Below are 144179 nucleotides of genomic sequence, written 5' to 3'. Positions count from 1 at the left end.
TACTAAAGAGAAGGCCCTTATACCCAAGTGAACTAACAGAAGAGATCAAAGAGCACATCAAGCACTTTAATTCAGGCAGAAGAACCACACTGGAAAACACTTGTGTTTTCCTCTCTGTCTTCCAATAGCAACATCTGCTTTCAGGCCAGGTAATAGCTTATTTATTAACTGGAAGGTGTTTGTTAACTTGTTCAGCCTCCAAAATTATGTCTAATCCACACCTGGTCAGTTCAGCCATTCATCAGCATGTGCAAGTGCAGCCAGTACAACATCAGTTATGTACTGTGTGAAATATCTGCAATGAGTAGCACTCTTCCCAATAACCAGACCTTAGAGCCAAAGCACTTTTGTTGGAACATGGGCTAAATTTATACAAATTAAAATTTAGAAAAGGGGAAGGTTGTCATGAAAATCAGACTCCTTTAAGGCACGTAAAAAAAACCCAAGAATAATCACTAAAAAATCACTAGTTTTCAAGAGAAAGAATGATTCTCTTCCCAAACTTGTGGGGAGGCAAGGGTAGAGGGAAGACTTCCATCTTAAGATCTCAAATGATTACATACATGTCTCAATAGTCAGAAAAGTAGCAAAGTATAATTTCAATACATACTAACAGTTTGTTAACTTACAGAATTAAGCAAGTTTAAGTGGTTTATTCAGTATCTCCAAGAAAGACAAGTGTAGAAACTCTGACTTTTGATTTCCTGATCTAATTCTGAAATGATACAATATACAAGCCTCCTTTCTAACTGCTTATCCTGAACCCCCAAGTGCTGTATTAAATGATATTTACTTATCACCTCCATTATATTTAGCCAGAATAATTTTATGTCTTCTAGTATCTCTAGATAAACTATGACAAAACAACAAAAAGGAAATTATCTACAAGAAATTACATTTCTTGTTATTGCTTTCTTTGGCACACTTTTAAAATGCTATCAGCTCTTCTCCTGTGGACATAAGGAGGATGTGAAAAAGAAAATAGTTTATAAAAGTTATATAAATAGAAATAATAATGTAAATATATTAAGTAAAATAAACAAGCCAACAAACACCCACAATTAATCAATTTATATATCTGGCACTCAACAGAGAACTAACCTTGTATATAGTCTCTTGATACTACTGTCAATTATTACAGATATTTCATGGTAGTAATAGTTCAATTTTTTATGTTCATCTGCAGCTGAAAATTGTTAAGCTAAGGCTTCCTGCTTTATTATCTTCAGCTTTTGCACTGTTTCTCATAAGCAGATTACAATAATAAGACAGATTCTGTGACTGGTTTGGGAAAAGGGGAAAGAAGGAAAGCAAGATTTTAGAATTATTCCTGTGTAGTCATAATTCTTATGATCTCCTAACCTATGACAATAATGGCCTTTAATATCCATGGCAGACCTTGCCCTGCTCTCCATCAGTCTCATTATTCTACACCTTAAAACAAAATGGTAGCTCACACAAAGAGATGAAAAGAGCATTTTTTCTCCTGATAGGTAATGATTTTTAAATACATATGCATCTTCCTAGCATCTTGAGAGTATAAAAACAAATCTAGCCTCTACAGTCAAGAATCCTTATGTTTTGTTCTTTTTCTTTTCAAAAATTTATCTCTGGGGGTGTAGTTGAACATTGAGAAAAAAATTCTGGTAGAAAAATACATTTTCTACCCACCCAAAGTCAAGCTGTCATCTCAGCTGAGGAAGTTGACATTCAGTGTTACATTCAGATGAAGACAGAATGAGTGAAACTGCTGCCTAATAGGACTATCATCAGTGGAACTGTTTCATCCCAAACCTGGAGACTAGTTCTATTCTTATGCTAAAAACCATAAAATTTTTACTCTTTCCAGACTATTGACTAAACAAATCTCTCTTGGTCTATGTAGGATGTTAAATTCTAACACTGTAAATATTATTTATAAAATCAGGGACTAGGAAGGGGTTGAGGTTTATATTACCTGGTCATTCCACTTAAAAATGGAGAAGGACAAAGAAGCCTACTTGAGTGGTGTTAGATAACTAATATGTTATTTTCTTAACAGAGAGTTTTGTTCCTGTATTTTCAAACAGCTGGAGTTTACAAATCATATCTGTTACCAGATCATGCATGGGTCTGTAGAATTATCTAATCTCCAAACAGGAGCTAAAAAAGAGTATCCCAGCAAGCTGAACAGCATCTAAACCATTCAGTGAGATCTCAAGTCACACCGTTTTTCTCACATTGTCCTAATCTTTGGCAACACTGCAGAGATAACACAGCCAGTTTTTCTGTGAAAAATCTTCTAGCAGTGTCATGGAAAGGAACAGCCTGACCCTTAGAAGATACTTTGAGGGAGGAATAGAACAGAAGAAGTTCTCAGACTGTGCATACCAGATTGCAAACAAATAAAGACATCCTCCAAAGGTGCTCAGAAGTGGTTAATCAAAACACTGTGCAGTAAATCCCCTCATTCTAGTGTAAAGGCACACCAAGGGAAGAGCAAGAAGTGCATATCAGAATGTTCATCATCTTCCTGAGGCACTGTCACATTCCAGTGAGAGAAGAGACCTCATTGCTCTTCTTTTTCAATCCCGTATGAGGTAGGATTCACCAAGAGAATGAGATTTAGTTAGGGAGAAAGAGTTATCACACATGAAACTTCAGACAATGTTATTTGCATGAAACTGTGCTTGCTCTTAATTTTAGTGATTTTTTTTTTCCTTTATTCCTTAAAAGTAAGGGAAAACTATTTTTGGACTAGTTATAGGTTGGAAAAAAAAAAGAAATCATAGCCTTCCAACCTCATTTTCAGAGAGCAGACTAAACTGTCCCTTTTTTCTGTACTTATTAAGACTCACAGAATTTAGGTATATAAAAAAGGTACAGGAAATCTACCAGCTTCTGAAAGGTCAGACAAAAAGGAGCTTGCTGGGACATTTTCATACAGGCTGCTAAGATTTGACAGAACATTCTTCTTAGTGCAGTATTTGATATTGTTATGACCAAAAAGAAAAGCTGGGGTATGAAATTTATTTACAACTTTATTTGTTACATTACCACACATTACCAGCTTCACAGATGAGATAGAATCTGAACTTGGCATGAAAAATAGTGCTGGAGCTCATTAAATCAGTTCAAAAAATATAGCAGGATAGCATCCCTGTTGGAAAAGTTGAATTTGGTGTTATCATCTTTCTCAGAATAAAGTGTTAATGATTCCTCTTATGAACTTCTAGCTTATGAAACAAACTTAGACAATCTGTTTTCTCAAGAACAGAATAAAATTATTTCACATATATTAAAAAGAATAAAACTAAGCAACATTAACATTCTTCCCATTCGATCATTTCATCAGTGACTTTTACACCTTTTCAAGTGTCTTAAAAATGTGCAATAATATTTGTCTAAATGCATAGGGAAATCTTCAGAGCAAAGTCTCAGTAAGTCAGACTTCACTGTCAAAATATTCCTGATTAAGGAACTGATGATTTGTCCCAGTATGAATAACATTAAATCTCTATGTTCATAATGCAAACTGTTTTATACTGATAAGAGTATATAGTGTATAAATTAAAATTATAAACAGTACTCTCAGTATATTACAAGCACACGTACACATATATAGCACATATATACGCACATATATATACATATATACAAGTTTAAAGCAGAATAGAATACCTACAAGATAATACCAAAATAAGCGAGATAAAATCACAGCTAAGTTATAAAAACACATGTTCAAGCCCATTACCAACACAGACTAGTGTTATTTTGGCAACTGTCTCACAAAAGCTTAAAACACAATATGCAGAAGCACAAACCATGGACATAAAATTACTTTGTAGCACAGCTAGCCTGCATTTTATTTTACAGTCTAGAACAAGTAGTGAATATAAAGGTAAAGAAGAATTTATCAGAAACTTTTCCCCACTGAAGTTTAGATTCCATATACTATATAGAGATTATATTCATTACTATAGGGTAAGAAAAAAATAATAAAAAAAGAGAGTAATTATAAAATATTCCTATTTACATCCCTGGATCTCACTCTATTTTTGAATATATTTTATTTATCTAGATAAAATGGATGGTCTTTAAGATTGGGCCAGATCAGGTAGATTTAAAAGAGAGAATTGGAAATAGATCTTTAAACATATATATTTTGTTATATACTCAGAGTTTTTCTCTTTATTTGTCCAGCATGCTAACAGTTTGGAAAATGAGCAAAATCCTTTAGCTGTAATAAAATACGCATTTTTTTCCATCACCTATTTCCTCTTCTCTTTGGTATATTTTGTGTGTAAAAATGTGAAAACCACTGTGTACAGTACTTTAATAAGAATATACACCATATTAATAATTCCACTGTTCAACTGTTCAACAGCTCCACATTACAGAGATTCATCTCATCCCTGAGCCCCTTGCTGAATGACAACAAATGCTGAAACTGCCTGCCTTGGACCCTTCCCCAGTGGTGGGTAAATAGACTTTAATTATGACTTTTGTATCGTGAAGACCACTAGTTAACTACTCCAGTCCTGTGTGAATTTTAGTACACAATTTTTAAGTTAGCACACATAGCACTCAGTTGCTGCCAAGAGAAAATAAAAGCCAAAATCCACTAAAATTCAAGCCAAAGTATATTAATACACAGGAAAAGAAGAATATGAAAGCATTTTTCTCATATCTGAAATGCATATAACTGGGAAAGATGTAGCAAACTTATTATAGCTTGCCTGTTCCATTATATGTATGCATATATATATATCTATATCTATATATATATATATATCTATATATATATATATATATAGATATAGATATATTCTGTAGTGATTGGCTTTGTTAATGATAAATGTCATGAGTATACACATTAAGCAGCATGAGTATCTGGCAAAGCCAACAGAATTAACTACAGCAGATTTTTTGAGTAAAGCGAAGTTTTTATCCAGCTAGGAAAAGTTTCATCACTGCAGGAATAAATAAATGTCTAAATTACGGTTTTGTTTTCTATTCCTGTTTGAATCTGTTTCTTCTAACAATTTCTAAAACATCTTCAGTAAGAATACAAAGCAAAATTGATATTATTTTGCCATATTTCCTTTACCTGGCTCCTTAGATGAATGAAATGACAATTTTAGGCCCCTCATTTATTGCCCAAATGTCTATTATTGACTTTGAGGCATCTCACTAGGGGAACAAGGTCTAGAACCCTCCAGAAAAAAACCTTACAGATCACTGCAATTCAAACAAAAATGCCTTTTTCAAACACAAATGATGCCATACATATTTTCTTTTACAACAAGAAAATATAAATACATTCATTAATTTATTCTTATGATTTTTTCATCCTCCAATGATGTCTTTGAAGAAAGCACATAATTTTTGAGTGATTACTCTGAAACAGAAAACACGGTGTCTTTTTTTGCTCATATTTTTTGATCAGTAGGAAGAATTTGTCACTAAAATGCTTCCTATATGGTCACAGAGCACAGTAGAGCTTTTATTCTTATTTCTCCTTGAAGTTAAGAGGAGGACTATCTACATGTCTTGAAGTCATGTAAGAAAATGAGAAAAAAACCCAAGAAGCTGAAAACCCCCAAAACATTTGAGGAATTTGTGTGCATGTGAAGCAGAAAGCTTTAAAAAATAAAACAAAAATGAAACTTCTTGGTTCAAGAACTAAAGGACATAGCTGAAGGTTTCCATGACCCTTTCACAAACTCTTGAATTATGGCTATGAGAGGAAAATGAAAACATTGATCAGGCTGCCAGTCACACTTTGGCAATAATTATGCAGAATTAGCTCAAACCCGTGCCATACTCTATAATCTCATCCTTACTCTGAAACTGTCTAGCTGTAAAACCTACACTTCTAAGTCATGCAAACAATACTTGAGAAACATTATGTCTCATTGTTCAAGTACTTCCCTCCCTAAAGAAATGTTTACATTTCCTGTACTTGACACACAGATAAAACCAGTATTTTTGGATCTATGGATTATGTGTCTCTTGTGCAGAGAAGGCTTTACATATTTGAGTAGGAAGTACATTTCTGGGGTACCTATAGGACATTAGAGGATCAAACACTTGACTGTAAATTCATCTGCATAGACAACTAAAAGAAAATAAAACCCCAGTATGTTCTGGCACTTACTTAAAGGTCAGTGAATCAGTGAACCTCAAATCAATTAAAATTTGGTGAGCTGTAATGTTCAAACCATCAGCACTTAAACATTCAGGAAAGTATCTGCATTACAGGAAAGTTATTATTCGGCCACCACTTGTCAAGTCTGATAAATGGCCATCCCTTTTGGCTTACTAAAATGAATTACCACGAGCTAGAGCTAATATTACCAGACTGAAACTGGTAAAGTCTCTGCCCTACATGGGAGAAAAAAAGTAACATGCATTTTTTTGTATAAAGTAACAAAGTGAGAAGTAATAATCATTCACATACTTTACACATTACATATAGAGACAAATACACCAATATTTCTTAACTATATGAATAATTACCATTAAATAAATGAATAACGTTTTTAGAACTCTGTGTTCTGTTACAACACTGTTACAACACTTCATTATGACTTCACTGTCTCACATATTTAGTTTTATGAGATGTGAAAAATGATGTAGCTGCATCTTATTAAATTAAATTAGACACCACATGCAGTTTAAGCAATTGCTGTAATTACTCTGTAATTTCTAAAATATGTATAATAGGAATACACAAATGTTATAAAGCTCATTTTTATATAAACAGAGTAATTAATACAGAAATCTCAAACTCTCCTGACTGTCAGAAACAATATGCTTGCAAACTTTAGGAAGGGCTGGCACAGTGCCTTCAAAGACTTTAGAAGAAATTGGGTAATCAGCTTTCAGCATAATAAACATATGCATACAGCATACAAATGAAATTCAGTATGTATTATATAACAAGCACTCTAGGATATGAAGCTATGATTCACTATTTGTTTTTTTCTCTGGATAATAAAGAATAATTGCAACTGTGTTCATTTGAATTGGAAAAAAGCCAAAATCTCACTATTAGAATGCAAATGTTGGAGGTAGCTTCTACCACATCTGTGTTCTATTTTGATGGTCAAACTTTTACCATGCACAGTTCAAACTGGACAAAATTTCAGAGAAAAAAGGTGAGACTCAGTATATGAGTTACTACTGAGCTTTTCCATTGTCAGAAGCAACATCACCATTACTTTCCCCAGTGTTATACCAACTTAAAACTGTCCAGTGCAATAGGAAGTCAAAGCATTAGTGTATATTAGAAGGCAAATGACAGCCATTTAAAAGGGAATTTGTGTACCAAAGGCCAAAGAAACTATGAAAGTGATGGATAAAAAAGGAACAATATAAAAATCTCTTCTGTATTTTATATTATAGGGTGCACTTCACATATTGTACAGGTTCATTTGAATAAACACTGTGTTAGGTATTGCAAGTGAAATCCCACTTGTCATTACTTAGTCAACCATACTGAGTGTTAATGTGGAAACATAGAGATTATTCTGCATCTATATTTTTCTTTATTGTTAGCTTTAAATATGTCTTTCCCAGGAATCCAGACTATCACACTTGTGGATTTTTTCTAGCCATTGGAGCATTTTGAGGGAAAGAACAGCAGTTTAGACTCATTTTGCAATTATTTGCTTTGTCCTGGTCTAGAGAATATTCATAGTGCTCATTTATGCTGATCTCCTATGACTGCATTAGGACCAACAGTCCTAGATACTGCAGGGCAATTGCTTTTAACTTCTTAGTAGAGTCTAAGGGACATTCATTGCAGGAAATGTTTTATGTTTGCTCTACTAACTATTCTTGGTTTTCTTTTTAAATCTTTCAAGAAGTCATGGGTTATAGAGAAATTTTTCCCTGATCAAAATGCAGAGAAACCTAGAACCAGTTACAGAACAACTTGACTAATATTCTACATTTCTATATCTCAATTAGTGACAGATAAACTGTATAGAAAAAATATAATATGTGAAACTTTCTACAGAAATCTTTCTAAAAAGGAACAGCTTTATGAAATCTATAAAATAGATTCTGTAGGTTTTTTTCTGGTATGAATTCTCATTTCAGGGAGAAGTACTCTATAATCACTCCTGCCTGATGATCTGGTAGAAACCAGGTTCCTGAAATCTCAGGAATATTTCACTTGTCCTATTTCAACTCAGAAGAGAGTCCTTCACAAACATGTGTCTTATTTACCAGCATTGTCTGTTGCAGTACAAGGGTTGTACACCAAACAGAAAAATAATACTCTATATCACGATTTTATTAATGTAAACCATATAACACATGCAAAGTTTAACCAAGCAACTTGTCAAAACTCATACAAGATGTGTGTAGCAGAGCCAAACTTAAGACAATCAAGTTACAAATCAGTGCCTTAAACAGAATATGAAGAGAACTTTCAAAAGTCTCATTGTTAGAGATCCAGCTGTTATGTACAGGATCTCCTCAACATCTACTGATGTTGATCATGGTTTCCTTTTTATCTGGTTTACCAATTCAAGTGATCTTTCAAGGGAAAAGAAAGACAGAAAAATCAAACCAATCTTCTACTTATTTCTGCAATCATATATACCAACTGTATTAAATTCTAGGTAAAATTCTGTGATAGTTTCCATAAAACTACCCATGCTTTGTAATGAGTTGCATACAACATGAAAGTGTTTTAAAGGAGGTTTAAGGTTAAAATCTAAAAATAAAAATAACAAACTACATAGCATTTTCTCTTTACAAATCTCTAAAAAGGAAGTTAAGTGTAATTATATCTGTATTTCATGATAATAAGGAAGTGATTTGCCCAAAACTCAGGAAAAAGTCAATGGAACAGTGTCCCACTCCAGTGTCCTACTCAAGAAACATAAAAGTAGGGCAAGTTTTGTTCTGATGGACAAGTGATAATCATCTGAATGGAAACAATCTATTTTTACCTGAAACCTCTTGTGCTTTTGTTCTTTATTGATATGCCATCAGATTTACTGTCAATTGGAATTGCTTTTGATTTGCTTCTGGCAGAGGACAAAAGCACAGAAAGTCATCAGAAGAAAACAAATTTAAAAAACGAAGCCAATACATTTTGATCTTACAGCATCAGCTTTGAAAAGAATTTTCTTTCTGGATTGTCCTTGTTAATTCAGTACTATGTGACTACTAAACAATGGTGTAATCTTTAGGAAGAAGCTTGTCAATGTTTGCAGGGTACTTGAGGGTTATACTAGAGTACTTCTGAGCACTCAAGACAAATTCCACTTAGTCTGTTAAGTGCTTTTTTTCCTGTTTTCCAAAAGAGAAAGTGGTAGACTGTTTGAGACTCCTTGTATTCTGCAGGGAAACAAAACAGAACATCTTAATTCACTAATGCTCAGGCAAAGGTTTTGCATAGTTATCTACTAATCTCCCTCTAAAAAACCCACACTGGTAACTGTTTAATATATGTTGATCAGTTATTGAGCAATGTAGAAGTGTGGTTGACTTGCTATGAAAATCTCTAGCCAGTGGGCTTAAATTCACCTTACATCCCATAGCAAGATAAAGTATGCACACAGAACACAGTCCCACAGACAGATTTTAAACAAATGGCAATCCATGAGTGCTTTTTTTTTCCCTCAAAACACTACAAACTTCTCTTCTCATAGATTTCAGTCAGCCTGAGGACAAGCAAGGTTGCTTGTCAATTTATAGCCAAGTTTATACCTGTAAGGTCCCATGGAGCTCCAAGACTCAAATGAATGTCCGTCTTTTTTATGCTGCACTTGGGTTTTTGAGACCCATGTTCTCCAGGTGCATTAATGCTGCCTGAGACTCATTAATATGGCAAGACAGGAATTTTAAGTGATGGGCTGTGAGATGTTGCACTCGTTTTATGATTCTAACAGGTAGTTTCATTAAAGGCCTCTGTACCATTAATTCTGCAGTACTCTTAATAGAAATATATAATAAAATTAATAATTAGAGACAACTTAATGTCAAGCAGTAAAGGCAATTCCAAGTACAGTAGTAAAAAAGAGTAAGAATTCAACTAAGGCAAGAACAAGTTTAGTACTAACACTTAGAGGTAACTTCCCAGTAATTCACTTTCATCCAGTACTATTCTTCTCTCTTGCCTGTTCCTACTGATACACTTCAAATCCTTATTTATTTTTAAAACAGAATATGGTTCACATTCTTTTCCTCCTCCAAACCTTTGTCAGTATATTTCTTACTTTGTTTCATTAAGTATGTCACTGCCATAAAATCGTCTGGAGAGAACAGGATTCATTTGTGAGAGAGACAATTAGTCAGCCGAACATTTACTGTTACAAGAAACTGAACACCTTCTGCAGGATTCCAGGTTTTATTTTCCTTTTTAAGCAGTTCAGGGGAGCAGAAGCAGCAGGAACTGTAAGACTCAGTAAAGAATTCACAAAAAGATAGACAAGATATTAACATTCCAGCAAAATATTTACTGATTTCAGAGTCCAAATTAGCTGAATGACCTACCAACTACAATGGATTTCAAATGCTGCCCTTAAATATATCCTTACTTTATGCAAAATCAGGAATCTTATCAAGATTTTACATAGTTACTCAATTTGTGTCTTCAGAACTCTTGTAGCTTTTGGTTTTGGAAGAGAATATTTACTTGAGAATCTTAGAAGAGAGCTAAATACCATTCTACCCATTAGGGAATTTACAGTAGGAAGATTATTAAAGCTGCTGAAGGACAAAACATATGTGTTGAAAGACATAGGCAGATGTAGCAAAAGGAATTTTTTACTTCTTGACATAAACCACTATAAATGCGTAAATATGACCTCCATACATATCAAGTCTTTCCCACAGAAAAATATAAGTTGGGCAAAAAAACATCTGTCCAAACTCTTACTAAAATACAGCTATTTCAAAGAGAAATAAAATTGTTCAGGCTCTTGTATGTTCTACCAATTTTCTTGATAAACAGCCCTGTAGTATAACACGCATTATAGTATCTCTGTATCCTCTCAGACAAAATTCTTTAATAATGCAGCACATGGTCTTAGTACTAAAGCTACCAAAAGCTTTTTTTATAAAAACAAATCTGAAGACCACAGCAACAATAAATTTAATGATGATGTAGATGAGATAGAATCACAGATGAAAGCAAATTATGTCTAAACTATGAAAACTTAAAAAGGAGAAAATAAGCAAAACCCAAAAATAAACCCCAAAACTAAACCAAACCAAACAAGAAACTCAAAATTCCCTAAAACACAACACAAACCCAAAAAACCCCAAACAACAACCCCTCCCCCAAACCAAAACAAATCCCCCATCCCCCCCCCCCAAAAAAAACTTCTTCTTTTGTGTCTAATTACTTTTTTTCAATAAATAAATAAATAAATCTGGATATTTCTGTAATGCTTTTGATCTTACTAACAGGACATCTTTCACTGTCTCAGAAAAGCCAGAACGCAAATAATATTAATCACATGTTGAGTTTCATTCCGTGTTTTTTCTTCTCGCAGTCACTTTTTCCTAAGACAGTACAGGCAGTATGTGAGCTACCGATGTACTGAGTCATTATCTACTCATAATTTTCCCCTTGTCAACAACTCAGCTACTGAGATTGTGGCCAATGCCTCTGTATCATACACAGGATTCAGAAGGGGTGCCATTCAAAACAGAGAGTTTATTTTCGTAGTAAGAGAGGTTAAAATTTGCCACTTTCAAATTTGGTAGTAGAGTTTACAGGCCAAAGACTCAGGGTTTCATGGTGTTTGTTCTCCATCCTTCATCTGGAAATTGCACTTCCTTCAGCCCAGAGCTCTATCCATGCACAAGGCATGTGCAGGAAAAGTGATACTCATTATCTACTGAAAAATTTTCTTACAACATAGAATCATAGAATATTTTCTGTTAGAAGGGACTTTTCAAGGTCATCTAGTCCAAATTTCCCTGCAATGAACAGGAACATGTTCAATTGGATCACATTGCTTAGAGCAGCATCCAACCTGGTCTTGAACACTTGTGGAGATGGGGCATCCACAATTTCTCCAGGCAGCTTGTTCCAGTGTTTCACCACCTTCATTGTAAAAACATTATTCCTTATACCTAGTCTAGCCCTCCTTCAGATAAAACATTAACCCTTGTCCTACCATAACAGCCCCTCATAAAAAATTTGCTTCCATCTTTTTTATAAGCCCCCTTCAGATACTGAAAGGCTGCTATTAGGCCTCAGTGGAGCTTTCTCTTCTCCAAGCTAAACAGCTCCAGATCTTTCAGCCTTTCCTCACAGGAGGATCATTTTCATGGCCCTCCTCTGAACCCATTTCAACAGGTTCATGTATTTCCTGTGCCAAGTGTGCCTTAACAGATACTTCTACACTTGCTGAAGAAAACTAATCTCATTCCTGCTCAACTACCATGCACCACACCTTTAAAGAGACTGCTCAAGAACACAGACAAATGACCACAGGATAACACCACTGTATTAAAAAAAAATAACTTTTTATGCTCTTGTTTAAAATATGCTTGTGATTCACACAGCTGTAGCAACCATAACATTCACAACCAGCAAAATGAATCTCATGTATCAAGGTAATGACCAAACCCTTAGTTTGATATATAATACCCTCCAGTGTCTTTAGAAATGAGTAACACATCATTGTGCAAAATATATACATGTAGCAGGCAGAAGCTTGCATGCATAAAATACAAAAAACTTAGCTTTAAAGCTGTATATGAGGGAAATTTTGTCCAGAAAAGAAAACACTGACAAATGTAGGCTAATACACTAACAAATGTATGTTAATAACTAGTTACTACTTCCTTTAAAATTTAAAAATAAAATACCAAACCATAGACTTTTCTTCTATTTCTTCTATGAACTGATATTCTAATTTGATGAGATTTGTTAATGAAGCATTCCTATACCAAAGTCATCATACTGGTAAAGAAATTAAAAAAATTTCTAAATAAGCATGTGACACTAATATCATCTATAAAAGAATGTTATTTGTCCAGAGTATCTAGGTATCATCATAAACACTTTCTCTTCAGTTTTTGCTGCTCTCTGTTCTCACATAGATTCAGCTGCAGAACCAACCAGCCCTTTGCTGGGATAACTGTTTTCTCCATTCTAAGTGCGCTCACATAAAAGCAGGACAGGCAGCATAACTGCACTGAATATGAGGGATAGCAGGGGATAACTGGCAATGACGAAAATAGAAAGGAGTGTGAAATATAGGCCATGTGGGAAAGTAGGAAGCGCCGGAAGCCAGTCCCTAGAGGTATCATGGAGAAGGGAGTGGCCAAGTTTGGGGCTTCAGGGTTAGTGTCAATATTTTCAAATGTAATTTTCTTTCTTTCTTTTTTTTTCCCCTTCAAAAACTCTACTCATGCTACATTATAGATACATATAAATAAATAAAAAAAAAGCATTCTATAAACTCTATATATTTTTGCATCTAAGAAAATGTACTCAGATATCATACACTTTCCTTGGAGACTGTGCTGGTCTTTATAATGCTGCTCCCTCATGAAGAACATCGAAAAGCTTGTTTTACAGGAGATGTGAAAGCAAAGGAACCTCTGAGGCTGTTTGTATAAATTCATGCCTGACAGCAGATATTTGAGCAAGCAAGTACAGAAAAGGAGAGATGATGTTGAATTCAGACACTTTTCGGGAAAAATCTTGCTACTTTGTCCATTGGAAAGTCTTTATATAGCTCAGTAAACAATCAGGGAGAAACTTTATTGTGCCTGAAGAAACTTTATTGTGCTTGAATCAATAGACATTAATGCAGTGCATTTCTGCCTCCTACACAATCATCTTGGCTGGAGTAACTTTTATTCAGAACTTCTCTGTCCTTTTCTTTTCATTTCTGGCTTCAACTAATTTCTTCTCTCTTTTCTTGTTTGAATGTTTACATTCACTTACAGATTTTCTGCCTTATTTATCAGCAGTGTTTGATCTAAATTACAAGAATAACCAATGTATAGTCAAGGGTCATTCAGAAAGTCTCATTAGCTTGTTGATTATTTAAGAGAAGGTTTCATTACCTTGTAAATAGAAATAGGTTCTTTACTCCAACAGACTAATGTTTAGTGTTCTGTGAATTATGTCACACAACAATTAAACTCCTCAAAAACTACACAGTATATGGCATTCATATTATACAGACTAGTTATTATTGCCACAAAGAATAAGAAGATAATTTTTTTTGCAGTTTTTAAACTGTCACTGACTTTAGTATAATATAGCTTAAAAGCTCAAATTCAGACTACACAACAAAAAGATTGTAACAAAATACTCATTTAGAATCACTTTTTTCATGGGTTTCTTTATGTCTTAACAGTAACACACAAGACATACACTACTGATGTTTCTAGAAGATTGCACCAGAATTCATTTTGACCCTTGTAGAATAAAGGTCAGGCCTAAGCTAGAAAAACAGATAAATGAATCGTCAATCCACTGAGAAGATACCAGAGCAGAGGAAATATCAGCTGACAAGTTGACACTGTCAGGTCCTAGACTGGTATGATATTTACACAACCTACTTTATGCAGACTTTAATTGGGCTTTTCATTTATGTGCTCTGAAATGCCGTGTTAACTCCTGTGTAATCTTTCAGCATTTAGGGACTAAGCCATTTAATTTATGTGCTTAGATTTTAGCTCTTCATCATCCCTTTCTACTTTGAAAGTACATAAAATTCTGACTGACTAGTAAGACAGAAAAGAAATAAAAGGGAAATCTTTCCCACTCTGCCATAAGCAGTGGAAGTTCTTCCCCAGGCTCACCCACAGTGTAATTTCAGCAACTCAATCATTTTTCTGACTGGAGCAGGAAACATTTCCTAAGAAAATGTTTTGATTTTGTCACTCTGGGAACCTAGCTCTATTTCCACTTCCTTTTTTTAGCAGCCTTCCAGTCCCACCTCTGTTGTGTGCTCACTGCTTGGCTTGGCATTTACCTGAAAGCTCTGCATAGCTGCTGCCTGCAGCCCAACATCACTTGAACCTTCCTATCTCTGAGCATGCTCCCTAGGCTACCTCGATCTCTCCATCCCTCAAGAGCATTTATCCAATCTTGTCATTCTCTTTCATATGAATACCATACAGAAATATGCAATACCATATAATAGAATATTAAAAAAGGAAAATAAAATAATATAAAAAAGGGGGGGGGGGGAGGGCGAAACTTTTGTTAGAATGGAATAAGCAATAGATGTTAACAGCTTGAATGTGAACAAAGTAAAAAAAAATATCAAGTTTTTCCTGGTAGGTATGCATGACTACATGACTATTTCCAGTTGACATAGAGCTGTAGATTTTTAGCCACTGGATTACTTTAAACAATCAATGTTGATATCCCATATTGAATAAGATGAACAGCTAGCCAAGCAATTTAGTCAGTCATTCAGTTCTGCACTTATTTGATTAAAAGAAGGATGCAGAGTGATCTCCCAGACACACAACATTAACCTTCAATCAATAGCCACTTTAATGGTAGATGGACTTCTTTCTTCAGGTCTCTTCCAGTTGCATTACTGTGGAATTGCTATTTGGATAATGATTAATATGCTCAATACATCAAAGATTAATTCCTGTTTACACTAGAAGATACAGCATTACATATTTCCATACCACAGTCTCTGTCCTCTAGTCATGGACCTGGAGAATGACAGGGTTTTGATTACTTTTAGAATAGTCTCCATGATAAACAGGGATTTTATACTTGTAATAAGTAAAGCAGAAAATGTTTATAATGCTGTAATTTGAAGGAACCTACTTATTTTCTGAGTTCACAGAAATAGCACTAGGGGCTGAGCACATGGATAAAAGAAATGCAGATGTTAAGCCTTTTCTGACTTTTTTTTTTTTTCTTCTGCTTCTAATGAAGCAAGATTAAGAAGGCAATTTATAAAAGGCTATGATTTGGGTAAAAAAAAAAAAATTGTTCTTAACTCATCTTTGTTGAAATACAGTGGACACACATAGTCAGACAGTAAATAGATGTCCAGTTCTTAGAAATACACCAGATTTAGGAAAAAATCATTAAAAGACATGCAGATTTGAATGGTATTATAATATAAATAAGATTAGGTTATGTTGCCAAATTTAAGATTTCACTGGGACAAGTGGAACTCCTTCCCACTAAGACTTTGTGGGGTTATGATCTCCTTGACATTCTCTCTAAAACCTCATTCCCTCAAATCATTAGGGGAAAAAAAACCAAAAAAAACCCAAACAAAACAAATCTGTCAGAAACAGATTTTATGTTTAACTAACATGTTTCTAAGACAGTCAGAAGACCATAACATTTTTTCAGCTATGTATCAACACTGGAAAGACTCTTTTCATAGGTCAACATATGAAAAATCTTCTGAACTAATTTGAAAATTGCTTCTTTTTTTTTTTTTTTTTTTCCAAGAAAATCCTTACTTAAACACATATCTCAAATATTTTATGTAAGCTCATATACAAATTATCTGCCTGGTTAAGGCATCAATGGCTGTATTTTTAACTGCCAAATTGAGCCAATGGGTTGCTGAGTCCTTGTGTGAGTGATCTTACTCCTTTCAGCACAGCCCTGTCTCACAGATGAAAAGAGATGGTTCGGTTTTGTAAAGCAACACACTGACATCACTTTGAGCTGAAGAAGAAAAATAAATAAGTTCCACAGTCAAGAACTATCCCCTTCAAAGATTCTTGCTTTCCTCTCTCACTAAAACCAGAGCTTACAACTCGTGTGAGAGCATCTTGATCCAGGTTCTCCACTCATCAAGACAGAATGGAGAGGCCACCTGCATGTAGGGAATATGGGAATATGCCTACGCTGAGTGCATGCAGAGCATGCAAGGGCATATTTGCAGGTTATATATACATGATTTCTACTCTGTGCTTGAGCTCATCCAGACAGGGTGTCTAAGATGCATGTGACATAGTCATGGCCATTCCAGGGACAGGACTCTAATAGAAGCAGGCAGTAATGTCTTTCTAACGAGAGAGAATGAACGCAACTGTAGCACAAATCATTAAAACTCTTTAGTGTCCATTCTGACAGACTTACACGAAGAGTTTAGCTAGAAACCAGGCTTGATGCTGACACACTGTGTTTATATCAGTGCTCTTCTCAGCCACTAGGAATTTCACTCGTGATACAAAGTTTCCAGGAGATGGAAAATATTGCCAGCAGTACCACCTCCCAAAGCTCAGGATCCACATATTCAGCTCCAGCAAAGTTTTGCATAGCATGCCATAAATATTACTGTTTATTATAGTTTAAAAGTGGTTCATCATTGCAGAAGTTAAACTAGTTGGCTCTTGACATCATTGGTGCCAAGATTTATCCCTGAACAATTTACATTTTGAAGTCCACTGTAAAATAAAATTTCTGCCTTCTAGTCTAAAATAAAAGTACAAATTAAAATCAAAACTAACTTTTCCACTAGCTGGACATCAAATACACACCATCAAATTAGAATCTTGGATTAATTTTCCTATCATGAACCTTTTCATATGAGCTTTGTATTTAAAAAAATAAATTGCAAGGGAGACATGGAGGTGGAGAAAATAAAGAATTATCTCTTCTCACTAGCTTTCAAACACTGTTGGACAAATACATAAAAACATGGTTGACATTCTTATGTAAGGAAATTCAGGAAATAGGCTGATGTGGGCAGAAAACTGCAGACAATGACAAGATCACTCTTAGAAATTCAAGGAATAAGGGTCCTCTTCTCATTGTGGTTTATTTAGGATCAGAAAACAGCATTTTTGCATGGCTTTTAAAAAATAGCTTCTTTTGACAAAGAAAATAGGCTTTATTCTAGGTCTGATTTTTAAAGGGATGTCACAAAGAAAACAGATCAAAATGTTACTCTCACATGAAAGAAGATATGAAAAAAATGAATAATAACTGATTTGGCTCAAGTTTAATGACAAAATATTATACTTTCCCACTCAAAGTACTCCCCACCAAGCCTATTTCTTCCTTCTCTTTGACCCAGATGCAATAATGGCTTCACATGTCATTATTACTGTGCTTCCTGTAACAGTTTTTAACTAACACTCAGTGTTTCAGTGGTGGAGGTAATATTCACTTATGACTTTGAAACAATTAAGTGGTTACAGCAAAAAACAGAATATTCATTAAGAATATTATTTATATTTATGCTCATTATTAACTCCAAACTTGATTTAAGTTTGCACTATTTTATGTTAGTTGACTCAGAAAGAGTTTTGCTTGCTTAAAGCTCAACTGAAATTTCACAGAAAGGTAATAAAGTGATTACTTTTTGTTGACATTTGTCAAAAAATAAATAACCAGGCTCAGTTTTTTCATCTTTCTATAACACAGACAGGACTCCCAGAGATCAAATCTTGTTAGCCTCAACAAGCACTAGTATGGTTTATGTGACCATTTTTATGGTTTTATTCCTCATTATCTTTGTCATGCACTAAATGAAAGAGAATTAAAGGAGACAAGTGAGCTAGAGCAGAATCAAAGGTGAGCAACAGTTTGGATAAGAAATACAAGGGTAATAACAGGAGAGGGGGAAATGGCTGCAGTGGCAGGAAATAAGTTGTGTATTTAATTATGATGAATAAGGATATATGAAGCTTGGGGTTTACAGCATTATACAATTCAGGAATAGGAAAAAGCTATATATATTTCTGCCTCTTTAAATTTGCATTGTCAATCCTTCCTGTCTTTGAAGACATAATGTTTCAACATATTTATTGACATGCAACATACTTACTAGAAGTTCTTTATATATGCCTAACCTCTAATATATATAATATATATATATCACATCTATGAATGCCTAACCTCTAATGAAATAAATTCCTATTTGCATAATTACAGTAAGAGTGAATTCTTTAAGTAAAGAAGCAGAGCAAAATGGTTACTCTAGTCAGAATAACAAAGCTGCAGTTTGAAAATATTTGATGAATAGTAATATATAAGTATCCCCAGTCTTTAATTTGCTAAACTATACATTGAAGATCTTTTGCTAAGAAGCAACTATTATATTTTCCATTCAACCTTTTGCCTTAATGGCACAGCTGTGTGCCTCACAAGGCTTATACACAAAACAAAAGCAACATTCATTAATAGATATGAGGCAAAAGGCCAGATTTGTCAAACTATGTCTGACAATTGAGCATTAATTGAAAATTTCCCAGGTGTTATCATATCTGAAGAAATATCTGACTTATTGTCAAGCATCTGTTTCTAAATACCTGTCTATTCCAAGTACATGAGACCCCTGAGTTTACACATATTTTCAAGCAATAGCTGTTGCAAATAGAAGATGGCAAATTGAAATTTCTTCCCTTACTTGCATTCATCACTGGAACTTGTAATACTCACAGTGATTTTTGATCCTTTCTATGATTCATACCTCCAAGATGGAAGGTTCACTGCCAAAACTGGGGCATGACAGTCCAGTGAGAGCCCACTACCAAAGAGCTAGTGATGTTGATTGTAAAGGAACTAAGGAATCAAACTGCCGTGCAGTGTTCTTACCCTGTCCTTAGCTTGCAGGCAGTACCTTAATGAAATGAAAAAAAGTGACAAAGACAGATGAGAATTCAATGTGACAACTGCTTTTAAAGGCAGGCTGAGCCAAAACAATTTGATGCAAGCAATATTGTGATCAATAACACCTCCTAGGCTTGCTCATTCCATTATGTACAAGACTGTGTGGTTCTACCTTTTTTTTTTCCTTCCTTCTTACTATATTTTGCAATTAAAAATATTTCAGACTAGTTGCAATGAAAAATTTCTACTGTCACTGCCACCATGGTGCAGCTTTTGTTCACGCTCTGTAAAGTTTAATGGTAAAGCAAGACATTTAAGGTGTTCTCATTTGCAACAAACATTGGCTAGTCCAGTTCACTAAAGGCTATTAGTAAAGTGAAAAAGATAATATCATTTCCTGAATGCTTCAGGGAAAGAATAAGTACAGTAAAAGTATTTATTTAAAAAAAAAAAAAAAATTGTGTAGTGCTCTCAAATGAAGCAAAGTCACTGGATCAAACCGTAGCTTTGAAAACGGAACATATTATATCAGCATCTAACAAAGTAATAGAAACTGTCATGCAATGTCACATTGCAAAATGCAAACTGTAACCTATTTGGCTACCATCCCTATAGAATACGTCTTTTCAACGTCCCTCTTTTAGAACAGCTCCTTTTTATCAAATGTCAGCTTATTATATTTTGGGTACCTCAGTAGATTTAGTTTAGTCAAAGCAATTCAGGAAAACAATATAATTCTGGCAAACCTAGGGGGACACATCCTATTTTCTATGAAGTCAACTGTTTACTGTAATACCAAGTGTAATTTAAAATTTTATAATCAATGAAATATAGAGAAAAGTACATTGAAAATAAAAATTGTCTTAATTAGGGAAATCTTCCTCTGTGCCCATTGAAAGAACCTCTTGTTGAGAGTGAGATGCACTTGACAAGCATTTCAATTGTTGTACCATCTACACAGTTGACTGAAACCACCTGATGTTATAGAAAGAGTTCTACATAAAGACTTTGGATTTAATTTGTCCTTTATCTTTCTTTAAATGAGTTGGGAATTCTTACTTTATATTATCAAACATGGTTGATTAGACACACTGGGAAATAATACAGTTTTCTTATCTGCTGTAAATGCATTCAGTTTCACATTTGTTTTCCTCCACATAAGTTAATAATAGAATTGCTATATAGTTTCTCACAATGTGGCACAGTTATTGGATCATGTAGTCAAAAAACCCTACTGAGATTACTCAATTTGATAAGCTATTTTAGGCTTAGATAGGTAATGGAATGTTGTCATGGAGATCAATAATTAACATGTTTACATTTGACCTGTGCTTACCAATTGATATGAGGAACAGCAAAGCAAAGCAACCTTACAGTTCTAGTTCTGGAGGGGAAGCAGCAAAAATGCATATATCTAAAAATGGCATAAACTGATTAGAGGATTTTTTTTTCCCCCCTGGTTTTATAAGTCTTTGTAAGGACAAAAGAAATCATTACTTTTTTATCTTAGAACTGCATTTTAAATGACAATGAGGAATCAATGAATTTGCTGAGGCTGAGTCCATGCCAGGCTTGAAGCCTGCATTCTAATGCAGTCTATAAGATCTTTAAACCAGAGCCATTGTCATAGCTCTAGTCTGAAAATAACATCCACATCAGCTGACCTATAGATCTGGATCAATAATAATCTATCCAAGTATCTGTGCTGATCTTCATCAACAATTATTTTATCTTAAAAATAAAGACAGCTCTTCTCAATTCCCTATGGAAAGAGGCAGGAGTACTTGATTTATTTATTTTTATTATTAAGGAATAATTCATATGAAGAACAGTGCAATTCTGATAAAAGTAACAGCACCCTGTATATGACATCTTCGTCTCTTAGATTTCCTGCGTGGAGGATATGTAGATTGCTGATGTCTTTATTCTTTAATGGACAGGAAAATGTAAACCAATTTTTCCTCTTTTTAGCTTCCCCAAAGTATCTAGAGCCATTTGGGTTAAATACCAAAATAAAAATAATACCACTGGCAGTGCTTACTGTTTCTGTTTCAGCCTATGACAAGACTGATATGTTCACATTGATAGACCTCAAAATGTATTTGCAAAGGAAGAATAATTCACTTGAAATATTTTAATATGGTCCTTCAGGGAAAATGAAAATCAATATTCTGCACATATTTATGCATATTTACGTGAGCTATCTGGAAGAAAAGAATTTTTTATAACTTGAGATGACACAAAGTCATTGACATAATCATTCTAAGTGGAGGCCATTTTACAAAGAAATTAAGACTCTTAGGTAAACTAGATGCACTTGAGATACATATATGCTTATATAATTTGCTATATTCTATACGTATAAATCAAGAACGCATGTAAAACTAGTGAAGAAAAAGAGTGAGTGTTCTAAACTGTATGGGAAGGATTTAAGAGAGGATAATGAGATGATTCCTGCATATAGTATAATGAACTAATTAAAACCCAAACTTACCTCAGGTGTACCTGAATAAAGGAAAGATCTGCTAAAATTCCAGAGGAAATATGACATGTATAAAGCTATTTGAAAGATAATTTATACAACAGTTTGGTAAGTTCTGGAGCTGCACCTGCCCATGGGGATGATTCAAGGTACAGGAAATCTGTCGCATAGTGAAATACTAAGAAAAATCCTAATTTCTCTAATGAGAAAATCAGAGATTTTGATGTACAGGTACATGGTTTGGCACAAATATTACTAAGAAAAAAAGTTTCATTAGACAAGCTAATAAAATCATAAGGACAAATAACTACAAGCTTAAAATGGGAAAACTAGAGCTAAAAATGGTGTTATCCTTATTTTGACATGGATAATTTCATCCTGTTTTGACACCAGTGTCAGTGGGCTTTGATTTCTGTTTGATTTATTTCCTCCAAAACTTTTGAAAAGTATTAACAGGTTCATCCTTGTTTCTTTCCTTTTAAATACATGTTAGTTAGTTGCAAAAATTATGTTTTCTTACACAGTTATACATCCAATACTATACTAGATTGTTTCTGTCACAGAATGTAATTTTGATTTTAATAGTTAATATTTTTCTCATCTAGACTACTTTAAGTTGTAGGATTACATTGTAATTTCTGTGATTACACATCTCTGTTATTTTTTCTTTAATTGACTGATGTCACATTTATCAACTAGGCTCTAAAGAGCAGCTTGTCCTACAGGAAATGCCAGGCCCTTCAAGAAATAGCCACAAATGTCACACTTCAAATTTGGCTCTCAGTATGAACTTTTCTGCAGCTCGGAATTGTTTGGAAGATGATGTGGTTTAATTCATCATTAGTAAAAATACCACTCTGAAGCTAGCAAATTATCAATAAAGATGATAGAAGATGGCTCTGGAATAGGACATAAAGTAGTCTGGAAGAGGCAAAATGCTATTTACATACAAAAATACAAGTGTTAGGAAGGGTTTGATGCCAAAACAATGATAAACATGGTTAAATGCAATTTCCCCTTTTCTCCCCAAAAACAGTCAGCTCACAATCAAAACTGAGAGATTCTGAAAGAGAGGATGGGGTTCTCCTGCAGTGGACCAGTTGGAATTGCATCTGCCAACATCCTGTCACAGTCATCTCAGGTTCTCTCTACAAACAGCTATCTGAAGAATTTGCAGCTCTTAATTCCCAACAGGATAGAAAGCTGAGTGAGTAAATGGCAAAGATATAAACACATACTTCTCCCAAGAGTCACCATGAAGTCTGATCCTAATGGATCATTTATGAAATGGCTGATGTTAAATACCCTCCAGTGGTGTCTGTGAAACATGTAATATATGCCTAAACCAAACACTGATTTCTAATCAGAAGGATTTTAAATGTCTTATCATTTTGTGACATTCCTCATGTTGGCAACAATCACAGGTATACAGTTGGTCCCATTGAAACACACAACTATAGAGAACATGATACAGCGTCCTCAAATGGAACTACTTTTTGATCAAAAAAAGTCATGGACTTTCTTCTTTCATCATCGGAATTGGCTTCTGATACAGTCTTGAAGGAGGTGATATCTTGCCACACAGTAGAATGGGCTTTACTATTAGGTTCATGGTATGAACAACACTAATATGAACACTAGTTTACTGTTCACTAGTTCAACAGCAAATTTTGAAAGATCACTCTATTTTCCTAGAAAGATTTGTAAGGCCTGGAATTCCTCTTTTGTCTGACTAATATAAACCATGAAGAAAGAATAGAATATTTTAAGTTAACAATAAATACTCCATATTGTTATGCCCTCCTAAGTAATTTCCCTTAAAATACTAAAAAAATACCGACCTCATACAAATTTTAAAAAAAGAAAAGAAGAAAACAAAAATGAAAAAAAGAAAACCACAAAACAACAATGAAAAACTAAAAACTAAAACCAAAAACTCTCACAACTTGCTGGGGAAATGAAAAAGTAAATGTGTCCTTCATTTGAAAGGGAGAACAGTTGTGTACAGGACGTGGAATATGCAGTGCTGTATTGTAGCTCAGTTGCATAAACAGTAATTTTCTTCCTATTATCTTCAAATAAGATTGTCTAGCTACTTAATATAACTCTTTCAAAGATTTGGATATAAAAATAATGGAACAATGTTTGGGAAAAAAAATCTTTGATCTATCTCCACCTGTATCAGTGTGATATTTACCTATGCTACTCTGTCATTATCTGTCTTTAGAATTAACAGTAAATTAGAGAAATGGGTATAGTGCTTGAAGGCAAAGAAAAATGGGAGAACAATGCTGGGTTTACTTATCGTAACACTCTTCTTGCTGTTGCCTTTGGGAAAAACAAAACAACCCCTTTTGGTTTGCCTTACAGTATAGCCTAGATCCATTTCTCAGGCCATTTCCAATGTAAGTACTGTCACCTGCACACTTCTAGAACTCGGGAATAAAAATTTTGCAGATGATGATCTGTGTCCTGAAATCATGATGGTAAAATTATTTTTTTTTATTCTTTTTTTCCCCCCACTCAATATAATGCTAAAGAATAACAGCTGTGACTGAATCATTGCTATTTCCTAGTTTAGCTAATAAGAGATTATGCATTTGTGAGGATTTTTCTCTATTCTTTTGTTCACATGTGTCAAAAAACAACAAAAATCGTTCTTCTAAATAATTTTGCTGATGTTATTTTATTTGTTATTTAAGCTTTACCTCAAATGTCAATCTTTTGTTCTAGTCAGAACAAAAATGGGTAAGTCCTTTCTTAAAAACTGTATCAGGTTTCTTAATGTAGCATATTTTAAAGCTTGAACATTGTGCAGAAATGTATCCTAACTAGGTATTTTACACTAATTATCTGTTTTCATTAGCATTTTTTCTTTTTGTGTTGCTGTAACTTCTTCCCATTTTACAATGCATGATGCCAGTGCATAGCTCACAACTGCTTTCCTGATCAAGTCAAATTCTGAATGTCTTTTTGCTCATGGTGAACAGAACTAATTAATAACATAATAGCACTTAGATCCTACCTCCAGGACAACTTAGCTCTGATTCACTTAATAGCACAGATTTTTTTTTAGGACTTATTTAAAGACTTGTTTGCATGTGATAATATACTGATATTTTAGGTTAGTAGATTTCGGTTTTAATTTTAGTTAGCAACTGGTAACATCTATCAAAAAATTACTGAAAAATATTTTTTTGTGCTAAATTCTTCTTTCGTTACATTTTAGAGAATTAAAAGAGTCTACTGTGAAGATTTCTGGGAAGACATGAAGACAGGTAGAGATGTGTGCAAAACCAGTACAACTGGAGGTACAACTGGAAATGAGACAAGTTTACATTTAAGTAAAGGAAATAAAGTTGGAAATAAAACTGGTATGGCACAAAAAAGATCAGTGTGAACTCTGACATTCTGCTGAGGCTGAGTGCCTTTAAAAGGATAAATTAGATGAGTCTCAGACTGTGATTTGCTGTGGCACATGATGAAAAGGATTAAGCATTTCCTAATTTCAGCCATCTCTCACAAAAAAACCCAAACAAATAAACACAAAACAAACAACAAAAAAACACCCCACACCACAAACAAACAAAATACAAACCCCAAATCAACCTGCTACACCTGTGGAAGTACATATTCTTTTTCCATGACAGAGACTGTAGAAGCTGCCACAGAATCACTATGGAATTGCTAAGGGAAAAACAGTCCGATGGAAAAAAACCTCATGTTATACAGCATGCAGAATAGCGGCAAACCTGGTAGATGAGTTATAAAGAATATGGTGCCTGAAAAATTTATCTTTTAAAAAAAGACAGCCTGAATACATAAACCTGTGATTGAGTACCAAAATTTTCGTTAGGCCTCAGTCTTCTCTGAATTTTAAACAGAAAATAAACCAACAACTCACTAACTGAGAACACAGCTAGAAATGAATTATGGGCAGATATCACAGATCAGGAAAAATAACCACTTGCTGTATTTTGTGAAAACAAAAGAAAAAAACACTGATAGCAGAAATTAATAAAATAGATAAAGGAAACACATGTGATAGATTGGTAAGAAAAATAAGTTCACTTTTTATAAAGAAACAAGCATTAATTTTTCTTTTGCATTTAAACGGCTATAGCATGTCAGTTTTTGCCACTCTTCTAACAGCTAAACAAGATTGTCAACCGTTTGAAGATGAATCATCTTTTACTAGGAACAAAGTGATTGGGTTGTTTGAAACTTCTAATGACATATTTGTTACACACTGATTTGGCACAGACTCTAGTTTATCAGTAATTGCATTGTGAAAGCACTAAATCTAAACAGTAGCTAATAAAAAGAACTTCCAAATAACTCTCTAGTCAGAGGGTTTAATTTCTGTGGTAGGTTACTCTTTCTGGGCTAAGCCTCTTGATGTCGATAAAGTGTTTCTTTGGTCACTGTTTTCTCAAGGTTGTCTTTTAATTAATTCTCTGTTGCCATCTGCACCTCCTCCCTGCACCAGGTTTGCTCGCACATGGCGTCTCCCCTCTTGTCCCCTGGGTGTGAGGAGTGAAACTGTCTTTTCCTGGTGGTTTGAGAATGGTGCTTGCTGTCAATTCACAGCTTTATATGTGATATTTCATTAGCATTGGTGTGTCTTGCTGGAAAGAGTTACCCAACTGGACCCCAAGCCAGCGGTCTGTGATAACCAGCAGTCTCACTGTGAGCTACCTGTCCTGTTTGTAAACAAACCAGCCCACCCAGAAAGCACTGAATTGTATTTTCATTTTTGTTCTTATGTGTTTGCTGGGCATACAATAGTTCTTTATAATTGAGCTGGCCAACTAGATACACTATACTCAGGCAGTGTTTGTTGTGTTCTTTTCTTCAAAGACTTCAAATTTGCTGATTTGTTTACACAGCTTGGACTATATAAGCAGTCAAATTATGCACACAGCATTATTTCTGACCCTTCATTTCTCTTTAATCCTAAAATCCAATTTGTCTTCTGAGTGTCCTGGTAGATGGCAGAGGAGAAAAGAAAACATTTCAAGAGGAAAAAGAGGTACCTGGAAAATTTACAAAGACATTTTATTTTCTGTCCTCTTATATGTGTAAAAACCCCATAGCTTTAAAGGCAATCTAGTATTTTGGGACATAAAAGTTGTTTCAGAAAAGAGGCATGACAAAAAGAGAGACAGTTAATCATCTGTTCAGCATAATTTGTATTGATCTTTGAGCTTATTTCTTCGTACGAGAAGATATTTCAAATAAAAATATGAGTGGCCAGCAATTTTTGTCTCTTTTTGGAAGCTGTAAAGTGCATGACAATTTTTCTCCCTCATCTTTTTTCGATATATAAAACTCTAGGCTAGATTTTTAGTAGATATAGATAGGCACAAATGCCCTAAGTTTTGATGGAGAGCCCAGCGTTTCTGAATCTGAACCAGTATTTTTTGTGTTATTCCTGCCCATGAACTGTTCCTCAAAACTTAATTTTCCATAGGATTTTGGCAAGTCCAAAGCACTGTACTGAGCCTTTCTTATGTATTCCATTTCTTTAAAAAATACTTATGCATATTTAAGAATTTTACGTGAAAAAATTGTAAGTAAAACTCTGTTTTTCTGTCACTGAACATGAACAAACAGAAAAGGATAAATTATTATGGTAGAAATGTTCTCCTTTTAATGGTAACAAATGGATTTGAGATAGAAGTCATTTTATTGTGTAAATCTTTCCAACAGGATGAACAAGTATATTTTAAGTATAGTTTACAAACAATTACATGCACTCAAGAAGCACATTCATACGTTTCTCAGTTGGTCAAGAAGGATGCCTATTGCACTATGTTATTTCTTGACAATGATATTCCAGTCAAATTTCATTTTGATTGGCACTGTAGAAATCTGGGAAAAAGGACAGCTCCCAACACAAAACTTTAATAGTTAAAAATTCAGTATTATAGATTAAGTTTTATAAACTATTAAATATAATTCCTGGCTTTTAAAAGAGGTCATCAAATTTCAGATTGCCATAGAAATTAATTCTTAACTTTACTTATTTTCCTACTAGAAACATTAGTTAGTCGTGTAAGCAATCATATGTTCATGCAATAAAGGTTAACAAACTCACTCTGCAGCTTCTCTTTGGTTATGATATTCAATTGGTATAACTTCAGAAACATATGTGTGGTCAATACAGTATGAAAACAATTACGGACTGTCAAAATATTTTTCTGTACCTTCCAATCTTTTTCCTTCACTTTAGGATTTCCACAAGTATTCAATTTAATATAAATAAATAAATAAATAAATAAATAAATAAATAAGTATCTATATGATGTCTATATGTATATGTATGTATACATATGCATGTACACATATGTATGTGGATATACAGGGTAAAAGTCACAGTGCTTCATGTTGAAAAAAGATTTCACGTGAAAAAAGTAAGTATTCCTTCAAGTGTTTTACAGCTCTAATTTTTACTTTATATTAGTTACACCCATTATGCTGCTCCTTTCAGAGCTGCCCCCTGCAGCAGTTTTATATCAATTGTTATATAATTAATGTGTCAAACTTGGCCTTCAGGATTACTGAGAATTTTACCTATTCACTCTCTACTTGCTTTACTAAATGGAGTATTTTGAACCTGCAATGAGCTCCCAGACTTAAGAATTCTATGCTTAATGAGTGAAAATCTACTTTCGAAGTGAATTCTAACAATCTGATTCCTAGAGTCATGGAGTAAACAAAATAAAAAATGTAATTCAGAACAATTTTATGTGATGATACATCACCCAGCATCCTATGAAATTTTGTTATCTCTAGACAGCTTATCTTCAGAAAAACATGAGTTTTTCCCATGTGAGAAAACTCACTTGTGACACAGTCAGAAGTTTATTGTTGGCTAGTCAGTGTTGTAAACTTTATTTCTTCCCCCCATCCCCAAAATTATTTCAATTAATAAAGCCAAGAGTTTTTGTATGCTCGCATTTTGGAAATTAATATTTTAGTAAACCATTAAATAAATTAGTTTTTTTTTTTTTGTTATTGTGACTCAGAAATCACCTGCAGTTATTTTTCATGCTTTTTTTGCACAGAGTACAAGTAAAATAGTGAATTCATCTTTATGAGACTCTGAAGACAATCCACTTACAATAGACAGAGCAATTTCATTTCTCTTTTACATTTAAATGAAGAATGGGTTGGATCCAATACCACCATTTCACTTAATTCTCTCTTTCTCATCTCTTTAACTACAAAAAAAAATCTATGTAGTGTAGGTGTGTGTCTATAGAAACATGTTCACTGCTTAAATTACACCTGAAGGCAGAAAATTACACCAGAATACAATAAATGATTCCATCGAGAAAAAGTACAGTGCATAGAAAGCAAACTTATCCCACACATCAAGAGGAGCTCTCTTAGCTATACCTAGACTCTCAAACTATTATGTCAATTTTTATGTAATTAAAAATAACTGACAGTATCTAGTACACATTAATTAGAGAACTACAATTGTAACATGAGTGAGCAGAACGTTGCATTTTCTTTCCCTCTCAAGGTTTGGGTGCTTGTCTGTATATGGGGAGATGCTACTTTATCTCAACATCATTCTCTACTTCCCTGACTGGATATAACTGAGCCCTGAAATCCTACAAAATGCTGTATAAACTAGAAAGGATCTCTGTCCTTGGCCTGTCGGTAAATGGATGCAAAGTATATGTGCTGGCCTTTTGAGGGAAAGTAATACTAACATTCAATAACACCTACTATTCACAAAACAACCATCACTGGAATCAGATGACACTCAAGAGCTTAACAAGAACTCAAGGAAAGAAAAAAAAAGAATGCTAATGATGATCTATAACCTCTCAGTGAAAATTAGTTGATAGCTCTGGACTGAAGGGAGGCAAATGTGAATGTTAGTTTTTACAAAAGGTTTCAAAAGGATTTAAGCAACTTCATACTTATTAATACGTATTTATAAAGATAAAGAAAAAAGAAGAAGGAAAAAGATTGTGAACATCTGGGGGAATACTGTACGTGGGAAGGGACAGCAGTCCTTTCTTTTACAGAAGCTGATGCTGCAAAAATTGTAGAGTCATCTGACTTTTCAGCACATTTGGATGAGAACGACCAAGTTCTTGTGTCTTCCTTTGATTTCCAAAAAGCTTTAAGATAAATTCCTTTACCTCAGGCTTTGAAGAAAAATAAGTAGACACTGCATTTAAAGAGACGAATTCAGACCATAGATGTGAACAGCTGTTTTGCATAATGGAGGGGTGGTGGTAGGGGTTGTCATGAATGGAATTCCTACAGAGTCTCTGTCCTAACTGGTTCTGGCCCCGTGTTGTCTGATATCCTCATCAATAACCTGGGTAAGAGGCAAGCAGCAAGGTGAGCTGGTTTGCTGATGAAGATATTTAAGAGAACAGGGAAAATTGCAAAGAATTGTTTAAGGCTCTTAAGGGCCCAAACAACAGAACGACAAAATGAGACGTGAAAAATGTTATAAAATAATAAAAGTGCATGACAAAAAATAAATCTAATTCCACAAATAAAACAATGAACTCTAGTTTAACATAAGGAGGACCAGGTTGGTGTTTGGAGAGTTTCATCAGAAGATGTACAAAACATGCAAATGCTGATAGAAGTGGGCAGCAAAAGAGCAGAGGAAAAATCCAGGAGATCATCCTGCAATGGAATAATTTTTTTTTCTCCCATATTCTATTTAAAAAAAAAAAAAAAAAAAAAAATATATATATATATATATATATATATATATATATATATATATATATGTATGTATGAAAAATGCTATTGCTACCTCCAGTAAAGGTAGTAGCAGCCAGACTCAAACTAAATAAGTCATTGCTCAATAGCACTCCTTGCTAAAGGCAACTGTGAATAGAAAATGGTATATTATACATATTCAAAGGTTACTAGGCAGGCAAATCACTCAACAATGTCTCCTGGTATCCAAAAAATTTAGAGAATGGAAAGGTACCCCCTTTTCTTCTTCTTCCTGATATGTTTTTATCTGAAACTCATAGTATTGTTGGACCCTTAACTGAGGCACTGAAGCTCATGTAAATGGCATCATCTGAGCATTGCTTCTATATTTACCCTCTGCCTTTTTCCCATGTGTTGGGACTTGTGGTAACTGGGACACCATGCAGGAGAGTAAAAGTCACACTAACCTTGCAAATGTTCAGAGGAAGTTGTTTGCTACTAGGATAGAACAGATTTGTAATTTAAAAAAAATCCAAATCAACAATCAAAAAGTCCTGTAGCACAAAATATTTGTTATACAGCAGCCTGGTTTGTTTATTTATTTATTTTACTAAAGTATGGTGTATACAAAACCAGCATGACACCTAATTTATCATATATCTTCTTTCAATCTTGAAATAAATTGCAAGGAATTTATAAAAAAATTAATAGCCTTATTTTGAAATGGTTTGTGGCTCCAAAAATAAACTGTTAGAATAATATATGGCCTTATGATTTGTCTCAGAAGAGTATCTTTCATACATTTCTATGTTTCCTGAGATTTTAACATTCAGGAAACTCTGCATAATACATATGAAGGTAATAACTATGAATGCTTTGCAATGAAGCTGTAATACAAGTCTCTGAGTGAAGAACACTTTCGAAACATTAGAATCCAGAATGAGAGAATAAAAGAAATCAAGGCTTTGAAATTATTGAGTCATTATTGATTGGGTTCTGCACTTTTCTGAATTAATTTTCAATGGATTTCCCTGAAGAATATGTGCAGGATAATTTGAGTTTGTCTCTTGCTTTAGCATCTGCCACATAGCTGGCCTGCAAATATATTCTGGTAATTTCTGATTTATATAAAGGTCTCCTTCAAACACATTCTATCTCTTTTTACTTTTGTCTTACTAGTTCATCATCTTCATGCAGACTAAGCTGGAGAAGTATTTTTGAAGATTTCATCCTATTGTTTTTCCAATTTTAGTTTAGAATTTTTATGTGCTTAGGGAAGAAGAAATATTTGTTTTTGTGAAATGATTTTTAAAAAGGCCTTGCTTCAGTTCCAAAAACTAAACCAAACCAAACCAAAATAAAAACCCAAACAAACCTTGTCTGGAGTTGTGGAAGGAAAACTGTGTAAAAAGACTCTAAAGTGGAATAAAGAAAATGGGGCTGGAGCTCAAGAAAAAGGAGAAAAATTAGCTTTACTGTGAGGATTAAACAGCATGATGTTGCCAGCACAGAAAGACATTTCCAATATAATCTTAGAGAAGGGAAAACAACAGTTCTCTGTGTGTATTTCACTGAGGACAGCATTGCACATCGCCTTTTGTTAATTACTTAGCACACGTAAAATAAAGGTGATGGCTCTAGGTGATCTTGTTGCATGGTAAGACTGTTATCCATGTCCTCTCACTTTCTTACCAGACAATTAGGAAAGAAAATAGGGCATATCTTAGAAATATATAACCAGATACTGAACTGAAAAGCAGAGAGAATAATCAGTGAGAATAATAACCTTGGGTGAAAAAACACAATTCCACACAATGGTTCACAGATAAGAAACTAGTGGAATAAGTCAGGTTGAGATTATTAATTTAATCAATCTTGGACATGTGCAATTGTGGAAAGGAGATTGAAGAGGAGGAGGACAGGTCAGTGAATGGTTATGTCATCTGTAAATAACAGGAGCTCCAGAAAAAAGAAAATATTTGCAAAAGCACTAGACTTAAGACCCCTGTGTGAATTCAGAGCTGATCTATCTATCCTCTCTATCAAGCAATGCCAGACACACAGACACATTCTACACTGCTATCTTGGCTGTTTAGAGCAGGACTGTCTCTGACCTGGGGAACCAACTGTTCAGATGTAACTCATCTGGCACATAACCATCTCTCAAAACCACCAGGTGGTGCATAAGCATTTAACATAATACTCAGACAATAATTTCGCATGTCTATTGTAATGTCAGGGCTTCCCAAACAAAAGAAAGCATACATCTGACATTCACTGAAACAGGATTAATTAGTTCTAGGGATTTTTATCAACAGGAAGGAAAGAAAACCCACCCAACACTTAGCATATTCATAGTATAAATATGATTGAAAAAAAGAAATCCCATTCTATTGAATTCTATTTTTCTATTTTATTTTCTGTATTTTCAACTTTGGCTTCAAAGTGTATTTCAAAGCATGAATGTCTTTGCATCACTATATTACAAATACTGTAACAGTATCACCTGCTATAAAAATAAACTGGCAAAAACTCCTACCAGAATTATGGCAATTCTATGAAAAAGAACAACAATCTTTTACCTTAAAATATTGTTTAATCATAAATGTCAAACTTAATAACTATATAATGATAAGCTGTTAAATTTCTTTGAAGAATTTGATTTAGCAATCTTGCAAAATAACCATCTAGCTTACATCTAACAATGTGATGAAGTTTCTGTTAAATGATTGCTAGATATTTTTGTCCCCAAAGGTCTTCAAATATTAGTATTTCTGAGGTATTAACTGATTTCTGTTGAAATAATTTCTGTTTTCAAATTTTTTTTTCTGTGAAAACAAAACATTCTCTGATATACTTCTACAAACACCAATAGTTTTCAGGGAGTCAACAGGTTAATTAAACAGTACCTTGTGAGCTAAAATGAAAATAACTAAACCAAATGAACCTATAGGCTCACTGGATTTAATTCTTCATATATATATATAAATATATATATAAATGCATATGAAGTACACATACTGTGCTAGAGTCTGCAAATGAAAAATGTGTGGTGTCTACAAAGATTCATGTTTTTTTTTTACTGAAAATGTTGAATTTATCTTCTCTGCATACAAATTTTCCGGTAAGTTTTGCACTCATTGAATTACTGTTTCTGAGATTCCTGCATTTTCTATGCTAGCCATTGTCATCACTATTACTATACTTCTTAAGCGTCCTATAGGTTACAATCAGCACCAATGTGTAATTTATAGAACCGTGGAAGATTTTGGATTGCAAGGTACTCTAAAGATCATCCAAATCCATACTTTGACATGGGTAAGGGTGCCATTTACTTCATTCAAGCTGCTCAAGGCCCCATCCAACCTGGCCTTGAAAATTTTCATGGGTGGATCAGACAGCACTCTCTGGAACCTGTTCCAGTGCTTCATGACTCTAAAAAGCACTTTTTCCTAAAGAAGAGTAAAGAATTTCTTCCTAACTTTTAATCTAATTCTGCTTAAAATCATTGTCCTTTGCTCTGTCACTATCTGCCCATGTAAAAACTTCTTCTCCCTCCTTTTTACAAGTCCCCTTAAAGTTCTGAAAAGTTGCTATAATCTCTTCCAAAAAGCCATCTCTTCTGCATGCTGGACAACCTCAACTGACTCAGCCTGTCCTCACAGAAGAGGTGCTCCCACCCTTCATCTTCATAGCCTCACTCTGGACTTGCTCCAACAGATCCATGTACTTTTTATGTTGGGGGCCCCAGAGCTGGAAGCAGCATTACAGGTGGGGTCTCATAAGTGCAGAGTAGAGGGGCCGAATCATCTCCCTTGACCTTCTGACCACACTGATTTTGATGCAGCTCAGGTCACATTTGCTTGCTGGGCTGGGAGTGTACATTGCTGGGTTATGTCCAACATCTCATCTAGAAGCAATCTTAAGTCCTTTCAAAGACTTCCTCTCCCAGTCTGTACTCATATCTGGGACTGCCCCAAATCAAGTGCAGCGCTTGGCACTTGGCCTTGTTGAATCTCATGAGGTTTCCATAGGCCCATTTCTCAAGTTTGTCCAGGTCTCTCTGGATGGCATCCCATCTACCAGGTGTGTCAACTGCACCACTCAGCTTGGTGTCATCTGCAAACCTGCTGAGGGTGCACTTGATCTCACCATCTGTATAACTGATAAAAATATGAAACAACATTGGACCCAAGGCAGGTGCCCTGAAGGACACATTTGTCAATGGCCTCCACCTGGACATAGAACCATTGACCACAACTCTGGCTGCATCCATCCAGCCAATTCCTTATGTACCAAGTAGTCCACTGCTCAAATCCATTTGGAGATAATGATGTCATGTGGGACCATATCAAAGGCTCTACAGAAGTCTAAACAGATTACTTTGGTCAACCTTCCCTTGTCAAACATTTCTGTCACTCCAACAGCTGTGCTCACTGTCTCAGATAATCTCCTTGTCCTTTGTGTGCCTTACCATATCTTCTAGGTGTATCTGCCCCATGATCTTCCCAGACAGAGAGGTGAGGATCTATAGTTCCTTGGATCTTCCTTTCTCCCATTTTTAAAAATAGGAGTGATGTTTCCCTTTTTCTATTCTATTTCTAGCTGTAAGATTTTATCCAATAACAAGAGTGGACAGGAGTAGGCCTTGGATATCTACTGCCAAGCCTACTCATGAATTAAAAAGAAATATTTGCATATTTGTAATATGCAGTCTCTTAAATTGTAAAAAGGAAAACAATTTCTTAACGTAGCTCTGATTTTATTGCCAGGGATTTTTTTGTTAAAATGTATGTGCACTTAGCTGTCACACTATATAGCACTACTTTTGATTAAAATATTGTATAATTAATGAATGATTTATGTTCTTTATCATTATAAAAACCACAGAATATTTTATTGAATAACTTAACTGGTTATCCTTCAAGTATTTGGGAAAGTTTATTTCTTCCCAAATAGTTACAGACTGTAATATTTAAATATTTAAGAGCTCATCAGTAACAACTTGGAAGATTGTATGCAAAGGTTTTAGTTATATACTATAAGAAAAAAATTACCCAGTATGAACAAGTGGTTTTATCGTTTCCCTGTTCTTTCCATAATTTTGTAGTTTCTACTCCCCCATCACCTACAGCCTTGTTGGGACTTTATATACAACTTACTAATTATTCCTCAATGTATTCAGCAGCAGAGTTGATGGAAGACAACATGAACATTTAATTTGAAGGTGCCTCAACAACAAAAACCACCACAACAATGACAACACAGCTTTTCTGAACAAGACTGCTTTCAACTGTCAAATAACTCCAGTATCACTGGAAAAGCACTATCCAAAGACATGAGTTGCTATGACACAATCATTCCAAGTGGGTCCTCATTCTGCTGTGACAGCTCTAGTTTTCCACAAAATGACAAGTTCTGTTGTAGCTCCTTGTACGCAGGGATAACCAGAAGACAAGAAGATACTTGCCAGCAAATAGGTTACCTAGGATCTTCACTTAAAACATATATCTCCAATGTGCTGTTGAAATTAGTCTTTTAAAACAAGCATTTAAAACTTTTGTCAGGTTGATATTTTATTCTCATTTCTAGTTTCCATTACTAAGATGTGATGGGTTGACTTTGGCAAGCTACCAGACACTCATCTAGCTAATCTCTCGCTCCCTTCAACTGGACAGTGGGGCAAAATAATACAAAAGAACTTGTAGGTTGAGATAAAGACAGGGAGATTGCTGGTAAATTGCCACCATATACAAAACCATCCTGATCTGGGGAAAATTAATTTAATGTATTGTCACAATGTATACACAATTTGATGGTGAGGAACAAAAGCAAAATCAAAAATATCTTCCTCTCTTCCAACTTTTCCCCAGGCTGACATTCACTCCTTCACTTCCAATTCCTCTACCTCCTTCTCCTCCTTAAGCAGCTTAGAGGGATGGGGAATTAGGGGCTGCAGTCAGTCATAAGAGCTTCTCTTTGTTGCTCCCCCGTCCTCATGCTCTTCTCTGCTCTAGCCTGTGCCTTGTCTTGGAGCTGGCTGTGTACAGCAAGGGGCAGCACCAGCTTCTCATCACAGCCCCACAGACCCTCTCTGCTCCTGCCGGCACCTGCACCTGGCACAACAGGAATATTGTATCCTATATATACATACATAACCTGTATCTATCCTACAGGCACAATTATATGTGTGTGTACATGAAAATATGTAAGAGTAAATAACATGGTTTATTAAATCTTTGTCAAAAAGAAACTGTTGAATGCTTTCTCACCTATCTCAGAAAGACATTTCTAATAAACATATCTCCTGAAATTAATATGCCTATACCATAATAATCCTTCAGAAAATTTAAAGAAAAAATCTAACTCCAAAAATCTCATCTTTAGGATTTTATAGAAAAAGAAAAAATTCCCTGGAACCTTACACAGCTAACAGCACCTCAGGTTAATGCATATTGCCTCAGTTATCCTAGACAATCATCATTAGGAACAAAAGCATTAGACTTTAATATATGAACTGAGACCACCCAGAATTGAACTGAAACCATCTAGAATGTTTGTTATGTATCTGGCATTTCTGGTAATTGCCTAAATGGAGAATGCAATTTAAAAACTCTTAAGGAAAAAAAGAAAGTATAATCTTTTAACAGAAATCTAGGCCCTAGCTCTGCTAGAAATATTTTTTCTTCAATTCTTAAGACTGAATGTGTTCCTTTCTGCCTTTTTTTTTTTAATTCTGTTATTTTCAGGTGAAGGTCCTGATTTACTCCTCGACCTCTCACTTTGGAGGGAATAGGTACATGGTTCAAACAACAGTATAGAATAAAATTTTAAGATTATAGAGGAATTTGTTACACTTCTGCCCACCTGTTTACCCTTGACCAGTTCACTTAAACTTTCTATTGCTTCTCCTCATGCCTGGTGCCTCTATTCAGGCACCAGAAGGAGTGGTTTAACAGACAGAATGTCTATTTATTTATTACTAAAATAATTTGTTTAAGTAGGATTTAAACCTGTACAAAGTTGCTTTACTGAACTGAAAGCCTATAGCATGCTAGCATATATTCATTTGGACAGATTTTTTTTTACCATGCATAAGATAAATGTGTGAAGATAAAAATGACAATTATTTATTTTTATTTTCTCTCTCATAAAATGCAGGATATATTTTCCTACTTACTACAATGCATAAGTATAAGCTTGAGAAATCTTATTAAGGCATCTGATTACCTGTATCAACCAAATTCTGTTGCTTTTTTTTTTTTTGAAGAGTGTCTGAAGAATCAACTGAGAGAAAACATTTTTAGAAGTTTACATTTCCTTCCCAAAACTGTAGCAAACTCTAAAATGTATTTTAGAGAACATGTAATATTTTGTAATGTATACATATAAAATAGATAATGTATACATAAAAAATAGATACATTATACATTCTATATATCATATAAAGTATGTGTATGTACATAATTACATGTACTATATAATGTATAGCATAGTTACTTACACACACACATATATATGCATTACAATGCATTTAATACAATGCATTTAATTCTTCTACTTTCTGTCTTCTGGTTTTTAATTTAATCTCATGCTTGTCTAAGCTAGATTCATTGTTCTGAAAGCTTGATTTTGCCAGTAATGGCATTTCTCATTATTTCAATCTCTTTTTTTTTTAACATTAAAGACAACTAAATAATGTAGTATTACATAAATTTATCTATATCAGCACTGATCCTTGAACATTGCTTGGGAACATCTGGGAGTTCCTGAAGATAAGAATCAGATAAAACAATAAAAACAAAGAAATAAAGAAGCAAACAAACAAACCAACCAAACCAAAAAGAGAGGCATTAATATTGCCAAAATTACCCTTTGGTACAAAACACAGTTTTTTAAGAGATTACATGCTCTAAAAAGAAAACCCAATTAAGACATTATTTTTGAAAAAATGGCAAACTCATCTCAATTCTATTTTTTTCCTAAAATAGGACTGAGACAGGTATTTGTGGAGATACTTAGCCTGAAATTATAGGTATAAATGGAAAATCATTATTGTACGTGAGACTTCAGTTTTATAATCCTAATGCAATACTTGTACTTAAACTCTAAGTTTATATTCAGTGTTTCTCTTTCTGTCTACCCAAGACAAATTTAAGGAAATTCTATTACCAAGTATCTGATGAATCCAGGTTATAGCAGCATTTTACAGTATCTAGGACTGCACAAAATGAGATCATTAACTTCACCGCTGTAATTATTACTTGTATTATTAACTGCAACCTTAGCAGTAGAATTAAATACTTATCTGTTCCAGCTACTAACTCTGAGAAAGAGGAAGGTCCCCAGTGGAAAATAGTTCTGTCACTAAAGGCCGAAATGTTCCCTGTAATTTAGTTCCTTTTGCTGACTTTTCTCAATGGTCTAAAATCACTTTTAGCAAGGAGACTATATCACTTAGGAAATGCACTGAGAAAATCCATATAGGTTATCTTTCCCAATCTATGCCAGGTAGGCTTTTATCAGGCAACTCCAGGACAATGCCACTCAAACGGCAGAAGTGATTTATCAAAATTTAAAATGGGAGCCTGAAACAATAAACAACATGGTGCCTTTGGTGTATGTGTTGTTGCTGTATTGAGATTTACTTCAGGCATTGCTTTACATGAGGGTTGTTCATTATTTGATGTCCATATAATTATCAGAACAGAATAGATTTTTTTCCAAAGTCCCTTCACATATTCAAATGATTTTTGTATAATTGTTTTGGGTTTTTTTTAAGGAAGAAGAAACTCAAGCCTCTGCTCAGAGGTATGCTGGTCACACCTGCCATTCTCAAATAACTTCAGCATAATCTTAATTTCTTCCAAGAAATACTATGTGGACACAGAACTCAAACCATGGACAATATATGAGTGAAAGCTGTAAAGATGTCATAATTAACAATAGGTAATGGACCACTGTTCCAAAAAGATCTCCTGTTGCTATTTCAAATTTTTAGAAGGCATGAAGATAAAGATTATATATATGCTTGAATAGGTGAACATATGTAAACAAAGAGGTGCAGAAATTATGTAGACAATTAAATAAAAAAGTTAGCAAGGATGGATAAATAGATATAGACTAGATATAGATATAGATATAGATATAGATATAGATATATAGATAGATATAGATATAGATGATATGTAGGACATACTGTAGATTACTGTGGGAAAATTATACTCTACCCCAGAAATAAATGTGCACCACAGAATCGTATTTCTGTGACTTTAGCTTTTACATACTACGCACACAGAAAGTTATAAAGTATAATAGTCATTAATAATTGCAATTTTTCAACCATCAGGTATGCACACACCACTTTGACTGGCACAAGAAGGTGCACTGTAGTTCCAAGATGGCTTGCAGAGAAACCCAGTTTTAATTACCTGATTTGATTTTTTTCAGTGATGACAGATTCATTTGTACTGTCACACCCATTAACTAAAAAAATGCAATCCAATAGTCCCCCAAAACAAACAAGTTAATGTAATTTCTGAAGTTATCCTGTATGGAATAAAAAACTTCTCTAATCAGTATTTTTATATCATTTTGATACGAGGTATGGAAGCTTTCAGAATGTTTCAGTCTTACAAAAGCCTGTCCTCTAACAGGATGCTTCAAAGACATAGGTATTTTCCTCCCCAAAATAATTTGTATCATTGTTTATTAAGCCACCTATCTTGTGTCTTTTGATGTGGTGTCAAAACATTAAATTTCTTTATGTTTCCTAAAAAAACTTTGACTTTTGTGATAGCTTGTTTGCACAGATACTAAGTTGATTGCAGTAAGAGAGGCTTTTTTAGACTACTTCTGAGACAAATATGACACGGGCATTCTGGACATCATTCTGTCTCATAATTATTTACATGGGTTAAATTATCCATCATTAAAACCAGAAACCCAAGCTTCTTTCTCTTCATGTGACCTCAGCTTCAGGAAGACAAAAATAATTTAATGAGTTTTTTTGATACTTGACCTGCAGGAGATCTGTACAACTCAGCATCAGAGAAGTTGTGCCGAATTGTATTCATTCAGTTCCAACCTTCAGCCTCCTCCCTAGAAAAAAATCCCAAAGAACCAAACACAAAGAAAACCACCAAAACCCACAACTAAGAAAATATGAGCCTTGCATGTATGCAAGTTCATTGCCATTACATGTCTTCATTTTCAGTTTCAGAGCAATTTTTGATAGAGAGAACCACTTAGCCTTCTCTCTATCATTCAAAATATCCACCTAAGTATTCAGGGGAATATCAACCTATTGAAACAACTACACTACAAGCTTAAAGGTAGTATTTTGAATTTAAGCCAAATCTGTGACATTAAAACGCTCTACAACATTCTAGGGAGAAGCTTGAAATAGAATTAAGTGCCAAGCAACACAATCTTTTCTCACATGTGATACTTAATGTAAAAGTAACATCCAGTGTTGACTACAATATAATTTGAAGTGGCTTTCACAACTACAACTCGCCAGCTATATGTTGATATAAGAAGAGAAAACTGAGAAAGACCACAATCTCTGCTATGACCCCCTTTATGCAGGTTGCATATAAATAGGAAGGAACACTGCAACTCCTTGCACAGCTCCAAGTTGTATTATGCATGCCTCTTATTTATGATTCCTTTGATTACAGCCTAGGAAAAAAACTGATGTGTTTGCTTGCATTAGCATTTTTTTTTTTCAGAATTGCAAAGCACTTAATCCACGTAGAATAATCCACACCATTATAAAATGGCTGACTCATTGCAAACCCATGGCTGCTGTCACTTCATATAGTTATACTCTTACACAGCAATTTATTTCATATTGGTCATATTAATGATTCTCAAGACCAAACTACTTCCTATAACAGAAGAAAAAACTGTTTCTTTTTTAATTATTTCCAGAGTCATCTGCAACTCCTCAAACAACAGAGTTAGAAATGTTTGTTCATGGAATTTATCATCTGGCTCAATCACAAATCTGTGTTGATTTCATCTGAAAGACACAGTAACAGTTAACAAGGTTAAAGAGCTATGAGATCCTATTAGCAAAGAATAACAAATGTCAGTGAAATGAAATCTGCAGATTTTGAATATTTCAAGCTATTGAGCTACAAAAGAATGAACTCTTTTAATTGGGATTCAGTGCTTTTCTTCCAAACCATTCTTATGTCAATTTATTCCTCCTCTGGTATAATCAGATGCATCCGAATTTCAACTTTTGAGTAAGGTCAATGAATTGTCCTACCTAGGTGTCATAAAGTCCTTATTGTGAATTTTCAGATATAGATTTGTCACTCACCCCTGCAACAGAGCCCATGTATTTTGAATCTGAATTCTGAATCATTCCTCAGAAGTGACTCATAGCCTAGCTCAGCTTGCTCATATCAGATAAGAAGAGCTAGAGACCAGAGCAGAAAAACTGTCAAGGATCATGTTTCAATCACTAGAATTACACACCACTTTTACTAATAATGCCTATTTTAGTGCCTCTAGTAAAGGTTGCTTGGTAGCAGGACTTTTTCAAGGGCATTACAGATCTCAGCAGCTTCCATTTGCCAATTACACAAGACTTGAAACAAAACTTTTAGGTCTTTCTATTAGTCTTCAAACACAGGACAAGTGATATAGGTACATCTGATCTGTGCCCACATTCATTATTAATTAAAATCCAAACTATGGTTACCAAAACACTACAATCCTTGCTTAGTGCAATACTAAAATTTCTGAGTGATTTTATTTTTTGATAATTTTTATTTGATCTCTCATGAACATTTTTCCTCTAGAGCCTTGACATGAGAAAAAGAGAACTTTTGTATAGGAATGGAAGAGTTTCATCATCTTGTCTGTTCTGCCAAACCTCATCTCCTGAAAGCACCAAAAGACAGTTTGGCAGCTTCTCCTTTGATCCTTCATTATAACATCAGACAGTCCTTATAACATCAGCAGACTTTCCTTCTGCAGGTCTTCCATCTGCCTACCCCTCTCATGCTTTATTTCTTTCTTTTCTGTGATCTTATCTAAAAGAACAGCTAGAATCTGATATCCAGAGCAAAATAAATGTTATGTTGAAAGAAGAAAACAATTCAGAACATGCTGAAGGGATGCCTCCTATTCTGTAAAAATCTGAACTCTGTCTTTTAAAGCATTAATCTTTCCCCATTGAATCTGCTGTTCCGCAGTCTCTGTGACACAGCCCTCATAAGATATAATACATCTAAAAATAAACTGGGAACTAAGTGCTAGTGGAAAACTCAGCTACTGCTCAACAACTTTAAAATTTGTTGTTCATATCTGTTTACAGTATACTCCCTTAGAAGCTCAAAACCACATTTTTCTTTCCAAAAGGCTTTATCTACACATTATTCATTATTTATTTTTCTTCTCCTTTTTCTTATAATGACAATCAACAAGACTTTGCTTCACTTACATTCTTATTACCACTTCAAAATCATTAGGATTCCATTTTGCTTTGTTTTATTTTAAATTTGTTATACTTACAGATCAAAACTATCTTGTGGTCTTTAAATACTGCCTTCTTTATTTTTATTCAATAAAAATACATAGATACAGATACACATATAAATAAATACTACACATTTATGCATATTAAGATATATTAAAAAGAAAAAAAATAGCCATAGAAAGAAACAGGCAATTTAGTGACACAACTTATGATGCATTTGCTCTTTAATTACTTTTTCAATTCAGCTATAAACATGCTTTTAAAACACATTTAAAATGTTTAAAACTAAATCTAACAGAGTAGAAAAATAATATTTTATATTTCAGAATATAATCCCAGCTTCACTGGCATTTTTTTTATTTCTTAAAATCACTATGCAATATGAAATGTGCATGCTTAGCAGAGCCAAGAAAAGTAGAAGCTAAGGCATCCTGGGTGTTTATGCTGATGACCTTTAACAGTGAGTTTCACCAAATTAATCTGAATTTAGTGAAGAATCCTGCTAATGATTCATCCTACTTTCCTACAGTTGTGTGTTGATACTTCAATACTAAGAGACAAGCCATAAAAATTACTGGACGTTCTGTCAGCAAAATAATCAAACTAGTTCTCCATTTACTAAATTCACTGAGTAAGATAAAGCCATTTTATATTGGTGCTTTTCAGAATACTATTGCACAACATACACAGCCTCCAGGGAGCTGCTTCTATTTCAGTGAGCAATTTAATTTTCAGCATAATTTGCCATATAATTGTGTCTTTAAATTTAGTCAATTCATTCAGTTGTTCACATAATTAATTCTGATTTATTCTTAAGCTCTCATCTTGCAATTCTTTCATTTTTTCATTCTTTGCTTATAATTTGCTGAAGATTGCATTAGATTCTCAGATCCTTTGGAAGTTTTCTAAATCCTATGCACTGAATATTAGAAGTGAAAGTACTTTTTGGTCTTATTTTTGCTTCAATGAAGCTTCAAGTTAAAATTGTCATTGAAGGCTGTGGCAAGAGCAATGTTGTAAAGGAATTCTGGATTGTTATCTGCTATAAAAAAAAAGAGCCTAATCTCTTTCATGACTATGGCCTGTATGTACACTCTATGAAAAAAGTCAAGAAAAAAATATAAATCCCATATTAGGTAACCACCACTGAGGTTTTTAGATTTGTATGCAGTAAAAATGAACAAGGCAGAACAGCCTTGCAACTAATTTAATGATATCCATGCTCTACACTAACATGCTACTTATCATTCAGCTTGATGCACATAAACTACCCTTGCTATTTGTCATTTTAGACTGCTCCTGACAATAGGACCTCTACCTAAACAAGACTAGAGAGTGATAAACCTTTAGTTAATTTGCTATGTACAGGACTAACTGAAGCATTGACCAGGTTTCTGTGGCAAGAAAACTATGAAGCATAAATAGGGTTATTCATATTTCAGCTTTTCCTCTTTTGTCTATGTGTAGATGAAGCAATGGTTTCATCTTTTATTGTTGTCATAAACTGTCCATTTATTACAATAATGAATGATGAAACAATGATTTTGGTTCTTCTTCATGTCAGTGACTTTTAGTCTTACACTGTATCAGAGCTCAGTGAGTTCTTACTCACTGCGAATAGAAGACTGCTGTTTCAAATTAAATTAAAGCAATAATGGTATGATTGCACCTACATAGATTTTCTATTCCTTTCCTTGGTCTGTGTGGCTATTTTTACAGAATCATGGAATTTATGGTCAGATGTGTTTTCATATTTTTAAATTTACATCCATTGCTTCTTGTGCCGTCACTTGGTACCACTGACATGAGCTCTCCTTCACTCCCTCTCTATCAGGTACTTTTCCAAATTGGTAACATCCCTTTGAGCCTTCTTTGCTTCATGCTGAACAGTCCCAGCTCTCTCAGCCTCTCCTTTTTTTTTGCAGATGCTCTAGCTGCTTTTACATTTTTTGTGGCCCTTCAATGGACTTATTCTGGTAAAGTCCATATATTCTTTGGACTGGGGGAACCGGAACTGGACTGAGCACTCCCAGAGTTGGTCTGATCAGTGCCAAGCAGAGAACCCCCTTCCTTTACTGGCAACATTTTTCTACATGCAGCCTGAGAAGCTGTCAGTGACCTTTGCCATACAGGCATAATGGCTGGCTTGTGGAGTCCCTCATGATCCCAAGGTTCTTTTCTGTAGAGCTGATTTAAAGCTGGCCAACCCTAGTCGGTACCAGTGCCTGGAGTTGCTCCTCCCCAAATGCAGGACTTAGAATTTCCCACTGTTGAATTTCATATTTCATGAGATTCTTCTCTGCCCATCACTGAACTTGGGTTGAACTTGATGAATCACACCCAAACAATGTATCAGATATTTCTCACTTTTTTTTTTTTTTTTTTTTGTCTGGAAACTATCTGAGCACACATTGTGCCTAATCATCTATCTTGTTAATGAAGATGTTAAACAGTATTGGCTCCACCCTTGATCTCTCAGTTACTTCACTTGCCTCTAACTGGATTTTTTGTCACTGATCATCATCCTCTAGGACAAGCCACTCAGTCAATTTTCAATCAACCTCACTGTCTTACTATCTAATCTATGTTTAGTTCTGTCTAAGGATATTATGGGAAACATTGTCAAACATTACTAAAAAACATCTACTGCTGTCTCTTGTCTACTAATCCAGCCACCTCATTTTAGAAGACTATCAGGGTGGCTAAGCATGGTTTCTCATTTATAAGTCAACACTGACTACTCCTGAGCACCTGCTTCTTATTCACATTTAGAAATGGTATCCAGGATTAGTTGCTTCATTGACTTCCCAGGCACTAAGGTGAGACTGACCAGTAGCAATTCCCAGATCTTTCTTGAATATAAGTGACATTTGTCCTCTTATAGTGTTCAGGGATCTCTCCTGAATGCCATGACCTTTCAAAGATAACCAAGTGGCTCCACAGTGACATCAACCAGCTCCCTCAGCACTTGTGAGTGCCACCTATCAAACTTGTTTAGGTTTTTGGTTTGCAGTACCACCCCAAAAAAATTCTTTATGGAACTGCATCTAACTCTGTTTCTTGTCAATATAAATATTCAATAACAAGGTGGACAAATACCTTTACCTTACTGTTCCGTTTGCTGTTTTTGTACTTGTAAAATTGGCTATTTCCTCCTACATCCCCTGAAAAACTCAACTCCAGGTGTCCTTTGGCTTTCCCATATTATTAGCTACATGGCTTGTAGTAAACACACTGGTATGACATCCAATATGAAATACTTTTGATTCCTTGTTGCTGTTTATCAAAAGGTTACCATCAGTGCTCACTTTATGCTTAGTATTTCTTGTATCTACAGAGAAAATAAAAATGACCTAGGGAAGAAATCCCTGCTTTTTCATTACAGGCCTGTAACAAGAAGTTACTCAAGTATGGGTGCACCTTTGTGTTGGTTTCCAGAGAAGGTGCGGGTGACATTATTTTCCTTCAAAATGTTTTCTCAAGGGACAAACACAGTTTGAGAAACCTTCTTGTTGCATCCCAGGTTTGGGTTCAGATTAGGGGTTCTGTTATGTGTTATTTAGCTGGTTCTGTGTACCCCTGTGTACCCCCGTGTTCCCCTCCCCCCCCCCCCCACCATGGTGATCCACTCTGGGTCTCTTACCATTGGAGCTCACCCTGCCAGTCCTGTAACCACTCCCCTGTCCACTCCTGAGAGTTCTGTGTCTGTCTCCCCGTTCCCGCAACCCCATTCGCCCTGGAGCCTGGTCCGCCCCTGTCGCATCCCTGTTGGTTACCCCGATCCACGTCACTCCCCAGTAGCCTGTCCCCATTGGGCAAGTGGGGCTTCCGCCTCCCTCACAGGGGAGCAAGCCGCGGCTTCTCCATCGCGGCTCCCTGCAGCAAATAAAATCTCCCCAGCCTACCACGTGGATGGAGTGGACAATTCCTTCGCCTCTTCGCCTCGTACCGTCATGCGAGCGACAGAACCCGGCAAGCCCTGACCGGCGCACTGCAGAAGCAGCGCTCGGGAGCAAGAGGCAGCAGCCAGTCCCGGAGAGAAGCAGCACCCGAGCTGGGCTCTGGAGCCACCCGGGACCAGGGGAAAAACAACACGACGCCACACCTTCTCTGGATGTATCAGAATTCTGCAGTAAGGAATGCAAATTAACTTCCACAATTCAAGTTACTTCATACTGAAGAACTACCAGTTTCTACAAAGGACCTTCAACAGTGTGATAAAACTCTGAACTCTATTAATCCAACTCTGGTTTATGGTACTGCTAGTTTATGGCACAAGTTACAAAGCTTACATGCTTTTCCATTCCATGTTTGATCATTATCAAATGTTATTTGTGCATAACATTTTATTTTAGGTTTTTAAGAAGAGAATGTGATTTAGTGTTTTTGCCCATTATCCCCAGGCTCTTCAGGAGATTATAGGTTTAAAACTCTCTGCAATAGTACAATGCGCCCTTGAAAAAAGCTCAAAGAACTCAATGCTAAATATATTTTGTAGTGTACTATGGAAATTCAAATAAAGTATATGAAAAGTCACAAGAAAGAAGAATTCAGGTCTGAATAGATTATTTTGAATATGAAAAATATTTGATTACAGACATCACAAAAATAATTTCTCTGATAAAGACAGCAAATGGATTTTTCCTGCTATTACAATAGCTTTGAAATTCTGTACTCCTGCTTAGTGCCTGTACTTATACTAAACACAATGCCCGAAGAACGGAAATTATGCTTTTCCACCAAGGTTGCGGTTTTTTTGGTTGATGTTTTTTGTTTAGGAGTTTGGCTTGTAGTGCTAGCCAAGAAGATTCTTTATGAAACTGCACTAAATTCTGTTTCCCATCAATAAGAATATTCAATGACAATGTAGAATACACATCTGTGGAAATTTCCACAAGGTGGAAATTTCATCTCTATGAAACTCTAGAAATTGAGAATAACAAAAGCATGTACTTATTCATGCTAAAATGCATCCTTTCAAAAACTTAAAAACCCTCTGTTCCTTTCTAAATAATTATTTGGTGATAGATGTAAACAAGAGATAGTAATAATAAAATAAGGAGTAAATGTTTCTAACAAAAAGTACCCAAGAAATTACTTCCCATGACAAGAGATAAGGAAACTGTAACATATACTAGAAATACAGTACAGCTGTGTGTTTCCACATGGTGAAATTGTTAGAAATATAAGGAAAAAATTGTTTCTTTGATGCTCATTTATGGACCATAAGAAAGTGGAATCAAATCCTATTCATAGTCTATTCTATAAATCCATTGTATATGTTCATTAATTTTTATTTTAATACATTTGTTTCCTGATCTGATGTCTCAATATAGAGCCTGTGTCTTCACAACTGGTTTTGCAGAAAATCATAATAATACTGTAAGTTTTATGTTTTCCAAAAGAAGGCTGTGGATTGGGAAGAAAACAGCTTCAAAAGAAGAAGAACAATATCTAAACACATACATTGAAATTATCTGATTTTCAGTGTGTTTTCTCTAATATTACAATTAAAAATTGAAAATGTCAAGGACCAGTTAATCTACCATTTTAACTCTCACTCTTTGGTCTTCTTGGAGAAACCCAAACAAGTAAACAAAAAACCATCCCACAAAAACAAACCAACAAAAACTAGGAAACAAGACCTCAGATATTTGCTATACCAAAAAGAGCTCTAACTTAAAGAAATCTCCTTGCTACTGAAGTCAAATAATGAACACTCACACCTATCCCTATTACCAACCACAGAATCAAGGCCATATTATGCAAGCACCTTCAAATAAACAAGAGATTGAAAATGTCTTTTTAATTCATCTGTACTAGTTTGAGGCTTCTACCTGTGATAACAACTTCAAGATATCAATTCACACGAAGAAAAATCTCAGCTAATAATTAAGAGTCCCTCTTTGAGTCACATTTTGTAACAATGTGATTATTACACCCATTTCTGGCATTTATTAAGGTGTAATTTCATGCTGGAGGTTATTTGAGTAGAATGTTTCCAAACATAAAAGTCAAAATCCTTTAGCAAGCATTGAATGTGTCTTCCTTTCTCTGAATTCTCCTTATGTGCATGGGTGTCCCAAATAAATCTAATGCTTTCCCTGCTTATTCCATCTTTTTCTTCAGTTCCCCTTTTGCTCCTGAAACTCCTTTACCTTTGTTCTCCTTTGCTTTCTTTCCTTCTTGATCTAATACATCTTATGTGTACTTCTTCCTTTGAGGCAATAATAGAAGCCAGCTACAATAAACAAAACAAAAAGATGCCATGCAAATATACGTGTCCCTGTAACAAGACAGCAAGTGGGCTTCAAAAGCAACTTAAAATTGTGTTTGACTGAGCATAGTGTACTAGCCAACAAATAAGCAACTGAGAATCATTGGAGTAAGCCAAATGATCCTGGAATTGAATAGGAAAAAAATAAAGGCTGTGTCAGTGGCAGATGCTAAACTAAACCCCATGTGAAGTGACTGCCAAAGTCAATAAAGGTGCTTCGGACAGCCACATATGAAAGTTTTGATTCCCCTTTAAAAACATCAGTACAATGCATAGACACATTGCAGCAATGTGAATAATGCCACCATCTCCCTTTTGGAAACACAGAATTAGCACAAAGTTGAAAAAAAAAAAAAAGGTAAGAAACAAAAACAGCACTTGGAAAGATCTCTCAAGTTAAGCAGTCTCATCCTCAAATTCAAGCATAAGCCCATAAATAGCCCCAGTCAGAAAGTATGTTTCCTGATTGCCTCTGTGCTCATACGCAATAGCCTCAAAGTCTCTGGATGACTTAGTATCAATCTTCATCTGAAGACTCCTTAAGATGTTGAATTGTACTCACATTTAGAAAATTAAGTCCGTACAAGTATAGGAGTGATACCAGCTTTCATTTGGGCTCACAGAAAAGAACAATAATGTTGTCACCTCTACATATAATGTTAATGATAAAGTTTGCAAAAATAACACATATGAAAATGGATTTAAATTTTCTTTTTTGTTTTTTTGTCTGGGCAGTTTCAGCCCAGCAGATTGCCTTATACCCAGGCTATAGAGTATACTACTTTTATAGAAATGTAAATTCTATATTTATATATATAGAATATATATTTAAGAGCAGCTTCCAAGTGTTGTTGAATTTTATATTCTACAAAATAAATTAATTTTCTTTAAACATGTTATGGTTTAGGAATGATACTCCTCAATGTATTGCCCCCCCACCCCTGAGACTCCAAAACCATACGCTGCTCACAGTCTTCCCCTCTCCTCCCTTCTTTCTCCATAGGCAGAGAGAGGAGAGTTGAAGGCACAATAGGTAAAGATCATCATTTTAGATAAGAATAGTTTACTGGAAACAGCAATGAGATAAGAAAAACAGAAACAGCATCAATGTTAATAACAAAATTATACAAAAAGGAGAGTGCATGCTGCATCCCAGGTTTGGGTTCAGATTAGGGGTTCTGATATGAGTTAGTTAGCCAGTTCTGTGTACCCCCATGCACCCCCCGTGTTTCCCCCTCCCCCCGCAGTGGTCCTCTCCGGGTCTTTTACTATTGGAGCTCACCCTGCCAGTCCTGTAACCACTCCCCTGTCCACTCCTGAGAGTTCTGTGTCTGTCTCCCCATTCCCGCAACTCCATTTGCCCTGGAGCCCGGTCCGCCCCTGTTGCGTCCCCGTTGGTTACCCCGATCCACGTCACTCCCCTGTAGCCTGCCCCCATTGGGCGAGGGGGACTTCCACCTCCCTCAGCCCGCCCCCTATAAGACCCCATGCCTCCCTTTGTTCGTGGCCATTTTCGTCCACGCAGAGTTGGGGGTAGTTCACAGCTTCTCCACTGCAGCTCCCGTGACCATTAAAGCTTTCCAGCCGTCCACATGGACAAATTGGACAATTCCTTCGCCTCTTTGTTTCCTCGCTCGTGCCGACGGCAGAACATGGCCAGCCCACCCCGGTGCACGTCAGCAGAAGTGCCTGGGAATCATGACAAGCACTAGTCCTGCCGAGAAGCAGAGGCGCCCAAGCTGGGCACTCCAGAGCTGCCCAGGGCCAGGAAAAATAACTCATTGTCGCAAGTACAGAAGCCCGATCTGGCCGCAGCCAATCCACCGAAGCTGCTCTCTCTGGTCAGGACCAGCATTACCCCACTGCTGCAGCAGTCACACTTGTTCCACTGGAAAAGCATAACCCTCTTTCCTGGAAGCTGTTCCCTGCCCCTGTCAACAACGTAATGCATTATTGAATTACAGTGTCTTGGCCTTGCCCTCTTCTGCTGATCTGAGCTGGAACCACAACAAGCCATTAACAGAGCAACGTAGAAATACCTAGCAAAGCCCTTACAGCAATGGAGATCTGTCTTCTAAACCCTAGTCGAAGAACTATGTGGCAAGCAATATAAAATATTTGGTAAAATAACTGAACTTGAGCATGGAGTGGAATTTACATCTACCCAGTATTTTTCTAAGATTTTACAAGAACTACCAAAAAATCTCAGAAGGTAAAAATCCACTTAAGTTTGTGTAATTGTAGATATCATGTAGTTCTAGTTGCCTACTTTTAAAATATATTTTCTGAAAATACTTATACACAAAAATGGAACCAAATTAGAATTCAATTACCATTATGTTATTATCATTACCAATTATTTGCATATAATTTTACTTCTAGAGTTTCACAACTCTGTGAAGTCTCCTTATGCCTAGGCTGGATCGGTGGGCTGCAGAAGTATTTTCTTTGAAACCAGATTTTGACCACCAAAGATCTCTCATCCTAAAAGGTATCAATAAACACACAGCAGTCCTCCCCATTTTAACAGCCACTCCACATCTTCCACATTTTGCTAAATGTCACTAAGATTTTGTCAATTTATAATTATTGTGCAATACAACATACAGATTACAGAAGAGACAAACTTTTCTATTTCTCCTTTTGTTCCTCTAGCTTTTCTCCTCCCCAGCATATGTCCACTTATAATTTAATGTCTTTAATTATTTAACATTTAATCATTTCAGTGGGACTTCTTTAATCTCGATCAAGAGCACATAACCAGGTCATGATCCACACTGAACTTCAGAATAAAATTAACTGACAGCAAAAACAATTTCTTCCAGTATCAACGTAGAGGATGGGCTTACATTGTCTCTTTCCATCCCCAAAACCTCTCTCTGCACTCCCCCACTTTATGACCAAATTAAAATGAATTCCCATCTCCCTAAAAGGCTTTCACTGCATTGATTTTAGAATGAACTGATTGTCAAATAATGCCTTGAGAATTACAGTTTTTTCCATTTATTTCCCTCTTCCTTCTGCTTATATAATACAGCTCCATACAGTGCTGTGGGGAGGATTCTAAAACTCTTAAAGAAAGTCTCATAAATTTTTGTCACATAAATACAGAAAAAAGTAAATTATTACTAAACAATAGGTATAATTGCTATTTAAACTTTTATTTTGTGTAGAATATCTAAATAAATGTAGCGATTGAAAAAAAAAAAAACCACTCACACACAAAACGACAGAGGCAAACAGATTAATCAATGTACTACAATAAACACTAAATAGGAGTTTAAATTTTATCCTTCCTATACACCCTGGATGTCTGTAGGTGTGATCTATACATTCACAGTGTCATTAGAAAACCCAGTTACACTGACAGAAAAGGTTGCTTGTACAAAGGCAATGGTATATTTTAGCAAAAACGCTCAGTGAGTATTATGTGCAGATCATGTCTTTGAAACATTCACCAACTCAATTCATTTTGGTAGAGTCCAGAAGCTCATGCCTGGAAGTATTACCAGACCATTCTTGAAGTTTTTATTTTCATAGGCTCAGTGAGCACTAGCTAAAGAAAGATTTTACTCTTTGCTTTTTCTATGCTATGCTGTTTGGTATTTTTTCAATGGAGGGAACTGTAGAATGTATTTTCAGAGTCATGCAATGGAAGAGAAAAAAAAAAAGAACGTTTTCACTTTAAACTTATTAAAGAATAAGGTTTCAAGAGAAAAAAAGACTATCCAGAAAATTAAAGGATGCCTCATTTGAATAAAACAGTAAATAGTACTTGTAATCTAAAAAATGTAGTCACAACAGGAAAAATAAAACCAAATAACTAGAAATCACTGACACAATGGAAATCGGTTTTACCATGTCAAACAAAAGTAATTTTTTTTTCAGCTGTAAGTTAAAACAACATGATACCACATGTACTCCAGTTCTTACTAAAATACAAAGGAAATCCTGACTTCCAAGATTTCTTATAGGACATCTAATCTAAACCTACTCTTTTTCAGTAGGAACATTTTATATAGTCAGACTTTAAATCTACTTATGAGTCAATGACTTTACAGTATAATTTTAGCAGGCGCTATATACTGATTTTATATTCTCAACCTAGTGTCATCCCATACTGTGAAAAATTGTAGTGATCATGACCTAAGAATTACTTATGCAATTTCTGTACATTAGCTTCTCTCCTTACATAGGTCAGAAAAAATAGCTATGCTGGTCAAAAAGCCATTTAAAAGAAAAAATTATTCTACACTTTATAGGTTGACTAGAGATTATTTTACTTTATTTAGCAGCAATTGTAACAAAGCTATCACACTTGGTGTAGTAATGGCTTTTCAGCTCATCATGGGCATATATGAAAAGTCATGTAAATTTAACACATCATACAAAAACTTCTACTACACCTATAAGAAACACTGTAAAACATTTATTATTAAAATGTGCAACTATAGAAAACTGGCTTTCTGTTAACAAAAAATCAGTGAAAGTGTAACGTAAAAATATAATAATATCTATGATTAAAGACACAGATCATGACTTAACTTTCTGTCACCAAATAACACTTCAAGGATAACAAAAAATTCCCACGTATGGCCCTTATATGAGATCTTGAAACTTATGCAAGACTTCTCAATTCTTTTTATAACCAACTGGTAAAAGGTATCTCTGAATTAGAGGAAATATTTTAATTTTTCAGTCTTGAACACAGATTTGTATATATTAATATATTGGCCCTACCCCAACACCCACCCATCCACTTTTCTAAAATACATCATAGCAAAAAAAAGATGATATGGGAAAGAGATTTCATACAGTAATCCTATAAGCTTTTGTTCAAGGAACAAAATTATCTTAATTTCATTACTCATTTCCCTAAAATAAGTGTTAAGAAAACCAGAGACTGTCTTTAAAGCTGGGAAATGCAGAAAAAGCTTTTATGTAGATCATTTGTTAAGGGATCATGAGGGATTCAGAGAAATGCTTCAGATAGCTAGTATTATGAAAGAATGTGACACTTATCCTCAAATCTTAGCCGTCTCAATTTCTTAAAACTTGTGCAAATTTATTATCTCCATTGCCACATGTCTCCATGGTGAAAAAAATATTTTCCATAAACAGAATTGTCATACAAAAATTTTATAAAATGCAATGAATTTATGGAAAAGTGCATTGAAATAAATTAACATTTATCAAAAACTCAGCTGTAAGTGATGCACTGAAGCACCTTATAGCTGGTCTGTACATGGGAGGTAATGACAGCAGAAATACACATTAGTGAAAAAAACACATAATACTGTAAAATGAGTCCTCCCTTGCTAAAGTTTACAATAAAGCATTCTTTTTGCAGGCTATCTTCTTGCCTCACTTTCATGTCTGCAATATTCCTTTCTAACAAAAAGGTCTGCTACAGTTATTAGCAGAGGTCTGCTGCAATTATAAATACCAACAGCTGATCATGCACAATTTTTTCTCAAGCTTCCACATTTATTCGCAAAAAAAAAATTATTTATTTTTATTCTTACTAATCCAGCTGGTGGGCTGCAGAAGGAGACAAAGCTGGCATTTATTCTATTACTTATCTAATATTTTGCATAGAACTGCCTCAGAGTATTAGCACTTTCAGATAGTTAAATATTTATCTTTTCTAGCCCAATTCTTTCTTCAGTCACATAACAAATCGTTTGTTCCTAATAGAAAATGACTGGGGCAAAAAGGTATTTTAAATCTTGTTACTCGTTCTGTGTGCCACCCTAATCCATTCCTTGTTTCCAGATAAGGAAGTGGTGGGATCAACCGAACATCAATATAGGCTCTTCTATATTGTACTTTTTGATTTCATCATCTTTCCTTTATTTCATAATCAGTCATTACATTAATTGGTAAGTGTCCCTGACTCCAGAAAGATGAATTTTTTACTGTGACAGTCTTGTGACTCAAGATTTTCCAGTCTGATCTGTTACTCTGAAATTCTATATAATTTCTGAATTTTAAAATTTCACTCTTTTCCCAAACTCAAGACATGAACTCAAAAAAAAAAAGTAACCCAAAAAAAAGCTTTTCTGTGCACATCTTTGAGCCTTCCATTTGAAATGAGAAGTAGAACCAAGAAAAAGTATCTGAGAATACTTATTAGTAACACCCTAAAACCACACTGAGGGATTATTCTCCACTTCTCTCAAATATCTGTAGCAATGGTGAGGATACACTTTTTCTCAGCATGAGGCAGGTATGCCAACTTTGAGAAAGAAACCAAACACCCACACTACTGGAAAAAAATGCAAAGGTATGAGGAAACCTTTACTACAAAATTAAGTGCCTTTACTACAAAATTAAGGTTCAGAATAGAAGACCTTATACAAATAACCATATGTCAGGTGATGCTAAGTGAGCTTCAGATGATATTTCATTGTACTCAACTTGTACAGCTCATAAAGTCAACACAGCCATCTGATCTTGATACCAAGTTATAGGACACAAAATGAACTGCAAATGTCAAAGGTCTTAGTAGGTGAGAGAACAACCAGAATCTATCCAAACCAACATTCTTACTGGCTCATTAATCTTTTCAGTTTTCTGTAATATACTTGCTACAGCACCAGCCTTAGTTGCAAAATTCATAAATTGTATAATAGTATCCTCTACTATTATAGTATTTCATATAATAATATATAATGCAGTAAAATTTCAGGACCCACTATTATCTTTATCAATATAAATAAATCCATGTAAAATGCAATTTAAATCAAGTGAGCAATAAAAACAACAAACTGTGATTTGTAGCACAAACCCAACATCCAACATGTCAGATAAGAATACCATGACTTCACTAAAAAAATGGAAAATCTTTAGTTTGGTCTAATAAGAATGTCCTCCCTGGCAGTTAGATCAGGCAATTAGTGGAGCTCTACCTACTGATTATATTCATGTAATACCGTCAATGGTGAGGGAAAAACCTCAGACTCATGAGATCTCATGAGAGTCACTCCTTTAAACACAACTACTGACACTCTGAAGAACAAGCAAGTCAATCAGAACACATTTCTCTTCTAGTGTCATCAGACATTAAGCACATGGAGTCACCCCACAGGCAGTATTACGATTTATGAAGGTAAGAAACAGGAGCTGTCCATTAACATGGAAATATTTCCCAGTTTAGTTAGTACAAACCTGCATTTTCACAGAGAAACTATCCAAGATATATCAGATGTGTTTCAGGCTCGCATCTATTATACTCCACAAAGTCATCCAAAGGAACAAACCAAACTAAAACTGTATCTTACCTGTTTTTCTTTTTTTCCTGTTTTCCCTCTGTCACTTGACCAGTTGGGTGAAATACCACTGTAACTCACATAGTCTACAACTAAAGAGAAGTTTTTTTTGCTTCTAACTAGTTCCTAATGGGGTCTGTGAGGTATGACTGAAAGGAAAAAAAAAGTAACAGGACTGTGGAGCAAATAGCAATTTAAAAAACAGAGTGTAGAGGGCATATTGTAATAAAATTTCTATTTTTTCCTTTGTTCATCCAGCTCTAAAATTACTTGGTCCATGAGTCAGTCCTTGCATAAGATTGTCTGCTTCAGAGACCTCTTAGACTAAAACTGAGGTTTGACCTTTAGAATAGTTATCAACCTTGACAACATAGAAAAGAGATTATTCCGTTTACAATTCATTTCGCTTAAAGCCTTTAATCTTCCAAGAATTAGAGACTTCAGCCTCATCTCCATATAAGCAGACTAGCAGTCTACCCTAATTCTTGTCTCTAGCTTGACTGCATTCCAGCAAAAAACAGACCTAAAGAGACCTGAAAAGGAAGCATCAGAAACTCATACTTCAGACAAGTCTATGTTGCCCTGCCTGCATGGTGGAAAATGAACAGTTGTGGTTCCAAAACATCTGAAATAAACAGGATCACTATATTCCTGGGTCAACTGTTATTTCTATTTCAGATAACTAAACTTTGTAAGTTGATAATGGCTTACTGGCTTGCTTTTCACTCTTTTAATGAGCTGCAAAGAAAAAAAAAAAATCATATAAGAATAAGTAAGAAGCCTTTAGGATCCATGCTGTGAATGCTTGAATTGCAGCAGTCCAAACTCTAAAAAGATTGCGTGTTTTTTACATAGACATGTGTAAAAACGTACTGCTATATTTTAACATGATTTGACATAAATCTTGCAGAGAAAAGTAGTGAAACCGACAGCTAAGTCAGTCTTTGAAGAAATCCTGACACACTCAGTGTCTGAAGGGTTTTTTAAAAAATTACCTCCCAGTTATACTGCAAACAATAGAGACTTGAGGTCAGGAAAGCTTAAAATCATTTTAGCATAGCCTTCAATGCACAGTACAAAATATATTCAAATATTCCATTTTCTGCTCTTGAAATCACTGTATTTCTGATAGATGCTTATGTTCCTAAATATCTCCAATAATGAAGAATTCATGATTCTCCTACACAGTTTATTTCAACTATATTTTCCATAATAAGATTTTTAATTCTATGTAATCCAAGTCTCTCTTGCTATAAAGTTAAAAAGCTCTTATTTCTTGCCCTATTTGTCCTGGGAAAAAACAAGTTATTCTTCCCTCTTTCAGGAATCTTATCACAGCAGATTAAGATATCTAATTTTTAAGATATCTAATTTTTTCCATCTTCTCTTTACTTTGAAAATATATTTTTTCAAAGGTTGTCTGATGCAATGAGTATGGTTTTTTTAACCAATCAGATATTTCAAAGTATAAGGTCAAAAACACTACAAAAGTATTACAGGAGCTGAATAGAGATGCCTAAAATACATGTAGAATCACAGAATTATTCAGGTTGAAGAGACATCAGGACATCTTTTGTCCAATTTTCAACTCAGAGCAGGAGTAAGCTGTGAGGTCAGACCACTAGGCTCAGAGCTTTATTCAGTCTGGTCTTGAATATGTCCAAGAAAAGAGAGACTAAACAGTCTCTTTGAAAAACCTGTTCCACACTTTGACTGTCCCATGACTTATAAGATCCTTCCATATATCCAGTCTGAACTCCACTTGTTTCACTTTATACCTGTAATCTTTCATTTTCTCCAATGCATGGCCATGAAGAGCCCAGCTCCATCTTTTTGCTAACCCCCTTGGTGGCATGGGCAAGCTGCTGACACATTCTCCCAAAGCAGTCTCTTCTTCAGGCTGAACAAGCCCTGATCCTCCATTCTCTCCTCAAAAAAAAAAAAAAGCTCCAGCTCCTGACTAGCTTGGGGATCATCTGCTAATCCCAATTCAGCTAGTTGATGTCTTTCTTGTACTGAAGAGCCCAAAACTGTAAGCAGTAGCTAGATGAAGTCTCATAAGCTCTGAACAGCAGAGGGATAATCCTACCCACTCAATCTCCTTTCTATTTCTCTATGAATACAGGCTAGATGCCACCTCTGCTGGCCCACGTTAGATCCCTCACATATTTAATTTATCACAGGCCTTCAAGCAGCACATGATATATGCTTTTGTCTCAGCCATCCAACCAGCTTTTTATCCATCTAGTTTTCTACCATCCAGAGTGCAATGTTCAACACTAACAATGTAAGACGTATTAAAGTCAAGGCAATTATTATCCTTTATTTTCTCCAAGCTCACAAAGCAGAAGAAAATCAGGTTGGCCAGGCATGAATGGGAGCCTGTCTGTTCTCAATCCCTGCTTTCTCCTTCAGGGACCCATATGTGAGCTTTAGAACTCCATGATTTCCTCAGAAACTAACATGAGATGTCTATACAGTAGTTTCCTGTACCATCTTTTGCGCCTTGTTTGGAAGATGTGTACAAAATTTGCTTTTCCCCGCTCACCAGATCATGTCCCAAATGTTTCATGCTTCATTCTGAAATAATTTTACAGCATCATCTTCAGTTTACGACCCCTCCTCTCTTCCTTCCCCTGAGCAGTTAATGAATTGCAGTGTTGCATTGTTTTCCCCGGTCCCGGGCAGCTCTGGAAAGCCCAGCTAACGGCGCTGCTTCTCGGCGAGACCAGGGCTGCCGCGCGGCCTGGTGCTGTGGCGTTCAGCGCGCCGGGGTGGGGCTGGGCACGCTCTGTGACTGGCGCTGGGATGAGGCAAAGAGGCGAAGGAATGTCCACCCTGTCCTGCGGGTTGGCTGGAGAGTTTTTATTGTCTACCCCCAGTGCCTGCCTGGACAGAAATGGCGGCGAACAAAGGGGCGTGTGGGGGTTTTATAGGGAGCAGGCAGACACGGGTGGAAGCCCCCCTCGCCCAATGGGGACAGGCGACGGGGGAGTGATGTAGACTGCGGCAACAAATGGGGACACGACAGGGGTGTGTACAGGGTTCTGGGATGAACGGGAATGCAGGGACGGGGTAACAGACACAGAACTCTCAGGAGTGGACAGGGGGGTGGTTATAGGACTGACATGGTGATGCTCCAATGGTAAGTGACCCGGAGCAAACCACCATGGGGGGAACACGGGGGTACACAGGGGTACACAGAACCGGCTAACTAACATTTATCAGAACCCCTAACTAAAAACACAGCCCGGGATGCAACATCCAGTCAATTGTTCCTTGTTGTGTATTTTGTCTCTGGTGATTTTTATGCAAGGATATTCCATTTGTCTAAGTTTCACCACACCTTTTAGTGGTTATTTCTCTGTTTCTCAGGGTTATTTTGAATGCAGAGTCTAGCCGCTACACACTCTTAATTCTCATCAGCTTTGTAGATGGCAAATTTATCTACAAAATTGATAAGAAATACAGGTTTCTATTTCATCACCCATCAGGTTAATGATAATTTTGAATAAAGCCAGGTCTAAGCCCTTAACTAGATCTTTATGACACACACTTTCATGCCAAATATATTAAGATATTATATCTTAGGATATATAAGATATATATGATATCTCAAATATCTTAATATATCGTAAGATATCTTTTCATTATAAAGAAAGTTCTGCAACCAGCTTTGTGCTTTCTCTTTGTTGATACATCTAGATCAAACACAGATTAAAACACTAAGAGAAACAGTACCAAAATTCTTAGTCAAGATTTAAGGCATCTGTTTTCTTCTCCCTCCATAAGGCTACAAGATTAGAGAACTTTGACATAATTTATTCAAAATATGTGAATTTCTACCATTTAATTTATTTTTCAGCTCTCATTTCTGAAGTAAAAATGTTATAAGTGAGGTCACTTATCAGCAAACTAGAAGTATTATGGATTAAGATTAGAACTATGTAACAGTGACATTCATTCCATCTATAAGTTTTACAGAAGAGGTCTTAAAAATAAAGATTTTTGACTTGGTCAAGTGAATGGTCGATATAAGAAAGCAACTAAGGATTTTTTTTTTGTCTGTTTGTTTTGTTTTACATCACTGGGGAATATAGATTTCCTATGTTTTGACCTGGTCACTGTCATAGAAATTCAACAGGCTTATGTTGCAAAAGCAACCATAGGGGTGACAGCATGATATCACAAGAGGGATAGGCAAAAATAGGGACGCAATAATTACTTACAAGCAATTTGTCAATTATGCCATTTTTCTAGGAAACTTATCATCTTCAAAATATTCCATTTTCCCTATAAAATTTTAAAAGCAAATTCTTTAGCAGTTATTACTGTGGCATTGCAAAAACAGCTTGCCATTTTTAATTATTTGTTTCAGGTGAATAAGAATATTGCATATTTCAAGTTTAATTTAGCTCTTTCATTTCAACCATGAGAAACAAATTCATAATTTCTAAAGAACTTTATTACCTTGGATTAAATTAAGACTTCAGTTTTTAATTCACAATGTCATCAGGTATGTCCTTTGAAACCTGTTTTCAATAAGCTTGTTTGTGATGCATGCTCAGAAAATTAACATTTTTTTAAAATTATCTCAAATTGGCACTAAAATCTAAGGAATTCCAAATTAATAACTGGTATGAAAGGTGCATGTGTTTGAGCATGAGATTATAAACACGTATCTCAGCTATGCATTTGTAACCTGATCATCCTGCTTTTTCAAAACAGCATGTTCCATGTCATACATAGTACAAACCACAGAAGGCTTTATTAAAAAGAGAACAAAGACATTTACATTAGGCCAAATTAAACTTCCAAAACAAAGAGCAGTTTCTGCCAGTTCACTAAATAGACAGCTGTTTCCTTCATGGTTTTACTCTAATGGTTCTCGTGAATCATGGACTCTTAATGTGTGATCCATTACAAGATTGAAAAATGAAGAATGATATGTTTTACGAGGATAAGAAACTGTGCATATAGCACACATTTATACTATGAAAAGAAAGTCTTATAATAAAGAACTAATTTTCCAGTTTACATGAAATCAGAAAAAGAAAACAGTCTATCTACAAATAGTATTCAAGGCCAGTGTTTAGTTTTATAGCAACAGCATCATTCTTGACTAGAATGGTAGATGCATAAGCAAACTATCTTTTCCTGTATCATCTGTTTTATTGGCTGTATTTCTAGAGTAATCAAACATCCCAATGGAATACTACAAACTAAATGAACTTTCACTTCATCAAAGTAGGAAAAAAGCAAAGAAAGGAAAATAATTTAATTAGAAGAAAAATCACCACAGAAAATCTGCCCCAGAAGACATTTCCAGTACAATCTTTATGAGCTAATCAGAGGAAACAGCTATCCTGAAGAGATGAAAAAAGTCTTGCTGAGGGCATGTAAAACTTTACAGCATTGTTTAAGCAGCTATCAAATGGTCTGGCCTGAGGCAGTTGACAAACCAATATTCTCCTGATTGTGATCTTCTGACAGTACTCAGGAAGTGCTCTCTAGAAAACACTCTCTGTACATAATGACTGAATATAAACATCCTAATGCCATGCTTGCCTGTCTTTTGACAATGCAAAGGTTTGAATTATCAAGAAGAGTCAAACAACACACACACATCTTTCCCTTTTTTTTTTTTTTTTTTAGTTTTCAAGACATAAGATTGTGGTCCAAATTTATCTTTCACCTTTAGATTACAGAATCATAGAACGGCCTGGGTTGGAAGGCACCTTAAAGATCATCTCTTTCTAATCCCTCTGCTGTGAGTATGGACACCTTTCACTAGACCAGGTTGCTCAGGGCCCATCCAACCTTGCTTTAAACACTTCCAGGGAAAAGGCACACACAGCTTCTACTAGCAACTTGTTCCAGTGCCCCATCACCCTACTAGTAAAGATATTTTTCCCTAATATCTAATCTAAACATCTTTCAGTTTGATGCCATTCCCCCTTCTACTATCAGTACATGTCCATGTAAAAGGTCTCTCTCCATCTTCCTTGATTTCTAGGTTTTCTGTGCTAATTATGCAATGGATTAGAGCTTTAGAAATTTTAAACTTTTTTTTTTCTTCATAATACATGAAAACCGATCACCACCATTGTCAGTCATGCAGTACAGAACTCTGCGGAACATTATATTCCTGTATTTCTTTCCCTGACAGAAATGCATAGAATTTTGAATCACATATCAGAATTTTAAAAAATCCCAAAAACCAAAACCAAAAAAACAAACCAAAACCCAAAAGCTCTTGCTTCCCTGATTTTCTTGGTTTGCAGGGCTATGAAAGGGGCTCCTTATGACGTCACATACATTCAGTTCTCTTGCAAATGTTGTCAGTCCCTCTACACTAGCATTCTGAGTATGGAAGTAAAATATTTTCAATACATTGGTGGATAAAATCTATTTCCAGGTATACTGGCAACATTAACAAACTGAACAGATAAATTCAAGCTTTATGGTGCTTATTTAGAAGACTGCACACATGCTATGTTTTTTCATTGTGAGGTTGTTCTTCAATCACCATGAGTATTTGAGTTGAATATTTATACTTGAAAAAGAAGTTGAATTCAAGCAAAGGCAAAGGGAAGTTCAATTAAAAGGCAAAGGGTTGCTCAGGAGTCCATCAATTTAAAACGGGAAAGGTAAGTATTATTTTTGTTTAGTGCCTATTAAGCAAGGCTTTCAAACATATTTATAAATTTTAACTTTTAAAAGCAGATCAGGGCTTAGAAACAATGGGCTCAGCAAGAATCAATATTTTTTTTTCCTTCTTTTGGGGCAAATGTTAAGTATTCCTTTAATAGCAGAAATTATTTTAAGATCTGTTTTACATTTTTTTTCCCTTTCAAAACGTATGTGTTACTGTTAATTGAGAGAAGCACTTAAAACATTTGCCACCCTCTATCCCCGAACAAAGATTACATGCACAGTAAGTTATAATCCTTGGCTTTACAATACCGCTTTATGAGGTTGAGAAGATGAATGTTCATTGCTTTTAATCCTTACCATGATTTACGAGGCTCTGGGTATCCTTTCCCCAGAGCATCCACAACTGTGCGGTTATTCTGCCTGCTGCTTAAATTACAGAGACGTCTGCAAAGTAAATTATGGATTGTTGTCCCACAATCAAGCAGCCTCCTGATCTCTCCTGTAGTATTTCTTTGATAACAGCAAAAGGCTTTCTTCCCCCTTGTTTATCACTCTTGTTTTTCCAGACTGGGTAATGCTATGATGACCTTGATTACTGTCTGCTCTGCTCACTTCCAACCAACATGTTCCACTGTAAAAACCCACAGTAAAAAGAAGGGGAGGGAATGAGCTGTGAGGGACAGAGCAGACAGCTACATAATGTGTGTTATATCCATTAAGCTCTTCAAAGTTTCAAAGTTCACAATTAACAAATCTGGAGATTATTTTCCTCCTCCAGAATTATATGTAGCTAAACCTAACATATGAACTCTTACAACCATTCTGAATGAGGCAAATACATAGCTTTTTGTTATTCTACTACCTCTCCATTACATATTCATTAATATGCTGATTTCCACACCTCTACTTATGCATGTATCAATATAAAGTTATCAAACACTTAGAGGGTTATCTAAACCATATGAAAAGCTCATTATGAACCCCAAATCACATACCGAGCAAGGTTTGTCTTTGTCCATACACAGGCATTCTTAGAAGATAGTCTACTCAGTGCTAATGTCATTAAATTTCAAATAAAATTTAATAAAATAATTCCACATTACTTGCTTTCTATTATCCTTCTCATTACATTCCCATACTGTCTACCTGAGTGTCCTGAAACAAAATGCAATTTAAATTACAATCCAGATGTCAAAAAATAATGTTTTAAAGGCAAAGTGCATGGAAATATACCATCCAAACCATTTTGCTAAGCAGAAATGATAGTCACATCCCAAACTCTTCTGGCACATTTTCAACAAGCCTAGTCAAGATAACAAGTGCTGATCATATTGACATCAGAGAAGTTATTTTCATTTATTTGTCAGAGTTACTGAGATATAATCTCAACTTCCTAATTTCTTTTGACTAGTCAGAAGCCCAGAGTTTTGTAAGAGGAGATGCATAACTGAAAATTGCCTTGTGCTCTTTGTCCCAAAGACAACAAAGACAGACTTGAGCAAAAACCTAGGGTCCAGACACTTTTCACCAGCTTCATAGACCAAATCACTAAAAATAAAATATAACCCCAAAAAATTCACCAACCGTTGCCATTTTTTAGAGACTGTACTTTAAACTCATTTAGGCTTTTCCATCAAAATACATTATAGCTAATGTTATAAAATTCATACCTTCATATCTAATTCACTTTTTTTTGGTCATTCCCAGCATTAAATTATTGTCCAGAATATGGTAAAACCAGTTTACAGTACACTCCATATGCAACAACTGAAGCAAACAATAGTGTATTAATAACCATCAGGAAGCCTATGACACTGGTTTTTACCTGTGTGAAAGGGTTCTGCCACAGTATGCCTTTGAAAGTAGACAAATACCATTTGACAAAAATAATACCATGCAAATACAAGAAAAAAAGCATCGTAAAAATAAAGTTCAGAGAGAAAACTAGTTTCTGTTCTTTAAGAGGAACAGAATAGATGGCAAAGGTGCTTTTATTTTCTCCAATCTACATCTAAATTGAAATAGTCTGAAGAATGTAACATACAGTACAGCTCTCTGTAAATAGTGAATTGGTCTGTAGCAGTGAAATATCTCTAAACTGCATCAAATATTTTTGTTGAGATGTGTAGAAAGAATAATTAGAATCCTCAATTTCTTGAGCTCAGTTAAGTGGGCCTAAAACTAAATTCTGTTTAATATATAAAAACAAACAAACAAACAAGAAAAAAATCCACCAACTAAAAAGTGAGAACTGAATACACCAGGTTTAACACAGTAAATTCATCACAATTATTACAAATTTCTTTGAGATGACAGAGACATCTTTTTAAACGTCTACCTGTGAATATGATGCCACATCTTCCAAGACCTTATACAAATGAAGTTCAGTCCTTAGCTGGCCTTATTCACCACAATCCTCAACTGATTGGGTCACTATAGTCTGTAACAAACATATAAAAGTTAAATTGTCATTGTCAACAATTGTTTATCATGAAAATGGGAAGAATAACAGCCAAAGCACAATGATGTGTTATTAAAAAATCAGTCTAGCATAAAAAACTATTAACAGATCACCACACAACACTTTTTCTGAGCCTCTTGACTGAATACGGCAAGGTGAGGAGCAGGACGTAGACACCCCTTGAAGCTCATGGACCTCACTGAGCAAACATTCAGAATTAAACTGCCCACATTCTTTACAGCTGTCTAAAACTTGGGGGATTTTACTGCCAGTAGGCATTACTGCAGAACATCATATTACAGCTCTGATTTGTATGCATTGCCTTGGCTGGGTTTCCTTTGTGTCAGCTATCATTCATCACAGCATGAAAATAAACATACAAAGAATTTTTTTCAAAGAATAAAGTAGCTATAATATGAGCTAGGGACATCTCATATAATGATTTGTTCTTTTCACAATGGTTTAACAGCAAATTTTGTCACTACTATAATCGTATAAATCAGCATCATATATGGCAGGATTGCAATTTTTCTCTTAAATGCAATTCTGTAACTCACAGAAGCAACTTCTATAACTAGCCCATCCTGATCTGGTTCCTATTACAGCTCTGAGACACATTGTTATTTGAACCTCAATCTGATATTTTGACGATGGGGGTGGGGGGCAGCAAACAAAAAACAATGGAAAATATTTTCTATTACTTCAATAGGATAAAAAGGTGGAGGGTCCTTTGCTGTTTTTATTTATTGTCTAGTAGTTTGCATAATGGAATTTTTTAAAGCAGATGGACAGAAAGCTAAATTAATAGGGCGAAAGAGAAAAAAAATAATTAAAATATATAGGATTCCAAATCTAAGACTATAGGGATATTAAGAAAAAGATGGCATCCAGATACAAAACTATAAAACAAGAGAAAACTCAAGGGAAGATAAACATCTGAGTTGGTGACTCTGTCTTTGTCTTCTTTCATACCTGAGGCAGTGTCCTTATCCAAGATAAGAGGTTACTAAAGAGAGGCATAACACCCACTCTGAGCCAAACCTTTAGATTATATTAAATGGAGGCTTTTAAGAATGTACCGAATTGGGAGTTGCAGGTGAATTATGTCTGCAGAGGAGAATAAGACATTAATAAGACATCAACAACCCAAGTCTCCATACTTTAAGAAAACACTAAAAGAAAACCTAATAATACCCTACAACATAAAGTGCATGTTTGTTGCATCCCGGAGTTTGGGTTTAGATTAGGGTTTTTAATTTATGTTAAAATAAGTCAAGTTCTGTAATCCCGCGTTTCTCCCGCGTTGTTCCCGCCCGCGGTTTCTGGCCCCATGTTGCCTGCTGCCAGCTCTTACCCCTGTGCCGCTCCTGTAACCACCCTGCCATCCGGCCCTGGGAAACCCCGTGCTGGCCACACGAGCCCGCTCAGCCCGTGGCTCGGTGCCTGCCCCTGCGGGGTTCTCTGGTTGGTCCCTGTTGCTGGCGACACCGCCACGGCAGCCGCCACTATTGGGCGGCAGGCCGTGGATCCTCTCGCCCCACCCCTCCATAAAGCCCTATCCCGCCGGCAGTCAGACGCCATTTTCTCCCATGCGAGTGCCGGGAGCGGTCGCGTCTTTCCATCGAACCGCGCCACGTGACCAATAAACCGTTCCTGCCAAGCACGGAGTAAATGGACAAATTCCTTCCTCTTTACCGGATCCCTAGCGCACGGTAACAGCGGCTGGCCAGCCCACGCGCCCGAGACACGGAGCCGTGTCCGGGAACCCGCGGCAGCAAACCCCGGCAGCACGTGGAAGCTACGCCACAGCCGGGCTCCCAAGAGCCGCGTGCAGCCAGGGAGAGCAAAAACCCACGCCGCACATGTTTATAAATATATAATTTGCTTACAGTACTTCCACTCTCTTCCACTGAATTAATACAAAACCACTTTTACAGAACTTTTAATGCCTTTTGGGGGTGTGGGGGGGAAAGGGAGGGAATCATAGAATTTTCTTTAAGTTCAGTGGAAGGAGTGTTTACTCAATATTTTATTGAATTAAATTTTGAAATTATTAGTGTCATTCAACCACAATTTTGTTATGCCCAAGACATTCTATTCACTGACAATGAATTTACTGTAGGAGTGATTGACTTCAATGCAATAGTTGGTACTATTCAAACACTCAGTCCACATGCATGTGGTGATATATTTCACCCTTTAAATTCACCATATTTGTGAGGAAGGCAGCACCATAAGCAAACCTACCCACTTAACAGGAGAATTCTTTTTGAGTTTCTTGCTAATGCAAACAGGATTTGAATTGCATGATTCATTTTAAGCTTACCAAACCAACCACATTCCCCTTTCCTTTGAAGAATTTACTTGTGGTCCTTACACTAAAAATTTAATATATCTGCCAAAAACCAAACTTACAAACAAAAAGAAGCAATCCAAAAGGAGAAGAATCCCAACACTGTACAAGCTCCTTTTGTTGCAGAAACCCCTAACAGAAAACAGAAATTGTAAACAAAACAACTTGCTCTTTCTCATTGTTAGTTCTTCATGTTATTGGATTTGATAGCAACAATATTAACTTAATGGATCAATAACACTTGATATCAGTTCAAAAGAGCAGCTGAAACATGCATCCAGAACTACATACATTGAAGGGCTTTAGAGTCTGCTGATGTAAAAATAAATAAAGAACCTCATAAAAGCCAGGGGAAAAAAAAAAAGAACCAAGCTTTTTGGTGTTAGCATAGCAAGTTCCTGAATCCTTTAAAATAGTCTTAAAATGCAGCATACAGCCTTAGTTATTTGTTACTTGGCACTTCTTACCAAAAACATTGGCAATGAAAAAGAAATTCTAATGATTCTTACTGCAAATTAAAACTGGAGTGGTTCTGTAAACCTTATTGATTTTTTTCTCAGTTTCATTGATTAAATTTGAAAAATCTTTTCTGCAAATAATCCAGTTTACTTAGCTGAAGGAAAAGTACAGCAGGAAAACTATAATATACAGTTTGCAATAATCATCTAACCTGTGGAGATTGACTGGGAACTATGGTGCCATTGAGTACCTTGGAATATTTCCACATTCAGAGAACATTTTGAACACATTTACAAAACAAAGTTAAAGCTGTAAGGATTGTTATCATCTGTGAAACTGCGAAAAGTATCAAGTGAAAAAGAATGTGCATTTTGGTGAAATATCATTCACTTTCATTTACCGATATTTTTCCCAGTATAACATTTAACTGGAAGTCACCTAAATTGTGTTACATGAAATTATGGTTCCTTACTCTCTTTTGGTTTTGCAGGTGGACTGAATTTCATAGTGCGTTTCTGTCTGTGCTCCCTTGACCTCACTGGGGAGAGGTGGATCACAAATGCTAATGATAGTGACGATTCATCCTTTGTGAAGCTGGCATCTGGGTTTATGTTTTAGGGTTTTTTTCACATTCAACATTTGTTCTCCAAAAACAAATGCCTGTGGGAAAAAAAACTCCCCACACATTCACACATCCCCTTTCATTCAGAAAGAACTTAATCATAGACTGAAAGACCTCACTTCTTCCTGTACTTTTAAATATTCTTAGTTTTTAATTTTACTGCACTAGTGTGTTTACAGATATTTGGCAGTCAAACACACTCTTCAAAACTATAATAGTCAATTTTGTAAAGAACAACATTTCCTTCTGGGCTTATTTGATAAATATGCTTCCAACACAATTATGCAACAATGTACAGCTAATAATGCTTTCATGCTTACATATTGACAAGTCAATATTAAAACAAGCATCATTAACTCTTTTGCTGAATTCTGAGATTCCTGTGGCAGAATTCAATAATAAAGCTTTCATGAATTGCAGCACTACAGGGTAAGTCTTTGCATCCACCTTGCATTTTCCCTGTTTCTTTTGCCTGCTGTAGATGGAGGTTGTTTCCTGACATTGCTGGCAGTCTAAGTGAGACCCACTCATTACACTAAAACAACCTACAGCATTTTCCATAAAATTATGATTTTTCTTCACCCTTTTAGCACTTTGTATTTTACAAGGACATAGCTGAAAGGATTCCAAAAGATCCTACAAAAATCCAGTGAGTTTCTAAATCAACTTTCTCTCCATGGAAAGAAGAATGCAGCAACCTCTGAATCAGTGTCTTTTAATGTAATTTTTACAATAACAACATGACCTTTGAGTTTTAAATAGGCCATGTTATTCTTATTCTCTCCTGTGGTTTTTTTTTTTTTTTTTTTACTCTGTAACTAAATGCTACACAAACATCTCTACTAGTCAAGTCTACTAGTTGGACTAGCTACAGAAAAAGGAAACAGGGTTTAATTGCAGTTTAAATTCTGGGGATTTGGGAGGGGTTCCAGGTGAGGCAGGGTGGCTGTATTTGAAACAAAAGGAACCTAATACCTTACAGTGACAATACACATTAAACAGTCAAACTATAAATTTAAAGGCATTTAAAAGAAAAGGTGATAGAGAAATAGGCAAGAATAGATATTTAATTAAATTAAACATAAATCCTATAAAATACATGGGAATAGAAGCATGCTGAAGCAATAGAATTCCTCCTGGTTTGCTGAGGATTCAGAAAACAGACTGAAGAAACTGGCAAGCCTAAAGGAAGTCAGAAGAGTGCCTGAGTGAGCAATATTGCCACATTCCCCATGGTTAAAAAGAATGAGAAATAATGCATAGTGAAGGAGATGATAAATATAACTTTTACTTAGAAGAGTAAGAGCAGGACAAATCATACAATTGTTTAGGTTAGAAAAGACCTTTAAGATCATCAAGTCCAGCCATTAACCCAGAACTACCAAGTTTGTAGTGCTCCAGCATTTTAGTATGACCCTGTGGTTTTTGAGATTGCCAGCAACCTAAATGATTTCTTACAGAATTGAACTGTACTGGTTTCAGGTGGCATTAATTATTAACATCAGGTCATCCAATTAAGGAGGAAGAACACAACCCAACACAGACAAGCAGTTACAAATCTTTAGCAACTCAATTCAGGTATGAGTCATCCATTCACTTAAAACAGGTCAAGCACAACTCCAAGGTCAAACAGATTCATATAAATTACTTGAATGACAGTTTTTTCTGTGAATTACAAGTGACAAAAACAAAACAAAAACCACATCCTTTCATACTAAAAATGATGAAAACAATCCATGAGAATGAGAAATATCTTTATAAAGGTGTACAGAGTTGCATCACGTACAAAATTTTCTCTTTTATTGAGGTCAATGAGAAATGTCATGTGGACAAAACAGGTGGCTTTAATTCCTTAACAAGAGCTTGATGGGTTGTTAATGTTTTCAGTGTGCCAATGGACTGCAGCTTCTCCTATCCCTCACTGCCCAAAACACTTCCTAAGATAAGCATGTAAAGAACTTTCTCATCCTTTTCTTCTTTAATCCCCTGACAATGGCACTAGCTATTTTTGCAACATGAGTACCAGTTTGCTAGAAACTGGAATGAAACCAATCACCCATTTCACACAGCAATTGCACTGCTATCAGAGAGTAATGATTTTCAGTCACTACTGGCTTAGCTTGAATCTGAACTACCAGCTCAAAGGTCAATAGCTTTATAACCAATTATCAATCTCCTGGTCCATCCAGACCCCTCTATTATCTTGTTTTCCTTTTGAAGATTAATGCTGTAGCCATAGTTTAATCAAATGAGCCTTTGGCTCTGACATTTCTTCCATCCTACAGCTCCTTCTTCACAGAAATGAGTCGAGAAAACCATAATAAAATTGCTACTATAAATATTACTAAAAAAATTAAATATTGACTGTTCAAGATTTGTCTAGAAATTAAGACAAAGAACTCTGTCACTACACTAAATTTATTTCATGGTTTCTTAAATATCTGTATTTTGTCTGTGATTTTGCAGGCACCAAGTTGGGCAACTCCCTGGGGGCTCCCCTGGCAGGGGGGAAACCCTCCTGAAGCAGTTCTTTGTCAGGAAAAGCAGACGTACAGGACTTTTTCGGTCTTCACGTTCTTGTTTTATTGTTATCTTATCATGACTTCAGCACACTGTCTGCACCCAGACCTTGCATGCAGGAAAACAGCACAAAAATGGCTAACAACTTCGTGTTGCAAGGCCTTTTAAGTCTAATAAAAAACTAAACTACCCAATTAAGAAGTGACACCTAAGATTATTTCCCTTTCTAACCCAATAACTGACCTCTAAAGACCTGCAATGCGGATTTTTCTACCCAATTACAAGATACCACCCAAACCCAAGAAGAAGAAGGAAGAAAAAGAAAGAAGAAAGGAACTTGAGATAACACCCTGTACCCTCCATCTTGTATCCATCTACAATATGCTAAAACTCCTAAAACCTAAATCCCTCACCCAAACTACTCTCTACAATCTATTTCACACTTTTTGTGGTTTCTAGTTTACTTGAAGCTTTGGAGGCTTCCTCCACAAATGAGGGTCAAAGTCTGTGCTTTCCTGGGAGTCAGAGCACCCCAGGGCAGACAGGGAGATATTCCCCTTGCCCTGAGTTCCTACATTTGTCTGAATTTTTAGACAGGTTTTCATATGATTTCAAATACCAAGAGTGCAATATGGCATTTAAAAGTATTTGGATTTATCATTAGGCAGTTCAAAATTTTCACAGAATTCTTGAGATACATAGAAAAATCTATACCTGTTCTTCTGAAAACTATCTTGTGGACTCTGGTCTATCTGCCTTAATCTTCTTCCCCCATAAAGATAGAATTCAGCAGAAGGATAAGCATGACAGGATTATCTAAGATCATGCTAGACTATTTGTTATACTAACCAGTTTATTGCTATCTCCAGATCAAAAGTATAGTGATTTTCTATGTAGTTTTTTGGTTTTTCTCATGTCCTTTTAGATCATACACATGTCTCAAGAGAAATGAGATGCTCTTTTTAAAGTTCTAGTAAAGAAAAAAAATAATTTTAAGATTACTTATGAATATATATGATTTCCTTCTTAGAATAAATAATCGTGGACTCTCAAAATATTTTTACATCTTTTTCTTTTGGAATAGCTCACACAACACTTGTGCTGCATGCCTGTTTCAGGAACAACAGGGAATTGATGAATAATTTGCTATACATAAATTCTTCTGTGAAATCATACCATATGTCTACTTGGTTAATGGCTGTAAAAAGATAATTTATCTAGGTGGAAAACCAAATAGCTATCCCCTTAGTTTCTCTCCATTCCCTCTGTAAGAACCTACTTACACAGACTCATAAATGCACAAATACAATTTCCTTCTACATAACAGATTTTTATGACATGTTTTCTTTTAAATTTAGCATGTTTTTTATTGTTATTTTTTCTTTTTTCCAGGAACTCTAATCGATTTATTTGATAAAAATATTAGAAGTCTAAATTAAGGGAAATAAAGAACATTGCCTCTACTATCAATCTAACAGTACTTCCATTAAGCACACGGGCAATGTAAAAATGGAATAACATTAAAAGAAATGTAATGTACTGAAGCCATATGTTCTTATCTGATATAATACATTACCATGTTTTTTCTAGTCTTATTAGTCTAACACAACAGAGTTGATTCCAAGTTGAATTCATAAGGTGGCCATTATCCAGCACATTTAAATACTATCCACCCCAAATTTTTTTTTTAAATTAACAGTAGCAAATACCATTTTGAAAATGAGATGACCATGCAATTTTGTACCCTCCTCAGATCTATTCTGCAGAAGTTTGAATGAACAAACAGCCTGCCTCAGTTTCAGCCAGGCATCTGGAACCATGATACAGTGTCTACTCATGTACTGAAACAAGCTCTATGAAGAGAAGTTAAGCCCACCTGTACAAGCGCAACTTTATCTTGTGTTTTGAAAACCTCTCAGGTTTTGAGATCATTTTAATACCACTTTTTTTTTTAATACCATACAGCTTGAGGAAACCAAAATTGCTTGCTTTCTTCTGAAAACCATTGCCAAACATAGTAGTTTTTTGCAGTGTGCTGCCTTTTATTTTTATTTCTCAGAAGCCGTCATCTTTCTTTGATATTATCAGCACCCAGGGTTTTCACCAGCAGTACACTTGAACCTTTCTAAATGTTCAAAAATAAATTTCGCCTGTCCATTTACAGGTCTTGAGTTAGATTCCACTGCTGAAAATTAAATTATCTGCACAACAGCTTTGAATTACACTTTACAATTATGCTTTTCAATTTTAAAATTGAAAACAAATATAATGAAATCACTGTTCAAAGCATCTGGTTATCAGTTATGTCTTATAACTAGGTTATTTCTTTTTCTTTTATCTCTGTGGTAAGAACTGATTTAAGCACTTCTATTCAACATAATGACAATGTTAATAGTGTTTTATTCCCCCATTACATACACAGCTTCACTGGTCATGACTGTTCCTGGGGGTTCTAGGCTCCATTTCTTTTTTATAAGGCTTTTTACAATAGACAGTCAGCTTAAAATTTTATGTGGTTGCTTTTGGCAAGTAGAATTTCAAACAGAGTAAAATATTTCAGTAAATTTATTTCTGAAGTTATTTCTAGAGAAAAGGGCAAACAGTTGCAGACCTAAAGATATAACAACAGTAATTTTCAAGTTTTAAAGACAAAATATTCTGCTACAAATAAGAAACAATAAAAAAAATAAAGGGTAAAATCTCAAAATATTTTATACTTTGCTAACTCAATTGGTTCCTCTATAGTCTTGATATTACGTTGTTTAAAATAAAAAAATCATCACTAACTATCATACCTTAAAATCCCACATTCCCAAGGAAAATCTACTTCATCAAGTATCAGTGATTCACAAGCATTCGATGAGATTCAGCTTTTATGTGATTTAGGCTTTAGCTGCTTTACAGGTACATATTGTAGAAACTTAAAATAAAAAAATGCTGTGGTCTACAGATACATGCTATTCCCAAGATACATATGCAAGGCACATTTTTGACATACAATACCATGTGCAGGTATGGCTAGATCTTATTTTGAGGAGGCTGTGTAACAAAATTCAGTGGTTAAGCCTAGATTCATCCAACAGCTGGTGGCGGTAAGTAAGGTCAGGATCAAAACTCTGCAGGCTCAACACCTAAATCTGATCTCAAAAATGCAAACTCTCTTAACCTCAAGGTCAGGAATAGCAACTATAGGCAGGACAATAGTTTACTAATAAATAATATTTCCATGCTTAATTCTTGGCAGATTACAGATGAATGTGTCCACTTTTAAGAAAAATTAGAGAAAATAGATTCTTCCCTTCTCCCATCAGGAAATAGTATATCACTAGAAAGTGTTTTTGTGTAAGTCACCAAGATGTCTATGCTATAAATAAAAAGATCTTTTATTATTAATTTCCTTAAGATTGTTTTTTTAATTATCGCAATTTTAAAATGTGAAGAGGAAAAAATAAACATGTAATTTTAATTGTTTAAAATCAGGTTCACTGCATCACCTGAAGTATTAGTTCTCAGTAGAAAGAAAAACCCTAATAATCCCTCCAAAAAATCAAATTACTAAACAGACTAATAGAAATCAACTAACAAAGAACACTTCAAAATCCACTTAGTTCTTTCAAATCACTTTCTTCTGTTCTGGAGTTTATAAAACATAATGTTGCTGAAAAAAACACCTGTGAAGATAAACTCCTGTGAAATTATTCCAGCAACATAATGGCTTTTGGAAGTGATTGAGTAGCCTAAATATCCTCTGGAGGATCTGAAAATGTGGCAGCAGAAGTCCATTTAACTGTGATGCCAACAGCCACAACTACACAGATGTAGCAGGGAGAAAACAGGTAGTCTTAATATAACCCAAGACTGCTTTTGTCTGTGTTCCTTCTCCAACTACATGAAAAAATGCAGTGACAATAAAGGGTTTCTGCTGATGTTCTGTGTAAGAATTTCACCCTTATTGACTATTTTCAGAAATATTAAACAAAGATAATGGAATTCCAAGCTGGGCGGACCAGCGGGAGGGGGCACTCAGGGTGTGAAACTAAGAAACTCCCAGATGTATGTAAATTTTCCATGAGGCAGAAAAGTTCTATTTGTCATTCATTCCTTCCTTGCAAAGAAAGTGAAATTAGAGTGTTCTAATTACAGTTCATAATGATTTACACTGGCACAAATTATTAAGCAGCCAGAAACTATGCTCAACAATATGAAATCTTTGCTTTTAGTTTTATAGAATAGTTTTATTAATCTGAACTATAAAAGATCTTATTACTTTATTGAAATTTAACATTTTGATCCATAAAGTCAATGAAGCTTTATATATCTTTTTTGCACCTATGCTTTATATGTTTTCACATGAAATTCCTAAAATGTAAAAAATGTGACTCTTGCAGAAAAGTTAGGAACAGGAACCTATATTAACTCTTTCTTATTAAACTATTTTCCCAGACAGTGACATTATAAAATAGAGTAAAGTTATAACAGTAGCATATCACCTTGTTATTGTCAATTCAAAGGCACACCTGGAGATTCAGATGGTTGGGAAAAAGTCCACAGCTGTGATAAGTGCTATGTCCTATTACAATTTCATGACAACCATAGTAGTAATTTTACATATGAATATACCTACTGTAGAGCATGAAAAGTTTATGATTTGTTTAACTACCAAACATTGGAGGAACATATTGTGCATAAGGGGGAAACAAAAAAGAAAAAAAAAAAAAAAGAGATTTTGGAGCAGAGGCAATGTTGTAAGAATCACAACCCTTTATGTCTCCAGCAAGTAACTAAGATGAGAATAATTTAGCTTAATCCAGCTGGAACAGTAGGACAAACAAACAACGCGAACCATGCTCTTCTCTCTGTTTCCCTAGTTCACTGGAGCAAGCATCAGTGTCAGTAACAGCATAGTCAGAGGCTAGGAAGTCAAACTGAAGTGCTTAATTAAACACTAGGCATGTCTTTGCAGTTCTATTTAAATACAGCTACTGACCCAAGTTGCTTCTCAGCTCTGAGTAATGCACCCATTACCAATGCTCACAGCATCCCTGATCAGGGAGGATGTTATGGTCCTCTAATGTTTTTATCTTCAAGAGTATGAATATTAGACAAGACAAAGAACTGAAAAATAACCTTATTTTTGATTTCTTTCTTTTCTCTATGCCATCATATATTCTACTCTGTCAAATCAAACCTCTCAGACAGATTGGAAGCAAGACACCTTTGACACAGAGACTGGCAACTCCAAAATTCACTAATGATGGAGAACACATGAGCCAAGAATGGATGTATTTTGGCCAACAGTGAGTAAACAATTACTGATTATCTGGGAACCCGATTTAAATTTCTGACTCCTACTCCCAGTTATGAGCTAGGTATAATCCTAATTTTCACATCAAAGGGATGTGTGAAACATGTGTGAACCTACACAACTTAGCTACAAAATACATGACGTATAGGGATCCATCCTTGGTGACTGAGAATCCTCCTGCACTTGACCTGCCATACGCTTCTGTATGCATTCAGGTTATTTCAAAGCTATTAGCTTGGACTTCTTCACTAGTAACTTTTATTTCAAGGCAAACACAATTTCTATTACCTTCAGTTAAGCTACCAGTCTTTTAATCTTGTTTTTAGTGTATGATTATGCAATCTTTGTACTGATTTAACTACAGAATATACATATACATCCCATTCTCCTTCACCTGTTAATCGCAAAAGCAACACTTGCTCATTTTAGATATGTGCATTTCACTATAAACCTTGCCAGCATTCAGGGTCTATTCTGTCCATTAATCTGCCAGGATGTTTGTTCCCAAGTAGCCAAATTTACTTACATCATCCACTTCACAGTCAGAAAGAGAAAAATTAGTGAGTTGGATTTCAACCTAACCATGGTCATTTTGTCTCAGTGTATTATTAGTAGATCTTAATTTCCTGTTATGAGTGATAGGGAGTGGTGGAAAGTCACTGTATCACTATGATACATGCCATATGAAATCAGCTTTGGTCAAACAAACCTATCATTATTTTGTCATCACTTGATGGAACAAAAACCTTCTCTAAACCCCACTAAATCCCTAGAACTTTTCCTGGAATATTATATATATATATATATATATATATTTAAATTCCTTGCAATCTTTTTTATTCCAATAATTTTTAGAAGTGGCATTGACAGACTATAGGAGTTTTTCTTGCCATATTTACTAACATCACATTCAATAAGAAAATGATAGCCAATGCTTCATCTGTGAAATCTATTTCACATTAGCAAAGGTTATATTTGGCTACAATAAATCTATTCTATCTAACTCTGATTATTTTAATCAATTTATTCTCCTATTTTTAGTTCATGACAAGGACACTAGGAAAAATCTGACAGTGGTTGAAGCTTTTGTGATAGCGCTGAATTAAATTGATGTAACAGAGTGCCCAGTGAGAATCACAATTGGTGGAAGTGGTTGATGCTTCCACCACATCAGCATTCAGGCGCTCCTAGTGTTGGTCACCAGAAAAAGGAAAGGCCAAAGATCTGCACTCAATAGTTCTGGAGTAATATTGACCTGAGTTAGTTTGTCTGTAAAGTGACAAAGACACCCTATTCAGCATACTGACATAATTATTGGCAGAACTCACTCATTTTATTCATTATTTCTCTGAAAAGCTAGAAAATTAAGTCAAAACCAAAACTATTTATTAAGAAATATATTCTATTTGATAGGCATTTCCTCAGATACATTTGGAACTTGTAAATCAGATTGTTCTATGGACTACTAAATATTTCACCTTCAAAAATAACTGTTTACATACAACATACAGTTAAGGTACACATTAAATTACGGTCAAATGATACTACCTGTAAAACCTGGTTGGCATTTCTTAATGTTTACATTTCACTATTCAAATTGTATTTTACCCCTATCTGTAAGATGACATGAAAAAGACCCCGTAAAATTCCCCAGTTCCCTAGGACTACATTGATTCTTTTTGACAGTGACTATCCAGGAAAGCAACGAGTTCTAGAAACGCATACAAAAAGAAGAGCTGAAAATGAAGATTTTAAATATTTCTAATCCTAGTATTAAACAAACAAACAAACAAACAAACAAACAAAAAAAAACCAAAAACAAAACAACAAAGGTTTAGGGCTGAAAATAAGGTATTTTAGAAAACTGCCAAAGATTTCTGCAGCTGCAGTGTCAGGTGGGACATTATGCTGTATGATGGCAAAATAGTCAATTTAATACTTAATAGTATTGTTTTCTCATAAGATGTAATTTAGCAGTACTTAATCCTCTTGTCAGGAAAAGATTTATCTGAAACATTTGCTAGCAACTGGTAAAAAAAACTTTCCTGAAGCCTGTAAAAAACCCAAGCAACTAGCTATTTCCTTGAGGACTGATCAGGATGGATAACCATTCACATCACATATTTTTCTTTCACATTCTCTTGGAAAACACCAAGCAGTTTTGGGATTCATTGCAAGACAGGCATGAAAAATAACTTTTAAATATATTTAAATAATAACCTAGCAATTGATACACATTTTTTACAAAATTATCAATTTGACATGGTTAGTTTACTGAAATTTTCTCCAGTTGAGGTTTTAATCTTTGAGTGTAGAAAAAACTTCAAGTAAAACTTCATCATCTCAATTATACTTCATAACAGTAAGAACTCTTACCCTATTCACAAGTCTTTTCATACACAAAATACATTAAATGACTCAATTACTATCCTTAAACTAAACCAAATCATTGACTTATGTTATTTTACTTCTCAGATTCTATTTTTTTTTCTATTTCAAATATACAGTATTTCAAACCAACCATACAACAAACTCCAAACAAAAACAAACCCCACCATGATACCTTTCTGGATATAGAAGTACTTTATTTTTGGCATTATTTGGGTAGATGAGTTATGAACTTATTTCATCATTCCAGCAGGCATTATGGAAGAAATTAAAGCTATTAAATGCTATCATATGGTATCACTTTTGTAAAGCTGAGGTTTATAACTGGTAATGCAAGCATTACCTGACTATTTTCTTACTTTAATGAAATTTTTTTTAGGAGTTTAAGGCAAATACAAATTATGGAGAAAACCTATTGCAGTCAATTGTGTTGCATCCTGGGATTGCGTTTTAGGGGCTCTTATTTGTGTTAGCTAGCCAAATCCTCTGTACCCCCACGCTTCCCCCATGTCGTTTGCCCCCTGCCCCCCGCAGTGTCTGGCCCCAGGCTGCCTGCTGTTGGGCTTTCCCCTCTGCCGCTCCTGTGACCACTCCCCTGTCTGGCCCTGGGAACCCCGTGTCTGCCGCCCCATCCCCACGATCCCACTCAGCCCAAGGCTCAGTGCCCGCCCCTGAGGTTCCCTGGTTGGTCGCTGTCCTACATCATCACTGCAGCACCTGCACCGATTGGGGCGGGGGAGCATCTGCCCTCCGTATCACATCCCTATATCATCCTGTTCCTTCCCGGGTCCCAGCGCCATTTGCCCCGCGTGGCATGGGAAGCGTGGGTTGCTACCCCCCTCACTGCAGTTCTCAGCTACAATAAAGCGTTCCCGCCTTCCTCGTGGGTGATCTGGACATTCCTTCCCTCTTTGCCTCAGACCCTTGCGCGGGCGACAGAACCCGGCAGACCCCGACCGGTTTGCCAGCAGCAACGGCACGCGGGAGAGAAGTGGCGGACCCGGGCGTCCGGGGGGAGGCAGCGCTGAAGGGCGCCAGAGCTGCTCCGGACCTGGGAGAAAGAGTGTGATGCCACACAATTGTGTCACTGTTTTCTTATTTAACAACAAAATTAACAAGAAATCAAAGCTCAAGTTTAGAATATTTTAATGGGATTCTTAGATCACCTAGAGGTAGTTTCTTCTTACTACAAGAGCTACATTGCTTACAAAAGCAAACAAATCCTCTCCTCCTCAAAAGAAGAGTCAAACAACAAAGCCAAAAAATACACCATTGTAATAATCTGTAAAACTTATCATATTTTGACATTAGCTATTAAAGGAGGAGCTCTCGTCTAGTTATGTAAATTAAAATACAGATATACTTTCAGGTATGCTTTCCAAGGAACCCATCATTTGACATTCAGATGCCAGTAAAGAAAAGAAAAGAAAAGAATGGGAAAATGCAGCAGCCTCAGCCACTGTCACCACAGTGGTATCCTGAATTGGTATTCTGAAAGGAAGCACAACTGACACAATGTTACACAGACTATCATAGTTACAGGCCAAGGGAGTAAATTAAAAGCAGTATGATAGCTGTCTTCACATTTTTACAAGCCAAGCAACATGATACTTGAGATTGGGTTCTGTTTTAGCAAGACATTTTTACAAGCCTGCTGCTGTGAGTAAACTGAAGTGCCTGAGTGCCTTTGCTGCTCAGGGGGGCAGCACAAGCTCCATGTACAGCCTCCTCTCTGAAGGTTTCCAATTACAGCAGGAGTCCATGGAGTTTACCCATTGATAAAGTCTTCTCACGGAAGGATTTAAAGGATAGCTGTCAGCAATCTTCTTAGATCTATTTTCTCTCATCATGTCTGGGCTTCCTTAGAGCTAGATTGGCTCTCTTTCCTCATGTAAAATGATGACATATAGCTACCATATTTAAATGTTTCTGTGCATGAAGAATGGGATCTAATGATATATTCTGAGATAAAGAAATTTCTTAAGTAGATCTGGACAGTATTAATGCAGTATAAATATGGTGCACTTACATTGTAGAGACATGCTGGTCTTAAAGTACACTGTTCTCCACAACACTTTGCATAATAGTAAAAGAATAATTGTTTTTTCTTATTTTGGTAATCTGAGAAGAAACAGATAATTACACAAATAATTTATAAATATTAATTCAGGAGATAGACAACATGCCTTGACTGTATCTTTGCAATAAGGCACTACAGCTTTTTCTCTGTTCCTCATAATTATTGTGTTCCATCAATGATCAGTTACTTGGAAAATAAAATTACAACCCAAATTCCTTACTATGTATTTCCTTGTATGTTTTCATAGAAAACTAACCACTTTAGTTTTGTCAGGGAAACTGGTAAGGAAGAGAATGAGAAAAAAATTTGTATTCAACGTGTGGACATTTTGCTACAAAAGATCAAATGACATAAAAGTGGAAGTGAAAACCTCCTCATCCTTCCCCAAGTCTCAAATCAGCCTCACATGTGACTTACTCATTGATGAAGCTTTTAGAGCTTTTGCTATGATTAAAGACATCAGTTTATACGTGTTCCAAAATAATAACTTCCTGCTATCATACAAAATACAAACTGTTACCTGAAAATTGCAGTGACAAGTTGCAGAGCATTGTAAAGAAAGTGAAAAGCTAAATAATTGAATTTTAATTAAAACCCTTGAAATCAATCAAATATAAAAGAACTCCGATAAGAAAAGAATTGTACAAATTCCTTGTGTACTTGTGCCACCTGCTGGGTATTGCTGAATTATGACAAAAGTTGGCCAATGGCACTTTCAGTTTGCTGGCAGAATTCTGGCAGAAACCTGTCTCTACATACTCCACAGTAAATTAAACTTATACCTAATTAAATACTTAATGTACAAGCTCTCAGAAATTGCTACATTTACAAGTGTTGCTCCTCTTCTGTTTCAAAACTTCAGCGAATATAAAGAAAATACATCAACCTGCCTTGAACAACTTCTCCATTCCACCTGGGTAATATTCTTCCAAGGATTTTTGCTAAAATTAGTAAACTGAATAATCTAACCTATTTGGTGTATGCAAAGAATCCCCCATATCTTCAGAGGACACACTAAAATTTAAGATGCTGTTTTTTCTGAACAAAATACATGAATAAAAGTTTATTTTTATGTTTCCTCTCTGGAAAAATGCCCTCTAATTAAAGGCCTGCTTGCATGTTTCCTCAGAACTATTACAAAATATTTAACATGCTCAAAAGACAGGAGCCAAAAACTTCATTTTGAAAACAAACCCCATCTATTTTAAAGTTTGGTTTTACAGATAGTAAATTAAAGTTGAAGCTTATCAGGGGGATTTAGAAGACTGTAATCTAAGAGTAGAACATATGTGCTCTGGGTTACATGACTGTGAATGCTTCCGTTGACTTCCTTCAGCCTTGAAAGCTACTTCTACTAAAGAACTTTTGACTGTTTACAAAGGAAAAAGCCCTCTGTCTTCATAGAATTGTTTTTCTGCAAGATTATAGCAACAATTGACAAGGAATCACAAGGAATACTCTGAATAGAGAAAAGTACTGCAAATTTGATGTGCCTTCACAATCAAAGAAGCATAGCAAAATCACTTCCAAGCTAACAGTTTTATCCTTTTTTGGAAATCTTGAATTAATGGTATCTTCAGCAAGTTTCGCAGAAGGCACCTTGTTAGCACTAGAGGCCAGCTGAGCAGGCCTTGCCCAGACAAAGCCCCTGTACACTTTGTCACCATCGACCACATATGGCATTGACTGGGCTGTGAATCAACTGGGTTGTTCCTTCCTCTGGCAAACACATTCATGAGGTTGCAGAAGACCTTCATGCACTTGGTGAGGAAATGAAATGTGCATCTCAAAGATAATTTTAGGGAAAAATAACCCTTGATTTGAGTTGTATGTTAGAGGAACTACTACAGCAGGAATGATCTGGGCCAATGGAGATAGAGTCCCACAGGAAAGACTGAGCACATACAGGTATGATCCAGCCTGAATCATCTTTGGTACCTGACAACTCAATACAGTATCTGCCTTCTCCTGTCTTGAACGCCACAGTCAAGCAAGACTGGAAAGAGAGAGGTGGAAATTTAACTACAGGAAAACATGGACGTTAAAAAAAATCCCATGAATAGAATTATAGAATCATAGAATGCTGAGCATTCTATAATTATGTTGTGTGTAACAATGTTATTGTTATTATGCTATAGCTCATTATTCCAAAATAATTCCAAACTCTGACTTTCATGTCAAACTAATCAGCAGAAGTGTCACACTGCACATACATGTAGAACTTTATGTTCTTCTGCTGTAATCCAGTCTTAAGGCTCTTTCCTAATGTCACAGAAATAGAAGTATCTGAAAGATTTTTACAATTAAGTACATCAATATAAATTTATACTACCATTCTGGGAACTTTTTTCCATGTCTTGACCAAAAGCCGACTGTCTCAATAAGACTGAATCTATACTCCTCTCTCCAATTTAAAAACCAAAAACCAACCAAAAGAACAAACAAAACAAAAAAATCCAACCCCAAATAAACAAAACAAAAAAAAAAACAAAAAAAAAACCAAAAAAAACCAAAAAAAACCACAAAAAAAACCCCTATAAAACAACCAAATCCTCTGACTTTTTAAAAGCCTGAAAACAGCAAGGTACTGTACAGCTTTCAGAAAACAAATGAAATGTTTTTGAGAATCTTTTTATAGATTAAAGTGACATTTTTATAAAAATATCTCCTGGTTAAAAACTGAAGTACACTGTGTAAACTTGCCGGTTGCCAAAATATGGGGCTATATACTAGCTGTACAGTGCTTAAGTAAAGCCACGATCCTACAATATTTTAACATTCATCTAAACTAAACATTACATTATTAATATGGAGTAAATTAAAAGCTTTGATGATAAAGAATGAATTGTTTAAAAGTCAGAAATTACTAACTTTCTATCAGTGAATCCTGGCTGGAATTCCCCAAGGGTGGACAGCTTGAATATGTATATATAACATGTCAACAGTCAGAGGAACACAGAGGCTTGAATTTCATGCTTCTGTACACTTTCCTGTTAGAGCAGTATAAAATATTAGAGTTTACAGGTCATGGAATATCTTTACTTTCCTGGAGTGGATTTTACACTGGAAATAGAGATTGAAAATTTGGACAGAGTAGACGACATTAATTCATCTCAGAATTTAGGACCACAAAGTTCCAAAGTTAATTTTCACTTCTGCAACATCTTGCTGTTCACAATGTAACAAAGCTGACATGAATCCAATTGCTGAAACTCCTTTAGAGTTGTATTACTGTGCTGGTTCAGTTCCCCTCCTGATAATATTTATGAGCAATTCTTTTTGTCACTTGATTAGGATCATCCTGTAGGGTGGAATTTCCATGGTGGTAAGACACAGGTAATTTTCCAATTACTGTTCATACATGCAGGGATAAAAAATAATTACTTACAAGATAAGTACTTCACCTAGGGAGGGAATATAATTTCAAGTCTTTGAAACTTAGGAAAATCCACGTTCTGACATGATCTAAGGTCTTAATCAGCTCTATATAACATAACATTCAGGCCCTCACTTATGCGTGCACATATGTACTCAATTTATTACAGTCAGCTTGCCATTCAGAAAGTAGAAACACAAAAAAATAACGCTTAACAAAATTTGGCACAAATGAAAACTTCAATTACACACTCATTTTTCTCACGCAATCACATGCCTGAATGGATTTCCAAGTTCTTATCTTCTCTACATGCATTTTTGCAAATATCTCTAAACCTTACAAATTATATGCAGCAGCAGAAATTTAAAGCTTATTTAATACAATCACATTTCACAAGTGTTTTTGGTGAGTCTTCAGGATTTGCATCTGAGATGCATCTTGGATGTCTGACCTTACAAGACATGTTAATTTTAAGAAGCACTTAGGATGTGAGCATGGGGATAGGATACCTCTTAGCCAGAAAGCTTGGCTTCAGTGCTAATCACTAGAGTCACCAGTTTTTAGTGTGGTATCCTGTGTCTTTGTCAAAGATGGCTGGGTCAGTCTGTTTTGACATCTCATTTTTGCTTTGCTTGTATTGTAAAGGCAGTTGCAAAGTCAGAGTGCCCATGCGGATAGCAGCACTTATGATCCTACAATATTTTGTGAGATGACCACTGGTAAGGAAGCTTCTCACTGTGACCATTCAGAAGGCACTCTGGCAGTCATTGACACCACCAGAGACTTTCACTGCTGGGCCCAAAGCCCTTCACAGCTGGTGGGTCCAGTGAGTCAGAGGTGTCCATTCAACTCCCTACATCCCCCTCTCACACAGTCAGACCAGGCTGCCTGACCAGTTTGACCTTAGGCTTCCCTTAGCAGAATCTGACTTATCTCTTCCCATAAAGCCACTTATTTACAGTGCAGTAACACAGAAATAGCCCAAGCTGGTGCCTCTGAGGAGGGACCCCTGACAAAGGAACCCCTGGGCTCACAGTCTAAGTGTGCCATAGCCTGGGGTCTTCCAGATGAGTCCTTGGTTTCTCTTGTGTCTCTGAGTGTCCACTCTTCAGGCTGGTGGGACCAGTCCACATGCCCTTTGTTAACCAAAGGGTTGGCATCACAGCATCTTGTCGCAGACTGGAAATCACTTGGAGAGCAAGGCCAAGGAAAAAAAACCCAAACTTCTCTAGAAGAGCAAAATAAGCAGGGAGACAGTTATTCCAGCTCCTGTCATTTCAAGATGTCAAAAGCTGAATTTTAATCTCTTTACAAAAAATACACTTTGTTCTGGTTGATGTTTCATTAAACCTTAGCTGGAAGCTTTTCAGTATTTTCATTGCATTTATTTTAAAGAAAAGGTGCCAGCAGATATACTTCAAGATTCTCTCAGATTCAGACTTTGTCAAAAATACATAAAGCAGCAATTAACATTTGAAAAAAGTCATGCCCACAGAAATGTGAACTTTGAATTGTATCCTACAACACCATGGCCCAATCCAACTCCATGGATAATGATATCAGTGCAGGAATTGCAAGGTAAATTCACCTCATCTTCTTCAGTATGAAAACAGACATTTAAAGTTGACATAGAATTACTGATAAAAATAAACATATATAACAGTCAAAGTCAATGCTAAAAAAAAAGAAAATACTTAGGGATGTTTTAAAAGGCATGTTTGTTCCCAATATTTTAATACAGTTGCAGTCCTAAAATTAACAAAACAAAACTGAAAAATCACAAAAAAAACAAAACACAAAAAACACAAAGCAAAAATATTTAACGTAGAAAGTTAATAATTTCCAAGTATGAAGCTATTTCAACCACTAATTCTATAAAAAGGGAAGCAGTAGTTTAAGTTTCCAGAGATACCACAATTAGGAAATTCCACACTACCAGTGCAATACAGCCCGATTACTAAGAGACCATATTTTAAGAAAGAAGAAAAGACTTTCTTCTCAGATTGTCTTTATAATTCTACAACACAGAACATATTTTCAAACTTTTCTCCTAAACTACAGATATCAGAAGAATGTTCTTTTTTTAAGAAAAGCCAAGATTCATTTGTTCCTTTATATCAGAAGCCTGAGTTTTACTAAAACAGCTACAACTACAGCAAACCTTACAATTAAAATCATCAGGTGTGATGACCTTTGCACTACCCACAACCCAAAGAAGCTTCTTTTAAGAAAAAATGTACAAAACAGCCCTCCATGTCCTATTTTCCAATTTTCAGAAGACTACCACCCATAGGTGTATCTTTCTCTGAATCTCCTTTTCAAATTTTTTATAACTCCAGTGCATAGTCTCACTAAAACCGCATAAGAAACTCAGAAAGAATTGGTTCAAGGGAAAAGTCTATAACAGAAATTCCATAATTATGAAAGCTCTCTTCAAAGTCCTAATTAAGATACTATGCAATGATTTACAAATTTGTTTCGCTCTTCTGCTTCTAATAAAATATATGAAGTAATTAGCAAGTAATAAATAAGAGCTAACCTTTACTCTAAATAAGAAAGCTTGGTTTTATAAGGCCAACTCCAAATAACTAGCTTCAAACAACATATTCTGTCAGCAAATAGGACAGAAACAAGTACTTAATAAAAGCATGAGCTTTTAAGACTGAAAAATATACACACAGCTCATGATTGTCATTGGGATTAACATCTCACAGTACCTCCAAACTCCTTTCAATTCTCCTCCATTCTCATAGATACTTCGACCCAGAAGTTTTTGAAAAGGATCATTCAGAAACCTTTCAGGAGATTCAAATATGATCCCTCCATTATAAAATAACCCCACACAGACCCTTAAACTAAGGAACACGTGGCTGTCACCACCAGCATCAAACATTTCTCAGTTGCTGACAATGTCCTGTGGCGCCTCAGCACTGTTCTGCTACAGGAAGCCCAAAGATACATGGGAGCACTGGACATTGACCAACAGAAGTAGGTGCTAGCAAGTTACTGTGTAATAGTTTTATAAGGCAGTATTAATAAGGCTGTCCTGCGTTATTTTGGACTACAATCATTATTATTGCAAATAGACTAATAATAACTGAGTTTCACATGTAGATTTTATTTTGACTGCAATTAAGCCAGTACAGGTAAGTGATGCATTCTCTTTTGCACATAATATTTTGAATGCAAGGGTGAGGCACGCACACAGCACTTTCACTGTTCTACACAAAAGGGAAAGGGCTGTGAGCACTTAAACATCAATTCCACTATTGCACTTTCAAGGATCAAAAGAGAAGAATTGTGAAAAGATCTTTCAGCTCTTAGATTTTGATGTTTACTTTTTTTACACTTGTACCTATCAGGCCCATAATAACCAGCTTTTTTCAAGTTTTTTTTAATATAATCAATAGCTCTTAAAATCAAGCACTGAGAATTAATAAATAAGAATAATCTTCACACAGGCAGAATTTACCATTTCATTTTCCTTTCCACTATTGTGAATTATCAATATCACTGAAATTTCTTCCTTTTCTTTTTTCCCCTGTTTTTATTTTTCCTTTATAAGTGATAAACACTATGAATGAGGAAGACTGAAATTGTCTTTCCTCTTAGAAAGGATCCTGGGTAGTCTATCATTGCTGAGGGCAGCTAATACTGAGATAAAAAAATTATTATCTTCAGGTCTAATGAAAATACCACTGATAAATGCTGCATTAGTATTTCTGGGTTCATAGCTCCAATATTAACTTTACAATAAGCTTTGCATTGTTAAAGGAGAATCCACTGCCTGAACAATCTCACATCGTGTAAGGAGTCACACATCATGGTTTACTGGTTGCCTTGTGAACTCAGTAACTTATTGATTTTCTACCAGCTTCAGTGTGGTAAACATGGTACTAAATTAGTAGTATATGGTTCTGCCATTCATATTCCTTAAATACAACATAATTCCTTTTCATTTAGTGTTAAACTACATCACAGCTTGATTAAAATATAAAAAATAAGGAAAAATAGTAAAACATAAAACAGTACCATGAACATTGGGGAAAGATATTTCCTTTAAACCATCAAATCAAATAGAGCCTACACAAGTGGCAGGAGACAATCATTACTTGAAAGGATTAGCTGTAGCTTATGTGAAAAATTATATACTTTTATTTAATTTTTCAATATTTTCCACCTGTACGACAGTGCCAATCATCATATTCCAGAAAGGCAAGGTACTTGTGAAGAATGGCCTCAGTTATGGCATATAGAAAGCTGTTATACTTGGATTATATTGGTGGCATTATTGTGTGACAAAGTTAAGGAGCTTGAGTCTTTCTTAAGAGTCACATTATCTGCCAGTTACTGACGGATGTAAAATCTGCAGAGGCCACTCTCATGTATTTCTTCAGAAATTCTTAATTCCATCTGATGTTGAATAAAGAGAGAGTAGGAATGATTTTTCCTCTGTTTACTGAAAATGTACTATAAGCTTCCTGAAGGCCTGACCTATTTTATAATAGCTTCATTTGAATTTATCAAAATCAAGGAGCTAAGTGAATTCAGACTGTTTTTTTTCCCCACACAAAATAAAATTACAGAAATAACTGGAACATTTATCAGCCTTGCTGATAAACTAATCAATTAATTAATAAATTTTCAGTTATTTCTGAGAAATTAATAAGTTTTGACAACAAGGATGATGACCTGCAGAGGAAGTTTAAATTCATGGCTGCTTGTAAACAAGTGAAGGGATCAGCTTCTTACACATGCTGAAAAACTGCTAATTAGATGTTTTCCTAATTCCTTATTTCCAAAAAGTAGATATTTTACCCCACCTTGCAGCAAATCAGACTTCTTGTTCTTCGCATGTATTCATATGCAGAAGCGAAGTACAAGGGTGAAATATTGGTTTTGTACAAAGATGCTTAATATTACAATCAGTATGAAAAGAAAAATTAAAAAGAAAAAATTGCGTCTTGAAGTGTTAGACTGACTGTCTCTGTGTCTGAGCACAAGCTACTCCAGCAAGCTGGACTGAAAAATAGGTTAAATTCAGGATCAGGAACAAAAGAGAACAACTGTAATATTGAGGCATGCCTGCAGGTAACTGGGCCTTGAAGTAAGGTTAAGCTTACTGAGGAGGGTGAGAGAAACTCCTGAAGATCATGTGAGAATCTGCTGCACACAACACAGGCCTTGGGCAAGAAATCAATAAGAATTACACCTGGTGCTGTGAGGAAGGGCTGGGTTTAATTGAATAGTTCAAGAGGGTGGGTATGGGAGAAACAGATACATGAATAACTGAATGGGGATCACTGAAACATTTTAGGGAGTCTTGTAAGACCAACATAACTTTGGCAAACATCTTAAGGCTACAATGAGTCTGAGATTACCTTTGGTAACACCAGTAATACCAAAATGGAGAATGTCTGTGGTAAACAGTGGCCCTAAAGGTTAAAAGTAAATTGGGGCAGGTTGTTTAACTGTGAGGAGACAAGATGAAAACCAGAGGGATTAAGGTGACTCAGAAGTAGCAGGCACAGCAAAGAGGACAGAAGCAGGAAAGAAAGCAGCTGGTTGAATGCAGGCAGGAGCAAATCTGGTGCCTGAACATGGCAGTCCATCCTGTCTTCTTTTTAAACTCTACTCCAAACTCACTACCTTCAGGAACATGTTGTCTATTCTGTGTGTGCTCAAACAAGCAAGATGCTTGCAAATTTCAAACTTGGCAGCAAGGAAATGAAGATAGGAGAGACTGTAAATCTGCAATTGGATATGAGTGTGAATGTAGGTTGAAGAGGAGCGACCAGACGGAATTTTGTGTGCAAGTTTGAACATGTTTAGCCAGTGGGTAAGACAAGATTGACACATACGGTTCTGGCTTATGTGAAGACTGTTTGTGGGTCTGGGACACCTGAACAACTGGAAGTGATGTCCTTACAGCCAGCCACGTTCTCTGTGTGTGTGAGTGCATTGGTGCATTAGGGCTAACAGGAAGAGAAAAAGTGGCAACCTGGCATTTAGCAGGGATGGCAAGCCTTCCTCTCTGGTTTTGAGAACTGCCATCAATTCCAAAGTCCACTGGTCTTCTCTTAACCTGCATAAAGAGTGAAATACAATTCTGAACTGTATGTGGTATTTATCCTTTCCTGCCAATTTATATTCATGTTGCAATCTATACTGTTTAGCTTCACTTAAATACGTTTTGCATGTAGGTGTTTTATAGATGCATAACTTGCTCTGTTCAATATTTATTATTTGTCAAACAAACAATAAAAATTCCACAGTGAGCAGTTATTGAGGCTCTTCATAAAACAAGTACTTAAATTTTTTTCTTTCAACTTATTATCCAGTTCTTGCAGTGATTGCAATATGTTTTCCTTTTATAGATTATTGACCTGGTTTACTTCCATTTCATTGATAATCCATTATCATATATCACAGTAACACAACTGCTGATAAGGCACACTTCATGCAGAAATCTGTCACCTGTGGCCTGCAGGTAAGGAAGTGGATGCAGGGAGCCTTGTGAATGCTTTTCACCTGTGAGTAACAGCTGCTCAGAAATGTGGTAAATTGAAAGACCGTTACTGATCTGGCCAACACCAACACTCCTGGGAACTCCTTGGCAAGATCTCCAGCTTGGCACCTGCCAAAAATTAGCTTTATCTTGCCACAGCTCCAATTGCCATGTGATACACATGGCAAAGGTAACTCACATTACCTTTCATGGGCTTGATGCAGGCATTTCAGCCATTAAACTAATGACTCACACTAGAATCTACTATAATTTTAGCAGCTTTAAAACAAAATTATCTATTTATTTCAAATATCACTTGCCAATTATGGATTGTGTCCACGATTTCTATTAGAATAAAGCTGATGTTTCAACAGGCTAGTAATGAATTGCTTTGTTCAGAGTGACACTGAGCTTCAGAGCTCTTTTGTTTTCTAAGAAATTGAATTCATTTAAAATTGTTTCCCCATAAGGTTTGTGATCATCACAATTATGCCTTCAAAATCTATACACAGGCTTTTATATTTCTGCTTATTTCCTTAGGTAATATGGCATCAAAAACATCAATAGGGAGATTAAGTTCTTCCTCCTCCACAGAGAACAGAAAAAGATGCAACGTGCAATTTTTAATTTGGACTGCTTTTTTAAAAACTGCTATTTTTACACTGAACCAATAACAACATCTAAAAAATTGGTCCTGCATTTCAAATGCAGAAAATGCTTCATTACAGAATAATGGCAATAGGCAATAAAGCGTTGCATTATTGAACAATATTTATCTATTAACAATTTCTGTCTGTACAATACATATGGTTTTGTAGTGGCAAATAAAAAATTCACTGGTTATATATTGGGTGAACAAAATTCAGGTTTAAATCTACCTCGCTGAACGCAAGCTCTAGATTAAAAGGTCTGTGGTAAAAGAATAGAAGAATTAGCAAAGACATAGCTAATATTTTTCAACATTTGCAAAGCATATAAACTTCCAGAACTATTCATCAATATGCTTCATTTCACATATCCATATTCATTCAACTTGTATCAGAATAGAACAAACAAACCACAGACACATCTATGAATGTTTGAATCAACATCAACCTTATGCTACAAGTCTCTCTGCCAACAACCACATAAATAATAACAATTAGAGTAATATTCTGTAACCTCAACATTCCCCTTCCTCTTTAGCAAAGAGCACTGTACTACATAGAAAAAAAAGTGTTAGGTTACTCTATTAAATAGATTAAGTAGCAAATTGAAAAGTCTTTACACAGTATAATTAAGAGTATTTCTGCAATTTCTACTTAGAATTTCCACTAATTTTTTTTACTATTATTTTTGCAGCTTTGCATGAAGGAATCTGACTGATCTTACTCATGCACCTAAAATCCAAGTCAACGTATCAAATGAAAATCAAACATACAGGTATTACAACTTTTATATATACATCCAGTCCAAATAATGGAACCAGATGAGTTCAACATTCAGTCTTGTATTTCATTAAAGTACTTACATTCATTCAGCACTGCTGACACTTGTACATTAAATTGATGAAAGCTGAAAAATTAACTCACAAACCTCCCCCTAAAATACCAAAACAAAAAACCCCAACACGACAGCAAAAAAAAAAAAAAAAAAAAAAAAAAAAAAAACAAAAACAAAAAAAAAAAAAAAAACAAAAACAAAAACAAAACACCTCAGCACCTTAAAAACTGCAAAGCACTGCAGCTTTAGTTTACCATCATGCTTCTTTTCCTCAGCAACAGGACATCATAAAGTAGCCTAAGTGTAGTCTTTGATCCCTCCTGGATGCTCAGCCACCACCAAAGGTGCTCTATCACTCACCTCTGCAACTGGGTAGAGGAAAACAATTATAATGAAAGATGAATGAGAACGATTAATGAGGACAGGGAGAGATTATTCATCTGTTACTGTCACAGGCAAAGTAGACTTTACTTGAGGTTATTAATTGAATTTATAACCAATCAAAATCAGAGCAGGATAATGAGAATTAAAATGAATCTTAAAAAAACCTTTATTCCACTCCTCCTTCCTTCAGGGCTTCTACCATCTTGCCCCAGTGGTGGAAAGAGACAGGGAGTGGGACATATGGTCAGCTCATCACAGGATTTTCTGCCACTACTCAAGGAGAGGAGTCCTTCCCCTGCTTCAACTTGGGTTGCCTCCCATGGGAAACATTACTGCATGAATTCCTCCAGCCTCAGTCCTTCCCCAGGCAACAGTTCTTCACAAACTGTGACAGTGTGGGTGTCTCACCACAGGGTGTAGTCCTTCAGGGACACCCTGCTCAAGTGTGGGTTCCCCCCAAAGGGTCATAAGCCCAACCAGGAAAACTGTTCCAACATGGGCTCCTCTCTCTTCACGTCTGCGGGTCCTGCCAGGACTCTGTTCCAGCACAGGTCTCCCACAGGTTCACAGCATCCATCTCCTACAGTGTGGGTGTCCTCCATGGACTGCAGGTGGATCTCTGCATCCTCATGGTCCTCCATGGGAGCAGGGGCACAGCTGCCTCACCATGGGCTGCACCACAGAGTGCAGGGGAATCTCAGCTACAGCACCTGGAGCACGTCCTGCCCCTCCTTCTCCACCGACTTTGGTGTCTCCAGAGTTGTTCCTTTTACATATTGTCACTCCTCTCTGAGTGCAATCGCATCTGTGCTATACCTATTTTTTACTTCTTAAATATGCTATCACAGAGGAGCTACTACCTGCTCTGATTGGCCCAGCCTTGGCCAGTGGCACATCCATCTTGGAGCTGGTCAGCATTGGCTCCATTGGATATGGGGGAAGCTTCTAGCAGCTTCTCACAGAAGCTCTCTGTGTGCCTCCCTTCCCTCACTCCCAGCTACCAAAACCTGACCACACAAACCAAATATACCTAATTGTAGATGTCTTATGTTTAGCAGTAATTAAATGTTTTGTCTGTCTCTCAGAAGTCATTAATAATGTGGATTTCAGGTAAAAATGGAACCTCTGCCTAACAAGTTTTGTAAATCCTTGTTACTTTTTCCACTTGAGCTTCTAGTGATCAGGAGAGCCTCAAACAGTGAGCCAGGTTAAACTCTGTAGGAAGAGGACAATTTAAGCAATGTATAACTTTGCAAATGTAGTAGGAAAAGATGAAACCATATGAATTCAATGGAATTCAAAGAAGCTTGGGGTTACACACTGGGGTTAACTCACGAAGTGAACTCATGAAGTGAGTTCATCTAAATGAACCTGACTCATCTGTCTGAATTCAGCATTAACTGACCCCAGAATTTTCTACCCCTTTCCCACTAGATGTCTCCCAGCAGGATGTCACCTTTCTCTTGAGGACAATGGACTTGGAGTATCAAGTTGGCAGAGACAGCAATGGGCAGAGACTACCTGGCTGATGACCTGTGTTAATATTCCCACCTCGTTTTCACAAAATGTCACCAAGTACTCTGACAGCAATAAACTTCAAAACTCAAACTTAATTAAAACACATTTAACACAGAAGTTGCTACTGGCAACAAAGTAGCACTGTCACTGTAACCTCTTCTGTCAAGGTGACTTCTGCCTTTCAAAATATAGTATCTAATGTATAAGTAATTGAATATATAAGTAATATTCAGATTTTGTATGTACTATGCAATCAGGTAGCAGAAAGCAACTTTTTTGCAAATAGATTTACTTTTTTTTTTGCAATTCTTTTTCTCTGGATATTAATTTTATTGGAGCAAACAGGTTCAAAATGATTTATTTTAATGATTTAATGATACTGATTTTTAGTGAGATTCAGATTAATATATTGTTTTACTGCTTTTCATTCTCCCAAGGAGTCCAAGTGCTTTAAGATATATATATATATATGGACACTTTTTCAGACTGCCTCCAGCATCTGTTCACATGTCACAAATATTTCCTATGTCTGTTGGAAGGACAGACAGAGATACATACTTTTTTTAGCTTGTAAGATATTCAAATGAATAGCTGAAAATGTCAGAAACAGGGCAGATGTAAATTCCTTACCTATTTATCTCCACGAGCTACAACAGGTAACACAAAACTCGTGGTTTGGGTTAACTGTCAGAAGTTGCCCATCTTCTACAAACTTCTTTCCCATAAACAACCAATTTTTACATATGTATTCCCAGAAAAACTTGGTTTTTGGTCTCAGTTTGCATTAGATAAGGCAGATACCTGATGTATACAGGTCAAGATTTGACATACAGTCTCTGTACACAATTAGTGATAGAACTTCCTGATCTTTCTATATGGAGCAGTAGATCAAAAATAAATGTGTCTTTAAGTCTTCTTAAAAATTTTTGGACATTTCATTAAGCAGGGTCCTATGTCCATGTAGCTGTAGCTTCTTTTACTACAAGCATGTGCCTCACTTTCCTTCTTTCCCACAGTGTTATTTTCCTCCTTTTCCTCTGTGCCATCTAAAACCTTTCATTTTCCTTCCTCCTACTCCTTGTTTCCATTTTTGGCTAGACAGCTAAAATAGAAGTCAGATCCATGTCAAACCCCCAGCAGGGACCACATGTCTGCCTTGGGCACAGCACCAGGGGCCAGACTACCTAACTGCCCTTCCTCCAGTGCTGCACTCTGCCAGCCTTCCCTCAACATGGACAGAGGCACAGACTCCTCTCCCACCACAGAATTTCACAGGACTTATCAGAACGCCTTCACTGCCTGCAGGCTTCTACTCCCCAACAGATTTAAGATGAACTAGCCAATATATTAAAAAACCATCACAGATAACTGAGAGACACAGACACTGTGACTCTGTTGGAAAGCCAGTAAATCATTAAAATTATGCTGAATTTCCTGATGTATACAGACACAACAGAATTCTCTTAAACTGGATTTCCATTAGTTAAAGAAAAGAAGATATTGATTATTTATTTAGATTTTTTTTTGTCATCTTGTACATTTAAATATCCACAGCCCATAAAGATCATTCATTTCTGACAGGATTTTTCTTCCAGAGTGCATGCATCACTGATTATAGTCTGGCTCATGTACAATCAGAGTTCCATTACTTCACACTGTAATTAAGGTTATGTGAATCAATTACTAAATTAATTCCAGGGTTATAAAGCTATCGTTAAAGTCAGAGAATGATTCAGGAAATTAACAGGTGCTAGGTAGTTAACGCTTCAGACAAAACTGCCTTGAATGTTTTTCTCCCAACAGCAAGAGTGCCTCCTGAAGTTCCTTAAAACTAGTTTAAGCAATTTAGTGGTATCAGAATTAATGGTCCTGCTCTGGCTTCAGGTTTTGGCTAAGCAAGCACAAAAAATATATTAATTGTTTTTTTATTCCTTTAGTCTATGTACTGCATTCCAGCTGCTGTTTCTTTGTGTTCGAACACGAAAATAATTATAACTGACAATTGGCTGACAATGCATCTTCAGAATAGCTACATCAGCATATTTAAATGTGCACCAAAATATAGAAACACTGGTCCATTACACAAAGTTTGTTTTGAAATTTCTCATTCTCTTTTTTAACTGTAAACTGTAACTTCTTACAGAGTGAACAGTTTCCTAGTAGAAAACAACTTCAAGATGCTGTCACCAAAAGCAGTACAGAAACCATTCAAAAATAAATCTAGTTTGCATATTTTTTAATCTCAAAACATAATTTAAAGGCAATATTGAAATGCAGACAAAGGAATAAAGAATATAAACCTTTGAAATAATAGAATAAACTACACATTAAATATTCTCCTGGATAAACTATGTTAACATTTTTAGTTTTTCCTGCTTAGAAGTCTGTTAAGTACTTCTCTAACTTCTTTTTACAGTACTATGATTGACATAGGGATGACTGAAACACATTAAGACAACTTTAGACTTTAACATTGATCTCCCCAACTTGCATCTGTTTTATTTATAAGGATTAATTACTATATTGTAAGAGTTGATCACCACACAATCAGAAAAACATCTCCAAACTGCATCTTCCAAAATACAATTTTAAGCCTCTTCTTCAAACACCAGCAGTTTTTCTACAGTCTTTAGTCTGCCTTTAAAGCCAATTATGATATGATAATGATATAATGATAAATAATTATCTAATTTGTTTTGTTTTTATCTTGTAGATGTAATCACTGAACCACATTACTGAAAGAGCTTTCAAAAGGATACCACCTAACATTTCTTGGCTCAAAGAAGTCATATGTATTGAATGCGATAAACAACATACAACATTTTCATTTTGGGAGTGGGGTTTTCATGAGTGCGGTCTCTATATGTAGAGTCAGCTTTTTAGTTAGTTTTGTACAGCCAATTTGTGATTGATTACTTGGACTACTATTGATTTCGTAGACTGAAAGTTTGCATTTGTAGGATATTTCAGCACCAATACATAACATCTTCAGAAATTTAACGCCATTTTGTAATCTTAATTAGCTGTTTCCTTTTCCAGAGCCTAAATTAATTTCCTGAAATCTTATCACTCATTATGAACTGGCTTATAGCAAAGCAGAGTCAATAATTAATTGGAGGAGGAGGTACCAAAATAAAAATAGTGGATAGTCACCACTTTGGCTTGGGCTGAGACAGACAGCACTAGCTACAAGAAACACAGAAGTCAGAAAATATCATGACACCTAATCATTAATTCTTTGCTAGTTTTTTCTCTAACACCATGAGATAGAGACAAATAATATCCTTTGAAGAAATGTCTGGTACTAACAAAAGCTGTTCACATACTACATAAGAGGCAGCATCACCTGAGAACATTTTTTCCTTTTCAGTCTTCTCCCCTTAGACCCTGGTCTTGCTATCTGCTTCAAAACAACAGATCAAAGCGCCTAAGGGGAACTGATGAAATGTGCAACAATCCAAATATCCCAAAGAAGAAGCTTCTGGGTTTAGGTCTGACAGCAGCTGGTAAAGCTGGCAAAATTGTGTAAATACAATTTCAAAAGAAGTAGTAAAAAGTTAAGAAACTACAACTTTGAAAGAATTACTGGCACTTCTATGTCCTTGCAGTGCCTGGTAGCAGAAATTTCTCCTGTTGTACTTGCATAAGGTACGAGAAGGAAAGACACTAAGAAGCTAGCTGATTGCTCCCTCTTGTTTAGCAGGAGTATCTTGCTGATTTAATTCACAATCAAGGGTTCACTTGGTTGGCATCTGGGGCAAGAAATACAGCCAGCTGACATAGCTGCAACTGGGCCTTTGCTACATGACAGGTTAAGGTCAGTAGGGCTGACTTGAGCTGGCTTGTAACAGCTCAGCTTCCCATCTTAGCTGACCCCAGAGGTCTTTAGTCTGGAAAAAGAGAAGCATAGCCAAAAGTCCAAGTCTTCCTGCTGAAAGACTGGTGGGATAGTCCTTACTGCAATACACATGACTCAAGAGGGAGCTCAGATACATAACTTATATTAGAAATGAACATTTTGGCTACCAACATCGGGGGGAGGGGAATTACATAAATGGCAAATGCAAGACATTTCCCATGGGAAGCCTAGTGCTTTGTTATCCACATCTTCCCATGGATCAGCAGACGAGCAACCATGTTGGCTAAAAAAGGAGCAAGGTGAGAAGACAAAAGCCCAGTTCAAACCAATAAAGTTTTTACAGACATAGGCTCTCACCATTGTACCCAGGAACTTCAGCACAGCCTGGTAACTCAGCTGCAGAAATCAGTACAATTTCCTAAACTTCATAAAGTCAAAGCTACACTCTATTAGCACACAGATTTCATGCCCTACAAGACCACAGATGCATAAATTAGTAAGCAGATGGAGAGACTGCCCAAATTATGATTTTTTAACTGTAAATACAGATCATAGTCCAAACTACAGAAGGCAGATTTGAATAGTCTTCTATTTTTAACAAGGACTAACATCAAGTAATGACCAAGAAATATATAGAGAAGTCAGTTCCCTTATTTGAAACATTACCCATAAAAAGGTTTGAAACATAATCCACAAAAATCCCTTTTTGTTTTACCCAAGCAAAAAGGACACAGGGCTGGTCATCAAGGTACAAGAGGAACACACAGAGGAAAAGCTGACATGCACATATTTATATAGATATATATAGAGAGAGAGGTATATGCACATATGTATGAGTATGGACATCCCCTTGTTTGAAAGAATCATTGGTCTCTTGCCTTGTGACAAGACCATGATCTGGCATAGCCTAATGATATTTTTTTGCTGTGCATTTGCGTGGATGTATACAACAGGCAACTATTGCATTGTACTGTATACAACCTGTACTACACTCTGACAGAGGGAATCCAGTCATACTAAAGTACTTGAGAAAAAGATTAGGGTGCTTATAAGCAAAGTTAGATTTAGCAGTCCTTTATTAGGTACTCAATATTTTCACTTCTCTATATATTTTCCCGCAGAGAATATTTTCCTTTTTGCTCTGAACTTCCTTAGGCTTAAACAAATTATCTATCACAACTGGCAAAATATTTAATCCTATGAGTACCAGCACAGATGTACTGTCTAGTGTTATGAAATTGCCTGTTTCCTCAGCTTGTAAATTCAGGAAAAAAAGTATCTATCTAGTAAAAGTCAGGTGTCTGCAATGGCAGCTAGCACAATGATACACATCTAGTATTTTAAATGAAAGAAATGAAATGTGGTTTTAATAAATACATAATACATATATATTCTCACATTTAAAAATTGACATATCAATAAATATGTGTGCATACTTAAGACTCCAGTTAAGAAAGCGGATGTGCAACTAATCTTTTTTTTTTTTGCATTAGTTACTCAGGCTACAATTATTCAACAATATTCCAAAAACATAAAAATGTCAATACTACCACAGCAACCAACAGAGGTGCTCAAGTGTTATGGCAACCAATGTTCTGTCTTGCTGTCAGTGCAAACACATCTTTCACATATTTTACCTCCAAGTATAACAAGAAGAGCAGAGCTAGTTACAGTCAACCAAGCTGTGTGACACCCTGGTTCAAATGGTATAGGTATAGCTCTGTAGTACAGCCACAATACAACCAAATACTCTGAACTGCTTACATATATATCATGCACATATTTAAAAGCATTTATATGCTAAATATATCAAGATAGACACCAGGATTTTCCTTCATTAATAAAAGAACTGATGGGCTAGGTTCTATAAACAACTCAGGTTTTTGGATCATTTCTATTGAAGCTAGCATAAAAAATATGTAAAAGCACTTCTTAGGAAAAAAGTGTAAAAATGTTGAAAATTTTCATCCATAGTAACATGCTCACAGATGTGACAGACATTGACTTTAATATATTCTAGCTATATTAACACACCATAAGTATATTAGGTATCTTGCCTAATGTATGCCAAGATAGGCTTTGGATAGGCTTTAAAATATTAGATATGTGAGCAGAAGTGATGTAATTTACAGGGCTTTTTGTGCACTATAAGTATGAATAATTGTGAATAATAGACCAGGTTGAGGGTACAAATACCAGCATCAAGGATCTTTTTTACCCACTTAGGATATGCATGTAGTTACTCTATCACAATATCTTCCAACATTCTGTAATCACCCCTTCTTGAGAACCATCCAAAAAAAAAAAAAAAGCTTACTTTCTCGTTTCCATACAGCAGAAAATTTCTTACTAAAGCTACTTCCTATGATAAGGAAATAAGGAAACTAAGGTGATTCTTTTAAACTGGTGTTCACTGGCTGTTGTGAATAAAAATCTACCAATATTCCCTGGAAGCCATCCACAAGAAAAGGCTGATATAGTCAGTAAAACAAAACAAAAACAGTCTGCTCTGCATAAGAGTAAAAAAAAAAAGTCTATTAGATGAATACTGATCCCAAGATTTGGAAGACTGGCTGTTACTTATTGCCTGATTTCTGTCAAGCCTGCAAGCACATTTATACAACTTACTCGGCAGCATTTTCCTCACCAACACATCTGAAAAATTCCACTCACTCTAAAGCAATCTTTTTAAATGGTGAGATATTGCATAATTTGTTTTCTTCGTGCTTATAACCATGCAATAAAATTTTGGTTTTGAGCTGTATATTTCACAACAATTTTGCAAGGTTTTCATGAAGCATGTAGGCACACACTGGAAATGTCACAGAATGTGATTTTTCCTTTCAAAATGAAACATATGGCTTTTCATTTTACCTAGTGCACATCTTGAAACAGGCATATAAATTCTTTGGTGCATGTGCACATTATAATACAAGTGTGAAGCCATTATTTTTTGTAAGGTTCTTGTGCATATTATCAGCACCTGTAGCTGGATAAACCAGGCATGGTGATGATCATGCAAATTAGGAGAATTTCTTTTGTATATATAGATTAATCTTAATTCCTATTATTTTGCAGGAACAGGAATGTTTTAATTCTGTCTACAAAAGGTGTAATTATTTTCTATTTGGTTGTCTATTCCAGCTGTCTATACCCACAGTTATCAGTTTGCCCCAAGTTTACTGCTACTCAATTACTTCATAAGCAGGAAATTCAATACATTTTTATCTATTATTATTGTGATGATGAAATATTGCTTATTCTTACTGTTACACTTCATGAGGCAATGTTTTTTTCTCTGCATAATTATTAGCAGTCTGACAATAATTACATAACTTAAACTGACTTCTTCATTGTTCATTGAACTCCTTTATTTCCTATGACTTTTTCACAGATGATAGAATTCCATGTCTTGATTTACAACCTTCATAGTTCAGTATGTAATATTGCCTACATAAGTAAATATGCTGAAAAACTCCTCTTCAATTTTATCCATCGTATAAAGTTTCCCACATCAGTCTTCAACTGTATTAATTAGTGTGTAAATTAAGAGAATAAGTGACTTACAAAGCCAAAAGCATGCTAGTATCTTTTGCCAAATGATTTTTAATTCACATGATTTTCCAAAATTCTCCTTACCTCAAAAGCTAAAGCAACTGAAAATACTCTAGTGCCCTGAAGTCCAAAACACATGAAATAATCTAATACTAGTTTCTTGAGTCATACCATCCAGATATTTTTGGATTTCAGTTCATGCTCATGAAGCTTACTTTAAAATTCAGCAATGTATTGGTAGCAATGGGTTATTTTGATAATTTAACACTAGAGAAAGAAAATATCTTGCCAAGTCATTAGTTATCACACCTGTGAGCAAGCAGCACTCCAGCAAAGACAGAGATAGTGCTGGTCAGAATGCTGTAGCATGGGTCACAGACCCCCAGAGGGTCTTATTACAGACAGGCATCAGTACTGCATGTTGACTTCCCCATCATTTTGGTCACTTGTCAGGGACAGTGGAGCAGAATTGGGCCTTAGCAATAGCAACCAGCACCAGGCCAAACACAAAGCAGACTTGGACAAGGGAACATGTCAGAAAAACATACACAGCATAAGATTATCAGCAGAAAACATAAATAGCTGCAGACAAAGGAGGAGCCTAGTTAAAAATTAAATTAGTCAATTAGTCAAGTGATGGAAATAACACAAGGCTGAGAAACTGGTATAATACTGACATGATTTTTCTAATTGCAATGCCATCATTAGACATCATTCCTGGCCTTGGGAAATTTTCCGAATTAGAAGTTGGCTGTATTGGAACTACCATAAGCAGTGTTTTAGAGTCACATAAAACCACCTTATGCGCTTGATAAGTACACTTCATCAGGTGTTGAATTTTCTTTTTCTTTTAATTTAATTAAAGACCATAAGGACTATGAATGACACCCAGCTGGTTAGGTTAAAAACTCACATTAAGTTGCAAGGAAACATGATTCAGCACAACTACCTCTAGCAAGAATCTCTCATAAACAAAACCATAAGCTTACCAACAAAAAAAAATATTTCCAACTCTTTTTGGAAGAAAAAAACCCAACAAACCAAATACCAACCAACAACCCTCAACATTAAAAAAACCCTCTTAAAATGCAAACCCTTGCAGAGTTTCTAAAGCATGAAAGCCTCGATAGTAGCTGAACCTTGTTCCAGAAATAATATTCCTAACCCAGTTCCATAATTTTGACTTTAGCTTCCCCTACCATCTACTTGAGCTTAAAGATTACCACTATGCTCTATATACTTAGGTGTTTTCTTGCATTACACATCAATGTAATCTAATTACTGCTGCTAATTTCTAGCTGCATCTTTATAGAAGTTGCAGAGTATTTCAGGATTGTTTTATGTGAGCAGCAACTAAAGGTGCAGGGAAGAAAATCCTGTACAATGAACAGTTCCTTTATATAAGGCCATGATTACACAGAGAAATTTGACCATTTATTTTATCACAAGTTTGTCTTTGTAGTTTTGACCATTTATTTTATCACAAGTTTGTCTTTGTAGTTTTTCTTACATTTTCTTCTTTACAACAGATGAAGGTAGACAGATATGCTGGAGGAAACCAAGCCTGAAGTATAAAAGCCTTGACAGAGTGAGAGAAAAAAACTCAAGCAGATCACAAGGCTAAAATTATGCAAAATAAAAGGCTGTACATAGATGGTAAAATACAGATAAAAGGCAATATTGCCTTTTTTTTCTTTCTTTCCCTTAAAACCAAGTTTCAGGTCACCTACACTGAAAGCTTCAGACAAAATAGAGTAAAATTAGAGAGGATTTCAAAATTAGGCCTCTATGAAAGAAAAAGTGGCAGAATAAATAATGTAAGGTTAAATGTCTTATTTACTTCTCTCTCCAGTTCTAACAAAACCATCTCATTTAGGTGAAATGGAAAAAAAGGAAGAAATAGAAGTTGAAGATGCAAGGTAAATTACCAGCATGTGTTGTGAATGAATTTTGGCTAGTTCACAAGTCCAAGGCAGATAAGATTTATCCCTTAAGCATAATTATGTACAAACCAGTTAGCTTCCTGATAAAGGATAACAATTCTGCAAGTAATTTTTCCACCACTTAATGATTTATAATTACTGGTGGGAAAAGACAATAACCATAAGAAGGTCAAAATTAAATATAATTACTAAGAATGAGACAAGCTAACAAGTGCAACTGTCAAAAGAAGTCAATATCAATATAGGGACTTATGAAAAGAAATTAAATGCAAAATGAAAAATTTCACAAGTAGATTTAGTGCCTTTTCTTTCAGTTATCACTGAAATTAATGAACAGAATATTTGGCTCAACATCTAGCAAATTGCAATTCAGATTAAATTGTTGATATGCATATAACATTTTTTTCTTTAGCTAATTGTTAGGTTAATAAATTGTTAGAGTAATTGAATTATCTTTTAATTTCAAAGATAACCTCAAATTCCTCATAATAACTGCACTTCTTGTTTTGGGCTCAAGACATTTCAGAGATAATTTCAATTGACATGATACATATGTTGGTTGAGCTGATAAGACAAAAGCCACAAAACAATATATAAAATTCTTCCTGTTATTTCTGCCTTTGGCCAAGTTTCTTTTATGATAACAGATGAAATGTATTACTAGTACTAACCTGGAAGCAGCCAGAAAAGTAGCATAAAGAGCTTTCCTGTTAATTTTATCTATTATAAAAAAGGTCTTTAAATATAACTTTTTTTAGCATATTCTACAGAAAGTTACTGAAGAGAATTGTTTTATACTTTATAGCAGAGCAATTAAAAATTGTCAGGAATAAATTACTTTACTGTCAGATTCCTAAAGCAAATAACTTGAATTTGATTAAATCTTAGAGGACCTTTCCACCACCTTGAAGCAATTTGAAATAAATAACTATTTTCAAATATGAATACAACTTCAAAAGCAGATGCATCATATGCCTTAAAGGTATAATTCAACACAAATAGTTAGATACTTGCCTGTGAGTGACCTTTTTTTTTTTTCTTTAAAGAAAAAAGAAAAACAACAAAAAAAAAAAAAAAAAAAAAAAAAAAAAAAAAAAAAAAAAACAAAAAAAAAACCCAAACAAATCTCTCAGGATATGTTTTGACTGTATTTAATACCTGTGGAAAAAAGAAGCATGAAGTGTATTTTTTGGCAGTGATGAAAAATGTTAAAGATTCACTTTATGCAAGCCAGTATCATTTGTCCTTGGTAAAGGAGCTGTGAAAGTCAATGCTAACACTCATATAGCCAAAAAGAGCTTTTTCGTTTTTAGAACAATGTACAGATTAGTCAGAACATCCATGCGTCAAGCAGCAAATTGTTCAGAGAATTTATTGTGCTCCAATTTAGAACTTCATGACTCTTCCTACTTTCATCTGAAATATTGCACACAGGTGAATTCCAAAGAAACAATTTCAACCTTGCATGGCAAACTTTATATTCCCAAGAGACAAGCGGGGATGTTTTTATATTTCAGCCTGAATTAGCAGTGCGTCCTGGCTGAAAGGAATGCCAGCAGCATCCTGTGTTCTAACAGGAGCACAGTCAGGAGGCTGGAGGGAGGATTAGTCTCTCCTGCTCCATGCTAGACAGACAATATTTAGAATACTGTGTCCAGTTCTGAACTCTAGGTACAAAGCAGGTATTGAATAACTGAGTCAAGTTCACAAGGAGGGCTAAGCCAAGCTCTTGCCTTTTGGGAAGGAGCTTTTTGCACTGAGCTGGAAGATGAGACACAATGAATATGAGCTAAAAACCACAGATCGCAATCTGATATAAGGGGGAAAGGACTTGTGGCGGGGAGCAGGGAAATCACTGTGGGGATAATTAGGTAGTGGAACAAGTACTCCAAAGAGGTTTTGCAGTTTCCATCCTTGTAGATTTCTAAGAGCTGGTCTTGACTCTGTGTTGATCCTGCTTTGAGCAAGAAGTCAGACTAGGGGACCTCCCAAGGCCCCTTTGAACCCAATTACTCTATGATTGTAATGCAGAATTATACACACTTATTTTTGGCAGAAATAGAGCCTTTGATTTTGGTGGTTGTCTTGACTAATCTGAAGACTCGTTGTAGCAGACAGCAGTCTCCTGTTACAAACTGCCTCTGTTCAAGGACCAAAGAAAATAAAAGAAAAACTTCAGGAAAAACAGAACATGTGACTGGAATCTCAACTGACTCCCAGTGCAGTGCTGCTAAAACACAAAGGGATTTTGTTGATTCTTCTTTTAGTTTAACCCTTTCCTTTAAACCTATGTGCAAGCAAACATATCTGCTAGTGTTTGAAATGCATCCACATGCACAGTTACACACACGTGTATAACTAGCCAGGACCTATTTTGCAAGATATCCAAACTCACCACTACATTCTATGTTTCTACTATGGGCTTCTCTTTCATGGTTTTTCCTAGTTGCATGTACTCAAGTCTATTCCCACCAACAACAGGATAAAATAATCTAGCAGTATAGACACACTGTTCCTCCATTATTGAAAGGGATGAATTTGTTGAATTTTATCAGGCTTTTTACACTACTGTCATTAAAGTAAGTTGGTTAATTAAAGTCATATGAAGAGGGGTGATACTCAGGCGTGAAGTTCAGGCCTAGAATACCCAGTCAATTAGTTATAATCAGGAGACAGAGTCAATTAATTTTAAAAATGAAAACAAGTCCAATTTTCACTAACAATTCAATCTTTATTTTTGTTGTCTATTCCATTTTCAAATTTCAGAGTATGCTGTGGTGCTCATACATACACACACATACATACACACTTCAAATTAAAACTAATCTGAGCATTCTAATAAAGCATCAATACTAATTTGGTGCTCATTTTCAGCTATGGAGTCATGAGAAGTTACAGGCAATTTTGCTGTTAGACAAAAGTAAACATTCATTTAGACGGGAGTTCACAGAACAGATATTAGTACAACTACAATACCACATTAAGTTATCTAACTCCCTTTAGATTCTTGGAAAAAGAAGAAAAAATATACTTCATTCTGCATGTAATTAACCCATGAGCAGATAGAAGAATGGAGTCTATTATGTTGAGTTATAATTTCAAACAGGCATCCTCAATAACAAGGAAAGGACCTTCTCAGCAGGAAAACAAGGTTTGGAACCCTGGTTTTGGAGCACAAAGTTATGTGCTTACAAGAGCTCTCAGATGAAAGAAACCAATCCCAGAAGGTAACTGGGAGAAAAAAAGTCATTATTACAGGGAAAGTGTATAAGAAGGACATGGAATAAGTAAAATTATCTAACCATGCATGCTTCACTGATAAGAGAGATCATTACCATTGGACAAAAGACATCAGCATCACATTGTTTCATTTTACAGCACAAGATTTTTCTGCAGCACAAGGGATCAATGCCAGACTTATCAACGTCTACAAATATAAGAAACACCAAATTTGATTTCTTCCATACTCTATTACAGGGCTGAAATTGAGAAACAATTTCTCATTTATAGTAAAAACAAAAAATCTTAGGAGCGAGTAATATGTCAAGAAAGCATCTGACAGTAAGTCTCCCTAAAGCTATGGCTACCAACTCATCCTGATATGAAGTAGACAGAGATGTCATAACAGCAGTGGAACACCAAAATAAATTTGTGAGATGCAGCACTGATTTGTCAGGAAGTCAAATTCATCTATCCAGCCTCAGTAGTAACTATAGAACATGCACCCAAAAAAATCATGTTTCAAAGGAAAAGTTGAAAATTGGGAAAAAAAAGGTGGTCTTAGGTGCATCAGGCAGTAAGAAAGTACAAGGGAAACTTTCTTTAAAAAGATATATTCTTTTTATTAACCTAAGGCTCAGCTTTGTACTATCTTCAGTTTAGTTTTATGCTTTTTTGTGTATGCATGCACTACTTTTTGTGCTCATAATTCTCACAAATTTCCATGAAACACACTCTTCTCACCTCACATAGTTTATCATATATGCTTGGAATAGGTTCCTCGTTATGACATATCTATTTCTTTTCCAGCAATAGCTTTTTCTTAATTGTATATAATAATTGTTATTCTAGGTATCTCTTCATCTTGGAAACTCAGGTTTGTTTTCTTAAGGCACTGTTACAGGATGTTTATGGAAAACAGGAAAAAAGTTTGCACTCCTAACAGTTGTTTTCCAGGAAGGGCTGTTTCAGTTCCTGTCACACACTGGTTTCATTTGTTTGCCTTTCATTATGTTTACAGACCACAGACTACTGAATGGAAACAGAGTAATCAAGAGGTGGAAAAAAAAAAAAAAAAAAAAAAAAAAAAAAAAAAAAAAAATCACACTTTTCCAAGAAAACTTTTCCTTTCAGGTTTGGTAGACAGCTTTAAGAAAGCAGATATCTCTCCAGCAAAACATAAAATTAACATTACCTTTTTCTAGTAAAAACATTACAAGAATGTATGCACTATAAGCAATCTTATGAAGGTACCATTTGAAAAATCATGGATTATTGAAGCATGCCATATCAACTAGTTTCTTGAAATAATTCATTGGAGTTTGGTATCAATTTTCTGGAATATTCATTAAAAAAAAAAATATTGTTAAGTGCAATACAGGGAGATACCAGACCATTATGATGTGCTAACACATTAATGATACAATTTGAAACCCACCATTATGAATACATTCATTAAATGAATGTGGACATTAATTTATGCTAGGGCTTCACTTGAAAAAAAATTCTAGCTGCCCCTTATTAGAATTATTGACTCCTCATGGTAGATCCTGGATGCTGTTGGACAACTAGTAACTTAGGAACTGGACAGTCAACACTATTAATGCACTTCCCAAAATCTGGGTTTTACTGAGAATTTTATAAAGTGTTAAAGAAAAACTGCACAGGAAAGAGGTAGCTCCTTAATTCTCCAGTAAGGCTTAGACCACTAAAATCACTGTTTTTCTTGAAGAGTTCTAAGGAAAACCATTGCTTCCTGAACAGCAGTAGAACTATTCATCAATTTCAGCCCAGAAACTTAACAAAAGTTACATTTCTCTAGCTGGCATCATGCACAAGCTTGAAATGGGATAATCTTTCTGAATGAACTATACACCAAAAATCCTCATTTTTCAAGAAATATACAACGTTTGTTTTGTTTAAATATGCTTGCCTAGATCTAGGTTTCTAGATTCAAATCTAGGCTGCAAGAACTTGCATATATGTGTACTTTGTGTCACTTTAACACCAATCTTCTCAGCAGATCCGTTTCTGTCGCTTGCCCATTGATCTTGTAACCTGGTTAGGTTATCTATTTTTCCAAATAATAATTAAAAAATAAAATTATAATTAACATAACTTAATTCAGAAAGATTTTATGCTGCTGAGAAAGTCACCAAAAGAAACAGGCAAAAAGAATCTTGTCTTTCACAATTTACATGTACCTAAATAATAAAGATACTTTTTGTGATCCACTAGTTTAGTCTCCTGATAACTTACATGAAGTATAGTTATAGCCTTTGTTAACATTCAATACAGTAATTTGAAAAGTCTTCAATAACTATTTCTTCATATATAATGTATCTATAAATCTATTAATGGTCAGAGAGGTGGAACACCTCTCCTACAACAGCAGGCTGAGAGAGTTGGGTTGCTCAGCCTGGAGAAGGCTCCAGGGAGACATCATTCTGCTCTTTCAATGCAAAAAGGCTTATATTACAGACTGGAAGAGATTCTTTACCAAGGCCTGTAGAAACAGGCCATGGAGCAACAGTTTTAAACTGAAAGATGCTAGATTTAGATAGAATATCAGGAAGATTTTTTTTTTTTTTTTTTTTTTGGGGGGGGGATTTTGGGGTATTTTATTAGTTTTTGTTTACTTGTTTAATTTTACACAATGAGAGTGGTGAGACACTAGGACAGATGGACCAGAGAACTTGTGGATGCCCACCCCTGTATGTATTTGAGGCTTGGTTGGGCAGAACTTTGAGGAACCTACTCTAGTGGCAGGTCCCTTCCCACTTGAGGACTTGAACTAGATGATCATTAGAGGTTGGAACTAGTTGATCATTAATTCCCTTCCAACCCAAACACCTCTGTGATTCTAGTTTATTCAGCTTTTTGTTTATTCAGCTTGCAACAATATTTCCGTAGAATATAGCGTACTCTTATTTCCTGACCTCCTTCAGTTACTGGTAATGGCATTTTTATTCTACAGCTAGAGAATGAGATGGGTACATCAATAACCACATAATACACTCATAATGTATCAGTTAAAAAAGCCTTGTGAGATAAGATTCTGGTTTCCCATAGACCAAAAAGAAAAAATCTCTTAAAAAAAAAAAAAGAAAAAGAGAAAGCATTAGGCATATCCTAGATGGGCTAAGCCATTATGACATGTGACAGATAATGGTTGAGAGAAAAAAAAAAATCTTGTCTAAAACTAAATATCATTTGCCACTCATCAACATATCTGATAGCAAACCAGCTGTATCTTATCACATCATGGAATTGTTCCTTTGGCAAAAATGATGACATAAAACTAATCCAGCCAAGTCTAACTAGATATGCTATACCAAAAAAAGAAACAAAACAAAACAAACTAAAATTATTATTTATTCTTTTCTCAGGTAAGAGAAATATTAAATAATTGCATAAGGAAACAGAAAACCTAATTCATGTTTTGGAATAAATAATTTCTTGAACAGAATACATCAATAGCAATGGTAGAGAAATTTTTTTATGTAGAATTACAGCTATGAAAAGTTGGACATTATAATAGATGATCCTGTCCAATCCTGTACATTCCTTAGCACTGAAGATTTGTGTATTTTGCATACTTCAGTTTTGCTAACCTTAATGCAAAAGTTATTTCCATGGACTGATAACGTGAATCTTACTAAATGGGGAGATCTGCCTTGTATGACTGCTTCATATTCAAAGACAACATCACTTCGCCAGTCATTTTGTTTACCTCAGGGAAGGCAAGACTATTTCTGTTTTCCCAACATTCATTGTAAGTAGCAAACAGTGGCACAACCGCAGCTGTCCCTCACAGTCAGAGCACAGCCTATTTCTGAAAGTGCTGGAATCCAGCTAGTGCTGGAAACATAAGCCATGCTGAGTTACAAGCCACTTGATGCATAAAATACAGTGGGGAAAATAGGTAACAGGCAGAACTGTTTCAACATTTAAGACTCAGAATGTTAAACCCTCATTTTTACAGGATAAAAGCTCATACTCAAGGGAAAGGAAACAGTGGAGAAATAGAAAGCTGTATAGTAAGTATGAAATGTGCTTTCTCAACAGCAAGAGAAATAATCTCTGGAGACTATTTTATTTGTTGTAACCCCCATAGAAAAATCAAAGCACAAAGCAACATAAAACACATACATATTTTTGTAAACTATCATAACAGCTTGTAATTACATTTGTACTACACGCTTTCACATGCTGCTGTCTTTGAAGTTTATTAACACTAATTATTGGACTTTGCATCTTACAGTGCATAGTTAATACAAGATTTCAACAGAAAAAAACATATCTATGCTGCAAGTGTCTGTTTGAATATCCAAACACAACTCATCTCCTGATTTAATTAAGCAGGGATAATGGCAGCATAACCTTTTGAGATCTCCTCAAGACACCTCCATTTACAGTGCACTTTTTTTCATTATAGGTGGGAGATCATCAAGTGAGTCTCTGAAAACTTTTTCAAGTATTTAATGAGATATGAGAAAGAAAAAAAAAAGAAAGCATTTTAAAGGGTTTTGATACTAAGTTGTGGAAACTTAGTTGTTTTGATTTAAACAATTTTCAGAAAATTCTAACAAACCACATAACTATTATAATGTTCTCTGTAAAATTAAATACTATAAAAATTTTGCAACTTCTATTTTTTCTAAAACCACTAGCGGCTGGAATATATTCAGAAGGCACTATTCCAGTCCTTCTAACTGATGTTTTCAAAGACTGAATTTATTCTTACTCCATTAATATTTGCAAGATGGTAGTACTGCCATCTTATAAGCAGAGATTCTGAAAACACTGGATCTGCGCATGAAAGTAGTAGCAGTTACATCTGTAGCCATTGATACATCTATTACCTCAAATACACAGCCAAACTGCCAGACCTTTTTTTAGATTAGTAACTCACCTGAATCTAGAACTGTTTCCTGTTGGGCGGACAGGCTCTCTAGTCACATAGAAGTAGCATTTTAACCAGATACTTTCGTGAAGCAAAATTCAGATAATTAAATGCAACCCCAAAAGACAATCTGATAATATTTTGGAAAGAAGACAGCAACAACATACCCATCAAGTTGAAGAAAAATAACTGCCTATATACAGTATGGGTAGTCACAGATTGTCCATTATAAGATAAAATGCTAAAAAGTCAACCTATAAAGATGCAGGAATAATGACTAATTTTCAGTCAGTTAAGCCTGAATGAGATATATTTACATAAAAATCCTTTGATATGAACATTGAACTCTTTGTTCACATTCTCATTCTGCAGCACCCATCACTACCTCTCATCCCTGTTTGTTGATGGATTGCTGTAAAATACTTAAAAATAAGCCCATTAATAAGAAGGTACCAGAATATATGAATGTTAAAATTACACCAACTCCAACTTTTTGTTGACATGAGGTTATAAAAAAGATTGAAAAGTACTAAATCTTTATCATCTGTGCAGATTTAAATAGGATAAGAAGTAGTTGTTTTAACAACACTCCCGCCTCCCTCTAAAAACCCCAGAATACCTCGTAGAAGAGGAGATCTGGGAAATACAATTACTGAAGAGATTTACTGCAGTTACAGGCTGGTTTTCATCAAGATTTTCACCATGGCTTCTCATACCAATGATAAGACAGAGTTTGAGAAAGGCAGTTCCACACATACTCAAACCTACTTAAGCACATTCCAGAGACTGGCATCCATCAGTGAAAGCTTCACATCTCTACTTCCCCACAACCAGCTAAATATAATTAGTCAAGCTCAACTCATAAAGGCCTTCCTATAAGCACTTTTGAGTATTTCCTTTGTCTTACACTACCTGCTTATAAAATTATGTGTTTCCTGTTATGTAACTAACAGGGAACCTAACACTCACCAACCAGGAGATAAATTCTTATGCCCATTTCAAACAAATGAGAAACTGAGAACTCAGTTCAATGATGACAGTTAAAATCCTGCGATAGTACACCAGATGACTGTTTTAGCTTCTCTGATTCTGGAAGTTTTTTTTGGTTTTTTTTTTTTTTTTGTTGTTTTTTTTTAATATGAGTTTAGCCAAAAAGGGCATTAAATGAATTATGATCTTTTCCATTGACTATCACCCTGTCACTGATTCTAGAAATCAAACAAAACACAGAAAGAAGAGTTACATCTGCAGGGCATATATCCTCATGCTGTGTGTCCCCAGTTGGATGGCACCTTTCATAAAGGTCTCAATTCCCTGATAAAGAGCACTTATCCCTCTCTCTTATGGCCCATTCAACTTCATCTTGCTCCAACAGTGACAGGCAGTTTTGTGCACTGGAGACTGATCCTTTTTAAGCTCTGAATCACAGGACTGTCTAAACTTGTTTTCCTGCTGACTTTATCTCAAACTTCTACATGAAAGAATACTGTCATGCCAGAATAACTCAACAATTAGTAGACCACAGCATGTAAATAACCAACATGACAGATAGCTAGGGAAGAGTAAAGAGAACAAAGTAACTTTAATTCCCCCTTTACAAACTCATTTGTGAAAGACAATCTACAGTTTGAGTATTCTGAAGAAAAAACATTAAAAAAAAGGAAGTCAAAAAGATCAGCTATGAAGAGTATTTAAGGACAAGGCAAAGACAAACAACATAATATTCTCAGCAAAACAATCTAATTTACAATTATTTCAATTAGGGACATCTTTCTCTCAAGAGACTTGCATTCATTGCAACTTGTATAACAGTAATCCTTCATTATAACTAACTAGCAAACACAGCCCGTTATTCATAAGGCATTATACTGTATTCATTACTGCTAGGTTGTGTGATAAAGCTAATCCCCAGAACCACAAAGGAGCTCAGAGACACAATGGCAGGAATGGGAGCAGTCAGCTGCACTCAGACCCATCCCAGGAGGCATCTGCCCATCACAGGCCCATCTCCACAAATTCAGAAGAAATGCACAAATGCAGGTGGGCACCCAACCTTCAAAGAAGTAGCACAAGAAGTTACAGTGAGCAGCAGGTGAGGTGCCTATACAGCGAGCTGACTATACATGACCCTCTTGGATACTCTGCTGTGTTCAAGGTACAAATTCTTGATGCTGCTGCTTCCAGTATCAGAAGGTATGCTGGTTTGGCCTAGGATACAGTAAAATTTTCTCCACAGCAGCTAGTAAGGGGCTACATTTTTGTGGTGGAAAGTGTTGGTAACCAGGATGTTTTCATTACTGCTGAGTATCATGGCCTTTTCTGCTTCTCACATCAGCAGCAAGAAGGTTGGGGGTGCATAAGAGGTTGGGAGGGCACACAGCCAGGACAGCTGACCCCAACTGATCAGAGACATATTCCATACTTAATGTATAAAGCAGGGGAGAAGAAGTGAAAAGTGATGGTATTTGTCTTCCCAAGTAACTGTTACAAGTCATGGGGCCCTGCTCTGTGCATCATGGCTGAACAGTTGCCTGCCCATGGGAAACAGGGAATGAATTCCTTGTTTTGCTCATTCATGTGTCATGGTTTAGGAACAGTATTCTCCAGTTTAATGCTCCCACTGAGAATATGCACTACTCACCCTCTCCCCCTCCCCTCACCCTACAATGGGCTGGAGATGAGAGGTAGAGGCACAAAAGGTACAGTTCAAGGGTTCAGATAAGTACAATTTACTGGAAACAGCAATGAAACAAGAGAACAAACACTAACAGCAACAATATTAATAACAAAAGTGTATGAGAGAGAGAGAGGCAAGAAATCCACATGGAAATTCTCACAATGGAGCCCAAGACAATTGCCATCATGCTACCCCAACCCAGAAAGCAGCCCCTTCTCCCATCTACAGAAAATTATGTGAAGTGATATAGAATTACTAACATGTCCTAGCCATGCCCCTTCCTTGACACAAATTAACCCTGTCCTGGCCAGAGCCAGGAGAGCACGGCTTTTTCTCTCCCTATTAAACTGCCTTTGTCTCACCCCACAAGCTCTCAGTTTGACCCTTACAATTCTCTCTCCCATCACACACCAGGGTGGGGGGCGGGGGGTGAGTGAGTGGTGTTCAGCTGCTGTCTGGGTTTAAACCACAACAGGCATGACAATTTCTTATTTTTACAATAGGTAATTAGAGTCCCGCCCAGCCATTCTGAAACTCATTTAACTGAATGTTGGCATTTGCTGTAGTTCAGTCAACCCCTGCTGCCAGCATATGCCACTAGAATAGGATTCATCCAATAAAGCATTTATCGAAAATGTTCAGATATGCCCATGATTCTTTCTAAAAAAAACAGGCTTTTTTTTTTTATATTCTGGCCTTCAGAGAAATCTTGAAGCATGGGGGCTTCTTTCCAGTTCTTTTCCCACTAGTTCTCTCTCAATTAAATTGCTTTTTCTGCTGAATTTCTTTTTATATTTTGGTAGTGAAGCAGTTGCTCTTTGTAGATTTTTCTAATAATTTTATCTGTTTGTTGCCAGGAATGCCTCTTGAGAAAAGCAGGAGAAAAAAACATATTTACCAGGAATGGGATTTTTATTTATACTCTAATAAATGAAGCAATAATAATTCCTTTTTTTATGTTAAAACCAAGTACACTTCCATAAGAAAATAACATTATGGTAAGACTTTTTATCAGGTCCTGCTCTGGGAGCACATGGGGTATAGGTTTTAAACTAAAAGAGAACAAATTCACTGTAAGTATTAGGAAGAAAAAATTTTATAGCAAGGCTGGTGAAACACTGAAACAGGTTGTCCAAAGAAGTGGAAGGTGCCCCACTGCTGGAAACATTCACGGACAGACTGGACAAGGCTCTGAGGAACCCTATCTAGTTGAAAACATCCCTGCTCATGCCAAGGAGGTTAGACTAGATGATCTTTAAAGGTCCCTTCCAACCCAAACTATTCTGAGATTCTATGGTTTGCAATACAGTGAATTTGTACAATCTCTCCATATTTCACCTCCATAATTTTATGAAATTTGTTTGTCTTCCCCTACAAAGTACATAATTATAAGCTAAAATTTCTTTCATGATGAGCAGAAGGTGATACTATAATCCTCTGAAAAAAGTAGAGTTGGTATTTTTCTCTAAAACCAAAGTGTACTCCATTAACTCAGCAAGGGTCCTACAATTAATATGAAGCTAGTACAACTCTCCAAACATTACAAATATATGTTGGGACAAGGCTGTTTGGTTGAACTCATTTGTCATACTGGGGCACATAACTACTTCACACATCCACCTCTGGCATGTGGATCCATCCCACACTTCCTAAGCATTTTGGAATTCATCATAAGTTTATTTCCACAGTTACAGAGTATATTCTTTCACAATGGGAAGAATATTTATTAAATAAAAATCTATTACATAGATTGAAAATTGAGCTATAGGAAAGCTAGATTATTTACTAAGGACAGCTTGAGAAATTTGTGGCAGAGTGAGAAATCAAATCTAGATGCTTAAACTGGGTTCCTAGCCAAAACATATGCAATAAATACTAATTATGTATGCAAGAATACAAATGCTACAAGTTTATCTGGACAAACTATTTTGAAAAAATTGATGTTTGTATGTTTTCAATAATGAAACTGAACATCTCAAGAGAAAGAGGTCAGAAAGTTAACATGACCACATGACAACATGAGCTGGTTACTTTGTCTTGTCTAAGGTTTTCTAAAATGGACAACAATTCTAGAAGCTTTAGTAGGTCTTTCATTGTGGTCACCCTATATGATGCTGTGATGACTTCAAACATTGTAATTCTAGTTAAACTTTTAGACCCAAAACAAAAATCTATTCAAATAGATTTTTTTAGATGCATACTTAAATCCTTTTCTATTAATTTTTTTCCACAACCCTAGCACATATTTCTAAGCTTTATGTTGGAGTCAACGTTTCATATTTTCATCATATCAGAAAATACAGGCTTCCAGCACACAGTGTATTCCCAGAAAAGACCACCATGACTTATTACACAAAAATCATTATGGCAATAAGAGACAAAATATATTAAAGGTAAAAAAAAAAAAAAATCTATACTTTTGTGAGCAGGAACCTTGCTATTTCTGTGAGAAAAATAAAAAGAATAAAAAATATAAGAATTAAAATTTAACAATGTTTTTGCCTCTACAGGAATTATAAAATTCCAGACACATTGCAAACATATGCAGAGACTATATGCTCCTATAGTGGTTTAATATACATTTTTGTCTTTGTGCAAGATTTAAAACCAAACCTCTATACAGGGATTTAAAAATCTAGATAGTCTGCAAGAAAAGTTGGTAAAAAAAAAAAAAAATCTTCTGTATTAACAGCATATTCCCCAAAGCCCCGAAACGTAACAAACCTGATCTATTGCAACCTCCTTTGAACCAGAATTATGGCCGCTGCAATCTCAGTATCTCTTATGACACAAAGTACCAGGGAAAAATAGCAACCATGAGAGAAAAACTCATTGCTCAAGACTGAGAGGAGCCTTTGCAAGTTACAAACTAATCAGAATAATTCCCAGACAACATGCTGTGATATTTGCATTGTCAGCTGGTTATTATGATTTATTGGAAAAGTGGGACACGGACACAGCAGTACAATGGAATTGCACTGTGATAGCTGTAGTATTCATATTACACAGCTTTTGCTTTTTCAACCAAAACTCTGCACAGCCATTGTTTTCTTTAAAGCACACAGGGCAAAAGGAGAGGGAAAAAAAAAAAAGAAAAAAAAAAAAAAAAAAACCAACGTAATAAAACCCCAGGTATTTGAATCCATAGCTTTGTGAAATCTCTGCTTTGACTTTTCTTCTTTTCCGTTTTTTTTTAAGTATCGTTTTAGCAAATCCACCATCTACATACTATTCTAGAAGCAGTTGTGGTAATTAAAAAACAATAAAACCACAATCAGAGCCCTTCTTTTTACTTTACATACATGATAACCATCTAATTAGGCTTCCGTTAATGGAAAACATGATCAGTCTTTGAAAGGTTAACTTTATCTTGTCATCATAATATAAAAGTGTCCTTCACAGGTTTTCAGATAGCCTAGTAACAGATAGTTTTACAAACAAAGATGGTTGGGAGTTTTGAGGTTTTCTGGGTTTGTTTTGGATTTTTTTTAATAGGTTCTACCAGAAGAATTCTGCAATAACAAATAGCAGCTGTAAGACTATAGTATTATACACACAAAGTAGCCACTTGTATTGCAGTAGAAGAGTCATAACATAGGCCTTGACACTAAAAAAACCTTAAAAATAACAAAGCACCTGGAAAATACTTCAAAAACAATGTGAGAAATATATGCATATATTTAGCTCATTGGCATCATAAACACAATGGAGTTCAGCCTCAGCAATTTTGCACACACCAAACTGAGTGATAGAGTTAATACACCTGAACGATGGGATGCCATCCAGAGGGACCTGGATCATCTTGTGAAGTGGGCCCAATGGGAACATCATGAAGTTTAATGCAGCCAAATGCAAGGTGATACATCTGGGTTGAGGCAATCCCCAGTATCAACACAGGGGGATGCACAGATCAAGAGTAGCCCTGATGAGAAGGCCTTGGGGTGCTATTGAATGAGAGGCTGGACATGACCTAGCAATACAAACTCCCAGCCCAGAAAGCCAAATGTATCCTGCCTGGGCTGCATCCAAAGCAGTGTGGCCAGCAGGATTCTGCCCCTCTGCTGAGACCCCACCTGCAGTGCTGCATCCAGCCCTGGGGGCTTCAGCACTGGAAGGACATGGGACTGCTGGAGCAAGTCTAGTGGAGGGCTGTCAAGATGGCTGTAGACCTCTCCTATGAGGAAAGATGGAGAAAGCTGAGGTTGCTTAGCCTGGAGAAGAGGAAGTTCTGGGTGACCTAACTGTAACTCAAGGGGCCTACAAAAAAGCTGGAGAGGGACTTTTTACAATGACATAGAAAAAGGGATAAGATTTTAAATTGAGAGTAGGCTTATAGTAGATATCAAGAAGATACTCTTTACTGGTGGAGCAAAGGTCAGAAGCCTCTTTTCCTTTCCTTTCCCTCTATAAAAAACAAGGGGTTGATCACACAAAGATTGGTGCTTTGCCTATTCTAAGTTTGTCACTTAGATACAGAAGGGATGATCTACAGGCTTAACCCCTTGCGTATTTCACTACGTGAAGAAAGTGCCGCAACACTTCAGAGCCTTTAGTTTTAAAGGTATTTTCATTCACTGTGGCAGCAGATAAGCGTTTGGTGGGAGCTGCTGCTTTTGAGACAGCCAGTTGAAGCATTTGGCTCACTTCCTAGAAAAAAAAAACAGCTTTCAGAAATAAGTATAAAGATTCTCTGAAAAACAAAGTGCTTACAAAATGTACCTTGCAATAATCCTACACCTAACTACATCCACAGCCCCTGTATGTTTCTGTGCATCAGCAGCAGAAAGCACCCGCTCTCCATTCATTCAATGTGGGATGAACTCTTAAAAATAAAAAAGACTCTTGAATACAGCAGACTCCAGATGTTTCAGATTGCTGTGTGGGCACAGAATGAGGCTATTCAGTTTCACAGCAAGAAAGTAAAATACAGTCAATTACCTTGCCAGGGCATCAAAGTGGCACAGATTATGGCTCTTTTTCTATAATCATCAGATGATTAAAGAGCATTTTCCACATTAAAACCTCTTACAAGGGACAACCATTATCCAACTCTTCATTTACTCATTAAGCTACATCTAGGTTTTTACTTCTCTAATTGCAATTTGATACAAGCTCTTTAGTCCTAAAGTGTTTTTTTAAGAAAGAAAAGAGGTTTTATCACCTACAGAGTAAAAACACCATTTTCATTGAAGAGACCTTGAATTTAAAACCGCATAATTGCAGTGTGAGTTGTTTAAAAACAGAACAACAGTTCATAAAAAACCCAAAACAACAACCTGACCAAAACAAACAGATTAAAAAAAAAAAAATCTCCCAAGGGGTAGAAGTGAGGTCCAGAAACCCAAGTCCTCCTCTCTATCTGCATGCAGTCCTCAATACAGGTGTTGTACTGCTTCTTCCTTCACTACAGTAGAAGTGCCCCAAAATCATATAATTCAATGTCTGAAAGGAGGAAATGTTATCTTCCCTATCAAAAAACCCACATATTAAGACACATGACTCAGTTTACCCAAAGCAAATGAGACTGGCAACTGTACCTCCAAACCCCAAAGGGAGAGAGGGAAGAGGAGCTCTGGGCATTGGAGTGAAGGTCCCTCTCTTGCTCCCGGAAGGCACCCAGGTGGAGCAGGGAGAAGTGTGAGGACAAAGGAGATGCAGAGGAACTGTTTTGGATTGACCACAAACCAATCCCCCACACTCTGTACCAGGGCCACCTGAGGATGCATCAAAGAGCTTGGAATGAAGCTCCACCCAGGAAAGGGCAGGGGAAGAAAAGTGTTGCTCTAAAGTCTATCTTTGTTTCTTACAACTGAGATCTATTTTAAAATGCCAGTACAACTTCTCCCACAGTCAAATCTGGTTTGCCTGATAGTAACTCATAAGGGATTCCACCCTCTATTTAAACCCACAGTCTTCCATGACAGCATCTCTCCTAGTGGGGAAGCGAGACAGTGGCTGGGCAGGCATCTGGTGGCCAGCCAGTTATCTACCTATCACAGCAGAATATTCAGAACTCAGGTCTTCATTACAATGCAAATTGTATTTATTTCCTTTCTTCCAGAATCAGAGGACAGAATAAAAATATTCTGATTTATCATCATGTGTGGACTTAGCAAGGAATCCTAAAATTCAAGCCTTCTGGTCCATATACAGATGAACAAATAATCTCCCTGTTATTACTTTTGACTTTGCAGCTAATCCCCTTTCTCACAAATATACAGATACTGCATTTTAACATGGTGTAAATATGTTTATCTCTATACATGCAAATTAGACTAAATATGATTGATACAAATTCAAGTATCATAAGCAAACCCATTAAGTTAAAAGGCATTAATTTCCAGCAAAAGACTGTGCATGATACAGGTGTGTTAACTTTTACATAAGCAGCAGCAAAAACATATTTGTGGTAGAGCAGTGTGAATAACTTCAGTTGAAACTAAGCTGAAATAACTCTACCAGAACACATCCCCCCTCTTTCTTTTAATAAAAATATTGCATCAAGATTAATTTCTAAAAATTATATTTCAAATAAAATTTTAATAAGGAGCTAGTGTGAAAGTGCTTGCAAGTCAATTTAAAACATTTTTCTACTATGCACATGAATGAGGCTATATATGACTAAAGTTAAGTAAATCAGATCATCTGCATTGCTCCGTGTGGGTGCAAGTGTGAAAATTTTGGCCTTGCAGTTAATTACCTTCTATTTCATCTTTGACTGCATTCACATTGCATTTAGTTGCAAAAGGAAATGGACACTCTAAATGCACATTTAGCTATAAAGTGCAAAGACCAGAAGAAGAGAGAAACTGCTCAAACCAGTTATTGTCCAGGGCTTTACTGCAGTGTAGATTCATCATGTTTCTACAATAAGCTAAAACTTCCACTGAAAATAAAGACTCCTTTCTGAGGTATCCCTTATGGATATGCATGTTAGTCTTCATTAGTTTAAAACCAGTGACTTGACATCAGACAAACAAGTTTTATCTACAGAAGAAGAGGATTAAAGATTGGGTGGTACTTGAGAAAAGATTGACAACAAATTGCAGCATCAAACAAAAAATATTTTAAAAAGTGCTGAAACAGAAATCTGCAGAGCATCCTTACAGAAACATTTAAATTGCTGATGAATAGTAGAGAAAATAATAATGCAGTATCTAATTTTAAATAATGCTGCTAAAAAATAATCTAAAATTTACAGCCTGGTGAGATTTGTCCCATTACTGAGTAAACTGATAGGGAATCTAATTAAAGGTAGGATGGCAGAACAGCTGGATAAATATAACTTGATAGACTCAAGCCAGCATGGCTCCAGTAAGAGGAAAAAGGGTAGAGGAGAAAGAAATCTCATTCCTTTAACCCAGTAGAGACACTTTTTTGCAAGCACACACAAAATGGGGGGGGGGGGGGGGGGGCAAGGGGAAGGAAAGGGAATAAATGAAAATGGGCTTAATTAACTTCAGTTTTCAAAAATAATATAATTAGATCTTTCCTAAAGGAATATTAATTTCTTTGTAATTACACATAAGGATATAAATTATTTAGCTTTATGTCACCAGCTGTGTACTAGGTAGTTTTCTAAGGGGCAAATATCTTGATTTAGAAACTAATTAAGCAATCGGAAATAAAGTTTAAAAGTTATTCCTCAGAACAACCACAGCTATTTTTAAATAGAAAAATCTCACAGGTCTATGCAGTCAATGATTTGGAAATGGAAATAGCTAGCAAATGGATGCCATTTCCCCAGTGACACCACACTGCTTCTGTTACAAAACAAGCAAGATGATAGTACAGAAAATGTAACATGAGTATTTACAACTCGTGTTCCCAGTGAACAGAGGACAAGAAACTTCCAGAATCATTCTTGAATTTATCAGTGATTTTTTTTTTGCCTTTTTGTTATCATGAGTCTTGGACTTCACCACAGACAAGCTGATGAGTTTGGTTGTCAGATATTAGGAATGCAGATTGAATTCTTAAGTACATTGGGTACAGCCAATTATAACAAAAAATGTCAAAACAATGGTCTGATACCTGCAAAATCATAAATTAAATTTAAGATGACCCTCTATTAAACATATAGAAACTAGACATTCAGAGAAATCAAAGTTTAGCAGGCTCCATCTTGATATTTCTTCTGTTCACAGATACTGCTATGAAGCAGGAACAAAAGTGTTTTTCCAGAACTTATAGAATAATTAGTGCGAGAAAATAAAGGAGGAAAAAAAGGCTCAAATAATCTAGAGATGTTGCTACTGTAGACTGAACAGTCTAGGCATCAGAGTAGTTTCTCCCTTCTACATCCACCAAGGAAAGCAGGAAAGCAGCAGATTAATTAGTTTCTGAGAGCAGTGAGGAAGCAGGAAGGGTAACTCTAAAAGAGCCAAAGCACAAAACTAATCAAATTTGGAGAAAACACCAGCCAACAAGAAGAAACTTCAGGTAACATTGGGCAGCATATTCTTACAGACAGAGAATCAGGGGGGAGCCACAAACACATTTAACAAGTAAGAATTCCCTGTGGCTCCCACCAAACACAGATGACACCTTGCAAACAGTTTGGCAGCGCAGAGCAGCCCTGAGGATCAGGCTTGGTTCTGGTACCTGCTGCTGCTCAAGAACTGGGTGCAGGCACCTTTGCAGTGCTCTTGGACACACACATTTTGCACAGCACTCATTGCCATGCTGCTCTCCTTCCAGAGCTCAGCAGGATCCACTTCCACAATTCATAAATTGTCACTCACAAAGACCTAAGCAAGTTACAGGAGCTCTGCCTCAAACCCCTTCCCTGCTCTGGCCCAGACAGTCACAAGGATCCTAAGCAAGGTGGAATCTGTTTCTGCTCTTAGGTCCCTGAGGCTTCATCTCTCTGGATACTTTTGGGATCAGTTTCTAGCTTTTCAAGGCTCACAGCTATCCTTCTTTTCCCCTTGACTTTTGTTATTTTTTAATTTATTTAAGTGAAAGGCCTATGAATGAGGCCAATGGATGATCAAGAAACCTGGAAAGCCAGAAGAGCATGAGCCCCTAACAGAGACACAGGGATGAGCAAGTAAGAAAAACTAAGAGAAAGGAGCAGGCATATTTAGCTCCAAAGAAGGTCTTGATATACAAGGCACATCAGAATTGTGACGAAATGAGGACAAATATATCCAAGATAAACAATTTTCCAGGAAAGCTAAACTAGCCTATGCTGGAAGTGAAGCAATACTGTATGTTCAAACAAATTTAGAACTGAATTAAGATTAAACAAACTATCTCTGTCAATAATTAGCACCAGGAACACACATAAAAACTCAATACCAAAAGAGAATAATTACAGAGTTAGCTCTTCATTAGCAATTTTCTGAAGCTTTTCAGGAAGTTCCCAAATATCCACAGATCTACTTTTCCCTATATATTTCTGCCTCTAAGCAAAGCATATTGGCCTCTTGTATGCCTTCAGCAAGTACTGGAGGTTGTAGGTCTTTTGTTTGTTTTTTTGTTTTTTTCCAGTTACCCTACCTGCTTGCTTCATTCAGAATTCATGTGGTTGCTTTTTGTTTTGTTTCTTGGATACACTCTTACTTTCCCCTTATCCCCATTTCCTAAAATGAAGAAACAGTAAGTTTCTTCATTTTCTATAATCTCAGAGTGACTTTTCAATTTTTTGACCGAGTAGGACGCATCCAGCCTGACTAAGGAACCCAGCAGCTATACCAAAGAATACTGTGTGCTTGAGAAGACAAACTTGAGAACACACTGTTCTGGGATATGTTAATCTACATTTCCTGGACTCTTTAAAGTAGTTAAAGTCTTCACCTAGGTGTTTCACACCTCTTGAAGAACTTATGAATTTGTCTGATCCTTCTGGGCAGTCACACTTTGCTTTACCATGCTGACTGCTGGCAAGAAGATTCCCACAGTTCAATTGCATTTTGTATGATAAATACATATTTCTGTTTGTTCTCTACCTTCTGTTTTATTATTCATTTTCTCATTAATTTTTTCATCATGAGGTATGAAAAATGAATATAAAATGATTCATTCATGGTCATTCATCATTTTATAAGCCATTAGCCAATTTGTTTCTTCCTCAAGTTAAAGATTTAGTTACTTCTTGTATTGAAGTCATACAAAAAAAAATCTGATTATCCTGGCTGTTGCTATCAAGAGCTAGGGGATCAAATGACGAGCTTTAATGGCAAACATGAGTTTATTATCTCTTTTGTTTACTGGAGGGAGAAAAGCAGATTTAAACTCCAGTTAGACAAAATCTGACACTTTCAACCAAACACTTAGCTCAAATTAATTAATGTGAGTTCATAGCAAATTATTTTGCCATACAGATATTATCCTGGAAACAAAATATTCTGTTGCTTCAAAAACCCTTAAAAGAAAGATCCCTTTAAAGGGTCACAGCAGTTTTTTTTAACAGATGAGAATACTGTATTTCCCAAAACCTAATTTTTAAACACAACACTGTGTAAACCTACTTGAACTGTACCAATCATGCTTCATACATAAATAGTATAACTTTAAACAATTTACAACTTACCATAGCTTATCAAGTAACTTCCAAATGGAAGCTCCAATTAGAAACAAGATGAATGAAAAGACTAATGAAAGAAGAAGTGAATTGATGTATACCACAAGAAACCATCTACAAGAGTAGTCATCTCTCATATTTCCCACTCTTTTCTCAATTTCATATTAAAAAAAAAGAAAAAGTTCACTTCAGTGTATGCAACTAGATTTTTCTTTTTCTTAAAAAAACACAGTGATTTGTCTGGGAAATATTATGTATAATTTAGTAGCATTTGTATATTTTTTTATAAGCCAGTGAACTGATTTCACTTCAATGATTCAAATCTTCTGCAGTATCAGACCATAATACACTCTTTACCATCAGCAAACTATAATAGAGAACCTAGTTAAAGATAGGATGGAAGAACTTGATAGACTCAAGCCAGCGCGCCTCCAGTAAGAGGAAAAGGGGTAGAGGACAAAGATATCTCACTCCTTTAACCCAGTAGAGACACTTTTTTGCAAGCACACACAAAATGGTGGGGGGGGGGAGGGGGGCAAGGGGAAGGAAAGGGAGTAAGAAATGTTTCCTTAATATTGAAATTTGAATTTTTTTAACAGACTAGTTAATCCTGAATTTCCAAAGGCCTCTTACTCTACTCTGCTTCTGTACAACACTAAGTGACTGGTTTAGGTGCCTTCATGTCCTCTGAGAGCATAAAAACCCAAGAAACATTTACTACACAAGTCAAACTGGGGAGAGGACTAAAGAGAGAAGTACATATCAGAAGTTTACAAAACTCTGGGTGAGGTAATTAAAAGAGCTAAAAAGAACAGGTCTGTAAGCCTCCAGTAGTAGCTGAAGGCACCCAAGAACAATGCCTTCAGATCCCCCACAACCTGAAGGGTGGTATTCAACTCTCTTTCCTGTCTACCTTCAAAATATGAAGTTACTTCATTTTTAAAATTTTTAATAATTTGGGGAGCACAAAAAAAAAAGGTAAGTCTTCATAAAGAGAGTGAAGTCTAATTCCCCTTCCCCCAAACAAATGCATAATATCACAGCACTAATAGGACAGAAGCAAGATGGATAGGTCAGAGCCTTCTCCAAGGCTGCACATCCCAGTTTGACAGAAGTGTGGAGAATACCTGTTGTTAATATGACACAGTCATTGCTCATTGAGCTTCAAAGATTTCTACACGGTTGGCAGCTTCACCCAAACTGATGATTAAATAAAAACAGAGAGAACTGCTTTCTTACATCTCGCATTCCTGTACTTAACCTCCTCTCATCCTGAGCAGGGTAAATAAGCATATAAAAAAAAAAAAAAAAAAAAAAAAAAAAAAAAAAAAAAAAAAAAAAAATCAGTATCACTTTGGCACTTTCAATGCATTCTAGACACTCTTCAAAATTGTTTATATTCATTTAAATGGATCAGAAGCTCTATAAAATTTGTTTGATACAGTGCTTATATATGCAACTTATTGCACTTAGATATGCAATCAGTTAAAGCCCACATTGATTGGAAGGAAAATTCAAGTGTTTTTAACGGGGCTTTAGAATCTGTAAAAAGGATGTCTGCTGTACTCCCTGGAGTGGAATACAGAAAACTGAATGCAGTCATTCAGTAGCAACAAAAATGAAAGGCCTGTAGCTGTAGCAGCATCATATTCTGATTATGCAACACCACACAGTACAACAGTAATTAAGGATGCAGCTGATCTAACTAGATGCTAGGACAGTGAAAATGTATAAGCATCAGCATGATCTAAAAATCACTTATTTTGGAAGTGTTGCAAATCTATCACAGCATGCTATGCATCAAAACCATCCCTATGCTATGCATCAAAAGAATTTGATTACAGGTGACTCATGGAAAAAAAAGTAATTTTTTTTTTTGCTCCCCTACCTCTTGCATTTCTCTAGAATATATTAACTAAAAAAGAAAAAAAAATCAAATAATAAGCCTTAAGCACAGCTATAACAATTGATACTACCTTCTAAGGCTGTGGTATTATAGAAAAGCTGAGACCGAGAACGAAAACTTTAAACTCCTGAATTCTTTAGAAATATAAGCCAAGCGCTATGTATTTTAACTCTGACAAGAAATTATGTATTGTCTAAACTTTAAGATTACAGGAAGCTGTAAATGCAGCAGAATAATGTTGGAGCATGCCCTACAAGATGCTCAGGAGGAGCTCGTAATGGTTCTCCCTCAGTAACAGTCAGGTCTTGAACATAAAAGTCAATCAGCAGGAAATGCCACAAAGCCCATGGAAAATGAAGATTGAGAGATATTGTCTAAAATGTAGTTAGCCAGCTAGGTGACTAGAGAAATTAATAATTAACAACTCACTACATCTGCATTCACAAAATATTTGGAAGTATGACTGGCTCCTGTTTAAAGCAATATTTCTAGGATCAACAAAATACAATAAAAACTGTACTTATTATTTGGAATTTTTTATTTTACATAGAAATAATAATCTTTGTTAAGAAGATGAAAATATAGGATATCGAATGAATTTATGTCTCTCATCCTTCCTAATTACTCCTTTATGATTATTCTTTTACAGGTATTAATCAACAACAATGACATCCAGCAGAGTTTTAACAAAACACTTAGCTGCTTATGAACAATTCTAAAGCATGGTTCTTATCACATACTAATTTAGCTGTCTGTATCAAAGCTCAGCTGACTGTATAATTGGATCAGACACTCCAAGGATAACAAATTCAGTAACAAAACTAAGATGTAGAATAAGAGTTTAAAAAAAATTATTTGACATGAGCAAAAGAAATTCTTATACTGCTATACTGCTAATTGTCCATCATTGCCCAGAAAATGTTACTTTCAAAAGACAAAGAAAAAAAGACAGAGGAGGCATAGGGTGAAGAAAAAAAAGACACAACAGTGGGAAAAAAACCCAGACACATTTGATAATCTCTGCCTAAACAATTGTTTGGGAACAAAGAATTTTAGATCCTTTTTAGTAGTTAAACCACCACTTTGCTCTCAGGAGCTTCTCTGTTGACAAGCAGCAGATCCAGGAGGGCATCTTTCTGAGTCGGCTCCTTTAGGTCCTCTCGTCATCTAGGTCTTTTGAGAATCTTCTAGCCTGGCTTGCACCAGCTCTGTTATGCTCCCAGTTGATTTCTGCTAAGTTGAAGTTCCCCATAAAGGCAAAGGGAATCGCCTTGGAAGCATCCCTTAGTTCCACATAAGAAAATTAATTAGTGTCATTGTTCTGACTATAGGAATTCTATAGTAGACTCTCACAAAGACATCCACATTATTTGTCTGTCCCCCTTGATTCTTACCTAGAGGCTCTCAGCTGTGTGCTCCCTTTATTCTAATCCTCTGTAACACACAACACCACACCTCTGCCCTGTCTAAAGAGGTTGTAACCATTCAAAAGGGCCCTTCAATCAGGGGATTCATGCCCCCAGGTTTCACTTCTATCAATGATATCAAATCTTGGACTGGCCAAAGCCTCAAGCTTCCTCTTGCTGTGTGCATTAGTACAAAAACATTTCAGGTGCAGTACCTTGTTTGCAGCCAACAACTCCTGAAACATATTGAGGGACCTCATTAGTACTAATTTCCTTGAGATTTGGCACACCATCCCATTGCTCATCACTAGCAACCCTGGTTTGTCCCTTTCCCCCATTCCAAGCTACTTTAAAGCTCTGTCAATGAGCTCCTGTGCTAGAACTCTTTTTACCTTATGAGAAGGACAGATCTGATCAGGTGTCAGGAAACAATTTTTTTTTCCTGTGTCACTTTTTCACTGACACCAACTGTGTAGCCACACATTAATCCAGTGGACCTGCCTATTCCTATTATCTGTTGGTACTGAGAAAGTTGAAGAAATCACAACCCATGTTCCTGATACCTCTACCAATTTTCCCAGGGCCTTGAAGTCTCTTTTGATTGCCCTTGAACTTTGTTATTTCAATGCTGCCAGCTTGAGCAGCCAATAACAGATAGTAATCAGAAGGCCTTACTAAAGAGTTTTCTGTTTATGTCCCTTATCTGAGGCCCTGGGAGATAGCAGACTTCCCTGGGAGTTGGCTCCAGTCTGCACATCGGGCCCTCCATCCCCCTTAGAAGGGAATCTCTTATTACAGCTACCCCTTTTCCTCATATAGCAAGAGCTCCTTACACTTCAGGACTAGGCTGTCATTAATTGTATTTAACACACTTGTGAGAGAGCATGTCTTCTTCTAGTCACATTCCAGATTAATATTGTTTGGTAAAATTACTAGGAATAGAAACTGGACTGTGTTCTGTCCATAACTGTACAGCATGAATTAACAATTAAGTAACAAATTAGTTAGCAAGAGTTGCACATGGTATATGTATCTATGAACTCAACAATTTGGACAATAAGAGAGGCCATAAAAAAAAGGAGAAAACAGTAACATGGCTGCATTTTTGTTCATCAGTTGAAATTAAATAGTAAAATTTAGAATACAGCACATCTGTATATTAAATTACAACTTGTAATATTATTTAGCACAAAGAAGAAGTGAAAATTAAATCTCAAAATATTACTGAGTTTGATATGTTGTTGCAGGCACTGAAGGCACAAAGAGACATAAGAAAAAACAAACATGAAATAACTTAAAACAATCCCTAATGCATTCCTCACTCAGCATGCCAAAGTCTTAGAATACCAGTTTCTCTTTGTGAGCCAGAGTGAAGTCTGAAACCAGGCATACAACAGAAGCTTGAGTTTTCAGAAGGGACTAAAATTTTTTCCAAAGTATCCACTAGGCTAACATAAAAATATTTCCCAGAACTAAGCCAAAAAAGCCCAAGAAATTTAGTGAATACTTCATGAATGCAAGAAGCTATTCACAGTTATATCTACGGATACATGCTTGCTTTTGAAAATATCATCCTATTAATACTGGCAAACTACTAATGCTGTACAGTTTTTTTCTTAAATAAAGCTTTAGTCATTAAGCTACTTCAGCATATGTTTACTTTTGAGATCAATAAAATTTAATCAAACACTTAAAATATATGGTTGAATTACCATTCACGACAGGAAATTCCTCCAGGTTCTGAGTCCTACTCCTACATCTTAGGGTTTTGATGATTATTTTATTGAAATAAAAGTTTAAGTGTTGTTTGCTTTTTGGTTTGGGGTTTGTTTTGTTGTTGCTTTTTAACACAGTGTTTCCTAAAACATCAAACAACGAATGCACTTTACAGTAACATCCTTTAGGACTGATGCTCTGTGTGGTGTTCAGGCTATGTGAAAAAACATAAGGTTGAACAGATCTAAAGTCCATACTGCTACAGTCAATAGTGCTAATACTAAAAAAAAAGAAACATAAGCCTTTGAAATATCATATCCATGAAAACTGCAATAATTACCCAAGGCCTACACCTATAACCTTCTCTTCATTTTAAAATTTGTAAGAATTACATAAAAGCAGAGAGGAGAACTTGTGAGTAGTAGGAAAATAACTAAATAAATTCCTGCCACAAACACAACAACCAGCTCCTATAAACTAACCACAGGGCTTTGTAAATATTCTTTGCTCATGGGCTTCAATCAAAAGCTTGAAGAATCAAATTCTCAAGGAAGTCTTCTTATACTCCCCACAAGCATACCAAACAAAACCAACTCCAATCAAGCTGCTCAGTAATACCATCTTGGTTGTTCCAACTTAGTGTTCAGTAAGAAACTCTTCAATAAAACCTCAGTCACACAGAACCCAAGTAATCCCAAATTCACCTACCAACCCAATTGCTCCACAATACAAGATTTTAGAAACAATTACACAGAACTTACTTCAACCACAACTTACCATAAAACCATTCAGCAACACAAGGACTACCCCAGGAGAGCCCATAAATACCCACCCAAACCACCTGCCTGCCACTTCCTCATATAGTAGTACTTCTCATATTGCTCCCAGATGTTTCCCCCATGTTGGTTAATGAAGAGACAAGAGCTAACTGCTTTCCTCTTATCTCTCACATAAGGTGTCCTGCTTTAATTCACTAGACTCAGTAGTGAAATTCTCAGCTATGCTTACTCCACCTAGTTTTCCGTGGAAAAAAAAAAAGGTATTCAAGAAGGTATTTCTCTTTAAATTTTCCCTGGGAGCATAACAGTATTCCCTTATTCTCTGTAGTGTTGTCTACTTATAAGAATGTTAGTTAAGATTAAAAAAACAGTGACAAAGTTTTTGGAAAGTAAAAATAAGTTTCTTTGGAGGGAGGAGATGAACCAACATTAAGAACAAAAAATTGTTTAAAAGTAAAAACTCAATTGCCTCAATTAGACTGGAGACTATAGTAAGGAAAACTGACTTTTGATGAACTCCAAATCAGAATATATAAAGAAAAGAAATTCTTTATAAAGAAAAGAATTTTTTTGCAGTAAGATGGAAGTCAAGTATAGAGGGTGTGAAAACATAAAAAATTTAGATAAGAGGGTGTGAAAATATAAAGTAGGTATGTCAACATCTGTTATAGTTGAATAGTTCCTTTTCAATTGCCCAAAGGGGAAAAAAAAAAAGACTTAGTATAAATAAACATTATGGAATGTCACTTTGTTGTGTGTATGAATGAACTTATAGTACGTAACAAAATACAATATTCCATGCTTACTATGGGTTATAGCTTTTCCACGTGTATAATGAATACATTGAGTAAAATGGGATAACAGAAGTATAAAATCCAGTCTTTCACTCAAGGTGACTGTGTATCTTGCCTGATTTGAGGATATAATACCTTCCACTGTTGAAATGGACTCTGATTCTTTTAACAAGGCCAGTTACCTTATGAAAACCTTAGTATACATATACATGTGTGTGTGTGTAGAAAAATGTTGTTGCATCCTGGGATTGGGTTTTAGGGGTTCTTATTTGTGTTAGCTAGCCGAGTCCTGTGTACCCCTGCGTTTCCCCCGTGTTGTTCCCCCCCGCGGTTTCTGGCCCCATGCTGCCTGCTGCTGGATCTTACCCCTCTGCCGCTCCTGTAACCACCCCCCTGTCTGGCCCTGGGAAACCACATGCCTTCCACCCCAATCCACACAATCCCGCTCAGCCCGAGGCTCGGTGCCCGCCCCTGCACGGTTCTCTGGTTGGTCGCTGTTGCTGGCGTCACTGCTGCGGCAGCCGCCCCTATTGGCCGGCAGGCCGTGGATCCTCTCGCCCCGCCCCTCCATAAAATCCTACCCCGCCGGCACCCAGGCGCCATTTTCTCCCATGCGAGTGCCGGGAGCAGTTGCATCTTTCCATCGAACCGCACCATGTGACCAATAAACCATTCCTGCCGAGCACAGAGTAAATGGACAAATTCCTTACCTCTTTACTGGATCCCTAGTGCACGGTAACAGAGGCTGGCCAGCCCACGCGCCCGAGACATGGAGCCGTGTCCGGGAACCCGCGGCAGCAAACCCCGGCAGCACGTGGAAGCTACGCCACAGCCGGGCTCCCAAGAGCTGCGTGCAGCCGGGGAGAGCGAAAACCCACGCCGCAAAATGTATCTTTTAAACAGAGTCATATATTACAGTGAAGATCTATCAAGTCTGCTTCACTTAAATTTACTCCACTGTAATATCTCTAACTTTATTTGTGGCTATTAAAGGGGATGAACCAAGAGTATAAATCAAGAAACAAAGAGTTTGCTTATGTGTTGATTGTTTTTTTTTTCTGGGATAGAACTAATTTTCTTCCCAGTACCTAGAACAGGGCTATGTAACAGTGTTGACAAGTGAGGGATAATTTTGTTATTGTTGAGCAGGGCTTGCACAGAGTCATCCCCTTTTCTGCTCTTCACAGCACCCCACTGCAAGAAGGTCAGGGGTGCAGGAAATGTTCTGAGGGGACACAGTTGGGACAGCTGACCCCAACTGACCAAAAGGATATTCCATACCTTATGTCATGTGCAATAAATCCAATAGGGGGGAAAAAGGAGGAAGAGGGGAGACATTTGGAGTGATGGTGGTTTTTTTTCCAAGTCACTGCTACACATGATGGGGCCCTGCTCTCCTGACAATAGCTGAACACCTGCCTGTCCATGGGAAGCAGTGAATTAATTCCTGGTTTTGCTTTGCTTCTGTGTGCACAGCTTTTGCTTTCTGTTTTGACCTGTCTTCATCTGAACTCAGGAATTCTTCCTCTTTTACTCCCCCGATTCTCTCCCTCTCCACTGAGGGGAGTAAATGAATGGCTGTGTGCGGCTTAGTTGACAGCTGGCAGTAAACCATGGCAATTTGGAATTTTTGGCAAAGTTCTTGACAGTTTGGGTTTCCACCCTCATATCAACAAAAAATATAGTTATTTTCTAAAGAACAATATACTTATTAGGTACAATCCTAATCAATGCCAATTAAGAGATTTTTAGCATCTGACTATTTAGCCCATGCACATTATATGGCACTGTGAACTCCCATGAGGCTCACAGTTCTTACTCATTAAGTGTTTCTATTTGCTCTAGAACCACCCTAGAAAGGGTATTAAGTAGTCCCATATTGTAGGACATCTGATGTTTAAGTAAATTGGCACCATAAGCAGCCCAAAATTGATGTTCCGATTCATGACAACTCTCTCTAGGTGATACTTTTCCAGAAACAGCAGAAGATACATCAGCTGTTCTTCAAATAGCTGAAAATACCCTCTGTCTATACTTCTTTTTCATAAGGGCTTTTACAGTATGGGTGTGACTTTCACATCTCACACTCATGCAAATATTCACTTCTAATTATCATCTCTCTTCTCTGCTCTGATGCAAAGAAACACAAAATAATTATGTCTCCCAAGAAATAAATTTGATCAAATAGATTGATTAGGTAATTGAAAGTCTGTAGAGCACCTTGCCCCTGGGTCTCAAAATCTACAGTCCACAGGTAATCCTCCCTCAATAGGAGGTACACAGCATTTTACTCTGACAATCAGAAGTGAGTAGAAAGGCTGTCTGGGCTCTTGTCCACTTTGTGCACATTAGGTTCTGAAGTCATCATTAAGACCCTGAGCACTTGCACAGTTTATGAGTGGCAAGTTCCACCAAACATAATAAAGAGTTTTATCTGATCTCTTTATGGCTAACAGGCTCAGCAGTAATTTATCAAGGAAAATGTTTCGTTCTACTTGAATTAAAAAAAAAAAAAGTATATTAAATTTAGACTTATTGTACCTTAAAAATGGGTGTCATTGTCTTCTATGGTTTGTAATATAAATGAAAAAATGTCACAACTAATATAGTAAGAAAATGCAACAAAATTCTTTACTAAAGAATTTTAGTAAGATATTATAATTTGCAAACAGGTGACCATATCAAAGTCAGTGAGACAAAAAAGAAATTGCTCTAAGCCTAGTCATATTTTTCTTACAGTTGACAGTGATTAATTGTTTACCTGGTGTTGTGGTGGCTGAACCTCTTATTAGGATGCTTAGTACTAATTAAAATTTTAAAAGATCTCTCTGCTTCACATGCTTGTGTCTCTCTTGGGGCCCATAAATAGCTCTTTTCCCTTTTCAGTGGAGAAAATGATGAAATGAATGACAATTCCCAATGTCAGTAACAGTTCAGGCAGCAAGTCTATTCTCACATCAACACCTTGAAGAAAAATCAGTGTCTTTGGTGCACTTCTAAAATTTAAAAGGATGAAAAATGCTGCAAGGTTTCAGAAGATGGTTTTCATCTGAGGACAGAGATGAATTCAAACCAAAGGGCTAATAAACATGACAAGTCTAAAAAGTTTGAGTCTAAAAGTTAGATAAACCAATGCCTGTGTGCACCCAGTTATTTTTATAATGTCAAACATCTTGAAACATTTTTGCTTTTAAAATTTATAATATTAATTTTGATTCTTTGAAAGTGTTTTCTTAAAGTATTTTGAAACATTGTGCTTGTGATAGTAGAGTAGAACTTACCTTGAAGTTGCAGCTCCTGATCCTGGAACTTGAGGTAGTCAGTTGAAAGTAGATCAATATTTTATGAACTATTATCATGCTTATACCTGTTTCATAAGCAGATTTCATTTGAATCATCTGATGGTCTTAAGGTTTATGTAGTGCAAAAATGAAAAAGAAACCTCAACTTGCAAATTTGAAAATCATCTTATTTTTAAGTTTAAAAATAGTAATAAAAAAAAAGTCATTCTTTGGTTTTCAGTAGATGAAAAGTGAGTTTCAAAAAATGTTATTTATTTTCTATTTTGGTAAGCTTTGTAAGCTTCATCTTATTTCATATTTTTACCAGTGATCTTTAATCTGGAATAAATAACAATGAGAATGTAAAAGTATGGAAGTTATTTTTGCAGTTTCACCTGCAATTTGCAGAATGTATTCTCTAGCAAAATGAAAACTGAATTGGATTTCTACAAAGAACTGCTTCAGAAACCTACAGAAACAAATTTTTATGGGCCTGCAGATGAAGTGCTGAAAAATGTGGTGGCACATTTTTCAGACTAGAAGCTAATTAGTATCACTTATAGGAGACAGAGAAAAGTATAGAGGATGTTTGAAGGAAGGAGTGCTTTGGTTTTCCATACACCTGGAATTATCTTTTACATTATGCTAATAAACTGAGGAGACCCAAATCCTCTGTCTTTACTTTGAGGACAGAATAGAAAGTGAGCACAAGAGCTTTCATACTCACTTTTGCCCATTTGTCTTATATCAGTGAAAGTGTGCAGTAAGTTATAAAACTCAGCTTATAGTCTCCAAAATAGTTGGCTGAGGTAGTAAGTCTGATGAGTGTACTGTGAGATAAGATCAATAGCTTTGGAATCATGACTCAGAGTCTTAGGAGCTATAATTGATTTTTTAAACTTTTTACCACTCCCCTCAACAGAGCTGTATAGATTCTTGAAAACAAATTCTATTTGTGATGGGGATTTGAGATTCAATGTTAAGATATATTAAATTTCGGGGATAGCAAAAATCACCTTTTTTCATACAGGCTTTTTGTAGCTAAAATGAAATGGAAGCCTACAAAACAATTCTTTGACACCAAGAAGGGTTTTTTCATCTAATCTTTGAAGGTGAGAGGTGTAGTGGGAAAGAGAGGGTTTATTTTCTTCCTCTTTTTCTTCCTCTTTTTTCTTTCTTTCTCAATAAAGTTATGGACAGGAGAAAAGAAGAAGGCCATTAAAAGATACAATTTTCAAAATAATACTCAGAATATGACAAGAACATATCTTGCCACTTGTTTCCAATACTTTCTTTTACATGAAATTCTTCCCGGACTATGGTCTGTCATCCTGTCCTAGCTGCAAGAGACTCAGTAAAGAAGTTATCAAGACCCATCTGCACTTGAGGAATTATGCCTCGTTTTCATGAAAAGTACTATGCGCATTGATTCAACATAACACATAGTCATGTAAACAGTACCTAAGTTCAGTCAATAAAATTCAGGCAGAAAAAGACCTACTAATAAAAGAAATAAAATGTAGTTTTCCTGAAGTTACAGAATAGAATACTTGCGATCTATTAGCTTATATGAATTCCAAGTTTCACAGTTTCCAATAACGATGATTTTGCTAAAAAAATCTATATGTGCTATATACTATGCATTTCTGAGTACTGTTATCTGCTGCACTCACATTTATAATAATATACATGTCTGTGATTTTACAGGTTTATCATTTTGCATTGAAATATAGTGAGATTTAAAAAGAAATTAAATAGAATTCTCTGTACAAGTATTTGAAGTGCATAATATGTTATTCAGAATTTGGCTGCTATCTGCTATTGCAAGAGAGAAAGTAAAGCTTATTATAATTTTGTTCTCTCTCTTTCTAATCAAATGAATAAGCTACAAATCTATATTTATTTTGATCTAATGAATCAAACCCATAGCTATATTGAAAAACAGCAGTGATGGATTCATTCTCTATGACATAGGTTCAGAAATATATTCAAGTGCTATATAGGTACCAGATTTTAAGCAATATTTTCTGGGGTTGTCCATCTCTATTTTCAATTAATAGAATTTTCTGTTTATTCTACTCTTTCAGCTATTTGCAGAAGCTCTAATTATGTGTAAGTATCCTTGTTCCTATGTGGGGCAGTATGATAGATATGAATGCAGTTTTGATGCTTTAAGCCTAAGTCTCAATATTGGAGACTCACATAAACATTTTAAACCTGAGGGATTTCTCCTACTGTAACAGGGCTATTAAAGAATATAAGAATTAATTTGAGTGTAAACAGTTGAAAGAATAATTCTGATTTGATCACATATACAAAGAAAACAGCATGTCTTGAAATATTGTGATAGTCTCTTCCAGTTCATTGCCTAGTTTGAAAGTGTGACAGTACACAAAGGAAATTAGAATGCTCAACTGTTTTTAAATCTCAGAAATTGCTGTTTCAGTGGAACTAAGAAGCTTATTTCTTTTCTGAATGAAATTAAATCAATTCTGTAGTGCAAACTCTGCAGAACTTAAGTGATCTGGTCCCAGAATCTTCTCAATATTATATTTTTGATTCTGCTATAAAAGCTTAAATCCAGACAGCACAGCTTGTATTTATTCTGTATTTGCCAATAAGGCTTTAAATGTTTTCAAAGTGAAAAAAAAAAAAAAAAAGAGAGCAGGAAAAACCTTCAAGTGTATACATTCTTGAGAGATGGATCAAATCAGAAATCTACAGAATTAAAAGATATTAATCTCTTTACAGTTATAATGGAGCCACAAAGAATCCCATAAATCAAGGTTTAAGTGAAAATGGAGAACAATTCTCAGAATATGTGATCAAATTTAGGTAACATTAAAAAAAAATTAAATGTCAATACAATAGACAGAAAGAGAAGCAGAAGCTCCTGAACTCACTAACCCTGAAGGCATCAGGTTTAACTTCAAAATCAGCTTGCCTACAGGAAAAATTAAGCCTGAGCTAAATCGGTTTGAACAAGTGTCCTTACAGATATTTTTGCTACATAACCTCCTGATTTTTTTTTTTTTAATTTAATTTTTCATTTCAAAATAGAGTGAGATAAATCAGAATGATCATTCTTGTTGCAGAATGAGAGTAGGGGAGCACATCTAGCATGGCTTTTTCTATGTTGTTCTACCTTGATTCCCTTGATTTTGGGCCAACATTTTTGCCAGTCTGGTCATCTTCAGGGAAGCAGATGTATTCCTATGTCGAGACAGCAAATCTGGCTCACGTTACTAAAGACTGTCTATATTATCATTTCTGGTCCCATCTGAGGCAAAGGTAAAAGTCATGGAACATCTAGGTGAGGTTATTTATCTGGATTCTGTAATATTTACCCTTATCAGTTTTACTCCATCCCAGGACACAGAAATTTCTTTTTTTTTTTTTTTTCTGATTGTACAAAGGAACTGAATGTATGATTAAAATGGCAAGGCACGATAAAATACTCGAAACTAAAAGTACAGCACATCATATCTTGTAGTTAAACATCTTAATCCCCACATTATGAAAGTCATGTTGCCCCTCTTCCCTTGCAATCCAGCATCTTTGTTTTTCCCATTCCTCCCTTCTCCTCCAAACTTCACAATCAAACAAGCACAGAGTACAGAAAATTAATACACTGCAACAGGTCATTCCTGGAACATCTCTGTAGTTATCAGATATTGAGGGGTATTTATGTTTCTAGTAACTGATTTTAGACAATAGCATTGATCAGAGCTGCACTGAATACTTCAAAATATTTCATTTCATTTTCTTATAATGACAACATGTAGACTTAAAATGTCTTTAAGCACAGATGTTGTGACTTGAAAAGTTTTAAAGTGTTGAATATCTGCAGAGAGGTACAAGAAATTGACCAAAAAAAACCGCACAAAAATTTTTTGCTGTTACTGATTCTTAAGAAAAACTCCATGTGGTGCGCAGTGGCTCTGTGCAAATTAATCAAATCCTTTCATACCCAGGTTTAATGATAGAGATAGATGTCCAGACCCTGAGCTGTGGTAAACTCCATCAAAGTCAACGTACCATGCTTAATTAAGCTAAATACTTCAGGCACAGCACACCTTTCTTCCTTCTTGCTTTATATATACCCTAAAACAGATGTCAGCATATTCCAGAAATTACTATTGAAAAGAAGGCTGGAGTTTGCATAATCAGGCCTTATTTACAGGTAAAATGTGTTTCCTTGCTTACTCACTGTGGGAAAGTTTTACCAAATAGAATAATAGTTTTTTTTTTTTCCACAAAGCTGTAGCTAGGAAAGTTCTGTGGACTTTTTATTTCAATTTGGAGACTGTAATGAATTTTTTATTGTCTTTTTTTTTTTTCCTTTTTAAATTCCAAATAGATTTTTCCTGCTGATAACATGATCTATTGTTCTCTGAAGTATGGTGAGATTGCCATCCCTTAAATAGATGGCACTTATTGGAAATTAAACCTCTACTAATGTATTATAATTATTACTTCAGAGTAATTTGCTGCTCCAGCAGGGAGTCAGAGCTAATCTGATGGTAACATTTCTTCTGTGGAGCTGTTAATATTTTCTCTATACTGAATATCCACATAATGGGTCTAGCCTGAGGCTGATTGATGATCTTGGCACTGGAACAGTGATTTGTAGCTAAATCAGCCCTCACTGAAAGAGATTCAGTGTTACTTCAGTCAATACTGTTAAATAAGTGTAAACAGTGGCTTTGGTTAGCACAAACATAATCTAGTAAGGTGAGAGAGAGGCAATAAACTGAAATAAACAAGGGAACTTCTACCATTCATGCATTTCATTTCAACACAGAAAAAAATCACAAAAACAAAGAACTTATCCTCAACATCCCAATGTTCACTGCACAAAAAATTAAAACCTGTGGTACTACTTAACTGAATTGCCATTTCCTGAACAATGTAAAAAGGAAATTGAGCAGTGTGGATAATAAAAACTAATATTTTGTCTTCCTTTATCAACATGAAGCTGAAGATTAAGTAATTAAAATCTCCTTCCCTTTTCCTTGTAAATTCTCCATGCCTCAGAACAGGAATATTTATTATACTACACTATTATTTGAATTATCTACAGGTAAATGGCATGTATAAAAATACAAATACAAATATGAATATGAAAATAAATGAAAAAAATTATTGTCACATTTCACTACAATTTGTAGAAGAGATTGTTTTCATTTATAGTTCTACATGTCTGATTGGAATAGGGCTTCTTGAAAACTTTTCTGAGAAAAAAATAAATATAACAATAGTTTCAAAGCTTGAAATATGTTGATAACATTGGTTTAGTTACTGCCTGTAATAACTTTAGAGTTAATATTTTGTGTTCTGAATTAAAACAAAAAGTTGCATTTTACTTAAACTAATATTACTTTCTTAGGAAACACAAATATTTCAGATTGTGATTTTGGATTACAAGTTTGTTTTCCAGGTCTATTTGTTTTCAGCCTATTTGCTTTTCTTGAGAAACCAGACAAAGAAGAATGAGAAAGAAGGGTGAAATGGTGTTCCCTTCCACAGTTTCCTACATTCCCTGTGTTTGAAAGCATAGAAAGCATAGAAAATATTAATTTCACACAATGCTAAAGATAACTGAAAATATTCAGAACAGAAATTTTCTCAGATTCTTTTAAATATATACATTTATATATTTCTTCCCATTCATCTCTTTATTCTGCAGGACATTTTTCTGAACATCATTTAAGAGTGTTTCCTTATAGACTGCTTATTCTTAGGTGCCAGGGAGCCCCTGTCAAATCCCAGGGCAGTGGGAACCCCTGACCTGCTGAGCCAAGAAGCCACTTGCCCCTCTGTCTCCAATTCCCAGTTTTGACTCCTTCTCCCTTCACACCCAGTCTATCACCTCAGCTTCCAGTCTGGCCTACAGCTACTGTACAGTGTTTCTGAATGTTTCTCAACTTTACCAAGTGAGCCTATTTTAAAATATTATATGAAATTACCTTTTATTACTGTCCCAAAACCTCCTCTCCAGCAACAGCAGCAGCTCTTGGGGGAAACTCTGTAGTTCATTGATATGAAAAATTAATTTGGATCATTTCAATACCTGAGAAATTGCAGAAAACTCCAGGTTCTGTTAAGGCCAAGTATTGTTATAAATTAAAATCTTCAATTAGGCACATGTACCAAAGCACAGAGACACTGCTGTGATAGTAAGGCTTTGTGGGAAGTCTCATTTGTTGCACAACCCACCTATAAAATGATCAGCCTCAGACCCTGTAGCATTTGAAGTTCACTGATTATCACACAGTCAGTAAATTTTTATATATAAATACTTTGCTGGGAAGAACAGTTTATGGGATCTTAGGTGCAGGTAGTATCTGCCTTAGCAAACAGCTATATTTTCTTTGCTAAGACAACCTGTCTTACCTTAAAGTGTGGGTTTTGTATCTTAGATTCACTGTAAGCTACAGTTTTATTCTTAAAGACCTAAAGTTAGGTGCAGACCTTGGTTCTGTAAAGACTGATTCAGTTCTTGGCTCAAAATCTGGATTTATTTTTAAGCTATTTTGTAAGGGTTTTTGTTTTCTGGGTTTTTTTGGGTTTTTTTTTTTTACTTAATCATATTTCTTAGAAACCTAAATAATTGGAGTTTTGAAATTCAAACATACTGTACCAAATCATTCAGCTTGTAAGACAACAAAACACTGTTATGATAACATGTAAATCTTCTAGTCCTTGTCATAATAAACCATCTTTGCTAGTCAAATGACACTTTCTGTATATGGAAGTGTCCTATACTTCCATATAGAGAGGCTTGACATATATATGTCTCAATTGGTGAATTTTTAGCTATTATTGTGTGAATATATAAATATATGTGAATATACATAGATTTGGTAGTTTTTAACCAGATGAACTAATAAAAAAATCATAAACAGAGTTACCTGAGAAAAATAGATTTATGGTGCCTTGGCAGAGGCAAATGGCTGGAAGATTTAGGACTTCTCTCAGAAGAATGACTTTCTGCTCTGTATATAGAGATATATGTGTGTACACATATATATGTGTGGGTATGCATCTGTATGTACAAACTCAGTTTGCACCATTTCCATTTTTTTGCTATCACACCTCCATTATCTTCTGTGGTAACTTTCTTACAAGCATTCCTAGCAGTAGGGCTCATTGTAAGTCTGGCATACCACAATAGGAAAAAACTCCTTTCCCAGCATTCTGTTTGCACATAGAGCTGAACCCAGCCTTGTAACTCATCTCTGTTCACCAGTAAAAATATCTTTCAGGTTTTATATTTTGTAATTAGATGAAAATAGAAAAAATATGTTTTCAATATCCAACATTTCTTTTCATTCTTCCTTCTAAAAAGTGTACTGATTTCATTAATATGTCAGTTGTTATATACAAATATTTAGCATTAAATATATTGTTCAAACTATTTTCCCTATTGATTATGTAGTTCAACTGCTACAAGCATGAAATTAAATCCATCTTCTAAGAAACACATTGCCCTGTACCTCAGTAAGAAAACATTCCCATCACTAATAAGAATGTATTAATGCTGTATTAATGCTCTGCAAGGGCTCAGAACCAGAATCTGTTTGTCTTGGTTCTTCTGGGCTTCCTTAAATTTCCCAAGTTATTTCTTTCAACTTGTTTTTCTCTATTAGCAATTATTGAACAATCAGGTTATTATTGCCTAATTTACTTCAGTTTTGCTTAGCTTTGAAAAACTGCATGGTATACCTGTTGTAATAACTTTCTGGAAAGCAGTAAGTTATGACATTGTGCAATTACTCTGCACAGAAAGAAGTGGCAGACTAGAATAGCCATGTGATTTTAATAGAGGCATAGGATAGCAGCATAAGCCTTATGAGTGCCAGGACAGGATAAAATTAAGAGCTATGAATGATTCAACAGTAAGCATTACATGCTATTATCAGCATGTAACCCTGGGAGATAGGAAAAACCTGCTTCTGGGGGCAACAAAACAGAGAAGAAATATCCAACAAATACAGAAAATACCCTATCAAGTAATTTCATAGGCAATGTGGCCACCAAAAGGGGCACAAGTGGTTGTAGCTGCCCAAAGGAGGCATCTAAGTAACACAAATTAACCAAAAGACATCAGGATAAGCACAAGGGACTACGAATATGCACATCATCTCCCTGAGTACACAGGCCACCTCCAAAGCTCTCGGAAGCCCTAAAGTCCCTATGGGTGGCATCCATTCCCTCTAGGGTATGAAACACACCATTCAGCTTGGGCTACATGTAATCCCTAATGCCCATGTCCCTAATAAAGATATTAACCAATTCCTATCCCAATACCAACCTCTGAGAAACACCACTTGTCACTGGACATAATTGTAGATATTGAAATTATAAGAGACCAGCTGTATCTTCTAAATTTTCACAAGTCCATGGTGATTCATCCCAGTTTACTGAAGGATGTAATGCCTGGACTACTCTTGATGCTCTGTGGAAGGTTTTGGGAGTCTGGAGAGATCCCTAGTGACTGGAAGATGGCCAACGCTATTTCAATTTACAAGAAGAGCATTATAAAAGATCCAGGGAACTACCAACCTATTAAGTCTAACCTCAGCTCCTGGAAAAATTGCAGAGATCATACTGAGTACTAATGGAAGTTATTTAAAGAATAATGCAGTCACCAGGTACAGTCAACATGGGTTCACAGAGGGAAAGTCTTGTTTCAGTAATTTGATATCCTTCTAGAATAAGGTCACCCTCC

Source organism: Vidua macroura, chromosome 1 (genome assembly GCF_024509145.1).
Source record: "Vidua macroura isolate BioBank_ID:100142 chromosome 1, ASM2450914v1, whole genome shotgun sequence".
Lineage (NCBI taxonomy): Eukaryota > Metazoa > Chordata > Aves > Passeriformes > Viduidae > Vidua > Vidua macroura.
Note: the sequence above shows the minus strand (reverse complement) of the source record.